This window comes from Oncorhynchus gorbuscha, linkage group LG13, assembly GCF_021184085.1.
Source record: "Oncorhynchus gorbuscha isolate QuinsamMale2020 ecotype Even-year linkage group LG13, OgorEven_v1.0, whole genome shotgun sequence".
Taxonomy (NCBI): Eukaryota; Metazoa; Chordata; class Actinopteri; order Salmoniformes; family Salmonidae; genus Oncorhynchus; species Oncorhynchus gorbuscha.
The window spans coordinates 48,194,047-48,324,517 of record NC_060185.1 but is presented as its reverse complement, the minus strand read 5'-3'; the positions used below and the strand labels follow the sequence as shown (position 1 = coordinate 48,324,517).

At 43.3% G+C, this 130,471-nt stretch overlaps 4 protein-coding genes across 10 annotated transcripts; 2 read left to right on the top strand and 2 right to left on the bottom strand.

Moving 5' to 3' along the window:
• Positions 1-20,204: 20,204 nt before the first annotated feature.
• LOC123993992 lies at positions 20,205-25,458 on the top strand. The gene is made up of 7 exons (XM_046296476.1): positions 20,205-20,460; positions 21,395-21,515; positions 21,720-21,895; positions 22,026-22,171; positions 22,298-22,466; positions 22,585-22,697; positions 23,217-25,458. The coding sequence occupies exons 1-7, from the start codon at positions 20,400-20,402 to the stop codon at positions 24,174-24,176; spliced, it is 1,746 nt and encodes a 581-aa protein (XP_046152432.1). The 5' UTR covers positions 20,205-20,399; the 3' UTR covers positions 24,177-25,458.
• A 14,240-nt stretch (positions 25,459-39,698) lies between these two features.
• On the top strand, positions 39,699-55,386 carry LOC123993044 (transmembrane protease serine 4-like). 5 transcript variants are annotated; one of them, XM_046294790.1, is made up of 13 exons: positions 39,699-39,968; positions 46,968-47,022; positions 47,172-47,315; positions 47,664-47,816; positions 48,567-48,693; positions 48,906-49,025; positions 49,979-50,022; positions 50,894-51,056; positions 51,287-51,453; positions 51,865-51,960; positions 52,103-52,245; positions 53,970-54,119; positions 54,293-55,386. In XM_046294790.1, the coding sequence occupies exons 3-13, from the start codon at positions 47,189-47,191 to the stop codon at positions 54,302-54,304; spliced, it is 1,302 nt and encodes a 433-aa protein (XP_046150746.1). In that variant the 5' UTR covers positions 39,699-39,968; positions 46,968-47,022; positions 47,172-47,188; the 3' UTR covers positions 54,305-55,386. The 5 variants fall into 5 exon arrangements, with proteins under 5 accessions (XP_046150746.1, XP_046150744.1, XP_046150748.1 ...); XM_046294788.1 differs by lacking the exon at positions 39,699-39,968 and adding an exon at positions 42,479-42,959; XM_046294792.1 differs by lacking the exon at positions 39,699-39,968 and adding an exon at positions 45,300-45,517.
• Positions 55,387-55,538: 152 nt separating this feature from the next.
• LOC123993043 (sodium channel subunit beta-4-like) lies at positions 55,539-88,898 on the bottom strand. 2 transcript variants are annotated; one of them, XM_046294787.1, is made up of 6 exons: positions 88,114-88,898; positions 62,980-63,143; positions 62,546-62,765; positions 61,769-61,898; positions 61,423-61,489; positions 55,539-61,067 (listed from the first exon to the last, which is right to left on the bottom strand). In XM_046294787.1, exons 1-5 carry the CDS (start codon positions 88,205-88,207, stop codon positions 61,441-61,443), a joined length of 657 nt encoding a protein of 218 aa, XP_046150743.1. In that variant the 5' UTR covers positions 88,208-88,898; the 3' UTR covers positions 55,539-61,067; positions 61,423-61,440. The 2 variants fall into 2 exon arrangements, with proteins under 2 accessions (XP_046150743.1, XP_046150742.1); XM_046294786.1 differs by lacking the exon at positions 61,423-61,489.
• A 6,740-nt stretch (positions 88,899-95,638) lies between these two features.
• On the bottom strand, positions 95,639-117,722 carry scn2b (sodium channel, voltage-gated, type II, beta). 2 transcript variants are annotated; one of them, XM_046294785.1, is made up of 6 exons: positions 117,490-117,722; positions 104,706-104,872; positions 102,619-102,829; positions 101,268-101,463; positions 100,329-100,399; positions 95,639-98,806 (listed from the first exon to the last, which is right to left on the bottom strand). In XM_046294785.1, the coding sequence occupies exons 1-5, from the start codon at positions 117,572-117,574 to the stop codon at positions 100,390-100,392; spliced, it is 669 nt and encodes a 222-aa protein (XP_046150741.1). In that variant the 5' UTR covers positions 117,575-117,722; the 3' UTR covers positions 95,639-98,806; positions 100,329-100,389. The 2 variants fall into 2 exon arrangements, with proteins under 2 accessions (XP_046150741.1, XP_046150740.1); XM_046294784.1 differs by lacking the exon at positions 100,329-100,399.
• Positions 117,723-130,471: the final 12,749 nt, after the last annotated feature.

Genomic DNA, 130,471 nt, shown 5'->3' with positions numbered 1-130,471 from the left:
CACGCACACATGCACGCATTTTAAAGTCAAATGATTTTAGTTTCATTATTGAAAGCCTCAATAGAATGTTTCTTATTTTCATTAGCTCAAATGCTTCTTCCTCCCAGTGGTGTAAAGTACTTAAGTAAAAAACACTTTAAAGTACGACTTAAGTTGTTTTTTTGGGATACCTGTAATTTACTTTACTATCTATATTTTTGACAACTTGTACTTTTACTTCACTACATTCCTTTAGAAAATATTGTACTTTTTACTCCATACAAAAGTACTCGTTACATTTTGAATGCTTAGCAGGACAGGAAAATGGTCCAATTCATGCACTTATCAACAGAACACCATGGTCATCCCTACTCTATCTGATTTGGTGGACTCACTAAACACACATTCTTTGTTTGTAAATGATATCTGAATGTTGGAGTGTGCCCCTGGCTGTAGATTTGTACATTTGTAAATCTGTAAATTAAAAAAAAAACTGGAAAATGGTGCACTCTGGTTTGCTTAATATAAGGAATTTGAAATTATTTTACTTTTGATACTTAAGTATATTTGAGCAATTACATTTACTTTTGATACAAGTATATTTGAAACCAAATAGACTTTTACTCAAGTGAAATTTTACTTCACAGATGCTGTCCCCAGTCCACCTGGCCATGCTCCTGCTCCAGTTTCAACTGTTCTGCCTTACTATTATTCAACCATGCTGGTCATTTATGAACATTTGAACATCTTGGCCACGTTCTGTTATAATCTCCACCCGGCACAGCCAGAAGAGGACTGGCCACCCCACATATGCTCTCTCTAATTCTCTCTTTCTTTCTCTCTCTCGGAGGACCTGAGCCCTAGGACCGTGCCCCAGGACTACCTGACATGATGGCTCCTTGCTGTCCCCAGTCCACCTGACTGTGCTGCTGCTCCAGTTTCAACTGTTCTGCCTTATTATTATTTGACCATGCTGGTCATTTATGAACATTTGAACATCTTGGTCATTTTCTGTTATAATCTCTACCCGGCACAGCCAGAAGAGGACTGGCCACCCCACATAGCCCGGTTCCTCTCTAGGTTTCTTCCTAGGTTTTGGCCTTTCTAGGGAGTTTTTCCTAGCCACCGTGCTTTTACACCTGCATTGTTTGCTGTTTGGGGTTTTAGGCTGGGTTTCTGTACAGCACTTTGAGATATCAGCTGATGTACGAAGGGCTATATAAATAAATTTGATTTGATTTGATTTGATTTTGCTCGAGTCATTTTCTATTAAGGGATCTTTACTTTTACTCAAGTATGACAATTGGGTACTTTTTCCATCATATGTTAATTTATGCTATCTGTTCACCAGACATAGACGTATCAGGATTTGTACATGTTTCCAGGAGAGTGCATCTTAAAAAGCATATCAAAAGATTGGGAAGGTGAAACCTCAGCTTGACAATTAAGTTACATTAACCACTTATCACCACCAGGGGGAGATAGCGCATGGTACATCGAATCTGGTGTCTATCTACTGCTCTCAACTAGAGGTCATCGTTATGGACCACCAAACCACGATTGTCTCAACTCAACTCAGCTGCATTTGTGTGGTGGTGTCCATTTTCAGAAGAGAAACCAACAGAGACATAGATCGAAAGAGAAATAGTACCGATGTTGAATTACTAGAAAAAGGAAGTGGACAGGAGACAAAAGCGAGAGACAGTAGCTAAAATAATCAAATGAAATGCCATTTTATTTGTCACATGCTTTGGAAACATTTGGTGAAGGCTAACAGTAAAATGCTTACTTACGCGTCCTGGGAAGACAAAAAAACAATAACACAATACACTACACTACACAGTGTAATAATGTGTTTGTGTATGTGATTGACTCTACATACATTAGTGAGAGAAAATTGATTGGGGTGCTCACAGTGCTAGGAGGGGAAACATTCAATGTGCCAGTGGATGAGCGGGCACATGAGACGTGGCTTCAGTTCATGTCAGGAGAGAGATAACAATGGTAGTGGAGTGGTCATCACCTCGCAATCAGGGAACAGGAGGGGAATTAGCTGTAAATACAAACAGCAGAGACATTCCATTAGAGCGGCACCATCGTAGGTTAGGACAACAAGTTTCTCCATGAAGTTAAACTCCGACATCTTAGAATTCACGAAGGTCAAACATAGACTGCGCATCTCTCCCACTCGACAGATCAAAGTAGACCCAAGAAAGGTTCCTGAATAAAGCCCTGATCATCCACATAGCTGACGATAAGTGACAACTGCAAGCAGGCTGGTGGCACCATAGCTCCCAGAGTGGTGGGGCAATTTAAACCTCCCAGGGTCTGGAGTTTTTCCTTATCTGTTAACCTAACCAGGAAAACTCTGGACCCTACGAGGTATGACAGTGATTAATCAGTTGTAAAAAGGTTTTATACGGGCTATGATGGGACCAGTTTTTCCTAATCAGGTCAAATGTTGTTTTTTTTAACCCTGAAAAGACTGCTGGCCTAGAGGTGTGAAAACCCTGTCAAACTGCAGCAACTTTATACTTGTTCATATGAATTATATTTAGACTAGACTAACAGGGGGGTTTTCTCTACCCAGACACAGAGACAACAACTGATAGATGATAGAACTCCCTGGGCTGAGCTTGCTTTTATGCATGGTTGCATCACACAGGCCTATGCAACTGTAGGCCTAATAACAAATGTACTGTCTTCACTATTATGTTGATTGATTCATTCCAGTTAATCATGTTGGATTTTAAACGCCTAGTCAGCCCAAGTTTTAATATACACAACATTTGATCACATTCACATATTCTCCTGACACACAAATGGACTATAAATACATAACGTTACCAATTTGTTGCACATAGGCTGTTTGCAGCTGCTATTATTAGTAGCCTACAGTTGATCAGAATGAAAAATCGTCTCGTTTTCATCCCATACAGCAAGTCAGATATCCGATGTTTAGGTGTGGCCTAGGCTGCTGCAACATTTTAGTAATGAGTTTTTGCTTGTGTCTGTCCGGTGGGATGTGTTATCGCGTTTGCTAAATAAATTCAGAAGGAAAGTGGAAAGCCTACGTGAGCGCGCGAAAAAATGCGCTCCGTCAACCTCTCTTTAATCGGACGTTTAATGGATGATGCGATGGAAGCTATCAAATCATTCTGAATTGATTTCGACATCCTATAAACCACAGTCGAAAGTTCCATATGTGCAGCAAGTAAAGCATCTTAACGTGCAAGTACCGCTGCAAGCTCCTTGTAGTTGCCCTTGTTGGCAGAACTTTCCCTCTCGTCGTGTACTTTAATAGCCAACTCCTGTATGGCCATAAGTGCACTTAGTGGTGCCGAAAAACCGCTTGATAACATACCTGTTTCGTCATACCTTCTCGTTGTGTTGCAGTTTGAATAGGCAGCACCTTCGTCCATTACATGACCGATGCGGGTTTTTCCCAGAAGCTTGAATTTGATGGAGATTTACAGTGCCTGAGGATTCAGTATTTTTCAATATTTTGTTACGTTACAGACTTATTCTAAAACGGATTAAATAAAGTGAAATTCCTCAGCAATTTACACACAATAGCCCATAATGACAAAGCAAAAACAGGTTTGTTGAAATTTTAGCAAACAGAAATACCTTATTTATGTACAGTACCAGTCGAAAGTAGGACACACCTACACATTCCAGGGTTGTTCTTTATTTTTTTATTTATTTTTTTTTACATTGGAGAATAATAGTGAATATATCAAAACTGACACACATGGAATCATGTAGCAACCAATGAGGTGTTTAACAAATCTAAATATATTTTATATTTGAGATTCTTCAAAGTAAACACCCTTTGCCTTGCTGACTGCTTTGCACACTCTTAGCATTTTCTCAACCAGCTTCACCTGGAATGCTTCTCCAACAGTCTTGAAGGAGTTCCCATATATGCTGAGCACTGTTTTTGCATTGTCACAATGCAATTTAGTCTATTTTAGAATAAGGCTGTAACCTAACAAAATGTGGAAAAAGTCGAAGGCACTGTATATACTCCCTGCTTTTGTTATGACTTTTAATTGAATGATCAATGTTCTTCAGGTCACTGTACCCGCATTTCACCCAAGACCCAGACTTTCCAAAAGCAGGCAAGGCCAGCAATACTGGTGACTTGATGGCAGGCTGGCTCCCCTCAGCTATACTTTGATACCAATTGGTGTTGAACGCTCTCACCTTTTCATCTTTTTAATGAAACTGATCTCAGGCAGAGGTCGACCTTCAGTTTTATTTTGCACCTTTTCCGTTTACCCCAGAGAATGAAAGGGGTTCTTCAACAAAAAGTAAACAACATTTTCAGTAGTGTTGGCCATTCTGGAATTCAGGCCGCAAAAACTGCACGCTCGCGCTGGTAGCTAGTTAGTTAGCTACTGAAGTTAGCAAGGCACATTGGAATAAATTGCACACAACTGGACACAAAAATAAAGTTATTAAACCAAGAAAACAATTTATAATCTACCTCCTCCATCTCCTGTAATTTGAAGAAACTCATTTGGGCGGCCGGGTAGCCTAGTGGTTAGTGTTGGACTAATAACCGAAAGGTTGCAAGTTCAAATCCCCAAGCTGACAAGGTACAAATCTGTCGTTCTGCCCCTGAACAGGCAGTTAACCCACTGTTCCTAGGCTGTCATTGAAAATAAGAATTTGTTCTTAACTGACTTGCCTAGTTAAATAAAGGTCAAATATATTTTTTTAATTGAATAATATACTAAAAATGCTCAACTATCACTTTTCACTCTCAATCTCTATCCAATAATGTCACCAATACAACATACTGGTTTCATTCCCTGATCCTAAGCCTATGATTGCAGTATAAACTGACATGTTTTCCATCCAAAAGCTTTGATTGGTTGGAGGTTGTCCTCTGGAAGTGGTCATAATTACTATGCCGGTATGGAAGGGGGTGATTCCTACGAGCCTCCTAGATTTTGTATATAAGTCAATGTAGCTGACGTCCGGCTACACGATGCTTCTACCCCAGTGTGTTGAAGGTACTGAAGACCTTCATTGCAAGAGTCCATTATGTGGTGACATATTAATATATTTAGTATAGTTTTATCTAAAAAGGTTAACTTTATCAATGTTTCAATATTTTATTACATTTCACTGGGGAGGATGGCCCTCCCCTTCCTCCTCTGAGGAGTCTCTACTCATCTACGTATAGGTAGGGTTAAAGTGCCTAAGCAAAAATGATGGACAGTAGCAGCAGAGTATGTGGTGACTGAAAGTGTTTGTGTGTGTGGCTATAAGTAGTGTAATTATGTGTGAGTGTGTCGGTAGGGTCCGGTGTGCAGCGCAAGAGAGTTAGTGAAAAAAGTGTCAGTGCAGGTTGTCTGGGTGGCCATTTGATTAGCTATTTAGTAGTCTTGTTTAGCAGTCTTATGGCTTGGGGTGGAAGCTGTTCAGGGTCCTGTTGGTTTCAGACTTTGCCGTGCAGTAGCAGAAAGAACAGTCTATGTCTTGGGTGGCTGGAGTTTGACCATTTTTGGGGCCTTCCTCTTACATCACCTGGTTTAGAGGTCCTGGATGGCAGTGAGCTCGGCCCCAATGATGTAGTGCACAGTACACACAACCAGTAGTGGAAAAAGTACCCAATTGTCATACTTAAGTAAAAATACCTTAAAAGAAAATTGCTCAAGTAAAAGTCACCGAGTAAAATACTACTTGAGTAAAATTCTAAAGGTTATTGGTTGTAAATGTACTTAAGTATCAAAAGTAAATGTATAAATAAGTAAACATTCGTTATATTAAGCAAACCAGAGGACAATATTCTTGGTTTTTGTAATGTATGGATAGCCAGGGGCACAGTTCAACACTCAGACATAATTTACAAACAAAGCATTTGTGTCCAGATCAGAGGCAGTAGAGATGACCAGGCATGTTTTCTTGACAAGTGCGTGAATTAGACATCTTTCCTGTCTTGCTAAGCATTCAAAATGTAGAGTAAAAAGCACATTATTTTCTTTAGGAATGTAGTGGAGTAAAAGTTGTCAAAAATATAAATAGTAAAGTAAAGTGCAGATACCCCCAAAAAACGTAGGTAGTACTTAAAAGTATTTTTACTTAAGTACTTTACACCACTGCACACTACCTTCTGTTGCACCTTGCAATCAGATGTCGATCAGTTGCCACACCAAGCAGTGATGCAGCCAGTCAAGCTGCTCTCAATCGTTCCGTTTTAGAATTGAGGATCCGAGGGCCCATGCCAAATCTTAGCCAGGATCTAGGTGCAGAGTGAAGTGTTCAGTTCCAGGGTCTTGAGGTTAGTGACGAGCGTGGAGGGGACTATGGTGTTGAGTGCTGGGTTGTAGCAATGAACAGCCTACTTACTTGGTTTTATTTTGTTCAGGTGGGAGAGTGCAATAGAGATGGCATCATCTGAAGATCTGTTGTGGCGTTATGCATATCGGAGTGGGTCCAGGTAGGGCTGGATACCATATTTTATGATATACTGGTATTGAAGCAGGGACCGATTTGGATTTTTACTTTACCTTCTACGCAAGTATTTGAATGTTTGGTTTGTTAAATGTGATAAGGCATGTGCAATGTCAATTTTTTATAGTTTACTTCTCTACTGGAGTCATCTCTCTCCGCTCTTTCTCTCTGTGAAACTTTCCACAGACCTAGCCACCACTCCCGTCACTCAAGGAGCGCATTTAATGTTCCTCAATCACGAGACACTTGCTTTCAGTTTGCATGGTCAATGCAGCACAAGCAACAATGTTGATGACAACAATGCTGTTTCCACTTTGCTTCTTAATATAAATCCTCTAGCGTTCTATAATTACACTATTAGTTTGTGTTTCTTACATCAGCAAATAGCTAGTTTGTCTTTTCTTATCAAGTTGCCCTACATCTTGTGAGACGCTAATTGTTAGCCACAAATGCTAATAGCTAGCTAATACATGTACTGAGTAAGAGCAATCGTTGCAAGCTAATACAGCCTGACCATAACCAGCGATGGTGTAGACCTAAATCAACATGTTGTATGTGAAACAAACAGTATCTTCTGAATCAAAGAGGAATATGCAAAGAAAGAATATTTGAGCTACATTAAGTAGCTAAGAGAAAACCTTGCAATGTAGCCAACGCTTTTATGGTCCCAAAGGAAACACTTAACACTTTAGTTCCTACCTCGTAGTGATGGGTTGTTCGCGAACGAGTCGGAGCCGGCTCGCATATCAGAAGAGCCGAATCTATTTATAAAAAATAATCAAAAGACGTAAATAAATAGAATTAACCAATTCAAATAACGAAAAAATAAATATAATAGTATAGGCCTAAACTAAAGGCTCAAGCCACATACATTCGTTCTGACTGTCTGCACAGACTAACAGCCTCAACTGTTGTTCCTGTCAATCAGACACGCAGTGTCAACCAATGAACCAAAGATGCGTGAGGGAGAGCCGAGCCAACTCACTCACAGTCACACACTTAGCAGCCGAGCAGTGATGCCAATTTAGCAATTGTGTTGCCAGATTTAGCAACTTTTCAGAGTATCCTGGCAACTTTTTTTTCAAACAGCACCTAGCAACAAATTGTTCTACTTTTAAAAATGTATTTGGAACTTTTAGCAACTTTTGAAAATTGAGTCAAACGCTAAAATGCACGCATTTTCCCTCTAGATGACACAAAAACAATTTTCTCTGTTACACACTCCGTCACAACACACGTGCCTGGCTGCAAAAGTGCATTGCGAGTGACGTCAGTAGCAGGCGCTCGGCTCGTGCACAGTCAGCAGCAATTTCTGCAAATTGAAAATCGTTGTTGGCTGACTGCGGCAGCAGTAGTATGCGTCTGATCTTGAACAGAACTTACAACATCAATCAACATGTCTCAATCAAAATTGTACAGCCAGAAGTACAGAAAAGAGTGGAAGTCTGTACCTGAATTTAAAGGGTGGCTGAAGCCAGAAATTGGGGATGATTGTCGGGCATACTGTGCGTACTGACATCAACAACAAAAAAATGGTGCTACAGCAAAGCATATAAATAAATCAAAACTGTACAAGGCAGTCTACATTACCACAGTTGGTTAAAATAGTGGATAACTGCAAAAGCACAGAAGCTACTATGGCAATGGCCACTGTAGAGCATTGTTCGTTGCTAGCATGTGACCATTTAGGTATGGCTTGCAAAGCAGCCCTTTCAGATTCTGTGGCAGCAACAAACTTCCAAATGCACAGTACCAAGTGCACAGAAATGATTAGGGGAGTACTGGCTCCTTATTTTCTCAAAAGGGTAACATCAGATGTGGGGGATGAGACGTTCAGTCTCTTTTTGGATGAGTCCACTGATGTCAGTGTCTCGAAATACCTCAGTGTGGTGATTCGGTATTTCAGTGCTAAAAAAAAGAACCGTTGCGTCCACATTTCTCGGGCTGGTTGAATTGGAGGGGGACGATGCCAGATCAATAGCAAAGGCGGTAGTTGAGTTTCTTGAGAAGTGTAAACTTAAAACAAGAGAATCTTCAGGGTATTGGCACTGATAATGCGTCCGTGATGACTGGGGTGCACAACGGGGTGCACATGATTTCAAAGGAAGAATGTGCATTGCCCAATTTGGTACTCATCCGCTGTGTGTGCCAGTCTTTACAATTGGCTTTCAGTGCAGCATCCAAAGAAACCATCCCTAGGAGTGTTGAGTACTTAATCAGGGAAACCCACAACTGGTTTTCCATTTCCCCAAAATGGCGCGAGGAGCACAAAGCAGTGTATGCCACCATTAATTGTGTCCAGAAATCCCTGCAGATCACCAAAGTGTGTGATTCAGTTGACAAGGCCAGTTACATTGTACATGGACATACATTTACATGATACCTAAGTTGGCAGATCGCATTGAGCCTGCGGAACAATCATCACCACAGAACCGTGTATATTGAGAACACGTTGGCTATCGATTGAGCCTGCGGTAACTCGTATATTGAGCCAGTGGGAAGAACTGAACTCCACTTTGAGTTGACCAAGGCCAGTGAGCATTGCTACATTGTGGATGTGCTCCACGCCATGTACATGGACATGACCAACTATGTCTACATGACATTCTTGAAATCAATCCTGTCCGACGTACAAGTTGCAGTGAAGTCATTTGAGGGAGAGCAAACAGATCCTGTCAAGCTTTTGGACAATCTGGTACACCTCTTAACATCAATTTGCAGCAGAGTAGTCAACCCTATGGCAAAAATTGATGCCCTGAAGCTTGTCCTTGATGGACATCTCAGTCCATCACCTACCAGACCATTAAAGGTAGTTCCTTTTGTAACGAGAGCACGGTGTACCAACTCAGTCTTGCGCCAGAGGACAAAAAGGTCATTCGGAGACAGTGCATCAACTACATTGTTGCTTTAAGCAAGGAGCTGCAAGCAAGGCTCCCATACAATCGAGAAGCCTTGCGAAACATGGCCTTGTTCAGTGTTAAAGAAACGCTAAAGCACAATAAAGGCTACTGGGATACCAGCCCCAAACAATTGATACAATTGTTTCCCAATAGAGAAACATCCATCTGTTTAGGTGGGACTCAACTGAAAATACAGTTGAGTTTTGGAGTGAAGTCAGTGACTACATGGAATCTTCCGGGTCAAATCCATTTGAAGAACTGTGCAAAGCTGCACTCGCTGCCCTCTCCTTGCCACACTCAAATGCGGAGGTTGAACGGCTGTTCAGCCAAATGAGTGTGGTCAAATCAAAGTTAAGAAATAGAATTTCACTGCACACTCTCCACTCCATACTCCCGGTTCGGTATGGACTGAAGTTTGCTGGTGATACCTATTACCATTATCAACTACCAAGTTAAGTTCTACAGCAGTTTGGCACCACAGCAGCATACACCTTTTTGGGATAGGGGGCAGCATTTTCACTTTTGGATGAATAGCGTGCCCAGAGTGAACTGCATCCTACTCTGTGCCAGATGCTAATATATGCATATTATTATTAGTATTGGATAGAAAACACTCTGAAGTTTCTAAAACTGTTTGAATGATGTCTGCGAGTATAACAGAACTCGCATGGCAGGCGAAAACCTGAGGAAAATCCAACCAGGAAGTGGGAAATCTGAGGTTTGTAGTTTTTCAAAGCTTGGCCTACCGAATACATAGTGTCTATGGGGTCAAGTTGCACTTCCTAAGGCTTCCACTAGTGAGTCAACTGTCTTTAGAAACCTGTTTCAGGCTTCTGCTATAAAGGAGGGAGGAATGGGAGCTGAATGAGTCATGGGTCTGGCAGAGTGTCTCAGGATCGTGACGCGCGGTCCAGACAGAGTTAGCTCTCGTTCCAGTGCTTTTCTTCAGACAATGGAATTCTCCGGTTGGAACCTTATTGATGATTTATGTTAAAAACATCCTAAAGATTGATTTCATACATCGTTTGACTTGTTTCTACGACCTGTAATGGAACCTTTTGAGTTTTTGTCTGGATGTAGTGCTCACGCCTTATGAAGATGGATTACTTGGCTGAACACACTAACAACAAGTGGCTATTTGGACATAAATTATGGACTTTATGGAACAAATCAGTCATTTATTGTCGAACTGGGATTCCTGAGAGTGCATTCTGATGAAGATCATCAAAGGTAGGTGAATATTTATAATGTTATTTCTAACTTCTGCTGACTCCAACACGGCAGATATTTCTTTGGCTGGATTGGGCTATGAGCGCCGTACTCAGATTATGCTTTTTCCATAAAGTTTTTTTTTGTTGTAAATCTGACACAGCGGTTGCATTAAGGAGAAGTCTATCTTTAATTCTGTGAATAACACTTGTATCTTTTATCGATGTTTATTATGAGTATTTCTGCAAAATCACTGGATGTTTTGGAATCAAAACATTACTGCACGTAATGCGCCAATGTAAACTGAGATTTTTGGATATAAATATGCACATTATCGAACAAAACATACATGTATTGTGTAACATGAAGTCCCATGAGTGTCATCTGATGAAGATCATCAAAGGTTAGTGATGAATTTTATATATATTTCTGCTTTTTGTGACTACTCTCTTTGTCTGGAAAAATGGCTGTGTGTTTTTTAGACTTGGCTATGACCTAACATAATCATATGTTGTGCTTTCGCTGCAAAGCCTTTTTGAAATCGGACATGATGGGTAGATTAACAAGAAGTGTATCTTTCATTTGCTGTATTGGACTTGTTAATGTGTGAAAATGACATATTTCAGAAAAATATTTTTGAACTTCGCACACTGCCTTTTCAGCGGAATGTTGTCGAGGTGTTCCGCTAGCGGAACACCTGCCCTAGAAAGGTTAAGGCCACTCAATTCTCTACTGCTGGTTCCAGCTCAGTGACATTACAGTTGTACAGTGAAGATGAAGAGGATTTCCTTACCAATCTATGATTCATCATATTTACAGTACATATGCAAGGAGTGGACTTTCTGGAACTGGAACTGGCAGAGACACACAACTGATGGTGGCAGTGTGTACTGCAGTGTGTGCGAGAACAGTGGCAAAATCTGGATGAAACCATTGAGCAGCTAGCCAGCCAAGCAGCACAACAACCTGGAGAGAGATGCCTAGTGCATACATCATTATTTGAGTTAAGTTGCTAGTTCAATAAGATAGCATATATACCTTGTTATTAGACTGTACCTATAATTGTTGATCAGTTAGGTAGCATGTTAACTAACTACCAATACATTGCTTAAAACTATAATTGTTCAGAATGTGTAGGTTTACTAGTTAAAAAGAAAAGAAAATGTAATTGTTCAATAATTCAATGTGTTGTGTTTACAAATGTGATCATATTCAATGGGTTGTGTATATATTACTTTTACAAATAAATATATTATAATAAACAAACAAATCTAAACTAACAAATGTCAAATCATATTTTTCGTCAAGATGGCCAGTCAATTTGAGTAACGTTATTGTGTATTCTACGTACTGACGTCATCACACAATGACATCACAACGTCATTTAGCAACTTTTAGCAACAAATCGACTTGCCTCTAGCAACTTCCCCTGAAAATTAGATGGCAACAGCTGCAGCCGAGGAGAGAGGAAGGACAGCTGTGAAAACAACAGCTGGAAAATTAGTCAGAAGCACAGTAGCATTTGGATGAATTTTAATAATGTAGACAAAGCACAGTGTAGAATTTGCCTAAAAAAAATCTCATATAAAGCCGGTTCTATGCACAACCTACAGGCATATGCAAACAGTGCACCCCACTGTGAAACTAACTGTAGCGGAGCTTCGAGAAACTAGCGGGCCTGCTAGTGATAGTGGTGGAGCCAGCACCTCAACACGTGGAGATGTATCGACTCAGTCAAGTAGGCCTACTCCGCGACCCACAGCAAGCAGTCTTCTATGGACCAGTTTATGCCAAATCTATGTCTGTAGCAAAACAAGGCCAAATTGATATTGGATTGGTTAAAATGATTGCCACCATTTGCAGCCATTTTTGATCTTGGAGGACAGAGGTTTATAAAATTATAGCTATAGTCTAAATCCAATGTACACAATTCCAAGCACGAAAACCCTTTAAAAATCACTTATTCCACAACTGTACGAGAGCACACAGGTACGGGAAAGAGTCCAAAAAGCTACTGCAGTTTGCCTTGCCGCTGACTGCTGGACATCAGGGGTAACCACTTCTTACATGTCAGTTACATGTCACTTCATTGAAGATTTTTCGATGTCTAGCTGTCTTCTGGACTGCTTCGAGTTCAGCGACAGACACGCCTCAGCGAACTTGGCAGAGGAACTGTTGAGTGGCCAGAGAATGGCAAGTAGATGGAAAAGTGGTCTGTTGTGTTAGCGATAATGCAGCTAACATAACCAAAGCCATGAATGGACCCAACATCCATGTCTTGCCCACACAAGCAACCTGATTGTAAGAGATGCTCTGAAGGTGATGAAGCCCGCTGTGGACAAAGTGAAAGCAGCTGTGGAATACTTTCACAGGAGCACAGTAGGTGCTGAAAAACTCAAGTCTACACAACACCAGATGGGAATGCCTGAGCTGAGGCCTAATCAAGACTGCACTACAAGGTAGAATTCAACATTTTATATGTTGAAGCGCTTTCTTGACTCAAAGGATGCCATCATCTCTACCCCGGCCATTGTCAATGCACCTGTTGATGCTCTGACCCAAGAGGAATGGGAGGTGGTGGAGGAGGTGTGCAGAGTCATGGAACCCTTTGAGCAGGTCACTGTGGAGCTCAGTGGAGAGAGGTACAGTAAGCAGTTAGTACTACATCATTATTTAATTCAGTATTATACATTGGGGCAAAAAAGTATTTAGTCAGCCACCAATTGTGCAAGTTCTCCCACTTAAAAAGATGAGAGAGGCCTGTAATTTTCATCATAGGTACACTTCAACTATGACAGACAAAATTAGAAAACAAATCCAGAAAATCACATTGTAGGATTTTTCATGAATTTATTTGCAAATTATCATGGAAAATAAGTATTTGGTCAATAACAAAAGTTTATCTCAATACTTTGTTATATACCCTTTGTTGGCAATGACAGAGGTCAAATGTTTTCTGTAAGTCTTCACAATGTTTTCACACACTGTTGCTGGTAATTTGGCCCATTCCTCCATGCAGATCTCCTCTAGAGCAGTGATGTTTTGGGGCTGTTGCTGGGCAACACGGACTTTCAACTCCCTCCAAAGATTTTCTATGGGGTTGAGATCTGGAGAGATCTGGAGACTGGCCACACCAGGACCTTGAAATGCTTCTTACGAAGCCACTCCTTCGTTGCCCGGGCGGTGTGTTTGGGATCATTGTCATGCTGAAAGACCCAGCCACGTTTCATCTTCAATGCCCTTGCTGATGGAAGGAGGTTTTCACTCAAAATCTCATGATACATGGCCCCATTCATTCTTTCCATTACACGGATCTCCTGGTCCTCCTTTGCAGAAAAACAGCCCCAAAGCATGACGTTTCCACCCCCATGCTTCACAGTAGGTATGGTGTTCTTTGGATACAACTCAGCATTCTTTGTCCTCCAAACACGACGAGTTGAGTTCTTACCAAAAAGTTATATTTCGATTTCATCTGACCATATGACATTCTCCCAATCTTCTTCTGGATCATCCAAATGCTCTCTAGCAAACTTCAGACGGGCCTGGACATGTACTGGCTTAAGCAGGGGGACACGTCTGGCACTGCATGATCTGAGTCCCTGGCGGTGTAGTGTGTTACTGATGGTAGGCTTTGTTACTTTGGTCCCAGCTCTCTGCAGGTCATTCACTAGGTCCCCCGTGTGGTTCTGGGATTTTTGCTCATCGTTCTTGTGATCATTTTGACCCCACGGGGTGAGATCTCGCGTGGAGCCCCAGATCGAGGGAGATTATCAGTGGTCTTGTATGTCTTCCATTTCCTAATAATTGCTCCCACAGTTGATTTCTTCAAACCAAGCTGCTTACCTATTGCAGATTCAGTCTTCCCAGCCTGGTGCAGGTCTACAATTTCCTTTCTGGTGTCCTTTGACAGCTCTTTGGTCTTGGCCATGGTGGATTTGGAGTGTGACTGTTTGAGGTTGTGGACAGGTGTCTTTTATACTGATAACAAGTTCAAACAGGTGCCATTAATACAGGCAACGAGTGGAGGACAGAGGAGCCTCTTAAAGAAGAAGTTACAGGTCTGTGAGAGCCAGAAATATTGCTTGTTTGTAGGTGACCAAATACTCATTTTCTACCATAATTTGCAAATAAATTCATTAAAAATCCTACAATGTGATTTTCTGGATACTGTCATAGTTGAAGTGTACCTATGATGAAAATTACAGGCCTCATCTTTTTAAGTGGGAGAACTTACACAATTAGTGGCTGACTAAATACATTTTTTGCCCCACTGTATATGTATATGAGCAGTAGATGAGAACCTGAACTAATAAGGTACTGTTCTCTCCTTTCATCTATGTGACACCTTCAAAAATTATACTTCTTTGTTAGGGTCTGCTGTGAATCACAGCCAGCCACCAGAGAGAAGCAAATGTAACCACAGGACATGTGACAGAGGTGATGGACACCCTATGTTCATCAATGGACAGAAAGTTCCACAGAATGAAATATAATCACGTGCTATCAGAAATTACTGCACTTGACACCAGGTTTAAGAAGTTAGCCTTCAGTGATGCCAGAGCGATTGATGAGGCTCTTAAAAGAATAACCTCAGCAGCAGGGAGGGACAGACCCAGCAGTCAGCTGGCTCAGGCACCAGGGCAACAGGAAGAAGAGGGATCAGATGGAGCAGAAGCACCAGTAGTGCCACAAACGTCTGCTGTTTGGATGCTGTTTGACGAGAGAGCAACTGAGGATGCAGCACGAAGGAATCCGTCAGCAGATGCCATAATGGAGGTCCGATCCTAATTGGAGGAACCCCTCCTCCTCTGAGCTGGTGGAAGAACAAGACCTCTGTCTACCCACGGCTTACTAAAGTCATGACAGGGTGACTCTGCATAGTGGCCACATCCGTTCCCTCTGAGAGGGTCTTCTCAAAAACGGGGCAAATAATTGCTGAGAGATGAAACCGCATCAGCCCCTCAAGTGAGGCAGCTTGCATTTCTGAATGCAAATCTCTCATAAAAGCAAAATGTGGTCAGCATTGCTGTGTGCTGCTGCTTATAACATGGCAATAAAGAAGAGAGAGAAAAGAGGGACCAGTTTAATGTTTTAAGTGGGATGCTGCAGTTTTGCACATTGTTATTTATTTTTCTTTGATATGGTGCAATGTTCTATTATTATGTTGTTCAGATTGTATTCCTTAATGGTTAGATTAATATGCACTTTGTTTATATACATTAAAACGTTATACTTTAAATGTAAATGTTTAATAGCATTCTTTTTCATAAACTCTCGCAAACTGTTTGACTTGAAAAAATACAAAACATATATTTTTTTAGAGAGCCGTTTGGGGGCCAAACGAGCCGGCTCACTGAAAGAGCCGGAATGCCCATCATTACTACCCTGTCACAATATCTCCCCCCTGGCATTTTAATTCATTGTCATCTCAAACAACACTGTATTCAAAGTAGCCACTCTATTCTAACTATAAAATTAGAATAGTCATTATTTTTCCATGATTCCGACAGTTTTGCTCTAATTCGCAAGTCAAATCGCAATTGCAACATTTGGTTAAAAATAAGTCCTAGATTATTTGCCAATATCGTGCAGTCCTATGTGGCAGTGTGAAAATTCTCAATTGAGCATTGGTGTAAAGTGCTTAAGTAAAAAATACTTTCAAGTACAACTTAATTAAGTAAAAATACTTTCAAGTACTACTTAAGTCATTTTTTGGTATCTGTACTTTGCAATTTTTTAAAAATATTTTTGATAACTTTTACTTCACTACATTCCTAAAGAAAATACTGTACTTTTTACGCCATATATTTTCCCTTGACACCTAAAATTACATTTGGAATGCTTAGCAGGACAGGAAAATGGTCCCATTGACGCACTTATCAAGAGATCATCCCTGGTCATCTTCTATCTCTGATCTGGAGGACTCACTAAACACAAATGCTTTGTTTGTAAATTATGTCTGAGTGTTGGAGTGTGCCCCTGGCTATCTGTAAAAAAAAATAAAATAAAGAAAATGGCGCCATCTGGTTTGCTAAGGAATTTGAAATGATTTATACTTTTACTTTTACTTTTGATGCTGAAGTACATTTTATCAATTACATTTACTTTTGGGTGACTTTAACTTTTACTTGAGTCATTTTCTATTAACGTATCTTTACTTTTACTCAAAATGACAATTGGGTACTTTTTCCACCACTGCAATTGAGTGCAGGAAATGCAGCAATTGTAAAAGTGCTGAAATTGGTTTTCGTTGAAGTTGAATTGAACAGTATAAAACAATCAGAATTGAGAAAGACTCGTTGAAATCACTTAGATTGTATGTGTTTCCACCCTAGGATCACTCACTAGTCATAAAGCAAATGTACAACATTTATTATTCAAAAACTAAAAATACCATCAAATACCGTCATACCATCAATTATTTTTTAAATACAGTGATATAATATTTTGCCCATATTGCCCTGCCCAAGGTCCAGGGTGTCTGGGATGACGGTGAGTCATGATGTGAGCCATGACCAACCTTTTTAAAGTATTTCATGGCTATAGATGTCAGTGCTACGGGGTGATAGTCATTTAGGCAGGCTACCTTGGCGTTCTTGCGAACGGGGACTATGGTGGTCTGCTTGAAACAAGTTTGCATTACAGACCGGGTCAGGGATAGGTTGAAAATGTCAGTCAAGACACCCACCAGCTGGTCAGCACTTGCTCTGAGTATGTGTACCGGTATTTCGGGCCTTGCGAATGTTAACCTGTTTAAATGTTTTACTCACATCGGCTACGGAGATCGAGATCACACAGGATATTATCAGAGAGAGGATTTGCGGTCTGTGTTTTCTCATAATGTACAGAATAGAGAAACTGTTTTCTCAGAATCAAAAGCATATGACTAGAAAACAGAAGTGATAAAGGTTAGCATGTATAAACTAAAAACCCCTGAAAGGAAGTAAAAGCACAATGGTGTGAAACTAACTCTTATAAGCATTTTGTTGTATGACTGCACGCAGCAGTGTTGTTGGGGTGCGGAGTGGATAGGTCTAAGGACAGTTTGGGCCCCTTGATGGGAGACAGCTCAAAGAGCGGTAGGTGGGTTAGATCAGGTGGGTTAGATCAAACCCAGCCTGATTTTTACTTGTTCAAATGCATGAGGTACAGTTTTAATGCATTCGGGCCCAACTATGTGGACTTAGAGAGAGCGTCATCATCCCAAGTAGCAACTCTCAAATGGCCTTGAATGGAAATGCACAGAGCTGTGGTCATGTTCTTTGTCCTGAGATTAAGGGCCAGAGAGGGCATGTCTACCCAAACGGGCTTGATGAGACCCATTTTAGGCATAATGGACACACTGCTTCCCTAATACAGGAAACATTTTATTTAATTGATTCCACAACCTCGAATTGATATTGTGTCCTGTGGATATCTATGACGAGTGCCAGTTGATGTAGACTATCCTTTTGAATCACAGCGATCCTTCTGCGTACTTCTGCAGTATTGAGATGGACAGTCATGGAACAGACCGATATATTTCAGAGCTCCTTTCTAAATGAATTATTCTAGTGATTTAGAAAGAAACTGGGTGTGCATTGTTCATGACTAACACTTGCTAAAACAATTTCACATATTTCACAGGAGTTAAACATTGAGACATACTGCAAATATTTATATTTCCATTTGAAACCCTATGTTATGTTACAGTGGTAAAGTAAGATAAGTGAAACACACGCACCTGATCAGATAAATCTGAGCAAATACATATCTCTGCAATAAGTATCTACAGTTGAATTCAGATGTTTACATACTCCTCAGCCAAATACATTTAAACTCAGTATTCCACAATTCCTGACATTTATTCCCAGTAAAAAGTATCTCTTTTAGGTCAGTTAGGGTCACCACTTTTTTTTAAGAATGTGAAATGTCAGAATAATAGTAGAGTGAATGATTTATTTCAGCTTTTATTTTTTTTCATCACATTCCCAGTGGGTCAGAAGATTACAAACTCAATTAGTATTTGGTAGCATTGCCTTTAAATAGTTTCACTTGGGTCAAAAGTTTCAGGAAGCCTTCCTCAAGCTTCTCACAATAAGTTAAGTGAATTTTGGCCCATTTCCCCCTGACAGAGCTGGTTTAACTGAGTCAGGTTTCTAAGCCTCATTGCTCGCACATGCTTTTTCAGTTCTCCCCAGAAAATGTTCTATAGGATTGAGGTCAGGGTGATGGCCACTCCAATACCTTGACTTTGTTGTCCTTAAGCCATTTTGCCACAACTTTGGAAGTACACTTGGGGTCACTGTCCATTTGGAAGACCCATTTGCGACCAAGCTTTAACTTCCTGACTGATGTCTTGAGATGTTGCTTCAATATATCCACATAATTTCTCTTCCTCGTGATGCCATCTATTTTGTGAAGTGCACCAGTCCCTCCTGCAGCAAAGCACCCCCACAACATGATGCTGCCACCCCCGTGCTTCACGTTTGGGATGGTGTTCTTCGGCTTGCCAGCCTCCCCCTTTGTCCTTCGAACATAATGATGGTCATTATGGCCAAACAGTTCTATTTCTGTTTCATCAGACTCAAGGACATTTCTCCAAAAAGTACGATCTTTGTCTCCATGGGCATTTGCATACCGTAGTCTGGCTTTTTTATGGCGGTTTTGGAGCAGTGGCTTCTTTCTTGCTGAGCGGACCCTCAGGTTATGTCGATATAGGACTCGGTTTACTGTGGATATAGATAATTTTGTACCTGTTTCCTCCAGCATCTTCACAAGGTCCTTTGCTGTTGTTCTGGGATTGATTTGCACTTTTCGCACCAAAGTACATTCATCTCTAGGAGACAGAACACGTCTCCTTCCTGAGCTGTATGACGGCTGCGTGGTCCCATGGTGTTTATACTGTACTTGCGTACTATTCTTTGTACAGATGAACATGGTACCTTCAGGCATTTGGAAATTGCTCCCAAGGATGAACCAGGCGTGTGGAGGTCTACAATTGTTTTTCTGAGGTCTTGGCTGATTTCTTTTGACTTTCCCATGATATCAAGCAAAGAGGCACTGAGTTTGAAGGTAGGCCTTAAAATTCATCCACATGTACACCTCCAATTGACTGAAATGATGTCAATTAGCCTATCAGAAGCTTCTAAAGCCATGACATAATTTTCTGGAATTTTCCAAGCTGCTTAAAGGCACAGTCAACTTAGTGTATGTAAACTTCTGACCCACTGGAATTGTGATACATTGAATTAGAAGTGAAATACTCTGCCTGTAAACAATTGTTGGAAAAATTACTTGTGTCATGAACAAAGTAGATGTCCTAACGGACTTTGCCAAAACTATAGTTTGTTTACAAGAAATTTGTGGAGTGGTTGAAAAATGAGTTTTAATGAATCCAACCTAAGTGTATGTAAACCCCCTTGGTCTATGAGGAAAGATGGAAAGTGAAAGGAGGAGGAAGGGAGAGACACATGTGGGTGAAGTATGGGGTGAAGAGTGAGAAGAGGGAAGCGCTATGCTACAGTCAGAACAGGAAGCCCGTTGTCAGCAGAGCGAGAGAGAGAGAGAGAGAGAGAGAGAGAGAGAGAGAGAGAGAGAGAGAGAGAAAGGGGGGTGTGAGGTCATATGGGGAAATAAACACACAGCCTCCTCACACTGTCACACAGATCAAACGGAACAGTGAGAGTCATGTCAACTATTGACTGTAACTGAATAAAGTCTCTTTTATCACAACAGAGGAGTCTAGCTGAGCTATCCTGTACTATCCTGTACTATCCTGTACTATCCTGTACGCCAGAAGTGTGTGGACAATATCTACAGTATGATGCTGATTATCTAAGGATCAGAGAATATATATTGGACATGGATTGGACCTTGTGGATTTCCATTCTTGCCCTCCTGATCACCTCGGACTATGTGTCAGGTAATAAAAGCCTTAATAATTTATTCAAAATGTCTGGTTATTGCTGTTTAGTTCTCACAATAGTCTCTCTAAATGTAAGAACATTATATATACAGCATACATATATATATATATATATATGTGCTGTAAATATAATGTTCTTACATTTAGAGAGACGTGTGAGACTATTCTATATATAAAAATAATGTCTCTACTTTATTTCTTATTGTCATTGACTGTTTTTTTTATTGTTACTTAGTACAAAGAGCACTTAGAAATGTTCATAGTGGCCTAGCTTTCAAAAGTGTTTGAGGTAGCATATTGTACATTTCTCAGTGTGTATGTGCCCTTCCTATCAAAATGGAACACGTTTCAAGACCCACATCGATCTAAAAATGTAATGCCCGTATACAAAAAAGAAACTAAGTGCTGATTGTTACTGATATTTAAATTATTAGTCTATGTTACACATTGAATCTAGTTAACTTGAGTCAACAGAGAAAATATGTGGTTCAATTGACATCCTATGATATAGTTATAATTTGAGGATGTATCAATAATAACCACAGACAATTCACAGTGAATAATTGGAATTTGAGCAAATATTGTCATGAGTCAACTGTAAACATTGTGACATTTGGTAGCGAAACTGGTTTAGAAACCCCCTGATGAAACGCAGTCCCCTTTAGGAAATCCACCTTCTCCTTCAATCAATCAATCAAATGTTTTTTATAAAGCCCTTTTTACATCAGCTGATGTCACAAAGTGCTGTACAGAAACCTCGCCTAAAACCCCAGACAGCAAGCAATGCAGATGTAGAAGCACGGTGGCTAGGGAAAACTCCGTACTTATTGATTCTCTGGACTCCCAGGCTCCCTATGAATTATTTGTACTTTGAAAATCTCAGAAAAATGCAGAGAAATTCTTTAACATTGGAATGTTATAATTGTGACAGGTAAAGACCTACTGAAGCCAGTCAATCTGACGGTGGACATATGGGACGGGGAGGTGACGTTGCTCTGGGACTCCCCTGAAGGGGCCCCGCCACTGGCTCAGTACCAGGTGCAGATGGCCAGGTATACCCCACACTAATTACGTCCGCCTAATTCACTCATCCCTTCGTTCTCCGACCTGTCACTTAGCTACCGCATCCATTTCAGAGTCCTCCCTGTCCACTCTATCCCCTTTACCCTCTTCAATCATTCTTCCATACCACCCTCTCCTCATCTTTGAAGAAAGTATTCCAATTAATCTAGCTACTTTCACGTGTCTATCCTCAGGTATGTCAATAGTAATTGGACCAACGTGACCAGCTGTGACAGGACCCAGCTGACATATTGTGACCTGTCCTACCTTATCGGTGACTTTTCCATGGTCTACAAGGTCCGGGTTCGACTGGTCACTGAGAACAGCATCTCTGCATGGTCACGGGGGAAGAAGTTCAACCCCAGAGAAAGTAAGTCAAGTACAGCTAAGTTTTAGTGGCCGAGTTGAATAGGTTTTGCTCATTTCTTTGTAGTTCATAGTGACACAATGCCAAACGCTTGCCCATTGATTACCTTTCTCCACTGCCCCTGTTCTCCCAGGTAAACTGCAGCATCCCTCCAGTACACTGTTGGCCACCTCCAGTTCAGTAACAGTCCGTGTTCACAGGAAGCCATTACTAAAAAAGATCTTCCCATTTGGCCTGACTTACACTATCTACCTACAGGGAAGAGGGCAGGACAACAAGGTACTGATCAGACGTGGTTTAAAAGCAGTACTTCTAATGTAATAAAATAAATAATAACGTGTGGTTTCATCCAAGTTCATATTCGGGTTAACGTATTGACTGACATTTTCATGTATTGGCTTGCAGACCGTTGTCATTCAATTGAAGGATGAAGACGACGAGGATAAGGCGGAGGTTCGGTTTACGTCTCTTCATTGGGGACAGGAGTACTGTGTCTGCCTTAAAGTTGCAGGCAACGGAGGACAATTCACCAGTGAGGTCTCCCCTGAACAGTGCCTCCTGCTGCCAGAGCAAGGTAATACAACTCAGACTACACAGCTCTATGTGGCCATATTCCGATATGTCATATACCTGATGTCTAGAGTCTTATTAACTAAACTCATTCGGCTAAACACAAGTTCTGTTCTCACCAGAGTGGTATATCCTTGCTGTGGTGTCCTTCTCCACCCTAAGCGTGATGGGGGTCCTGGTCATGCTGGCCCTTTGCTGCTTCCTGAGGCGCCCTGAGAAAATGCCTGTTGCACTGGTATGTTTCTTTGAACAGTTTCACTAATGCAGAACTGACTATGTCAATCACGTCAGGGAAAGGACACTTCAGAGAAAGGACAAAAACGCCGTATTCTAAAAGTGCAAAACAAGAAGCAAAACAACAGGTAGAAGTTTCAGGTTTCATTAGTCCATATGTATGGGATACGCATGGTATACATCGTCCAATGAAATTCTTACTTGCAGGTTCCTTCTCGACAATGAAACAACAATAAGAAATAATACAATATAAGGAGTACGAAAATAAAGTAAATGGCTAGGTAGAGGAAACAAGTGGTGCTCTGTTCTACAACATACATATATATTCATTTCCTGCAACTTCACAGATAGGGAAGCACCGGGCTTTTAAGAAGTCTTTATATAAACTCTCTGTTTAACTCTTGATTATCTTAATCAAATCTAAAGGTCTATTCTATTTCCTGTTATTGATCACTTCCTCATTCTAGGAGTTGTTTGTTTATGGATTCGTGTTTTCTAATTTTGTCCTCTTTTACCTCAGAAATCCACAGGCAGTGGCTGGCAGCCTCTCTGTGTGGGAGATGTCCCAGTGGAGATCGTCACAGACAAAGGCTGGTTCATGAGCACCGCCATAACTGATGTCATGGTCTGGTTGGCCGACGAAAGGACTACTCTAGCAGGCAAGGGAGAGCAGGAAGAAGGAGAGGACAGAAGGACAAGTCTGGGCAGTGGGGATTGCACTAAATCACACATTTCTGGGAATGGAAACGGAAGGAGTCCGGAAAAGCAAGAAGATAGTGGCTGTGGAAGCCTGGGAGCACCAGAGAGTGCCATCAGCAGCAGGAGTGGAACTGGAGAGCCCCCCCTGCTGGATAGGAGGATTAACATAAACATCAGCCTGAAAGAGGACAGTGGGGTGGGGCTGGGCTGCCAGTTAGGGTGTGCTGGGAGTCTACAGGGGGACGACTGTGGAATCTTGCCTGGGATGGTAATAGTCACAGGGGATGGCTACCGGAGCCAGAGTCCCTCTTCAGTGGACTCTCATTTTACTGAGACGGAGCAGAGTTTTCAACAAATCTCATGCGAAACAGTTATGGCTGATCCTGTTTTGGGATACAGGTCAGGTCACATGGCATGTGTTTGTTTAGGGGCAAGCCAATGTGTTTGGTGCCAGACAAGAAGACACTGTGAGGGGAGTGTCGGTGGACAGTCTGTAGCCCTGTTTAGTTTGACAGAGGAGCAGCTAAACTGCAGCAGTCTCACAGGAGACATGTGTGAGATGGAATCTTCATGCTCCAGCTATAAAACGAACAATCTCCACATAGAAACGGTGGTGAACTTGGAGGACTCAGTAACCTTTTCCCACCTGCCTACATGCATCGGTGAATCCTTTCCACTCCTGACGGCTTTATCAGAGTTGCTCCCGGTGGAGGGAGGACTGAACTGCAGCGTGAACACTATGCTTCCTTCTCTGGGTGATTTGGAAGTGACATTTGGTTGACACGGTCCACAAACAGAGGACACTGTGTGACACACAGAAGAGTTGGTTTAGCAATGCAGATTGTGGGGAGTCATGCAATATGTCTACAAGCCCTTTGTATGCCATTTCAAGTAAACAGTCCTTTTCCTAACTGAAAAAAAGAAATCAGTAACCATAATTCTAATTGTAGCTATTTAAATATTTTTGGAGCCTTTTTTGTTACCTTTTGTGAATAAATTACCATGTTTCTTCACTTTAGTTAACTTAGAGGAGTCACTTAAAGCAGTCACTGACTTTGTCAACTGTTATTGACAAAGTTCTGTGTGGCAGAAAAAAACTTATTTTCAAAACAACACACAGCTGTTGGCTGGGCTGCCGGCTGCTGCTATTTGGTGGGTCTTTAGAGATTTGAGCAGGAGTTGGGAAACCCCCCTTCTGACACCCCTTCACCCATTTCAACTGACAAGAAGCATTTCACCAGAAGTGAAACAAGTGTGGGAGGAAAAAGGAGGGAAACGGTTTTGACTTGGTAGATGGGGCGACAGGGTGGATTATAACAGCATTGCAAAGGTCATCATCATAAAGGATTCTACAAGCTCTCTGTGAAAACAAGTTTTATAAGTTATAATGTTGAGATATTTATCAATGTTGGTCAGACTCATCTGGTGAGTTTTCCACAGAAAATGCTCACATTTGACCACATAACCCCCACTATAGGTAGCTACAGCGTAGAAAAGGGGAGCCAACACTGCGAGCACCACAACCAGAGAGATCATTTGATCAATTTACAAAGAAAACAACCATATCTCTTTCTATCGTGAGGTTTATAGGTAAATTATTACTAATAACTGCAGCTACTGAAAGTCAAACAGAATGTCATTTGGATCTAGACCGCTGACGATAGCTGTGAAAATGTTTTAACTGACTACCCCATATGTGACTGGGTTTTCCTATATTTACTGGCCTTTGGACTTCCCAATCCTGTGTTCATTACATGTTCTACATATTTACACAAATAATGTATTTATGAACTGTGTTCATCTGAAGTCACATTGTATTTTGTCTTGTGTTCTTTTTCTGAGTAAGGATCTGATAGTTTCTGTTTATTCATCTCAGTATGTAAAGAGCATGCATACAGTGGTTGAACGGGGTTAAACAGATACACAGTATGTGAACGGGGTTAAACTGACATACAGTATGTGAACGGGGTTAAACAGACATACAGTATGTGAACGGAGTTAAACAGACATACAGTGTGTGAATGGGGTTAAACAGACACACAGTGTGTGAATGGGGTTAAACAGACATACAGTGTGTGAATGGGGTTAAACAGACATACAGTGTGTGAATGGGGTTAGAACAGACATACAGTGTGTGAATGGGGACATACAGTAGAACAGACATACAGTGTGTGAAACAGACATGGGGAATGGGGTTAAACAGACATACAGTAGAATGGGGTTAAACAGACATACAGTGTGTGAATGGGGTTAAACAGTGACATACAGTGTGTGAATGGGGTAGAACAGACATACAGTGTGTGAATGGGGTAGAACAGACATACAGTGTGCGAATGGGGTTAAACAGACATACAGTGTGTGAATGGGGTAGAACAGACATACAGTGTGCGAATGGGGTTCAACAGACATACAGTGGTGAATTTAAACAGACATACAGTATGTGAATGGGGTTAAACAGACTTACAGTATGTGAATGGGGTTAAACAGACATACAGTTAAACAGACATACAGTATGTGAATGGGGTTAAACAGACATGCAGTATGTGAATGGGGTTAAACAGACATACAGGGTTAAACAGACATACAGTATGTGAATGGGGTTAAACAGCCATACAGTATGTATTCTATGTGAAGTAGCACATACAATATCTGTATAATATTAAACAGACAGAAGACATACAGATGAATGGGTTAAACAGACAAAATGATGAAAAAGGACAGAGTGGGAATGGGGATGAACAGACATCCAGCATGACATGGCATATCACAGAGATACAGGAGGAATTCCACACATGCAAAAATAATGAGTATGGGGAAATTCTGACATACAGTATGAGAATGGGGTTTTAAATTAGACTCTCAGTAGATGAATGGGGTTAACAGAATAGATAGACACTTCCTATGTGAATGGGTTAAACAGACATAAGTCTCTAACAGACATACATAATGCTTTTATCAGACATACAGTATGTGAACACCTTATCAAATGACAGTAGTGAATGAAACAGACTCCAACTAATGGGGTTAATTCAGACAACATATAACACCCTTATACAGACATTATATCAGTTTTATTGAATGGGGTTAAAGACATACAGTGTGTACAGGTGAACAGGGTTTGGAACATACATTTCAGTTGATGGACATTCAGTTGTACAACTGACTAGGTATCCCCGTTTCAGACATACAGTATGTGAACTTTCTCACTAAAATCAAGAATACAGTATGACATTACCACTGACATTAAACAGAATTAATGTAGTGTGTTATTTTTTTAAACAGATTACAGTGTGTGAACTGCATTGTCGGAACTAAACAGACAAGCATTTGTGAACTGGGGTTAACATCTGACATACAGTGTGTATGGGACAAACAGACATTTGTTTGTGAATTTAATCAGACACAGGGCAGTTTCAAGTTATGGTAAACAGACATACAGTGTGTGAACTCTACCATCACAGACATACAGTGTGTGAATGGGGTTAAACAGACATAAAGTGTTTTCTTTTAAACAGACTTATACAGTGTTCTTTGAAACAGACAACACCTCCGTGAATGGTTTAAACAGAAACAGTTGTGAATGGGTTTTAACAGAAAACACAGTGTGTGGGGAAATGGGGATAAACAGACATACAGTGTGTGAATGGGGTTAAACAGACACACAGTGTGTGAATGGGGTAGAACAGACATACAGTGTGTGAATGGGGTAGAACAGACATACAGTGTGTGAATATTTCCCAGACAACAGTGTGTGATGGGGTTAAACAGACCCTCAGTGTGTTGGGGTTAAACAGACATCTGTGTGTGAATGGGGTTAAACAGACATACAGTGATTATCAACAGAGATCCAGTGTTCTATGGGGTTCTGACATGTAAGTGTGTGAATGATCTCCGTTCTGTCACAGACACACAGTGTGTGAATGGGGTTAAACAGACATCTTGTGGAATGATAGTTAAACAGACATACAGTGTGGAAATATTTTAAACAGAAAAGTGTGTGAATGGGGTTAAACAGACATACTGTGTAATGAAACAGACTTCAATGAAATATGATCCACTTTAAACAGACATACAGTATGTGAATTTAAACAGACATTTAGTGTTACAGATGGGGTTATCTGACATTACAGTACACTGTGAATGGGGTTAAACAGACATACAGTGTGTGAAAGCATGGGGTTAAACAGACATACAGTGAATGGGGTTAAACAGACATACAGTGTGTGAACGGGGTTAAAAGACATACAGTATGTGAAACGAGTTAAACAGACATACAGTATGTAGACTTTAAAGGAATACAGTTTAATCCAGCTTATACAGAAAAATGATATGTGAGTTTCAGACATACAGTTAGCTTGTTGATACAGACATACAGTGTGCCATTCTCCTTATACAGACATACAGTATGTCTTTTATACAGACATCCAGAGTCTCAATTCTCCGGTCTTCCAGACATACAGTATGTGAATGGGGTTATACAGACATTCAGTTGCTCATCCAGGGTTAAACAGATACAGTTGAATGGTGGTTAAACATTTCTTACAGTTTAATTTCTATTAAACAGAAAACAAATGTGTGAAAAAAGTTCAAACAGACATACAGTGTGTCTGTATTACCTCATGTTTAAACGTGGGTTAAACAGACATACAGTGTGCGAATGGGGTTATACAGACATACAGTGTGTGAATGGGGTTAAACAGATACAGTGTGCGAATGGGATTAAACAGACATACAGTGTGCGAATGGGGTTAAACAGACATACAGTATGTGAATGGGGTTAAGCAGACATACAGTGTGCGAATGGGGTTATACAGACATACAGTGTGCGAATGGGGTTAAACAGATACAGTGTGCGAATGGGGTTAACAGACATACAGTATGTGAATGGGGTTAAACAGACATACAGTATGTGAATGGGGTTAAACAGACTTACAGTATGTGATGGCGTTAAACAGACATACAGTATGTGAATGGGGTTAAACAGACATACAGTATGTGAATAGGGTTAAACAGACATACAGTATGTGAATGGGGTTAAGCAGACATACAGTGTGCGAATGGGGTTATACAGACATACAGTGTGCGAATGGGGTTAAACAGATACAGTGTGTGAATGGGGTTAAACAGATACAGTGTGCGAATGGGGTTAAACAGACATACAGAGCCATGTGTGCGAATGGAAACAATATTCTAACATCGGCTGATAAATTGTCAAGTTAAACAGACATACAGTGTGATTCCCAAGATAACAGATACAGTGTGCAAGATTACATTAGCCCTCATAACTCAGACAGACAGTTCCAGACTGTTGCTCTCAGGGTTAAACAGATACAGTGTGCCGAATGGGGTTAAACTCCTACAGGAAATTCAGATGGTAACAGAGGTCTTTCTCTGAAAATCGATACAGTGTGCGAAATGGGGTTAAACAGACATACAGTGTCCTCCATGAATGATCTCCTTTTGAGACATACAGTATGTGAATGGGGTTAAACAGACATACAGTATGTGAATGGGGTTAAACAGACTTACAGTATGTGATGGCGTTAAACAGACATACAGTATGTGAATGGGGTTAAACAGACATACAGTATGTGAATAGGGTTAAACAGACATACAGTATGTGAATGGGGTTAAGCAGCCATACAGTATGTATTCTATGTGAAGTAGCACTCAATATCTGTATAATATACAGCAGAACGAAAGTATGAGTCAGTCAAAATGATGAAAAAGGACAGAGTGGGACGGAAGATGAAACCTCCTCCAGCATGACATGGCATATCACAGAGATACAGGAGGAATTCCACACATGCAAAAATAATGATACTGGGGAAATTCTGAATTCGATGAGCGGTTTTCCAAATTAGACTCTCAACTAGATCAGCGGTTGCACAGAATAGATAGACACTTCCTCTTTCGGTCTCCCCCTAAGTCTCTAACACGACACATAATGCTTTTATCAGGGGAACACCTTATCAAATGACAAGCAGACAACTCCAACTATATTAATTCACCAACATATAACACCCTTTACACATTATATCCTAGTTTTATTGAAATAGAAAAGATCAGAATTGTGTACAGGTATTTGGAACATACATTTCAGTTGATGGCATTCAGTTGTACAACTGACTAGGTATCCCCGTTTCCTATTTGCACTTTCTCACTAAAATCAAGAAGACACTTGACATTACCACTTGACATTACCAGAATTAATGTAGTGTGTTATTTTTTTATCTCCTCCTTAGATTACCTGGTATATACTGCATTGTCGGAACTAGAAGCACAAGCATTTCGCTACACTCGCATTAACATCTGCTAACCATGTGTATGTGACAAATAAAATTTGATTTTGATTTGATCACCCACAGGGCAGTTTCACCAGTTATGGTAAACACACCGCCTTAAACTCTCACCATCACAAGAATAACACCCCAACTCGCTTAACCACAGATAAAAAAGCCTAAGTTTTCTTTTCAACGTCTTGTTCTTTGAAACTACAACACCTCCGCCAGGTTTTAAAATTGCCATGGGTTTTACTAGAAAACAGCAGGGTGGAAGGGGAAAATGGGCAGATGAAAATACATCATGCTGTATGTATGGCATTGGGCATTTACATTGTATAAACATATTGTTGACACGTACAGTAGTGCAACATTTCCCAAGAAAAGCTGCTGTTTATGTCAGAGACCCTATGTTTCTCCCTCGTTGGAGCAAACTGATGATCTGCCTAACTGTGAATATATTAACCCTGATTATCAACATAGATCCAGTTTCTATTCAGTTCTGTACATGAAACCCAACCTATGCTTAATCCACTAAAATCTGTCACACACAACAGGGGAAAGGCCTTAACAAGGTCTTAAAAGATAGCCAGTCAATATCAGAAAGGGAAATATTTTCAATAAAAATGTCAACTGAACATACTGTTTTTAAAGAAAACCAATCTTCAACGAAATATGATCCACTTTAAAAAAGAGGGAATGGGTAAAATACTTTACCCCTCATTTATTTACAAAGCAAGAGGAATCTGTCATTAACAGATACACTTGATACCAGAACAGAACGGGTATGGAAACATATATGAGAGAGATTGGGACAAAGACAAAAAAATATGATGTTTAAACGATCAAACTGACCTAAAATTAGACTTTAGAGGAACTTTACCTCCAGCTTATGAGAAAAATGATATGTGAGTTTCTGTGGTTAGCTTGTTGACTAGCCGCCAAGGCGCCATTCTCCTTTTCGTCATCAGTACTCTTTCCTCCACAACCATCCTCTGAGTCTCACACTTTTGTCTTCCCGATACATTCTTGATAGAGACACCCTAACCCGCCATTCTTTCCTCATCCAGAGAGGACAAACTGACAGTTGAATAGTGGTTACATTTCTTATTTTATTTTCTATTATGAAAGAAAACAAATTGCACCCAACAAAGATCAAATCAACTCCCCTGTCTGTATTACCCCATGTTTAAACACACAAGCATAGATAAGTTGTTTGAGGTTTGTGTGGTGAGATAAGTGTTTGAGAGAGTGTTAGATGTTAGAAACTTTGAAATAACTGATATGCTTGTCTTATGTGACCGTTCTCCATACTTTAAAACAATCTCCATTACTCTCCATCATATAGATGGAGACTAAATTCTACACTTCTAAAGCAACCTGAATTTTGTGCATTCATCAAAGAGCAGATCAATATTTTTACTTTGACAAACAAACCCTCTGCTCCTGACAGCTTCATTCTTTGGGACACATTGAAGGCCTACCTGAGGGGACAGATTATTTCCTATACTAAATGGCTGAAGAAAAAACACTGAAATCTCTGAGCTAGAGAAAACCTACCAAAGAGGCCCGACTGAAGATCTATACAGGCTTTTGGTAAATAAAAAACTTAAATATAATATTCTGAACACATATCAAGCTGAGAGGGCCATCACTAAATCAAAACAGCGTTATTATGAGCTTGGCGAGAAAGCTCACAAAGTATTGGCATGGCAACTGAAAGCAGAGGAAAGTAAGAGGACAATTAATGCCATAGAAACTCTCACTAAAGAGATATCTTTCGACCCTACTGAAATTAATAATACTTTTTAGAAATACTATGAAGACCTCTACACTTCCCAATCAAGCGATGATCTATCAGAGATAGACTCCTTTCTCTCCTCTCTCAACCTCCCATGCCTGTCAGGGGAAGACAGCGAGCGCCTGAGTGAACACTTCTCAGTCCCTGAATTGTTGGAGGCCATTAAATCCTTACCTTCTAATAAATCTCCTGGGGAGGATGGCTTCCCTCCAGAGTTCTATAAAGAATTTAGGGAGCTGTTGGTCCCCTACCTTATGGAGGTACTTAAAAAAACCAGAGAAGACAACTGCTTTCCAGAGTCCTTCTCTCAAGCAGTGATTACTGTAATCCACAAGAAAGGGAAAAACCCGATAAAGTGCGCCTCCTATAGACCAATCTCTCTCCTTAACACAGATTGTAAACTGGTCACCAAGATGCTATCTAAGAGACTGGAGTAATGTCTTCCCCTGTTGGTCAACCCAGATCAGACTGGCTTCATAATTAATAGATTGTCCTCCAATAATCTCAGAAGGTTCTTTGATATAATTCACCTTGCTAACAAAAACAAAATACCTGGTGTCGCAGTCTCCCTCGACGCTGAAAAAGCCTTTGATAGGGTTGAATGGCCATACCTCTTTCGTGTCTTAGAAAAGTTCGGTTTAGGTACCGTGTTTGTAAATTTGATAAAATCACTCTACAAATCTCCTAAAGCTAGGATTGCTACCAATGGGATTACTTCCTCCTCTTTCCCTCTTTATAGGGGGAACAGACAAGGTTGCCCAATTAGCCCCCACCTCTTTGCCCTCGCAGTGGCCTCCAACATTCTTAAACGGAAGAAGTTGGTAACCACCAAGACTCTTCCAAGAGCTGGCAGCCCGACCAAACTGAGCAATCGAGGGAGAAGGGCCATGGTCAGGGAGGTGACCAAGAACCCAATGGTCACTCTGACAGAACTCTAGAGTTCCTCTGTGGAGATGAGAGAATCTTCCAGATGGACAAGCGTTCAGGCCTTTATGGTCGAGTGGCCAGACGGAAACCACATGACAGTCCGCTTAAGACTCTCAGACCATGAGAAACAAGATTATCTGGTCTGATGAGACCAGGATTGAGCTCTTTGGCCTGAATGCCAAGCACCACGTTTGAAGGAAACCTGACACCATCCCTACGGTGAAGCATGGTGATGGCAGAATCATGCTGTGGGGACTAGTCAGGATCGAGGCAAAGATTAATGGAGAAAAGTACAGCGAGATCCTTGATGAAAACCTGCTCCAGACCACTTAGGATCTCAGACTGGGGGTGAAGGTTCACCTTTCAATAGGACAACGACTGTAAGCACACAGCCAATACAATGCAGGAGTGGCTTCGGACAAGTCTCTGAATGTCCTTGAGTGGCCCTGCAAGAGCCCGGAGTTGAACCAGATCGAAACATCTCTGGAGAGACCTGAAAAAAATGCATCCACACTCCCCCATCCAACCTGACAGAGCTTGAGAGGATCTGCAAAGAAGAATGGGAGAAGCTCTCCAAATACAGGTGTCCCAAACTTGTAGCGTTATACCAAAGAAGACTCGATGCTGTAATTGCTGCCGAAGGTGCTTCAACAAAGTATTGTGTAAAGGATCTGAAATCTTATGTAAATGTGATATTTCAGTTTTTTTATTTGTAATAAAAAAAAAATATTCCCATAAAAACCTGTTTTTGCTTTGTCATTATGCGGCGTTGTGTGTAGATTGATGAGTAAACAAACTAATTAATACATTTTGGGATAAGGCTGTAATGTGTCAAAATGTGGAGAGTCAAGAGGTCTGAATACTTTAAGTCATTGTATATACACACGGTTGGAGAGGCTGGAGTAGAGGGCACCGGCAGTGCATAGCCCAAAATAACAGTTTAGGGGGTTAAGTTCCAAAGGAACATTAGCTGTACGTGGCACCCCTCCGGTTGCTGGCCCGCTTCTATAACTTCGAGGCTACTGCTGCCCTCTCTACAGAGACATACTGCGCTATATTCACAGGAGACAGAGTATTACGTTCAAATACATGACTGTTAGATCAATAGCAGAGAGCAAGAGAGGGAGAAGGAAAGAGAATGTAATCAACAGAGATGTTCTCCTGTGTGTTGCAGGTCTTCTACTTCAAACAGCCACTGATGGAGAAGGGAGGGGGAGACTTATTTTGGCCAAACTTCCTGTAGACACACACATCAGATCATTTAATAAACAACACATCTCTCACACACAGCTCACACAGAGGGAGTGCAATTCTGTAGAGGAACGATTTACCACCATTACCATCCCCATTTAGTTAACTGGTTGTCAACACACTCACGTAAGCACTTTTTCTTTCAGTGATGCCTCTGGAGAGAGAGAGAGCGAGAGAGAGAGAGGTGATTATTTTGGGCAGTCAATCATTGCAATCAGATAGGTTACAGGTGCCAGCTAGCCAGCCAAGTACTGGCCTTTGTATGTGATATTACCGGTATTAACAGGAACAATAGATTCACACTCGATTGCTACATGACAGGTGTGTGAGGTCACCAGACAATGCCCAGACAGTGTGGCAGGCAGTTGTCATAGAGGTGATCTCTTTTAAAAAGGGCAGGTGTCTTGGGTGCATGACAGAGTTCCCAGGTAAAGCTCAGGTACAGCCCGGTGAGTGACGTATAGACGTACCATTTCTCTTGCAGCGTTTCTTGCATTTCTTCCAGGATCGATTGCAGCAGAACTGCACAATGCCGATGACGATGAGGAGAGCAAGGAACGTGCATCCCACAGCCACCCCGATCGCCACAGAGCTTACTTTGGCCTCTGTAACACGGCCAGAAGAAACATTAGGGCCACAGTGAGGCAGTGAGGTTACCGCCAGTACCGCAAAGCCAAGGTCAGGAGGATGTGGTGAATCCCACATGGTTATGACATGCTTGTGGAGACGGTCAGAGCCAAAGAGTCTCATGGAGGATGTTCAAGTTACAGTCAATAATAAGTGTATTATTGACTGCTCACACAGTACTGATCGCAAGCTCAATTCAAGGTCATGGATCATTTTTTCCCCCCTGGCCATCCAAATCGTCACCTGCTGTCTTACTGATTCAGTATTAGCTGTCTGAGGAAGTTGCGTTGGAAAATCAAATCATTTGCAATGTGTTGAGCAGACACATGCGTGCACACACACACACACACACACACACACACACACACACACACACACACACACACACACACACACACACACACACACACACACACAGCAGCAGCTCAACCAATGGCTGTGTAGTCCCGGAGACCTGGCAAACACAGGTAAAGCTTCTGTGCTCCAGCGATAAAGAACAATTAGCCAACAATCTGAGTCTCTCATTAAAAGTGTAAAAACGTGTGTGCGGTGGTTCTCTCTGCCGCTCTACAGGTATTACTAAACATGTGTAGAGTTGACCATTCAAAAGCAGTAAATCACCAACAGTATCCAACAGTCTTAGAAAACAATGAGCTCAGCGTTTTAAGAGTGGCAAAGCTAATGTTAATATATATTGGGCACTTTAGGCTACATACTGCAGCAAAGGAAGTGAACACACACCACAGTCGACATTTAAACCATTACGTTCCTTTAGTCGAAGCAGCGGTTTAGTGTTTCTTACCCTCCATCGCTGAATTGCCCGGCTTTAAATCTAGATGTCCGCCTCTCTCCTCTCCGTTCCCGTGAATGTTCTGTCAGTCACTTGATTCGTGTTGGCGTGTCTGTCCTTTCTTAAAGCATTGTCTTTAGATGTTTGCCACCAGAAACGTCTCCACTCTCGCTAATGTTCTATCACGTGTCTTTCGAGTTCTTCCCAGCTCTGCGTAGCTAGGATTCCTCTGGAAACTGGTCCATCTTCATTCTTGTAGCTCTTTATTCTCTGTGAGGTTTACAGCCTACGTACCTTCCATGTCTTTCTTTAGCACCACACTCAGACGTTCTCTCTCTCTTCTCTCTTTCACTCTCATTATTTGACGTCGTCTCGCAGTGAACGGGTAAGCAATGGCTACGGCAGTCATTACCGCGCTGTAGAAGTTCAGTTCACTTTTCTCCGTCCTTTACACACGTTTCACTTTTATTTCTTCAGCACCACAAATTCACGTCACAGATCATCGCTGAAACAGAAGTATTGACACGGCAAAAGCCTTGCAGCCATCTTCGAGCCTTGAGTAGCCTTCAGACATAGGCCAGACGCACCTTACCTACTCTAATTTGAACATTACACTTGTGCCTTGAAAATTCCCTATGCATGTATTCTCTCAACATAGTGACATCCTCTTCACATATACTATTTGCCTTAAGCAGGGGCGCAACTTTGTTTTAGAAGTGGGGGGGGTAATTATATATATATTTTTTTATCCAGTCGGATAAACACTTCAAACAGCCTACCCGATCGCTCGGAGGCGTTCACATGGTCCTAAAGCACATCGTTGCCTCGTTTTGTATCACTTTCCAATGATAAAACTGGGGGGGGGGGGTGAAATTTTGCCCCCCGTCCCCAGTGAAAGTTGTGCCCCTGGTCTTAAGGGCTGAGCAGAATTATGTTTTGTTCATTGCCCACTCTGTTGCCAACAGGCTTCAATGGTCGGCCTGACACTCAGCTCTATACCTTCCACCGGTAGGTGGGGACTCCCAGTCTGCCAATAGTGAAACTGCGTGTTGTTCATCATCTGTGATTTGATGTTGGAATTTCCATGATGGCATCCCAATAATCTCTCCTTTCTCCTGAAGTGTGCAATTGTTCACTACGCCCCACAAAGTTAAAAGCATTGCATAGACGTAAGCCTGGGCTAAAGGGAGTTTCCATACACCTGTAATTTCCTGTCAAACCCACGAAGGGGAGAAAGGATAGATTATTGGAACGTATGAGGGTTTTCCCAAAGAGGAGAGGGTTTTTTTAAAGTTCAATGCTGAACAGACACACACGTTCATTTTGGGCCTCCCAAATACATTTCATACATGTGTTCATGAGCTTGGTTTTTACCTAAGATGTTGTTTTTGAACTCGGAGTTATGTCTTCACGGAAACTTTGTGTCACAAACCCCGACTCACCAAACCCATTAAGCTCTTGAGAATCAGCCTCTATGCTGTGTAATCATCACCTTTTTTCCTTCTGCATGTGAATCACTAGTCATAAACAGACACGGCCCAAATGATTGAGTAATCCTTGCACAACATCATGGGAAAGAGTTGGAAAAAAAGTAATTCATATGATTTTATGTTTATTGCCTTTGTGTATATCTTTACAATCACTGCGTGTAACAGCTGTCTCTACCAATATGAGCTGCTTAGTCGGGCACAGTAGGAGCATAGATGTAGAAAAGAGGGATGGAAGGGTGAAGAGATGAGCTTGAGAACGAGGGAAGAGTTCCCCTCAGGAAGAAGCTTAGGCTACATGTTAATCATCAGAGCATTTCCCCTCATTTCTGGGTAAGGCTGCCAGTAAGGGACAATAGTGACTTACATCACACCAGGAAGGAACATTTTTGGTAAGACGTACAATAATAATGGAGAAAGGTGGGTTGAAAGACACATGAAACCTAGGTTGTATGATGAATGATTTCTATGAACTGGTTACCGTCAACAATTAAAGAAATGTAAGTTAAGAAAAGACACACAACACACAGTATATTTGGAAAGTATTCAGATGCTTTTCCACATTTTGTTACATTACAGCCTTATTCTAAAATGGATTAAATAGTCGTCCCCCTCATCAGTCTACAAACAATACCCCATAATGAAAAATCAAAAACAGGTTTGTAGAAATTTTTGCAAATGTATATAAAAAAAAAATGAAATATGACATTTACATAAGTATTGACCCTTTACTCAGTACTTTGTTGAATAATTTTTGGCAGCGATTACATTCTCAAGTCTTCTTGGGTATGCCGCTGCAAGCTTGGCACACCTGTATTTGGTTAGTTTCTCAACACTGGGGCCCCTCAGGGGTGTGTACTTAATCCCCTCCTGTACTCCCTGTTCACCAAAGACTGCGTGGCCAAGAACAACTCCAACACCATCATTAAGTTTGCTGACAACACAACAGTGGTAGGCCTGATCACCAACAACGATGAGACAGCCTATAGGGAGGAGTTCAGAGAACTGGCAGTGTGGTGCCAGGACAACACCCTCTCCCTCAATGTGAGCAAGACAAAGGAGATGATCGTGGACTACAGGAAAAGGCGGTCCGGACAGGCCCCCATTAACATCAACAGGGCTGTAGTGGAGCGGGTTGAGAGTTTCAAGTTCCTTTGAGTCCACATTACCAACAATTTATCATGGTCCAAACACAGCAAGACAGTCGTGAAGAGGGCACGACAAAACCTTTACCCCCTCAGGAGACTAAAGATTTGGCATGGCTCCCCGGGTCCTCAAAACGTTCTACAGCTGCTCCATCGAGGGCATCCTGACCGGTTGCATCACCCTCTGGTATTTCAACAGCTCAACATCTGACCATAAGGCGCTACAGAGGGTAGTGCGTACGGCCCAGTACGTCACTGGGGCCAAGTTTCCTGCCATCCAGGACCTATATAGTAGGCGGCGTCAGAGGAAAGCCCATAAAATCGTCAGAGACTCCAGTCACCCAAGTCATAGACTGTTTTCTCTGCTATCACATGGCAAGCGGTACCAGAGTGTCTAGGACCAGAAGGCTACTTAACAGAGTCTACACCCAACCAATAAGATTGCTGAACAATTAATTAAATGGCCACTGGACTACTTACATTGACCCCCCCCCCCCCCCATTTGTTTTGCACACTGCTGCTACCCACTGTTTATTATCTATAAATAATCACTTCACCCTGACCTACAAATGATCTCAACTAACCTGTACCCCCGCACACTGACTCGGTACCGGCACCCCTTGTATATAGCCTCATTATTGTTATGTTATTGTGTTACTTTTTATTATTATTTTTTACTTTAGTCTATTTGGTAAATGTTTTCTTAACTCTTCTTGAACTCCACTGTTGGTTAAGGGCTTGTAAGAAAGCATTTCACAGTAAGGTCTACACTTGTTGTATTCGGCGCATGTGACAAAGTTTGATTTGATTTGATTTCTCCCATTCTTCTCTGCAGATCCTTTCAAGCTCAAGGTTGGATGAAAAGCGTCACTGCGCAGCTATTTTCAGGTCTCTCCAGAGATATTCGAAAGGGTTCAAGTCCGGGCTCTGGCTGGGCCATTCAAGGACATTCAGAGACTTGTCCCAAAGCCACTCCTGCATTGTCTTAGGTGTGTGCTTTGGGTCGTTGCCCTGTTGGAAGGTGAACCTTCACCCCAGTCTGAGGTCCTGAGCACTCTGGAGCAGGTTTTCATGAAGGATCTCTCTGTACATTGCTCCATTCATCTTTCCATCGATCCTGACTAGTCTCCCAGTCCCTGAAAAACATCCCCACATCATGATGCTGCCACCACCATGCTTCACCGTAGGAACGGTGCCAGGTTTCCTTCAGACGTCGCTCTTGGAATTCAGGCCAAATAGATCAATCTTGGCTTCATCAGACCAGAGAATCTTGTTTCTCATGGACTGAGAGCCCTTTAGGTGCCTTTTGGCAGACACCAGTGTGCTGTCATGTGACATAATCCTGTCTCAACCTCATGGTTTGGTTTTTGCTCTGACATGCACTGTCAACTGTGGGACCTTATATAGACAGGTGTGTTCCTTTCTAAATTATCCAATCAATTTAATTTACCACAGGTGGACTCCAATCAAGTTGTAGAAACATCTCAAGGACGATCAATGGAAACAGGATGCACCTGAGCTCAGTTTCGAGTCTCATAGCAAAGGGTCTGAATACTTATGTAAATAAGGTATTTCTGTTTTTTTTAATCTTTAATAAATGTGCAAAAAATGTCTAAAAACCTGTTTTCATTTTGTCATTATGGGAAATAGTGTGTAGATTGATGAGAAAAAAACAATGATACATTTTTAGAATAAGGCTGTAACGTAACAAAATGTGGAAAAGGGGAAGGGGTCTGAATAGTTTCCGAATGCACCGTATATAACACACAAAGTCCTATGTTATCTATTTTAGCCTTGACGTTAAATAACATGAATAACATGAACTGTTCCCTTATATTGAATACCCTTTCCATCGAATACCCCTTATATTGAATACCTCTAGCACACAGACACAGGTGGTGGGTAATGTGAGAGTGAGGCGACACAACATACTGACCAGAAACTAGTCTGAATATGTTAATCATTTCTCTGGACTGCTCCCTAGGGAGGCAGGCTTGAGCAACATTTCAAACCGAGAGAGAGAGAGGGAAGGAAGCAGGAAGAGAGGCTAGATTCTGGGATTGAAAACGTGTGTATTTAACAGTGTAGGGACAGAGGGACAGGCAACCATACTCAAAGCTCACAGCTACCTCCACAGTCTTACTATAAGCATCCAGGTTGATCGCTGAAGACCACCAGGCAAACACTGACCCCAACAACCAGAGACCACCTGATCAGGACTGAGGGTAATGGACTGACAGGCAACAGGGACTGGTTAACCTCACGTAAGTGACACATTTTGGTCATGTTAATGTTGTCACATCGTCTATTGTTGAGTATGCTAGTGTCACATAATCACGTGGGGGGGGCACCATTGCTTGTGCAGACTTGACCTTCTTTCTACATGACAGTCTTGAGATTGAACGGGCTGTTACACAGCATCCAAGGGGTTAAACGGTTGTTGAACCTCATCAAGTTTGGTGTGTCTGTTTAACAGAAGCCAGGCCAGATCGCTAATATTATCCGCAGTAATAGGTTGGTCAATGCCCCCTTTCAAAATGAACTTGCAATGAGATCCAAGATACTGTTTGTGAGATACTCAAGGTTAGGCATTGTGTTTATTGGGATACAACAATAAACAACTCCACAGATTTAACTAGAGCACCGAGGGAAACATTAGTTCAGCTGTATCAGTATGGTTAATATTTAACCCAGTCCAGTACAGACTATGCGTACAGTGTCCATGAAAAATGCACCCCAACGCCCCACGAATCGACCTCATGGAAAGTGTGTCTGTTGTGATAGAGAGGAGGGGATTTTTTGACAGTGAAAGGAGATATAGATTGACAGATTGTGTCATTGCTGTAGTTCACATCTCTATTTTCTTCCTTCACATGTTTGTTTTACGAATCCCTCACTCACTGACTATCTCGGTCTCCCTCCTTCCACACTCTCTTTTTCAGCGTCTGAACATTTTAGTCGTATTGGGTGGGTGACAATAACCTGGACAATAAACGGCGATATGTTGATCACACTGTACTGTGTATCACCCATTTGTTATCTATTGCTGACATAGGGAGGCGCACAATTTGCCCAGTGTCGTCCGGGTAAGGATTTGGCCCGGGTGAGGCTGTCATTGCGAATAAGAATTTGTTCTTCACTGACTAGTCTAGTTAAATAAAGGTTCAATAAAAATAATATTATGAATGTATTATTCAATAGATATCTTGGCAGGGAGTCAGGCTCATTAAAGGAGGCCATGCCCTAGTGGACTTTAAAAACAATAGAAATCTGGGCAACTGCATCACTTCCTCGTTCTGAAGAGGGAAGAAGTAGTGTGGTGAGAGGGTCAGGGGTCACAGCCCTTAACAATTTGGATCATCATAGATCACAATCATCATAGATGATCATCTATCATAGATCACAATCAGCTTCTGTTCTCAACAGAGGACCAATCTCTTTTATCCTGTCCCCCTTCTCTCTATATATAAACCACATAGGTTCTGCAAAGTAAACCAGGCAATTTGGACTACTTGAGTACATTGTATACCTCCGGTATAACTCCTCTATCCTTTTTTAATAGGATTTGCTACAAAGCCACAGATCTTTATTGAAGTAAGAGATCATTTGTTACTAGCTCGATAATGTCTAGCAATTCAACATGGTTCAAAACTGGCTCATAGGAAAGTAGGCTATTGAGTTATGAATCACTAACAGTATGTAATGGAGCCTTTAGTTGAAATCAAAGAGAAGTGGACCTACTGTATTGTTGACCATTGACTGGAAGGAAGGAAATGTTGAGAATCCAGTACAAGGAAACTGCCCGATCCTTTACTCCACTGGCACAATCCAAACATTTACAGGAATTTCCTCCATGTACCACATATAGCCTGAGGGGTGGGGGTTGGGGGGTATTGTAGCAAGCTTTTAGCAATATGACTGTCAAATCCCCTACTGAGGAGGGTTTAAAAAAAGAGGAGTATAAACAAGTTTCTGTCCCCAAAATATTATTGTGATCACGTATCCCATTCCTGGGTTAAGAAGGACAGCGGAGTCAATCACCACCTTCCGGAGACACCTGAACCCCCCCCCTTAAAAGATTTAGATGCACTATTGTAAAGTGGCTGTTCCACTGGATGTCATAAGGTGAATGCACCAATTTGTAAGTCGCTCTGGATAAGAGCGTCTGCTAAATGACTTAAATGTATGTAATGTAAATGTCCTCTGGCTCAGAGAACAACGCCAGACTGGAGCTCCAACTGATACCAACAAGACAGGACTGGCCCACGACCTGACCGAAATGGTGTGTGTGTGCGAGCGTGCGTGCGTGCAGGTTTGTCAGTCTGTGCTCGTGTGAGTGTGCCTGTGTGTGTTTTTGTTCTCATACATTCATGAATGAGAGGTAGAAGAATTGAAAAGGACAGCGCTAGAGCTACAAGGATCCACCGAATCAGGACAGGCTGTTTGTGGGAGGAGAGAGAGGAGAGAGAGAGAGACAGAGAGACAGAGAGAGAGAGAGACAGAGAGAGAGTGAGAGACAGAGACAGAGAGAGAGAGACACAGAGAGAGAGAGACAGAGAGAGAGTGAGAGACAGAGACAGAGAGAGAGAGACAGAGAGAGACAGAGAGAGAGAGAGACAGAGACAGAGAGAGAGAGACAGAGAGAGACAGAGAGAGACAGAGACAGAGAGAGAGACAGAGAGAGAGAGAGAGAGAGACAGAGACAGAGAGAGACAGAGAGAGAGAGAGACAGAGAGAGACAGAGACAGAGACAGAGACAGAGACAGAGAGAGAGAGAGAGAGAGAGAGAGACAGAGAGAGAGAGAGAGAGAGAGAGAGAGAGAGAGAAAGTATGCAGGTAGAGAGACCAAGGCATTAGGTGTCCTATTACAGATACTAGTTTGGTGTTGTTTTGTCAGCAGGGGCTGGGTCATCCACAACAAGTCCATGTGGATTTCAGCAGCACGGATACACACAGAAACACACCAGCAGTCATTAATACAGCAGCAGATTTTCACCGCAGCCGGACAAGTTAGGCGGCCTGCATGATAGATTAAGTTTCACTGCCTGTGAATTGAGGGACAACGAATAGGGTACGAGAAGGACGAGAGAGAGAAAAACAGGGAGAGAGAAGAACAGAGGGAGTGAAGGCACAAGGCGAAGGGGAAGGGAGAGACTGTTGAAGGGAGTTCTACTTGCTCCAGAGACCGAAGGACAGTGCATCCTCTGTACCCTGTGATCTGGGCCAGCTGAGAGGGGACTTCTGCACCATGGATGTGAGTAGAGATGGAGACTACAGTCTGGGGAAAATAGGGGATCAGGCTATTCACTTGTGGAGTAGTATCGGTCACCTGTCACTCAGCTCTTACTGTGGACTCGTACAGCAGTGGTTTACAGGATCACAGTGATGGGACTTTAGGGAAAACATATGGGATAACATGCCCATGTTTACCTGTGTAATAAATGTACGGTCTGTGTGTTTAGTGAACAATTGTTATACATGCAAATAGTCCTTTGCAAAGCAAGCAATCCTCAAGTACATTTGAAAGTGTTACCATGTTAGTATTACTGTGTCCCTGCTGACAATATCACATTTTTGTGAGTTCTACACTATTAGTCAAAGGTTTTATAACACCTTCTAATTCAATGGTTTTAAATTTTGGAATAATGGTGAAGACATCAAAACTATGAAACAACACATATGGAATCATGTAGTAACCAAAATGTTGTTAAAAGTTCATTTGTAGAATTTACTTTCCTTCTTAATGCGTTTGAGCCAATGCGTTGTGTTGTAAGGGGTGGTATACAGAAGATGGCCCTATCTGGTAAAAAGGCAAAGTCCATATTATGGCACGGACATCTCAAATAAGCAAAGAGAAACAACAGTCCATCATGACTTTAAGACATGGAGGTCAGTCAATATGGAAAATGTGATGTTTTGATGTCTTCACTATTGTTCTAAAATGTAGAAAATTGCAACAACAAAAAAAGACAAACCCTTGAATGAGGATGTGTTCTAAAGCTTTTGGCCGGTAGTGTAAAAGTGGGAAATAGACATAGATTAGGGTTCTTGTGATTGTACACATCTGTCGTGGGTGGCAGAAATGCTAAGTGACCAGTGTTCAGTTTGTGTAGGAAACTGGTGTGCGTTTGTGTGTGTATGTATGCCTGTGTGTGATCATGCAAATCTGTGTTGTTGGAGAACCCTGCCTTTGATTACAACTCATGTGTAACTTCTCTAAAGGTCTTTTTTGCTTTAAAAAAATATATATTTATTTTTGGTTGCTTTTACCAGGTAAGTTGACTGAGAACACATTGTCATTTACAGCAACAAGCTGGGGAATAGTTACTGGGGAGAGGAGTGGGATGAATGAGTCAATTGTAAACTGGGGATGATTAGGTGACCATATGAGGGCCAGATTGGGAATTTAGCCAGGATACCCGTTTCACGTCCCATCCAAAAGACAGCACCCTGCACAGGGCAATGTCCCCAATCACTGCCCTGAGGCGTTGGGATATTATTATTTTTTAGACCAGAGGAAAGGGTGCATCCTTCTGGCCCTCCAACACCACTTCCAGCAGCATCTGGTCTCCCATCCAGGGTACAACCAGGACAGACCCTGCTAAGCTTTAGAAGCAAGCCAGCAGTGGTATGTAGGGTGGTAAACTGCTGGCACTCTAAAATACAATCCACAATGAAGAGCGAGCACCTTTTTATACACTAAAGCGAAACATGCCAATTTATTTTATCGGTTATTAAACCTTCTGTGAGCCAGTTCTGCTTCCCAAGATGCTTTCTCAATGAAAACTGGGTCATTATATAATGTTGTTTTTAGATATCTTGTTGCAAAGTAGGCGATCCTCAAATAATATATTTGAGCAAATGAATGTGTGCGGCCTGCAGTTAGTGACCTATAGTTTTTATGTGGTCTACAAATCACTCGGAGTCCCTATTTTCGATAGATTGCTATGTATTGTATGCATATTGCTGGTCAACTTTGATGAAACATTGCAGGTATTTTGGGTATGTTTGGTACTGGTCAGTCAGCTGTCAGCTCCGCAATGTGTACAGTCACATTTCAAGTTGAACTGGCTGACATTCCTCTTCTCCCACCTCTGTACTCTACCATCCAGCCATTATTTCTTTCTCTCCTTCTCTCTTTGTAACCATATTTCCTTATCTCATAGCCTGCTCATATTGACCTAGATTAGTTGACCTAGATTAGTTCCTACATCTACTGGAGAGTTCCACCAACCAGCAGCATCTCCATGACTCATGCAAATCATACAGGATCTTTCTCTCTCTCTCTGTGTGTGTGTGTATGTGTGTGTGTGAGATTCAAATGAACACTTATGTACAGTGAGCACTGTTCCCTCTAAATTGCGCGCGTTCGCGATAGCGAACCTCCTGCAGGACTACCGCATGGAGGAAATGCCATGTACCGCAGAGACGGACCCAAGCGATTGAACTTCACTGAGTTCGCCCTATTAGTTTCCACTATATTACAGATGAACTCCCCCCGGTGATCGAATCAACATTATATCAGACACCCTTCAATGCACCAAACCAGAACAAGTCTAACTTTGCAAGATTGAGTCTTTGATTTTGTGTCAGGCAGAGCCAGAGCGGGAAGATTTAAATTGGTGGGTGTAGCCCGCGAGCCGTGTTTCAAACACCGGCGAGTGAACGCGTTTTTCGGATCAGACCGCCAAAGCAGCAGTTAGCGAGTTATCGACCCTTGCCTAGATTCATATAAAAGTCAGCAATGGGGAGTTACTGCTTCCTGCAAAAGGTGTAGGCTACACGTCAAGCCGTATTTGAAAAGACAGTCCGGTAAAAAGTTTACAGTAGGTCTTGTTTTTCTGTTGCTTTAGCACCATATAGCTGATTCCCCCCCAAAAATCAACGCTTGATGATGAGTTGGTTATTTGAATCAGCTGTGTAGTGTTAGGGCAAACAACAAAATGTGACCCCAGGGGAGTGTCTTTAACTGTTTCGGATTGTAGTCAGTTAAATGAACAGTATATGTATATCTCACTTCCCCTTTTCCCCGAAGTTGTGGTTGTTTGGCTATTCTTCTACTCCGTGTTGCTAGAACCCTCTGTTTTAGTTTCCAATATTAGACCAGGCTGTCTCCATGGAGAATAGACAGGAAGAATTCACGCAGATGAAGGGATTTCACTCGCAACTGAATTGTTAAAGTGAAATTACGGGACATATATATTTATTAATTCATTTTTTAAAAACCATTTGAGAATGTCTCACTACGGTATTGCTTCACATCAACACATACAGACAAGCCTTTGATTTAGGGTTATATTTAACAAACTTTAACATGTTTTTTTTTCTGTAATGGTAAATCTGTGAACAAAAGCACTGAGAGATTTAACTACAGAAGACCAACAGCAGTTTTTACCCAGCCACCTAAGAGCCCTGTCCCTCACTACAGCCACCATCTATCTTGTCCCTCCATACAGTATAACCCTCCATATCTGCGGGATAGTGTATTGTGTGGCGTTGTCCATATTAGAGCAGCCTCCGTCTCAAAAGGACATTGGTTCGCTGTTGGTGAGTGTGTCGGACAGTCCGTAGACTGTGCATGGAATGTATTAGTGTATTAGTGACAGATTTGTATAGTATTTGTGGAGCGGTTGGCGAGATCGGACAGAATAGCCGATACTGCAGATACCTAACAGACTGTTTGAGACACAAGTCACTGGTATTTTGGGATGTTGTTGTTTTTGGTCCTGATGGCTGTTTCACCAGTGAACAGGTTTCGTTCACTGAAGCTATGACTCATGACAGTTATGATGGCGGGTACTTGTGCTTGCTGTACACTTGAATGTGAAAGCTGGGGGGGGGGCAGAGCTGTCAGTGACATAACTTGAATTAAGTGGTTTATAGCGTGCATGATTAGAATGCTGTGTTTATAGCATGCGCCACCATTCAAGATCTATTGTCCTTTAATGGAGTGGAATAACACCGCATAAGGCGACTGACTACACATTGAGCAGAGTACCACACCTGAGGATGTGTCATACAACTATCTCTGTCTTTGTGTCAGACGGGCCTGGGAACTGTGCTCACAGCATTAGGCATGACAGTCACACACACAACATTGATGGGAGGCACGCTGTTCCGTGTGCGTGTGTTCTTGATCCAATCTGTCGTGCCTCCCCTCTCTAGGCCCTAGAACCTCACAAACTCTTACACAATGTCCCACATTCTGCACCGAGCACAGTATAATCCCCTTTGTCTCATTCTGTCGTCTCTCTCTCGCCAGACTGACACCAGCCTTGCTGAAGAAAGCAATATACCATTGAATCCTAAGCAACAAGGTAAGCCATTGTAGTGGAATTGATTCATTTTGCAATCGTATTGTACAAGTATTACTTAATATGCAATAATTTACTGTCCAATTATGCTTTAGTTCTATGTGTCTATGTGTTTAAATAGCTACAAAATCCCGATTGTTCTTCTCCCCCAGTTGAAGTACGGCCTGGTATGAAACGAAAGCCCATGACGGCTCTGAACTCCCAGAAAGAGAAGTCCTCGTCGAGGAATAGGGTCCTGATCACTGTGTTGATGGTACTGGTAGTGCTAGGGATCCTGGTCACGGCTGGCTACTTCAGTGAGTCCAGCTTCGAAACCCATCATCCCAGACTGCACCCTATTCCCTGCATAGTGCACTGCTTTTGAACAGGGCCCATAAGGATCAAGAGTAGTGCGGTCAAAGGTAGTGCACTATGTTGGGCATAGGTTGCTGTTTGGGATGCAAACCCACCTCTACACCCTCTCCTCCCCCTTAGTTAACACAAGACATACTAGTACTTCTCCCCTGTACAAATACTCAGTGATTCACAATGAAACCATAGCAACATTATGGAATTTGATTCCACAAACGTTTTTATTTTTATAACCTGTCTTCTGTACTCTCTCCTCCTTTCATCCCTCTTTCCCCTTTTCTTTCTGTCCTCAGTCGCGCAGCTGATCAACAGTAAGTACTTCTTCTGCTCCCGGTCGGTGAAGTTCATTCCCCTGGACAAAGCATGTGATGGGATGGTGGACTGTTCAGGAGGAGAGGACGAGCTCACCTGTGTGGCCAGCATGACGGTCAACACTACCTTCCCAGGTAAACACACACACACACACACACACACACACACACACACACACACACACACACACACACACACACACACACACACACACACACACACACACACACACACACACACACACACACACACACACACACACACACGCACACAGGTATGGACAGGTACACACACACACACAGGTATGTACAGGTACACACACACACACACACACACACACACACACACACACACACACACACACACACACACACACACACACACACACACACACACACACACACACACACACACACACACACACACACACACACACACACACACACACACACACAGGTATGGACAGGTACACACACACACACCACTCATCTATAAATCTTTATACATCTGTCTCTGTCACTTCTATATGTTTAATCTCATTCTTATTCTCTCTTTTTTTCTCTCTCGGTCTCTTACTTTCCTTTTCCTGTCTCTCTCTGTGATGCGCACCTCTGCATCCTCTCTCTCTCTCTCGCTTTCTTTCTTTCTCTCTCTCTCACTCTGTGTCGCTCTCTCTCACTCTGTGTCGCTCTCTCTAACTCTGTGTCACTCTGTGTCGCTCTCTCTCACTCTGTGTCGCTCTCTCTCACTCTGTGTCGCTCTCTCCAACTCTGTGTCGCTCTCTCTAACTCTGTGTCTCTCTCTCTCACTCTGTGTCTCTCTCTCTCACTCTGTGTGTCTCTCTCTCTCTGTGTCTCTCTGTCTCTGTCTCTCTCTCTGTGCAGTGCGTCTGGTCTCTGAGCAGAGTGTTCTCCAGATCTACAGTGCCGGGACAGGATGGAGGAGTGTGTGTAGTGAGGACTGGACCCAGCAGCACACAGAGAAAGCCTGTCAACAGCTGGGATACACCTAGTGGGTCCACTCACTCACTCACTCACTCACTCACTCACTCACTCACTCACTCACTCACTCACTCACTCACTCACTCACTCACTCACTCACTCACTCACTCACTCACTCACTCACTCACTCACCGAGCAGCTTAGCTACAGTTTCCCCTTTAACATATTGAGCTTCTCTTAAATGTATTGAAAATGTCTCTCTGTCTCCACTCGTTCCCACAGTAAACCCAACAGTAGTAGTATCTCTGTGCAGAACTTGTCCGCATCCCTGAAGACAGGACCGTTCTCAGGGGTCAGGGTCGCAGCTGACACCACCCCCTTTTACCAGACTGTCATTGACCGGTAAGTATTAGAAGATGGGTCATATTGAGCCTGTAACTGTGGTGTTACTGTCTATTGTATTTTGATATTCACTCGGACACTTTCCAGCTATGAAAAGGGGAACTGAAATGGATCAGTAAAAAATGTGTACAGTCTCTTGGTATCGATATGGTTGGATAATTATCTTGATCGGTGCAGTGAATGGAGAATTGAAACAAGTCAAAATAAATGTTACCCACTTTGGGTACTTGTGTCTGTGCTTGTTTTATCATACTCGTCTTATTTTTAATTGTAAACAATAATTTGTTCTTAATTGACCTGCCTTGGAAAATAAAGGTCAAACAAAAATAAATAAGTACATGACTATGTTGACCATGTCTGCATCACTGTCACACTGTTTACTATGCAGTGTTTGTGTTGGTTCCCTCCCATCCTACTTCCACTCTTTTGTAGTAAGATGGCAGTTTAGGCTCAGGCAGTTGTGACATGACGAATGGAATGCATGACTGCCACTGATGACAGATGGGATGGCACCGCCCTGTCTGTTTACTCTGAAACAGCACCAGGCGCTGGAAAAACAGATCAATTGTCCTCTTTTTTTCTCCATCTGTAATTATTATTTTTTTAAACTTATCTCTACTTGTGATGTGCACCTCTGCGACATCTTTCTCTCTCGATGTGTGTCTCTGACTGTGTCCTACTCTCTGTTTTTCTGACACAAACAATTTTGGAGTTTCTGTTCATCCCCCCCATCCTTGTTTCTGTAATTAGAGGAAACAAGAAGTACGAGTATTTTATGTCTGACAGAATCTGAACCAACACTGAAGATTAACTCTGGAATCAGACTCTTTTGTTTACCTATAATGTTTGGTAATTGTGTTCTGGGTGTGTTTCTTTGCATACAGCATATGCGATGTGTCTATATACCATGTGTATGTACTGTGTGTTGAATTCCCCTCTCTGTTTGATTCCAGCCAAGTGTGTAACTCAGAATCCGTGATCTCCCTGACCTGCTCCGGTAAGTTCTGCCTCTGATACCCCACCTCACACTCTGTCACCTCCCTATGCCCCACTATTAGACTCCTCCTCCTCTGACTACTTGAAAGTCATCCAAGTTCTCTAGGAGTTGAATTATACAAGGGAGAGAGACAGAAAGACTGGAGAATGCAGGCAAACTGGACAGGATCCAGGCAACAAGCCACTTTGTAATGGGTCAGTGTGTCACTTAACTGACAGGTAGCAACGCTAACTGCCAAAGGGCTACTTTGAGTTCGCTTTCAGCGCTAATTCTACATTTACTCGTCAATCTACCTTTGTGTGCCTTAGCACTTGACAAAACTCTTCAGTGGAACTAACTGTCAGTGGAACTAACAGGGAACTAAGTGGTGTTGGAGGGCCAGTAGGAGGCACTCTTTCCTCTGGTCTAAAAAAAATATCCCAATGTCCCAGGGCAGTGATTGACACTGCCCTGTGTAGGGTGCTGTCTTTCGGATAGGGACGTTAAATGGGTGTCCTGACTCTCTGAGGTCATTAAAGATCCCATGGCACTTATCGTAAGAGTAGGGGTGTTAACCCCGGTGTCCTGGCTAAATTCCCAATCTGGCCCTCAAACCATCACGATCACCTAATAATCCCCGGTTTACAATTGGCTCATTAATCCCCCTCCTCTGCCATGTAACTATTGCTGCAAACGAGAACGTGTTCTCAGTCAACTTATAACGGATAAATAAACTCTCTTTCTCCTGTGTGTGTGTGTGTGTGTGTGTGTGTGTGTGTGTGTGTGTGTGTGTGTGTGTGTGTGTGTGTGTGTGTGTGTGTGTGTGTGTGTGTGTGTGTGTGTGTGTGTGTGTGTGTGTGTGTGTGTGTGTGTGTGTGTGTGTGTGTGTCAGACTGTGGAGAGCGGGGGCGATCGGACCGTGTCGTGGGGGGTGTGGATGCGTCTATAGAAGACTGGCCGTGGCAGGTGAGCCTTCAGCAGAACGGACAACACACCTGCGGAGGGTCGCTGGTGTCGTCACGCTGGGTCGTCACGGCAGCACACTGCTTCTCTGGGTCAGTACCACTGCACATCCAATACAAACTATATACACTGTAGAATATGTGTGAATATCTACTCTGGATATCTACAACTATCTTAAACAGACATAACACATGTAACTCTGACCATCCAACGTAGAAACTCCCACAAGGTCTGCAATTGTATAAAAGGCTTAAGTATCTGGTGATAGAGACCAAGGACCGGCTGTTAACCCCTGTACCTTTTCTCTCTCCTGGTCCTACAGTAGTAAGAAGGAGCTGAGTCGCTGGCGGGTGGTGTCTGGGAGGACTTACATGGGCACACTGGGAGGCTCATATGTAGACAGGATCATACTGAACGGAGACTACAATGCAGCCAGCAACGACTACGACCTGGCCATGATGAGGCTGACCGAACCCATCACTGTCGGAAGTATGTCACTTCCCCAACGTTACATTTTAGCAGCACACAGACTGTGGCACTGAATTTGCTGGACAGTTCCTATTTTTCGCAAAGGCTCGACATAGGAGAAGCCCCATCTCCACCTATTCTGGTTTTGAATGACTTCCCGTGAGGAACATTTCTCAGCCCTCTCAAAAATGAATGCTAAGAGCACTACACAATGATATGGAAATATGTATTTGTAAGAGCAGATTCTGGGAAGAGAGAATGCATTCAGGGTAGATTCTGACCTCTAGTGGCCAATTTATCAAACTGTCTATTTCAGTGAGTTGCAACATTGGACATCCTCTAGGCTAGGGAAATACTGTATATTTAGATTGTAGTCTGTGACGTATATTTGAGGAAGTAGATGTCAATAAAGTTCTGTGTTTCCTCCACCAGACTCTCGTCGGCCTGTGTGTTTGCCCCCTAAGAACCTGGGCCTGAAGGCAGGAGACTCTATGATGGTGACGGGCTGGGGCTACCTCCATGAGAAGGGTGAACATACAACAAACAAAACTACACTTTCCTTTCTCTCACCCTCTTCATCTCTATCCAACAAGCACATGTACTGAAATGTTAATAGTCGATTTCCCCTCTTCTCCTTCTCATCGCTCTGTCACCTTTTCTCTCCCCTCAGGTAAAGTGTCTCCTGTCCTCCAGAAGGCTATCCTTCCCCTTATAGACAGTGATCAGTGCTCTAGTCCCACTGTCTACGGTGACTCAATTACTCCCAGAATGCTTTGCGCTGGTTACCTGGAGGGAAAAGTGGATGCATGTCAGGTACAGTGCCTTACAAAAGTATTCATCCCCTTGGTGTTTTCCCCATTTTGTTGCATATACAAACTGTAATTTAAATTTATTTTTATTTGGATTTCATATAATGGACATACACAAAATAGTCCAAATTGGTGAAGTGTAATGAAAAATATTACTTGTTTCAAAAAATAAAAAACAATGGAAAAGTGGTGCGTGCAAATGTCTTCACCCCTTTGCTATGAAGCCCCTAATAAGAATTATTAGGGGCTTAAGAATTAGTTAGATTGCACACAGGTGGACTTTATTTAAGTGTCACATGATCTTAGTATATATACACCTGATCTGAAAAGCCCCAGAGTCTGCAACACCACTAAGCAAGGGGCACCACCAAGCAAGGTCAGGGACAAAGTTCTGGAGAAGTACAGATCAGGGTTAGGTTATAAAAATATATCCGAAACTTTGAACATCCCACGTAGCACCATTAAATCCATTATTTAAAAAATGGAAAGAATATGGCACCACAATAAACCTGCCAAGAGAGGGCCACCCACCAAAACTAATGGACCAGGCAAGGAGGGCATTAATCAGAGAGGCAACAAAGAGACAAAAGATAACCCTGAAGGAGCTGCAAAGCTCCACAGTGGAGATTGAAGTATCTGTTCATAGGACCACTTTAAGCCATACACTCCACAGAGCTGGGCTTTATAGAAGAGTGGCCAGAAAAAAGCCATTGCTTAAAGAAAAAAAGAAACAAATGTTTGGTGTTCGTCAAATGGCATGTGAGAGACTCCTCAAATATATGGAAGAAGATACTCTGATCAGATGAGACTAAAATTGTGCTTTTTGGCCATCAAGGAAAATGCTATGTCTGCCGCAAACCCAACACCTCACTTCACCCCGAGACCAACATCCCCACAGTCAAACATGGTGGTGGCAGCATCATGCTGTGTTTTTCTTTTCATCGGCAGACACTGGAAAACTGGTCAGAATTGAAGGAATGATGGATGGCGCTAAATACAGGGATATTCCTGAGGGAAACCTGTTTCAGTCTTCCAGAGATTTGAGACTGGGACGGAGGTTCACCTTCCAGCAGGACAATGACCACAGCATACAGCTAAATCAACAGTTGAGTGGTTTAAGGGGAAACATTTAAATGTCTTGGAATGGCCTCGTCAAAGCCCAGATCTCAATCCAATTGAGAATCCGTGGTATGACTTAAAGATTACTGTACACCAGCGGAACCCATCCAACTTGAAGGAGCTGGAGCAGTTTTGCCTTGAAGAATGGGCCAAAGTCCCAGTGGCTAGATGTGCCAAGCTAATAAAGACATACCCCAAGAGACTTGCAGCTGGAATTGCTGCAAAAGGTGGCTCTACAAAGTATTGACCTTGGGGGGTGAATAGTTACGCACGTTCAAGTTTTTTTGTTTCACCAAAAATATATTTTGCATCTTCAAAGTGGTAGTCATGTTGTGTAAATCAAGTGATAAAAAAAAACAATAATCTATTTTAATTACTTTCACAAGCCACTGTAAAGTAGAATGTTTGCTTTGAGAAAAAAACAGAAGAGAAACTAAGATAGCTTTTGGCGTGTATACATTCAATGCCTTGTCCTGTAAAAAAAACAAATGGGATGACCTTAACACTTTATTGTGTATAGAATATCCAACCTCAAATGTGGCCTTTGACATACGTGTACAGTGCCTAATTCCAGTGTACTTAATGCCACTGTTGGGTCATGTGTTGTAGGGAGACAGTGGTGGTCCTCTGGTGTACCTGTCAGAACAATGGCAGCTGGTGGGGGTGGTGAGTTGGGGGTTCGGCTGTGCCAGAGAGGGTCAACCAGGGGTCTACTGCAACGTGGACGAAATGCTCAACTGGATCCACACTGTCATGGAGGTATGTACGCTCACAAAGGAGAGGCAAGGAGCTAGTGTATTTTAAGAGCGTTTCATTTGACTTTGTACTATGTAAAGTCTAGATGTTGTATGCTGCTGCCCTGAAAACCAAGACTAATAATAGTGTATCGTCCACTATGCAATGGTTTGACCATGTGTACTTTATTGTTCTAGAAAAACCCTTGAAGCCTCAAAACATGACCAAAAGCCAATGCTCTATTGGGATGGGCCACCTGAATGGATTTCAGTGGATCTACATGGAGCTCTGTAATGGGAATAGAAGAGGAATCCTCTTCGAAGTGCAATTTAAAACACCTACAAGAATACATAACACACACACACACACATACACACACACCAGCACACTCAGATAGACACAGACACGAACACACACTACTTATTTACTTATAACAGGTTGTTTACAGTGTGACATGTGCCATTTTAGGTGCCTCAGGGACCACTGACGTGGTAGTGTAACAATGTCGCTGGAGACGACAGTCGGTCTAGGGCTGCGGCCGAAATGTCACCCTATTGCCTTTATAGTGCACTACTCTTGATCAGAGAACTATGGTTCAAAGTAGTGCACAATCAAGGGAATAGGGGGCCGTTTGGGACAAAGCCTGGGTTTCCCACATGGCTGAGTACTTTGAGACAGGACTCTCACCAAGTGCCTCTGCTGTCTTTTTGTCAATGAGGTTGCGAGAAGGCCGCCATACACCAACTGTACTTGACCACTTTTTTATAAATGTAAAGTCGTCATGTGACCACATCTTCATGTGGGTATTGACATGCATTGCACAATGTTCCACATGTTCACCCAACTTTCAATGGGTGAAATGTCTTCATGAAAATATATTGGTGATGAAGTTTTGTCATGCAGTTGAAAATCGCTTTTTTACCTCATGTTAAATGATCCTCAAGTGCGGTGACGTGAAGCTTTCTTCATATTATGTGTCATTGGAGGGGCGTTAGCCGTACTGTACATCCCGTCATAGATTCACTTTTACACTTTCAGGTGGTCAGACCTATTCACTATGTGCCGACAGATTTCCATTGGGCAATCGGAACAATCCTTACTTGCACTACATGTACACGGTTCTGATTTAATAGCGTGTATTTATTTTTAGACATTGTGAACATTTGAGTGTTTTCTTTAAATATTGTTTACTACGTAGAAATGGTTGTCTGCGTAAGATAGAAATGTGTCTGTATTTGTTGGTACGTTTGATAAAGGGGATGCATGTGTTCAATAAATGATCAGATTTGGATTGGGATGACCTTTGAGTGATGGGATGTCTCGGCAGTGTCTGTTTCTACTGTGTCTTCCAGGATGCTACGTAGGGAAGTTACAAGACCGTAGTAACAATGAAGTTCATCCACAGGCTCACACAGCAACAGACGGACACATCCACAACAGTGACTCCTTTTATGCAAACCTTTATTTCCTGTATATATATACTTTTTTTTCTTCTCTACAATTCCAGAGGGAAAAAAAACAATTGGGGTGCATAGTTAATGAGAGGGGAGAACGTTAGACACTATTACAGAAACAGGAGTAGGAGGGGTGTGTTGCACATTCACTTTATAGTTCTTAAAGGAAGCATCACCTCTTGAGCCTGAGGGGGTTGTGTCAGGTCAGTCAGTGACTGCCTCACAGTAAGCGGGTGTGTGTTTTGGTGGGTGAGAGGGCGAGCTGTTTTCCTCTGCACGAGCCACATTAGCCCTCATGCTCAGCTTGGGCTTGACAGTGGTCGTTACAATTTAGCAAGACATTGTGGAAGTACAGCACTCGTTAAACCCCAATAACAAAGAGCAAATGCGCTGTACATCGACATCAGGATGATACTGCCACTTGAGTCCATTCGAGCCTGGCCGTCTAGGGACTGCTACCCACAGACAGTCACCCTGTGGGTGAGGCCAGTGAGGGAGCGAAAACAGCCCCTCCTCAGAACCCTGAACAGCTCCATGGAGTAGAGGATCATGGGTGAAAACTGTGTAAACCTGTGTGTGTGTGTGTAGTGATCCTAACAGGCAGTAACCTGGCTACCTTATGAGCTCAGAGTAAATTCCTATCTATTTGACTATAGATTAGACTGTGCTGTGGGTAGCTTCAGTTGGCTACAAATGCACACCCATTGTGACAAGGATGAAAATAGATACAACTTTATTTTGCTTATTTGTTTGCTTGACCTTGGTGGGCTAAAACTTAGAAAAGGAGTTTTAAAACGCAGTTTGGCCAGAGGACCTGTACTGTACTGTACAATATACTGCAGGTTGGAGCAGGAGGTGTTCTCTGCACTGGAATGTGGGAAGCAGAGAGCAGACTTCACAAACTCTTGGCTTGGCAGTGTGAGTAGGAGTCGCTCTGGCAGTGGGCCACAGGAAACCCATATTAGTATCAAATCAGATGATTAATACATATATTATATAAGAAGCAGACAATGTTAGGACTGGATATATTTATATTTGTGTCCCGACTTTCATTGTAGATCTTTATAGCGAACACATATACCTTGTGGCAATGTACAATGCATTATTAGCAAATTGGAGTATTCTTATTTGAGCTGCAGAGAATTCATGGCATGTATTAGCGTTGATTGGATTTCTCATGCTCGATAAGTATTTTGATAACACTGAACGTGAGATATAGCTCTATCATTTTCCGGGTTTTTGCTGTAGTCGTAAACCAGTGAATCATCATTGAAGGCTTGCTGTATTTCTGTGTACTGTCATAATGTGCACAAGGTATCAAAACCAACAGACACATGACATTTGTTTCATTTCATGGTTGTGCAAGTGTGATAAGATTGTATCAAATGGTGCCTAATAATACTGTGCTGTAAGTAATACTACCAGCCATGCTGTTAGTCTGTGTTACCTGAGACGTTGGTTCACAGGGTGAGTCGTGTGGATCTGCCGCGGCGACGCAGGCTTGAGCTGATTGCAGCTTTTAGTCCATCATAACATGTGGCCCACAATGCATCACTGCGGCTATGCGACTGCCTCTAGAGGATCACTACACTGGGCATGCTCACTGCTGCACCCCGCAGCTCAGACGTGCACAAGCAGGTTCAGAGCTTGTGGATCTCAGCTCAGACATGGCCAGTTGAGCTCAGAGCTTGTGGATCTCAGCTCAGACATGGCTAATCGAGCTCAGAGCTGGTTGATCTCAGTTCAGACATGGCTAGTCGAGCTCAGGGCTGGTTGATCTTAGTTCAGACTTGGCTAGTTGAGCTCAGAGCTTGTGGAACTGTTAATACTGAAGGGCTTGAACAGATACTGTTCTCCTAGAGATACTGAAGCAGTGAACAGTGAAGGACAACTCTGTACTTTAACACGCAATAAATACTAATGGTATTTTTGTACATTGTCAGATCTGATTAAAGTTACAGAAGGGACAATGAATCTGCAAACAACAAGATACGGATACAATAACTAGCCTTGTGAATCATTTTCTTCATCGACATGATCCTTCCGAATACCTCAACGGAGGGCTTGATTATACACTGACAGACAAGGATCAACGGAATAGTATTGCTTTTCTCCCAGAGGCAGGCTTTGTGTGCTTTTCCCCAATGTCAAAGGAGTAATGGTTCACTGACTAAATGGAACCAATAGAGAGTGTGTGTGTGTGTGTGTCACTGGTTTTCAACGGGGTAATACAATGGACAGGAGTGCCACCTTGTACCACATCAATGCAAACAGATGGGACATCAGTGCATAAAGCAGGTAGCACACCTCCGTACCCAGTATCTAGTTTCATGAGTTGGCTATTGCATCTGTTTTACCACCACAACAGCACATGAAAGTTGCCAGTCGTATTGCTTCCGTTAAACACAGGTCATGTATGAGTAGAATACAGAAACGGCAGTGACGGTAAAGGTGATTCTGCAAGAACCTGCTGGAACGATGCCGCAATATCATGTGTGTCACCTTATGCTCTCTAAAGCTAAGACATTACATGGCAAACGTAAGTCCAGTGCCACGACTACATCCACTAAATGACCCTATAGGATTCAAATCACAACCATGGGATGGATGTGGGTATGGCAGCGCTCGGTCTAAAAGCATTCCCTGGCTCTCCGTGTCACCGGGGCCCCTGGTAATAAATAAAAAAAGGTACTACAGGTCAAGTGATGAGGGAGACCTTTCCAAAGATTATCCCTAGACAGACTACTTGTCCAGATCTAACTTGTTGTCTATCTATCGCCACACACAATACGGATACAAATCTGTCGTTCTGCCCCTGAACAGGCAGTTAACCCACTGTTCCTAGGCCGTCATTGAAAATAAGAATTTGTTCTTAACTGACTTGCCTAGTTAAATAAAGGTAAAATAAAAAAACATATAATCAACCGGGGCAAACATCACCTTCCCTGCAAAGTCTACAAGCACATCGCTCTCTACTCCTTATATCAACCACAGTCTGGATGTTCATAAGGATACTCTACACGAGTAAGGCTCCTATTAACACCCTTCCTAAGTCTACAGCACCACTCTCTCCCTAAAGCCCTGTACATTTTACTGTCTCAGGACGAGGACATGGAGGGGCCTACTACATTTCCATCTCAGATGAGTAAAACCTACGAAGTGGACATTCATGTATGGGTCTTAGCTCTGCAACTACAATGATGCTTTCCACACACCTAGACGTATTAAAGGTGTGGTCGTCACTTCAAGTGGCACCTCTGAATTTGAACAAATATGAATGTACAAGTAACCCATTTGCTTTAGAAACAGGTTGAAAATGAGATAAATACATGTAAACAGATGAGTTATGGCTTGTGGCCTGGTTTGAGATGCTCGCTTTGAGAATGGCACGTTTCCCATCGAGGCAATATGACATTCAGTCTTGAGGGGCCGGAGTCATAAAGGAACGCCTTGATTACGGACAACGAACCTTTGTAGTAGCTACATTCTGCAGCTCAAACTCATGCATACCAGTAGTGGGCCATTTGGTTCATATGGCAATTGATTTGAATAGGGGACAGTGTAGGCTACACAAGGTCAAGGGGGTAGCGATGATGAGCCAGCTTGGTAGTTGGCATCCGAGTCAATGGTGCAATGTTTTGCAGTAGTGAAGATGGAGGGCATTATTCTGTTATAGGCTAGTCGCCACATGAACATGTTAGTGCTATGGGGGTTTGCATCGAATGAAGTGGTTGTAAGTCGCTCTGGATAAGAGCGTCTGCTAAATGACTTAAATGTAAATGTAAGAAACTGCAAGTAGCCTACAGATCCACTATGCATGCAGGCCAGGTGATGACAGAACACTAGAGAGCAGTCTTTCCTATGGTATGGACATGTCGCATATATATAAACAACATTCACATGCTAAGAAAAATGCATTGGTTATTTGTTAGAAGCAGCATCATAAATGTTCATTCATTTCTACAGGGAAATGGGTTACGCGGGAATTGTCTTTTACTTTAGGCCTGGATATTTTTTGATATTTTCTGTGTTTTTTCAATCTTTTTTTATGTGTGTTTTTCATGGCGGTTTTAAGGCTCCCTAAAAGCGAATGGAGCAGGAAGTGAGTACAGGCACCTGTGTTTCATCTAATGCAAAAATGAATCAAACCAGTTCCGGCCTGGATCTAATATACACTCCAATGACTCCCTTCTTCCTCTTCTCCTTTGTCGCATTCCTTTCCTCGGCAGTGACATTGTGCTCATAACCCAGCCCACTGCGTTTACCGTATTTGTACTCTGTACGCAGATCTAATGAAGAGTCTTGACCTTAGTAATAACCGTAGCAGTCGTTCATCATAGTGGTGAAGATCTTTTGGTTACTGTATATCCTATTGAATAGACACAATTGATACTGTATGGAATTAGTTCCGGATCAGCTTTCAAGGCATTGCCTTTCTGTCAAAAATGGACTGTGAAGGTTCACTATGGTTAAAGGAGGGAAGCTGTTTGCCCCCTGTACAAGGTGCACAGAGAGTACAAAGAATCTCTATCGGGCAGTAGGCTACCATAAATATGTCTCGTAATCAAAAGAGCTGCAGAGATGGTCAGAATATATTGTGCTGTCGTAGAGTATACAATATGGCAGTTCGTAGAACTTGGCAGTGTGTGAGTTACTGTGTGTGTGTTTATTGGGACGAATCTTGTCCTGGAGGCAGCTCTGCAGGGTGGTCACTAGCTGGTTTAGCCACAAAGTAAAAATCTGATTATAAACCAGAGGAGGCTGGTGGGAGGAGCTATAGGAGGACAGGCTCATTATAATGACTGGAATGGAATGATGGAAAGATGTCAAACACATTAAACATATGGAAACCACGTTTGACTCCATTGGATTCCAGGCATTACAATGAGTCCATCCTCCTCTAGCTCCACCTGGCAGCCTCCTCTGTTTTAAACCTAACCTTAACCCTAACCTTAACCACACTGTTAACCTTATGCCTAACCCTAATCTTAAATCTAGCGGAAACCGCTCAGCTCTGCCCCCAGGACAAGATTCATCCCAATAAACGTCAACCAGATGTTTTTACATAGTGTACATGAATGAGTAACTGGTGAGACATTGATGTTGATTCCAGAAATGTTCAGAAAGTAGGCTTTCACGCGATTCAGATAAATACCTCAATAAACTCTGAATCGGATACACAATCTTTAGGGTGTGTCATTGGAGTGTCTGATCCAGCCCTGATTAGCTATCATGTTCCCCAAAATCTCTAGCACAATTTAAAATATACATTTGACATACTATTTCACATAGGTTTATGTTATACTTTTGTCATTAGATAAAGATAAAACAGTTCATTGATAATAGATTTCTTTCTATGCCTATATTTTCATGTGTACATATATACATGTACAGACATATATGTACATATACATAGGTGCACATGTTTCATGCCTTTGGTGTGGCTTTGGTGTCCGCTTTGGCTGCGCTGAGTCCATTTTCTGTGTTGTCCTGTCCTGAGCTCACAAGGCACTCTTTACTGTGATAGGAGAGAAAGAGAAAGATAAAGAGAAAGAAGAAGAGAGAGAGAGAGATAGAGAGAGAGGGAGAGGGAGAAAGAGAGAGAGAGGGACAGAGAGAGAGAGACAGACAGAGACAGAGAGAGAGACAGAGAGAGAGAGAGACAAAGACAGAGAGAGAGAGACAGAGAGAGAGAGAGACACAGAGAGAGTCACAGAGAGAGAGAGAGAGACACAGAGAGAGACGCAGAAAGAGAGAGAGAGATGATGCAGAGGTGCACATCACAAATAGAGAGAGACAGGAAAAGAGAGAAGGTCAGAGTCAGTGTGAAGAACTAAAGGCAAGTAAAGAAATGTTGATAAAGGCATGCATACCAATGTTCCATGACAGTTTCAAAGGGGGGAGGCGGTAGCCGAAGAGCTGTCGGTTCGAATCCCAGCGCTGACGGGAAAAATGTGAAGGGGGTGAGCTGGCAACCAGAGGGTTGCTGGCATTAATATCTCAGATGCCCTTGAGCAAGGCACTTAACTCCCAAACAGCTCAATGGGTGCCACTCTGTGGCTGCTCCTGCGCTGCTCCCAGGCTGCAGCCGCACATACTCATATTTACATTTACATTTAAGTCATTTAGCAGACGCTCTTATCCAGAGCGACTTACATATAATACATACTAACTGCACACTCTGCCATCTCTTATACACCTGAGCTTTGAATCACTTACTTCTTCTCTGCAGACTTTTTTAGGATGAGGAGCACCACAGTCTTTGTCACCATGACAACAATGATCAACCCGATGACTCCGCCAACGACAGACACGATGATGGTGGTTACGGTATTGTCAACCACTTTCACTGGGGAGAGCAGGTGGATAACAAGAGAGAGGGTGGAAGGGAGGGAGGAATGGGATGGTGAGAGGAAGAGAGGGTTCAATAAGATGAGTATTCAGCTGTTTCCCTATAATGATAGTCAGGTGTACGTTCTATCTAGGAGAATATGAAGAGGTCATTTGATGCACATCTTTGACATCATGCATCAAAGAGCTGGTGTACCTGTAAAATATTCAAGAAAACCAAACGGGCACACGTCTTTTACCAGGCGACGATGAGAGAGAAGGGGGGAGAACAGAGGAGGTGTGGATCAGTCACACAACCACAGCGCTGGGAGATTGAGTGATCCGCTCATGAGGAGATAGGATACATTTCCATGTAGCTTTTACCTCCAAGGAATTGATTCTAGTGCATACTGGGTACACGCCACAAGCAACACATTCGGTTGGACAATAACTAGATCGTGCTGCAACGTAACACTTGACCATGGAGTATTCTTGAGCCATTACACAATGTGGAACTTGGACACATGGCCAATGAAGCCGATATGTGCCCCCTACTTCCACTAGAAGACATCAGAAAGACTGTTGACCGGGTGGCCTAAAACCTAAAGCAGGGCAAGGTCGTCAATGGGTACGTCGTATGCAGTCAGGGACTGCGCCGGATCTTACGTTCATCCACCACGAACAGGGTGAAGACGGCGCTATGGTTGCGGTTCTTCTCCTTGGGGTTCCGGGCGAAACAGGTGTACTCGCCCTCGTCCTCGAAGGTCACGTTGAACAGCAGGATGGAGATGTTGTTGTGCTTGCTGCTGCCCACAAACTCTATCCGCTCCTGGTACACCTGCACCCGTGGCTCCACACCTTCTATAGGGATCACCGCCTCACACAGCTGGAGAGGAATAGGGAGGGGGGGGAGAGGAAGGAGAAGGAGAAGAGGAGGGAGTGGAAGAGGGATAGGGAGAACAGGAGGAAGCGAGAGAGAGGAGGAATGAGGTGGAGAACAGGGGCGCGGGGGAGAGATGTTGAGACAGGAGTGGGATGTCACGTTGCTCATTGAGGGGGTGTTAAGTGAGGGGAGATGACCGTGTCAGTCGGTGTCGTGCCTTCGCCATGGTGCCGTTGTCGTTGTAGTGCCAGTTGAAGTAGAGGTTCTTGATGCCGATGCAGCTGGAGTAGATGCAGGGTAACAGCACCGTGCTGCCGTTCATCGCTTCCATGAAGGGCACCTTCCCCACTGACACCTCCAGCGCTGAAGCACACCATACCCCTGGAAGGGACGAGGAGGGAGGGAAGGAGAGAGAGAGAGAGAATATGATTAGATTTGTAAGTAAACCATTTGGGATTCAATGATTTGGCACACTGGAAGACAGCAATTGAAATGCTCGACAGAGAGAGAAAGAGAGAACGAGGAAGAGAAAGAATGAGGGCATCATTTGTTTTTCACCAACAGCAGTAGCCTACATGACCGTTCCTCTCTTATCTCCAGCTATTTTTACAGTGGCCTGGCTGTTAGATGGCTGTTAGTATTATCACTTACCCAGCTGACACTGGGGCACAATACACACAGGTGTGTACTTACATACACACGTCAACTAGCTCTCACAGTCTCATGTCAGAATTAGATGTTTCTCAAAATTCAAAGTTGTTGCAAACGTCAAATATCAAAGTATTTAAGGTTAAGTAAAGGCATGAACTCTGAAATCTTAAGGTTAGGCATTAACTCTGAATGGTTAAGGTAAGGGTTAAGGTTCGGTATGAAGCTTAAAACAAAAAAAAACACAAAAAAATAACTTTCCATTGTCGAATTTCAACTTGCAACGTGGAATCTGAGGCAGATGCTTACGCCCGCCCAACTGCTATCCCCTAGCAGCAAATCAAATCAAATCAAAACCCTCAGCGCTCCCTGTTGCCCCTAGCGGCCGGTTTCCACGTCGTCGCCCAATGTCCTCAGACATGGACGGACGTCCAATACTGATTTGTGTAACGGGTGACCTGGCTGGTCAACCTAGGCCAACCTAACCTATAGCTCTCGTGTGTTTGAGTGTGTGTCCATAACGAGTCAACATGCCTCCCTAATCACAGCATCGGCGGGATCTCCAAAATATCCGAGTCCTTTCTATTCTACTGCATCCAAATCAAGTAGCCTATTCAAGTACGTTTTCAAGGGAGAGCGAGTGAAAGAGTGGGAAAGCAAAATGAGAGAAATAATGGACGGATGGGTGTGTGGGCGGGTAGAAGGAGGAGGGACAGAGAGAGACAGTGGAGGAGGAAAAAGAGACAAGGCCGGGTTGTTTTCTGTCTGGTCCTGTGGGCCATGCAGTGCAGTACGCTGCAGCACGGCGGGCGGTGGTATTCTCACCACGCGGCTTGGCGTCAGCGCTGAGAGGACTGCACAGGGGCTATTTTTAAATCCTCTTGTCCCATCTCAATATTTCATTCTGGGAAAGAGATAGTGAGTGTGTGTGTTGAGTGTATGGGCCTGTAAACAACCCTGGTGCGCGTGAGTGTGTTGTTTGGACGGTAAATGACTGAAGACTATAGTACTGCAGTCACACCAGCCTTGCTCAACATGGCAATAGATCAGATCAGGAGAACCAAGCAATCCCATCAGCCAATTACCCCAGCTCAGTTTCTAAGCTTCTAATTGCCAATAGAAGGCTGGGTTGGTAGCCTGGGTACCAGTCTTTTTCTGCTAACATTCCACTCCACACATGGCACATGAGACGGAGTGCAAGGAGTGGAATGTTAGCAGAAACAGACTTGAGAGTCCCCACTCTAAATCATCAGCATACTTTCTTCTCATTATATTTTTTCATTAGCACACTATTCCTCTTACACCATTTAATCTAGAAATGTCATTCAAACTTCAAAACGTGCAGACTGGTCTGGACTGAGTTGCTTGTATAAAACGTTACGATATATTTGATACTTTTTAAGCTACGAAACTTTTTGTCTTTTCTTTTGTCCTCCATCCACTTTCAAAGGATTTCCTCACCATTCTAAAGGCCTCATTGTGACATCATCACTTTCAACGTTCCATTCACCGTAAATGCAACAATTACGAGGGGGTGTGGTATGGCCAATATACCACAACTAAGGGCTGTTCTTAAGCATGACGCAACACGGAGCACCTGGATATAGCCCTTAGCCGTGGTATATTGACCATATACTCACAAACCCCTTAGATGCCTTATTGCTATTATTAGAACAGTAGAAATACATGTTTTGTCATACCCGTGGTATACGGTCTGATACCATGGCTGTCAGCCAATCAATATTCAGGACTCGAATCATCCAGTTTATAGTGACATTTTTGACACAAATCAGCTACGTCGGCCACTTTGCCAAGACAACAATTGCTTTTCAAATCTATAATTGGAACATAATGATCTGTTACCAATATATCGATACAGCTGTTTTAGTAACTGCATTCATACATTTTCCCCAACTTTTTCCAAATAACTACCGTTTTGACCACTCCACCAACAAGTCAGACAAAACTTAGAGCATATTAAATCTTCCTCTACCTCTCTGATTTTGAAATCTGAAAGCAGAACAGGAATAGCTTCTACCAATCAATGGGTAGAGCTCTTTTAGTTAGTAACCCATCGACTGCTTTTATTAAAGATGCAGTGATGTCCGAAGCTAGCAGATTCATTACTTACCAACAACAGCTGTAAATATCAATACAACTACATCACATTTTGAAATTAACTTTCCTGTCTTTGACTAACAACACTATTATGAATCTAGCAACAAAGTTGTGTGGGTCAGAGTGCAGTATTCAGTTAGTTTCATAGCACAAATGTTTGCTAGCATGTTTCTCACACTGGCTTTAGCCATGGAGGGAGCAGGCCTGCTAAAGCAACTGTTGCCTAGCAACACGAGCCTCGGAGGGAGACAACATCTTCATAGCACGACAAATTCCCATGATTTGTGAATCTGTTTTGGACCGAACAGCTTGCGTTAAGATTTCTAATGCTTCCCTGGTCTGGGCGACCTGCAATGATACAGTGAAGATCTCTAATTCTCACTAGCTTCGTCCTCATTCTCAGGATCGTGCACCGTGCTATAAATACCTGGCTAGTTTGTCCCTCTGTAAAGAGAATGGTGGGCTGTACGTTGATCCTTCTGCTCTGATTGGATAGAGCGAAGCTGTTGCCGTTCACTCATATTTCACCCGGTCACTTCTCATCGCACGTTACATTTTCACACGTAACAACTGCAGTTTAGACACTGACCACAACCACACAACTATTGACCACAACTACTGACCACAACCACACAACTACTGACCATATCCACACAACTACTGACCACAACTACTGGCCACTACTGACCATAACTACTGAATACAACTAACTGACCACAACTACAGACCGTAACTACTGACCACACCTACTAACCTCAAATACTGACCATAATTCCTGACCACAACTCCTGACCACAATCACATAACTACTGCCCATAACTACTGACCACCACTGACCATAACCACTGACTAAAACTACTGACCACAACTACTGGCCACTACTGAGCACAACTACAGCTACTGAACCACACAACTACTGACTACAACTCCTGACCAAAACTACTGACCACAATCACTGACCACAACCACGCAACTAGTGACCACACAATTACTGAACCACACAACTACTGACCACAACCACACAGCTACTGACCACAACTACTGTGCACAATTACTGATAACACAACTACCGACCATAACTCCTGACCTCAACTACTGGCCACAACCACACAACAGCTGATGACAATGTATTTGAAAGACAAAGAAGTTATTTATTGGGCAAAATGAATGTATGCAGAGGGAAAAAGAGTTTATGTTGTCAATAATCATTTGATTGTAAGCCAACCATGTCTGTTTTTTTTGCAACATGTTTATTGTTATTTTTATGTTGGTGGACAACCCACCCGTATATTATAAAGGTGTCCTTTAAGGCTGCAGTTATGGTGGGGTTGGAGGTATGTCCAATGCACAGATTCCATCTGGAGCCAGCCCAGCCCAGTCCCACCTAGCCCAGCCCCACTTAGCACAGTCCCACCTAGTCCAGCCAAAACTAGCCCAGTCCCACCAAGGCTCTAGTTTTCCTTCCCTATGCAGAGATGAAGCCTCTCCTTCAGCTCCAAGGTCAATGGTGCTGTATATAGCCGAAGCTTTTGATTGGCTCATTTTCACTCTGACCGGTGGATGTGTGCCATTATGGAACAATTCATCGTTAGTGATGCCTATTACGATAAGAGTGTTCACATTTCAGCGGGTGTCACGGCTCTGTGATCCACAGAGAGGTGATGATGATGCACAAAAATAAGATGTCTTCATGATGAGAAGCTGGGAGGGGGGTTTGTGTGTCGAAGGATGGTGGCTGCAGTGGTGAATGGTTGTGCTCGTGTCAAAGGATGATGGCTGTAGTGGTGGATGGGTGTGTTTGTATTTGTAGAAAATGCATTCAACTTGTTAATGGCATTGATCTATTTCCATTTTCTATACGGAACAAAAAGATATATGCAACATGTAAAGTGTTGGATCCCATGTTTCATAAGCTAAAATGAAATATCCCAGAAATATTCCATATGCACAGAAAGCGTATTTCTCTTAAAGTTTGTGCAGAAATTTGTTTACATCCCTGTTAGTGAGCATTTCTCCTTTGCCAATATAATCTATCCACCTGACAGGTGTGGCATATCAAGAAGCTGATTAAACAGCATGATCATTACACAGGTGCACCTTGTGCTGGGGACAATAAAAGGCCACTCTAAAATGTGCAGTTTTGCAATTGGCATTCTGACTGCAGGAACGTCCACCAGAGCTGTTGTTTAGATAATTTCATGTTAATTTCTCTACCATAAGCCACCTCCAACATCATTTTAGAGAATTTGGCAGTTTGTCCAACCGGCCTCACAACCGCAGAGCACGTGAATTCGCACGAGCCCAGGACCTTTACCTCCGGCTTCTTCACCTGTGGGATCATTTGAGACCAGCCACACAGACAGCTGATGAAACCGAGGAGTATTTCTGTCTGTAATTAAGCCAACATTAAGACAACATATTGACTGAAAAAGGTTGTTTTATTAAAAGAGTTGTCCTTGGCTGTGATTGAACAGCTATTTTAAAGCAACTTGCTAAGAAAAACAATTAACAATTCAACAGATCATTAATTGCACCGATTAACTGAGGCAATTACCACATTAGATCATACTTTATGAATATCCCATCTGAAATCTACCCCTAGCTCCTAACCCCCTAGCCCCTAACACCTAGTCTCTAGACTCTATTTAAATTGCATCTGAACTCTAACCTTGTCATCCGCATTGTGTAATCAATATAGTGTGAATTCCACCTAGAGGGCTAGTTGGAGCTAATGGCAAAAAAAATTAGACCCATCCAATCCACTGTGACATCTTGGCAGATTGTTCTTTTTACTGGGCCGCTGTGGCTAAGAATGACAGAGGTTGAGAATGACAGAGGCTAGCATCAATCACACTTCAGCAGAGGGAACTGACTAATGGAAGCAGAGGGAGAATGAGCGAGGGGTACCTGAGAGGAAACCGGACGGATGTAAAACTAACTAACCTCCCTATTTTGTACTACTTCACGTTTGCCTTCCCTGGTAATCTCCCTTACCTATTTCTAGGGATGCACATGCATAGACATACGGTACACACAAACACTTGCAAGCACGCACACTTCCCTGGTCAGCATCGCAATATATCCCTCCCTCCCTCCCTTTCTCTCTCTCACTGTAATGCAGCAGAGTAATGCTGCAGCGGCTCAATATATTCTGTTTCTCTCTCTGCCTCCTTCTCTCTCGCTCTCTCTCCCTCTCTCTCTTACTGGCTCTCTATTTCCCTCCTCTTTGTCCCATACTCCCTGCTCATCTACTCCTCATCTTTACACAATTCATAGTGGTATTGTGGTGTTGTTGATGGTGGCCCTCAAGGGCTCTGAGGCAGCTATAAGCTGTGTGATGCCAGCAGTGCTGGGCTAGCTAGGTTGGGGACAGCACGGCCGGTCAGTCACGTGTGTGTGCGTGTGCTGTGGGTCCCTGGAGGGCAGGACAGGACTAATCTCTCAGTGGTTTTGATTTTAAAGAACCACTTTTCTGCTCACCAGTCTCAACTACCTGCCTGCTGCCTGGCAAATATATCACCTCCCATCACTTTGTCACACGCAGGCACGCACACAGGCACGCACGCAGGCACGCACACACGCACACACGCACGCACGCACGCACGCACACACACACACACACACACACAGAGAGAGACAGAGACAGAGAGAGACAGAGACAGAGACAGAGACAGAGAGAGAGAGTGAGAGTGAGAGAGAGAGCGAGAGCGAGAGAGAGAGAGAGCGGCTTCCCGTGGACTTCATAGAAAAGGCTTGACTCCTCGTCCATTAGCCATGACTCAGCATACTGTTTAGTCTGTTGATGCAGTCAACTTGAAATTGTGGTGACACTGCTGTTACCGTAGTCTGAGAGTTTTACATTACTGATTTACAACCCTGTGATATCCATTGAATGAAGAATATTTCTGCTCACCTGATACGTGTTTAAGAGGTGCTCATATCATGACTAAGCACATTTTTAAGCATGTGGTGTGTGTGTGTGTGTGTGTGTGTGTGTGTGTGTGTGTGTGTGTGTGTGTGTGTGTGTGTGTGTGTGTGTGTGTGTGTGTGTGTGTGTGTGTGTGTGTGTGTGTGTGTGTGTGTGTGTGTGTGTGTGTGTGTGTGTGTGTGTGTGTGTGTGTGTGTGTGTGTGTGTGTGTGTCTAAATACTTAAACTTGCTTGTCTGCGTCTCTGTGAGGTGTTTACTTGTTTGTCCTCTAAGATACATGTCTAGACTAGCAACCCCAACTCGCAGCCCCTCTGTCCTCTCCTGATTCCCTTAGAGGCCCTTGTGAATGCATCACACCTGTGATACCTCATGCTAATCTCATATTAAATCAAGAACAGATATCCTCGACTTCCCCTTCCCCACCCACACACAGACACACACACACAAATACACACATCTGATAACCAAGCGGAAATACCAGTTACTAAAGTTAGATCAATTATTCAAAAAATGAGCCACAAAGGCAGAGGTTTGTGTGGGTACAAGACCGGATTATATTCCTAATCTCATCCCTTTGGCATTTATCTCTCGTCCAGGGACTGATCACTGATATAAAGTAACTGCTGACCTGGAACTTCCTGTCAGATGCTCCATTCAAACTTCTGTTGTAATTTCTACTCCAAGGAAGTTGGGAATAGAGAAAGGACACCCTTCTCCAAAAACCTCCCCATCTGAACTGCCTGTTCACAACCCAGGAAGTGGCCATTGGACTGATGCACTCTCAAAAGAACAGGAGGAGGAGCTCACGTGTGAGATCTCACCGCCCTCCGTTGACTTCGCTATCCCCTATTCATCATTCTTAGTTGAGTAATGCACTCCACCTGTCCCTTCCCCTCTCTTCCCCATCTCAACCATTCTGCCTCTCCTGCCTCTTTGACCTTGGAGCCACCATCACTCAGAATCTCTATCTAGCCGTTCCTCCTCTCCTCACCCCTGCCCTATGCATCCCTTCACATTGCATTAAAAACTCAGTCGGTTAATAATTAATCTGTCCTTGGTTCTCCCTTTTCCTCTAGTCTCTCCTCCCCTCGTCTCCCTCTTCTTCGTGGCAGGAGTGCCCGCCACGTGTCTCTACAGGCTTGGTCAGACACTGGGGAAGACTATTTCCACTCAAACTTTTATTTATCCGTTCTTTCATGGGAGCTCCTAAAGTAACTAAGCTCTGGTACAAGGCATCTGTTTCTGTAGTCTCTCCATCCCTCTCCTACTTCCCCCTTCACGTTCCTACTTCTTCACTAAGTTAAGCCTCTCTCATTCAGTTTCTCTGACCCTCTCTTCCTCCATCTTCCTCTCCATGCGCATTTACTAGTGGCCGCCTGGCCTTAGCCTGGCGCTTGGTTATCCAGCTGGTCCCTTCAGCCCTCTGCTTAGTGACTACAGGAGTAGGCATACGGAAACGCATCCGGCGGTTTTATAACGCAGTCAGACAGAAACCTGAGTCACTCCGTAGACCTGAGAATGAGCCTCAACCTCAGAGCAGTGAAGTACAATAAGTACACTCAGCCTGTGCAGCAGGCCTCTCTCTCTCTCTCTCTCTCTCTCTCTCTCTCTCTCTCTCTCTCTCTCTCTCTCTCTCTCTCTCTCTCTCTCTCTCTCTCTCTCTCTGTCTCTCTCTCTCTCTCTCTCTCTCTCTCTCTCTCTCTCTCTCTCTCTCTCTCTCTCTCTCTCTCTGTCTCTCTCTCTCTGTCTCTCTCTCTCTCTCTCTCTCTCTCTCTCTCTCTCTCTCTCTCTCTCTCTCTCTCTCTCTCTGTCTCTGTCTCTCTCTCTCTCTCTCTCTCTCTGTCTCTGTCTCTGTCTCTCTCTCTCTCTCTCTCTCTCTCTCTCTCTGTCTCTCTCTCTCTCTCTCTCTCTCTCTCTCTCTCTCTCTCTGTCTCTCTCTCTCTCTCTCTCTCTCTCTGTCTCTGTCTCTCTCTCTCTCTCTCTCTCTCTCTCTCTCTCTCTCTCTCTCTCTCTCTCTCTCTCTCTCTCTCTCTCTCTCTCTCTCTCTCTCTCTCTCTCTCTCTCTCTCTCTCTCTCTCTCTCTCTCTGTCTCTCTCTCTCTCTCTCTCTCTCTCTGTCTCTCTCTCTCTCTCTCTCTCTCTCTCTCTCTCTCTCTCTCTCTCTCTCTCTCTCTCTCTCTCTCTCTCTCTCTCTCTCTCTCTCTGTCTCTGTCTCTCTCTCTCTCTCTCTCTCTCTCTCTCTCTCTCTCTCTCTCTGTCTCTCTCTCTCTCTCTCTCTCTCTCTCTCTGTCTCTGTCTCTCTCTCTCTCTCTCTCTCTCTCTCTCTCTCTCTCTCTCTCTCTCTCTCTCTCTCTCTCTCTCTCTCTCTCTCTGTCTCTCTCTCTCTCTCTCTCTCTCTCTCTCTCTCTCTCTCTCTCTCTCTCTCTCTCTCTCTCTCTCTCTCTCTCTCTCTCTCTCTCTCTCTCTCTCTCTCTCTCTCTCTCTGTCTCTTTGGCACTCGTACAGGCATACTGCTCCCTTCAGCTACAGCACACCAAAGCACAGTGCAGAGTGGAGGACATTATTCTTGGATCACTGTGGGTGACATTACTTCAGCTACACTGGTGAAAGACAAGGAAACAAAGGAACTAACCAAAACAGCAGCACCACATAATGACATCAGACTCCCATTAGAACAAGAACAGAATTTGGATTTCTCCAATTTCCCAATATGTGCCCTCCCTTTGGGCATTGCCACTTTGGGAAGAGTCAATTGAGGTTGCCAAGTCTACCTTTAGCTGTGATCTAACTTAATCATAGAACACTGAAGGCGGAGCATAATGGTTCTGGATGCCATTATAGAGATCATTTATCTAAGCATTTCTTGTTGAGCATCATCCTTTATCGCTATCTTTAGAAACGGTTTCCAATTCCAGTGGGACTGTGACATACTGTGTTAGCACACATGAGGCATTGTGCAACTTATTTCAAAACAGGAAGACACACGAATTCAAGTCCACAATAGACCCATACACCATAGCAAGCGCCCACCAACCCCAGGGATAGGAATTCATTCAAACATCTGCCTTCAATCAACTCCTCAGCCGTGACCCTTAGGTGTATACCTTCTATGTGCTGCATTCAGGCTCTCAATTTACAGGCGTAACTCATTTCCCTTGTAACCTACATGGGAAATCTCTTGATGATTACTAGAACGTACCCTTCATACAAAAGGAAAATTGAACTGCTATAAATGTCTTTCTGGTTAATTTGGACTGGTTTTTAGGAAATATCCAAGAAAAACATTGATGCAGTCCTAGTTCAAACAAATTACAATCTAACTTCCAAGGTACCTTAATTCATGAAGTCGTCAAACATGCCCTCACAACCTTGACATACATAATCCTCCAGTAAATCTAAATGGCCCAACCATGGCCCAACCACCTGTGATTTTAGTACAGCAATTCAAATCATCCCCTCAGCAGGTGTGCAATACAAAAACAAGTGCCACTGCAGTGTTTCGGTCTCACATTATAACAACGGACCACAGCAAGGAGTCTATTGTTACACGCTAATCCATGTACTTCAATGTCGCAAACGAGGCCCGCACATGGTGTTAGTATTACAGCACATTGCTATGTACAGGCCGTCAGCACGGTGCAGCAACACTACACAGGGGAGGAGTGCTGAGTGTCCGTGTGTGGTCTGGGGAGTATGTGGGTGAGGGTTGGTGACATTCAAAACTGTGTGTCACTCGTTCTCACTCTATCTGTGCTTGCCTGCCTGTGTGTGTGTGTGTGTGTGTGTGTGTGGGGGGGGGGGGGGGGATTCTTACGGTTTTGGCAGGGCTGTAGTAACTATTCGGCCTGTAAGGGTGGCGTGTGTCTGAAGAGGTTATGACATCAGATCGGGGTGTGGATGTAGGTATTAGCGAGGGTAGCTTAAGACGAGTACGGGTTGAACACCCCTTGACCGTGGCGCAGTCCAGACTAATCTGTGGATCAACAGGACGTCACGAGCTCATAACCAGGACACCCTTTCTATAACACCCGCCTCACACTTGTCACACACAATGATCATTAAATGCACATGCCTCAACACTTACAGGCAAACACACATTTACACACAATTGTTAACCTACACGCAAGCATTCACGCGCTCACAGACACACGGACACGAACGAACGAACGCACACACACGCGCGCACACACACACACACACAAACACATCCCTTCCCAACGCCATTTCCATTCACAATAACTTTAACAAGCCATCATCACAAGCCGTACCAAAGGACCTCTAAAAAGGCCAGACCCTTAGTTATAGTGGGGCTAAGAGGACAGGTGCAGCTAGGAAGAGAAAGGACCCCCCCTGACCCACCCCCCCCCCCTTACCCCATTGTAACCCCTAGAGTCAAATGCTACACCATAATACATGATCAAAGTCTTGACCTCCCAAGACTTGGCATGCCAGTGCATTATCTCAGGGGTCAATAAACCCCAGGTATTTCTAGGACGTCATGTGTGTGTACATGATTTGAGCGGCTTAAAATCAACCGTATTTTTAGCAACCGACAAGACTTCCAACAGATATCCACCGGGGTAGTTTACATGGCTATTTCAGAGATAAAGCATCACTAGCCCCTCCAGGAATTCAATGCCTTGGTAATGGTCAGCGTTATCTGATCGCAGACCCAACCACATATCCACCCAGTCTGATCCTGCAAACTTGACTTTCATAAAAGGGAGCTGAATGGAGCTTCAAGTTAAAAATACACGCTTAGAATTCAAAAAGAATAATAATCTAATCAAATCCAATGTTGTTGGTCACGTGCAGATATTTAGCAGATGCTATCGCAGGTGCAGCGAAATGCTTGGGATGCCAGCTCCACAGAACAAAACAGTACGCACAGTACAAAACAAAACATTGAAATGAATGAATTAGTAAATATCAATACGACCAATGTCAGAATGTAAATACATACAGAACCAGTCAAATGTTTGAACACACCTACTCATTCAAGTGTTTTTCTTTATTTGTACTATTTTCTACATTGTAGAATAATAGTGAAGACATCAAAACTATGAAATAACACATATGGAATTATGTAGTAACCAAAAAAGTGTTTAAACAAATTAAAATATAATATATATTTTAGATTCTTCAAAGTATCCATCCTTTGCCTTGATGACATTTTTGCACACTCTTGGCATTCACTCAACAAGATTCATGAGGAATGGTTTTCCATCAGTTGTGAAGAATTACCCACATATACTGAGCATTTGTTGGCTGCTTTTCCTTCACTCTGCAGTCCATTTCATCCCAAACCATCTCAATTGGGTTGAGGTCGGGTGATTGTGGAGGCCAGGTCATCTGATGCAGCACTCCATCACTCTCCATCTTGGTTAAATAGCCCTTACACAGCCTGGAGGTGTGTTTTGGGTCATTGTCTTGTTGAAAAATAAATGAAAGTCCCACGAAGTGTAAACCAGATGGGATGGCGTATAGCTGCAGAATGCTGTGGTAGTCATGCTGGTTAAGGGTGACTTGAATTCTAAATAAATCACTGACAGTGTCACTAGCAAAGCACCCCCCACACCATCACAACTCCTCCATGCTTCACGGTGGTAACCACACATGCCGAGATAATCCATTCACCTACTCTGCATCTCACAAAGTCACGGTGGTTGGAACCAAAAATCTCAAATTTGGACTCATCAGACCAAAGGACAGAGTTCCACCGGTCTAATGACTACTGCTCGTGTTTCTTGGACCAAGCAAGTCTCTTCTTCTTATTGGTGTGCTTTAGTAGTGGTTTCTTTACAGAAATTCGACCATAAAGGCTTGATTCACACGGTGTCCTCTGAACAGTTGATGTCGAGATGTGTCTGTTACTGGAAATCTGCAAAGCATTTATTTGGGCTGGTAACTCTAATGGAAGTATCCTCTGCAGCATAGGTAACTCCTGGCCTTCCTTTGTGGTGGCAGTCAGTTTCATCATAGTGCTTGATGGCTTTTGTGACTACACTTGAAGAAACTTTCAATAGTCGGATTAGTGTCTCGCTCTTTGAAAGCGGCAGCTCCAGCCTTTAGCTCAATGTGGATGTTGCCTGTAATCCATGGCTTCTGGTTGGGATATGTACGTATGGTCACTGTGGGGCCGACGTCATTGATGTACTTATTGATGAAGCCGGTGACTGAGGTGGTATACTCCTCAATGCCATTGGATGAATCCCGGAACATATTCCAGTCTGTGCTAACAAAACAGTCCTGTAGCGTAGTATCCACATTTGTATCCATCTCTGTGTGTGGAGTAAAGGTGGTGTAGAGTTGATTTCCCTCTGGTTGCACGTGACATGCTGGTAAAAATTTTATTAAACTGATTTAAGTTTGTTTGCTTTAAAGTTCCTGGTCACTAAGAGTGCCACTTCTGGATGAGCATTTTGTTGTTTGCTTATGGCCCTATAGAGTTGGTTGAGTGCGGTCTTAGTGCCAGCATCGGTCTGTGGTGGTAAATAGATGGCTACTAATAATATACATGAGAACTCGCTTGGTAGACAGTGTGGTCTACAGCTTATCATAAGATACTCTACCTCAGGCGAGCAATACCTTGAGACTTATTTAATATTAGACATTGCGCACCAGCTGTTATTGACAAGAAGACACACACACCCACACCCCTCGTCTTACGAGATGTAGCATCTCTGCTCTGCCGGTGCATGGAAAATCTCGGCAGCTTTATATTTCCCATGTCGTCGTTCAGCCACGACTCGGTAAAAAATAAGATATTGGCAGTTCTTAATGTCCCGCTGGTAGGATAATCGTAATCGTTGGTCATCATTTGTTTTTCTTCCAATGATTGAATGTTAGCAAGTACAACAGAAGGAAGTGGGAGTTTACTCGTTCGCCTACGGATTCTCAGAAGGCAGCCCGATCTGCGTCCTCTAATCCTCCATCTTTTCTTCACCCAAATGACAGGGATTTGGGCCTGTTCCCGGGAGAGCAATATATCCTTCTCGTTGGACTCGTTAAAGGAAAAAGCTTCTTCCAGTTCGTTGTGAATAATCACTGTTCTGATGTCCATAAATTATTTTTGGTCATAAGAGACGGTAGCAGCAACATAATGTACAAAATAAGGAAAAAATTAAGTTACAAACAACGCAAAAAAACTAACAAAATAGCACAATTAGTCAGGAGAAAAACGTCAGCCATCCACTTCAGCGCCATCTTTGTCGTTCAGCGCCATCACTGTTGTTTCCATGTCATTTCAATGAAATTACGTTGAACCGAAGTAGAATAGACGATGAAACTGGTCTGAAAAATTATTGATATGTTTAGCAAGCTCAGACTCCATGTCATCAGATAAGACCTTATGTGCCTCTGCTACTCTATCATAGCCTCTCTTTCGTCCAGGTATGTTTGTTAAATTATTTTGTCAATGTACCCCTTCAGTGTCATTCAGTCTATTTTTTCATAATTTGCTGCTGCTCGAATGCTCTTCTTCCCTTCTCTCCTTTCCTTAGCTGCACTCTCATGAACCTCAAGGGGGGCTAAACCGCTCCTTGTTTTACATATGCATGCACAGGGCATGTCTGTTCTGTACCAATACAAAATGCACTATCTCACATATTATGCATAAAACTGACAAAATATAATCATAATTTGTATGGGGTATGGTAGCCAATGTCTCAAATTGCCCCTTGGCATCCACCCTGTACCCTGCCCTGAACTTTAGTCACTGTTACTAGCCGGCTACCAACCGGTACTCTATCTTGCACATTAGAGACTGCTGCCCTATTTAAATTGCATATAGTTATTGAACACTGGACACTTTAATAATATTTACATACTATTTCACCCACTTCAAATGTATATACTGTATTCTGGTCAAGGCTCATACTATATAACTACTGCTGTGCACACCTTTTCCATTCCTACACTCTCCATACTGTCAATACAGTAATACAGCAGCACCCACTCCCACTCGTAGCACACGCTCCAGCAGGTATATTTCACTGGTCACCCCCGAAGCCAATTCCTCCTTTGGTCGTCTTTCCTTCCAGTTCTCTGCTGCCAATGACTGGAACAAACTGCAAAAATCTCTGGAGCTGGAAACACTTATCTTCCTCACTAGCTTTAAGCACCAGCTGTCAGAGCAGCTCACAGATTACTGCACCTGTACACATCTGTAATTTAGCCCAAACAACTACCTCTTCCCCAACTGTATGTATTTATTTATTTTGCTCCTTTGCACCCCATTATTTCTATTTCTACTTTGCACATTCTTCCACTGCAAATATACCATTCCAGTTTTTTTCTTGCTATATTGTATTTACCTCGCCACCATGGCCTTTTTTGCCTTTACCTCCCTTATCTCACCTCATCAACATGATGGTGCCACCCCCGTGAATCACGGTTGGGATGGTGTTCTTCGGTTTCCTTTTAACTCCAAACAAAATGATGGTCATTATGACCAAACAGTTCTAATTTAATTTAATCAGACTGAAGGCAATTTCTCCAAAAAGTACGATCTTTGTCCCTATGTGCAGTTGCAAACCGTAGTCTGACTTTTTTTATGGTGGTTTTTGAGGGGTGGCTTCTTCCTTGCTGAACTGCATTTCAGGTTATGTTGATAAAGAACTTATTTTACTGTGGATATAGATACTTTTGTACCTGTTTCCTCCAGAATCTGGAGGTCCTTTGCTGTTGTTCTGGGATTGATTTGCACTTTTCGCACAAAAGTACGTTCATCTCTAGGAGACAGATCACATCTCCTTCCTGAGCCGTATGACTGCTGCGTGGTCCAATGGTGTTATTCTTGAGTACTATTGTACAGATGAACGTGGTACTTTCAGGCATTTGGACATTGCTACCAAGGATGAACCAGACTTGTGGAGGTCTACAATTTTTTTTCTGAGGCCTTGGCTGATTTCCTTTGATTTTCCATGATGTCAAGCAAAGAGGCACTAGTCCAGTTGACTCAAATTATGTCACGAAGCTTCTAAAGCCATGACATAATTTTCTGGAATTTTCCAAGCTGTTTAAAAGCACAGTCAACTTAGTGTATGTAAACTTCTGACCCACTGGAATTGTGATTCAGTCAAGTATACGTGAAATAATCTGTGTGTAAACAATTGTTGAAAAATGACTTGTGTCATGCACAAAGTGGATGTCCTAACCGACTTACCAAAACTATAGTTTGTTAACAAGACATTTGTGAAGTGGTTGAAAAACGAGTTTTAATGACTCCAACCTAAGTGTATGTAAACTTCCGACTTCAACTGTATGTAATAATAACTGTTCTATTTACACAAATTCTGATTATTCCCAGGGATACACACACATCCTGAACTATATGTAGATATATTAGTTAAAAATAATACAACATTTCCCTTGACATTGTGATGCCCAATGTAAAAAAAATAGCTCAATTTACCCTACTCTACCCTACGTTAATTACCCATTGGTCTTTCTGAGGCTGAGAGTTGTTTTTCTCCATTAGACTTACAAGAAAAATAGATGAAGTTGGTAATGCCAGAAAAGATGTTGGCTATTTCACCCCTGCTCTCTCACCTCTAGTCCAAACAAACACACAGATGAGAAGGGGCTTGGTTATTCATCAGGACTGCACAGCCCTTCGTAAAGATTCACTCCAGGATCTTAAATGTGCAATATGCAGAAATTGCCCTGCCATTTCCTCGTTGCAAAGATTCAAATAGTTTGCATAATTTCAGTTTATGTGACAAAACAAGCATTCAGAATGTAGATAGTTGTTGTGACGTTGACTACCATTAAATGTGAAGACTGTACATTATCAAATCAATTGGAAAGAGGTCACTGACATCCCCGTCTTCAAAGGGGGAGACACTCTAGACTCAAACTGTTACAGACCTACAGTGCCTTGCGAAAGTATTCGGCCCCCTTGAACTTTGCGACCTTTTGCCACATTCAGGCTTCAAACATAAAGATATAAAACTGTATTTTTTTTTGTGAAGAATCAACAACAAGTGGGACACAATCATGAAGTGGGATGACATTTATTGGATATTTCAAACTTTTTTAAGTTGGTTTCTCTTGGTTTCTCTAATGACTGCCTTGCCTGGTTAACTAACTATTTCTCAGATAGAGTTCAGTGTGTAAAGTCGGAGGGCCTGTTGTCCGGCCCTCTGGCAGTCTCTATGGGGGTGCCACAGGGTTCAATTCTTGGGTCGACTCTTTTCTCTGTTTATATCAATGACGTCGCTCTTGCTGCGGGTGATTCTTTGATCCACCACTAAGCAGATGACACTATTCGGTATACATCTGGCACTTCTTTGGACACTGTGTTAACACACCTCCAAATGAGCTTTAACGCCATACAACACTCCTTCCGTGGCCTCCAACTGCTCTTAAATGTTAGTAAAACAAAATGCATGCTCTTCAACCGATCGCTGCCCACAACTGCCCAACTGACTAGCATCACTACTCTGGACGGTTCCAACTTAGAGTATGTGGACAGCTATAAATACCTAGGTGTCTGGCTAGACTGTAAACTCTCCTTCCAGACTCACATTAAGCATCTCCAATCCAAAGTTAAATCTAGAATCGGCATCCTATTTCACAACATACTACCCACTACTGCAACCTGTATGCTCTCGTTGGCTGGTCCTCGCTACATATTCATCGCCAAACCCACTGGTTCCAGGTCATCTATAAGTCTTTGCTAGGTAAAGCTCCGTCTTATATCAGCTCACTGGTCACCATAGCAACACCCACCCAGTAGCACGCATTCCAGCAGATATATTTCACTAGTCGTCCCCAAATCCAACACCTACTTTGGCTGCCTTTCCTTCTAGTTCTCTGCTGCCAATGACTGGAACGAATTGCAAACATCACTGAAGTTGGAGACTTATATCTAACTCACTAACTATAAGCGTCAGCAGTCAGAGCATCTTACCAATCGCTGGCCTACCTGGTTAAATAAAGGTGTTTTTTCCCCCTCTATGTGTAATTTAATTACATGATTAAACTAATCATGTAACTTTAATTGAATAGAGTGTCGGGGCACCACGGAATTTCTTTTGTTTGTATGTGTTCCGGAGTTCTAAATTGAGCAGCTGCTGAAAAATGAGCTCCTGTATATATTGAGATTTAAATGTTTTTTTAGAGTGAAGTACATCAAAAAAATCAAGAGAAAACTGCAAGACTCAATAGAAGACAAAACAAGGAACAAACCAAAAAAAGACAGGCTTTTGAAAAATTAACTATTTTTCATAAAATTGTACAGTTATCTTAGCTAGCTGAATTGCTAGCAGAATTGTTTACTTGTTGCTAAGCAGTTGCTAGGGATTCTCCTGGAAGAAGCTAGCTAGCTTACAAAGAATAACAACAAAAAAATATCTAGTTAACAGAAGAAAGGAAGACAAAATAAGGACAAAAGAAGGACAGAAGAAAAAGGAAAAGAAAGAGGACAACAAAGTGAAACAGTCAGCACTTCTATTGCAACTTCGTATTTCGTCGTCCTAACGTAGTCTACACTACTATCTGCCCAGCAGCTAGCCAGCTAGCATACGTCCACCGTCTACCAAATAGCAGCACTGTAGAAACTATTACACTCAACTGAACGACTTGATTAGTGTAGTGTTAGCTAGCTACATAGTTGTCTTTGCTGTCTTCGTATCCAAGATAATTGTGTAGTTTAGAGCGTGTAGTCTTAGAGTGATTATCTTAATTTACCGAGGTTAGCTAGCCAGCTATTTGTCGTCCTTAACGTAGGAGACACTGCTAGCTAGCCAACAGCTAGCCAACGTCTACTGAATAGAACTTCCGCACTCAACAACCCGGTCGCATTCCGCTTCGCTCCACAGGTAGTATGACATTTTTCATTTCATTTCATTACAGCACAACGGTTTGATTTGTTTGATCGTAGCTAGCTACATAGCTAGCTACATAGCCGTCTGTGTATCAAAGATACTTGTGTAGTCTAAAGCGATTTTCTAGGTTAGCTAGCCAGCTATTGTCGTTCTTTTAACGCAACGTAACGTAATCAACACTGCTAGCTAGCCAGCTAGCCCCCGAATAGCAGCACTGTAGAAACTATTACACTCAACGGAACGACTTGATTAGTGTAGTGTCAACAACGCAGCCACTGCCAGCTAGCCTACAAAGTCAACAACGCAGCCACTGCCAGCTAGCCTACTTCAGCAGTACTGTATCATTTTAATCATTTTAGTCAATAAGATTCTTGCTACGTAAGCTTAACTTTCTGAACATTTGAGACGTGTAGTCCACTTGTCATTCCAATCTCCTTGCATTAGCGTAGCCTCTTCTGTAGCCTGTCAACTATGTGTCTGTCTATCCCTGTTCTCTCCTCTCTGCACAGACCATACAAACGCTCCACACCGCGTGGCCGCTGCCACCCTAATCTGGTGGTCCCAGCGCGCACGACCCACGTGGAGTTCCAGGTCTCCGGTAGCCTCTGGAACTGCCGATCTGCAGCCAACAAGGCAGAGTTCATCTCAGCCTATGCCTCCCTCCAGTCCCTCGACTTCTTGGCACTGACAGAAACATGGATCACCACAGATAACACTGCTACTCCTACTGCTCTCTCTTCGTCCGCCCACGTGTTCTCGCACACCCCGAGAGCTTCTGGTCAGCGGGGTGGTGGCATCGGGATCCTTATCTCTCCCAAGTGGTCATTCTCTCTTTCTCCCCTTACCCATCTGTCTATCGCCTCCTTTGAATTTCATGCTGTCACAGTTACCAGCCCTTTCAAGCTTAACATCCTTATCATTTATCGCCCTCCAGGTCCCCTCGGAGAGTTCATCAATGAGCTTGATGCCTTGATAAGCTCCTTTCCTGAGGACGGCTCACCTCTCACAGTTCTGGGCGATTTTAACCTCCTCACGTCTACCTTTGACTCATTCCTCTCTGCCTCCTTCTTTCCACCCCTCTCCTCTTTTGACCTCACCCTCTCACCTTCCCCCCCTACTCACAAGGCAGGCAATACGCTCGACCTCATCTTTACTAGATGCTGTTTTTCCACTAATCTCATTGCAACTCCCCTCCAAGTCTCCGACCACTACCTTGTATCCTTTTCCCTCTCGCTCTCATCCAACACTTCCCACACTGCCCCTACTCGGATGGTATCGCGCCGTCCCAACCTTCGCTCTCTCTCCCCCGCTACTCTCTCCTCTTCCATCCTATCATCTCTTCCCTCTGCTCAAACCTTCTCCAACCTATCTCCTGATTCTGCCTCCTCAACCCTCCTCTCCTCCCTTTCTGCATCCTTTGACTCTCTATGTCCCCTATCTTCCAGGCCGGCTCGGTCCTCCCCTCCCGCTCCGTGGCTTGACGACTCATTGCGAGCTCACAGAACAGGGCTCCGGGCAGCCGAGCGGAAATGGAGGAAAACTCGCCTCCCTGCGGACCTGGCATCCTTTCACTCCCTCCTCTCTACATTTTCCTCCTCTGTCTCTGCTGTTAAAGCCACTTTCTACCACTCTAAATTCCAAGCATCTGCCTCTAACCCTAGTAAGCTCTTTGCCACCTTCTCCTCCCTCCTGAATCCTCCTCCCCTCCCCCTCCTCCCTCTCTGCAGATGACTTCGTCAACCATTTTGAAAAGAAGGTCGACGACATCCGATCCTCGTATGCTAAGTCAAACGACACCGCTGGTTCTGCTCACACTGCCCTACCCTGTGCTCTGACCTCTTTCTCCCTCTCTCTCCAGATGAAATCTCGCGTCTTGTGATGGCCGGCCGCCCAACAACCTGCCCGCTCGACCCTATCCCCTCCTCTCTTCTCCAGACCATTTCCGGAGACCTTCTCCCTTACCTCACCTCGCTCATCAACTTATCCCTGACCGCTGGCTACGTCCCTTCCGTCTTCAAGAGAGCGAGAGTTGCACCCCTTCTGAAAAAACCTACACTCGATCCCTCCGATGTCAACAACTACAGACCAGTATCCCTTCTTTCTTTTCTCTCCAAAACTCTTGAACGTGCCGTCCTTGGACAGCTCTCCCGCTATCTCTCTCAGAATGACCTTCTTGATCCAAATCAGTCAGGTTTCAAGACTAGTCATTCAACTGAGACTGTTCTTCTCTGTATCACGGAGGCGCTCCGCACCGCTAAAGCTAACTCTCTCTCCTCTGCTCTCATCCTTCTAGACCTATCGGCTGCCTTCGATACTGTGAACCATCAGATCCTCCTCTCCACCCTCTCCGAGTTGGGCATCTCCGGCGCGGCCCACGCTTGGATTGCGTCCTACCTGACAGGTCGCTCCTACCAGGTGGCGTGGCGAGAATCTGTCTCCTCACCACGCGCTCTCACCACTGGTGTCCCCCAGGGCTCTGTTCTAGGCCCTCTCCTATTCTCGCTATACACCAAGTCACTTGGCTCTGTCATAACCTCACATGGTCTCTCCTATCATTGCTATGCAGACGACACACAATTAATCTTCTCCTTTCCCCCTTCTGATGACCAGGTGGCGAATCGCATCTCTGCATGTCTGGCAGACATATCAGTGTGGATGACGGATCACCACCTCAAGCTGAACTTCGGCAAGACGGAGCTGCTCTTCCTCCCAGGGAAGGACTGCCCGTTCCATGATCTCGCCATCACGGTTGACAACTCCATTGTGTCCTCCTCCCAGAGCGCTAAGAACCTTGGCGTGATCCTGGACAACACCCTGTCGTTCTCAACTAACATCAAGGCGGTGGCCCGTTCCTGTAGGTTCATGCTCTACAACATCCGCAGAGTACGACCCTGCCTCACACAGGAAGCGGCGCAGGTCCTAATCCAGGCACTTGTCATCTCCCGTCTGGATTATTGCAACTCGCTGTTGGCTGGGCTCCCTGCCTGTGCCATTAAACCCCTACAACTCATCCAGAACGCTGCAGCCCGTCTAGTGTTCAACCTTCCCAAGTTCTCTCACATCACCCCGCTCCTCCGCTCTCTCCACTGGCTTCCAGTTGAAGCTCGCATCCGCTACAAGACCATGGTGCTTGCCTACGGAGCTGTGAGGGGAACGGCACCTCAGTACCTCCAGGCTCTGATCAGGCCCTACACCCAAATAAGGGCACTGCGTTCATCCACCTCTGGCCTGCTCGCCTCCCTACCACTGAGGAAGTACAGTTCCCGCTCAGCCCAGTCAAAACTGTTCGCTGCTCTGGCTCCCCAATGGTGGAACAAACTCCCTCACGACACCAGGACAGCGGAGTCAATCACCACCTTCCGGAGACACCTGAAACCCCACCTCTTTAAGGAATACCTAGGATAGGATAAAGTAATCCTTCTCACCCCCTCCCCCCTTAAAATATTTAGATGCACTATTGTAAAGTGGCTGTTCCACTGGATGTCATAAGGTGAATGCACCAATTTGTAAGTCGCTCTGGATAAGAGCGTCTGCTAAATGACTTAAATGTAAATGTAAATGTGTCATTTTCCCAAATACAACTCTTCAGATATTTTCATATATTATCAAAACAGTCGCTTATTAATGAATTGTACTTCATCAGTGTCATTACCGAATGTCGCAAACCCTTGGATATCTGAACGAACCCTAGCATAGAATCATGAATCAGCGACACACAAATTGGCTTAATTATTTATTTTCTATAACGAACTTAATCAATCACAGAAATGCATGATAAACACACCATTAGTTACGCATTGGGTACTAACCATGACCCAAGGAAAAGTCCCTAGTGGACGAAACCGATATGACGGCTTGGTAGACAAAGGACAGGGGGTGTGGAATGCTCAAGTGTTGGAGACTCATAGCTGATATCTACACCCATAGAAATGGCTAATACTTTAAATATGGACAACCGCTCATTCGAAAAGAAATTGCAATTGACATATTTAGGTGCGTATGTCTTGTTGTCTCTCTCTGTGGTCGCCGGTCCATCCGCTGGAGAGAGTCGTCAGAAAAGCCTCTGGTTGCGTTCCTAATGGACACGTCAGGCGCGGTTGTCGTATTCTTCATCCTAGGCTATGTACATTTCCAGCTACAGACTGAAAAGGCCTCGTCTAAGATTTGCTCGTGCTGTGGAAATGGTTTAGAGTTTCACAATTTCTAGCCGTGTACCAACGCTACGTGCTGTATGGTCTCCTCGGCCTGTAGAGTTGTAGTTCTTAACCATTTCACATGTAGCTACCACTCCATACTTTTCTGGTCTCATGGTCTATTTGTGTTGTAGTCATTTCAACGTGGGGACTCTGTCTTGATGTTCTCTGACTTTAGTTTGTAGATTTCTTAACCATTCCAACATGTAGCCACCGCTTCATGCTTTTCTGGTCTTGTAGGTTTAAACCGTTTGTCAGCGGTGTTTCCACCGCTGCACGCTGTCTAATGTAAATGTTGTCGGAAGTTGCTTTTTATAGAAGAAAAGGCTGTACCATGATGCCTAACGTAATGTCTGGCGTCACGGGGGCATGGCCACTGGCTAGTTAAAACTTTATACCTAAACAAGTATCTTGTTTAAAAGGTCAACATCACATTACATCTTCTCACAAATAGTTTTATATTGAATCATATATTTTACACAACATTCAGGTAGAAAACGAATAACTGAGGAATGTACACTTCCAGAGATATCGTTATCGTGTCCTACTGCCTGATGTCACAAATGTAAAACATCTTTGACATAAAATACCCAAGGACCATTCCCACATTCTCAAAAATAGAAATATTGTTTAATTCTGAAATTTTATGGATTAGGAGTTTTGGCCAGAAAAGTTCTTTAGTCTCCCAGAGGTTTCTTTCCTCTCAATATTCCATGGCAGCAAAGAGAGTTTCTACCAGGAATTTATGACCGCTGTAAAACCTGAGGTGAGAGAGAGAGTGGGAGAGGGGAGGAGCCACGATATACACCCAAAAGGGTCACGTCGTGACACAATCAAAGTACCATCTAAACTGCTGTGAAATATTTGTTCAATAATCCCCTTCAAAAATGTTTCAGCTGTTTCAAGCTGGTGTACAGAACCGAAAGTAAAAGACGCAAAAAACTAAACTTAAGAACAAGAAGCATAGGAATAGCACACATAGAACAGATCTACCACTTCTTAGACTTGCTTTCTACGAGAATGACAAATCTCACATTTCTTTGTGAATTTGGTCAGGTCGCCCAAAAAGTTAAATATTGCAGCTTTAATTAAGCACAACAAATGTGTAACATATAGTACAAATTGGATTTGTAACTTAATACAAATTGCAAAATTTAAAAACAAAAAGAAATTCAGGACGTAATGTATCATATGAAATGGATGACATAGTACACAATTGGATGACGTAGTACACACAAAACGGGGACGACAGTTGGTGGGTTGATGTCAGTGCCAATAAGGCACTCGCCTCAAAAGATGCTGAGGAGTCTTAGGGTTACCCCACTAAGGATTGTGTCCATATCACAGTTGGTGCTAACAATTAGCGTTAACAAACTGTATGATCATGTGTGGATTCTCAAATACATGGGATTTAGTTGGTCTAAAGCCTGAGTAACTATATTGTATTACTGTACATTGTACAGCACTATGTGTAGAAAGCAGTCAGGTACTCTACTACAAAGCAAACCTATAGAGCAATGTGCATCATAATATACCATATCACCCAGACATACAAATGTAGGGTACCATGTGGTTGTTGGATCATTGTTAAGTGGTCACACTAGTCTGTACATAGCTAAACGAAACACGTTAAAAGGATAATAAACAGAGGAGAATGTGAATGGATGGATATCCTATGATTTGAGTAGTTATTGATCCAGCCTGCTCATTATCTGACTTTAAAAAAATATGTATTTAAATATATTTTTCACCCCAAAAATATATTTTCCCCCAAAATAAGATATTCCTCCATATATTCCTATACACTTCCCTCACTGTAGTAAGACCTTACACTTCACCCCGTCAGCTGTATAAGTTAAATATGTCCCTGATTAAGTGATATGTGTAAATGTACCGTGACAGAATGAAGTGCGTAGTTGAATCTGCATCGCTGGTTCCTCTGATGAGAAGACAGCGTAAAGGGCTGTCTTTTGACAACTACAATGTGTTCCTCACACGACAAATTCCATCCCACTGCCTCATCTAGATGAATATTGTCCCATGCTCTCCCTGTATCTAGAGCATGAATATTTCAATCCCGTCTTGTATGCACACATGACTGTAAGTCGCTTTGGATAAAAGCGTCTGCTAAATGGCATATATTATTATATTATTATAAACATTGGACATTATGACACTCATTGACTTGGCAGGGTCCATTGGCAGTGCCCATAATTCCACTTGCGCTAAACAGGATCCATTGTTACCGGCATCCTCTTATTGACTCTGGATCTACGCCTTTCTATCTCAAATTCATCCCCTCCACTCACTCTCTTAGTGAAATAGCAAGATGCAGCACTTGCTGCCCTGACCTGGCTAAAACACATGACTCTGAGTCTCCCGATATAGAAAAGCATGAGCCGTGTAAGCACATGCAACCCTGTCCTCCGGCGTAGGACACATTTCTGCAAGCTCGGCAGAACCTGCAGTGATTTGGCTGGCACCCCAGGGGTAGATGGAGGGAGACGGGTGCAGAGAGAGAGAGAGAGAGAGAGAGAGAGAGAGAGAGAGAGAGAGAGATAAAGGGATTGAGCAAGAGAGAGTTAGAGAGAGGAGACGAAAAATGCCAGTATAAAGTCAGCTTTTGGACTCACCGAGCAGAAGTGTGACGACAACACTTGCGTGGACGGTGTCTCCTGAGCGCAAACACCTGGACATAGTGAACCTGCCGCTTCCTCTGGACCCCATATCCTACTGGGTCCGTCTGGCAATCTGTCAGTCTGTCTGGCAATCTGTATGTCTGTCAGTCCTCCCCTGGATACACACTCTGGGTGTGTGTGTGTGTGTGTGTGTGTGGCTGGAGCAAGCAGGGGTGCGGGTGGGATAGAGGGGAGGGGCAGGGTGAGGTGGGACGCAGAGCGAGCAAAGAAATAAAAACGCAAGACTTGTCAGTCTGCAAAGTCCTGCTGTGATTGTCTCCCTCCTCTTCTCCCTCCTTTGCGGTGAGTCCCAGAGAAGAAGAGTGAATTGATGGCTTATTCCTGGATTATGAGTCCTGTCTACCCTTCTGTATGTGCCAGGCTGGAGACAGACAGAAAGAGAGAGTAACAGAAAGAGACAGACGAAGGGAAGGCTCCTGCACCTGATCCAGTCTCTCTCTCTTTGCTTCAGTCGCTCACTCTCACTCGCCGACACACTGATTATCTGCTGAATCCCTCAGCCTGAGAGCTAGAGCAAGCAGAGGAGAGGGAAAAAAACTCACTCAGAGAGAGCGAGCATCTGCACCGCAGAGCAATGGAGCTGTGGAGGCAGTCGGGGGATGTCAGCGTTGCCCCTTACGGAGAGCTGCATGTGGGGGGAGGGAGCGGCGAGGACAGCAGAGCCTGGAGCTCAGGCAGAAAGGCAGCAGGCAGCAGGCGGTATGTGTCTCCCTAGCCGGCACAGGGAGGAATGAGCGGGGAGGGAGAGCCACTGCAGCAGAGGCATGGAGGACAGAGTGAGAGAGCTGGAGGGAAAGAGGGGAGGGGGAGGGATGGGAGAGGAGAGGAGTTGAATGGGGACCTTCAGCCTGATTGCATCTGGGGGCTATCTCACACTAGAGGGTCCTGCAACCCACCCTGTCTATCACTGCGCCCGTTGCCGGGTTTAGGAGGATTTCTCTGGGTACACTGCCATCTATACCCCCCTCCATCCTGGATCACCTCCCACCACTCTCCATCAACTTTCCAAATATTTTAAAATAATGACTTTTCCTTGAAAGCTATTTTTATTTCACCTAGCCACACACACTTGTGTTTTGTCTCCATGACTCATCTAATTCCCCCTACATGTACCATTCCATGACTCATCTAATTCCCCCTACATGTACCATTCCATGACTCATCTAATTCCCCCTACATGTACCATTCAATCAGTTCTTGTTCAATCCAGTTGGATTTCGAACAAAGAGAGTTCATTTTTTCTCTCTGTGAGTTTTAAAAACCGAGGGGTTCCTGCAATGCAGGCTGTGACCAGTGAAGTCACTGAGGTCAACTACCAGATTAGATGCCATGCCAGATAATTGATGTGCATGCATGCACAGTAGCATGCCATTATTGACACATGTTCAGATTGTATGGGTCTTCATAGTCCTGCTAAAACATCTCTGTCGCATCTGTTGTTTCTGCAGCAGCATTGACGATACTTTATCACAAACGCGTTTCACTCTATCAACAAGCTCTCCAAAAAATGACGAAATCAGTAAAATACCACTAAAATAACCAACGTTTAAGAAAGGCTGTCGTAATCGCAATCACGTTGACTGATTTCCGTGTGCACGCACAAAATGTCCTGTACATGTTGCTTTGAACTTGACGCTCTGCCTCTCTCCCACCCCCACCCTGTCACCCATATGATTGAGGGCCCTTAATGCGTGACCTCCACCACCTGTCACTGGTTGAGTGGGAGTAGGTGTCGGGTCACCCATTCCCATGGCAGTGGGTGCTTGATGCCTGGGGAGGGTGTGTGAGATGAGGGGTGTGGGTGTGTGAGAGGGGTGTGGAGATGAGGGGTGCGGCAAGGTGAGAGGTACAGAGACCCCTTAAAAAAAGTATCTGTAATTGACCTATGAGGGTTCACGTGAAAGAATCCAGAGGGGCAAGGGTCAAAGGTCATGTAAATGGGGATGCCAACAAAAACACTAAATATTGAGTAATATTGTAGCCGAACATCCCCACTTTGATAAAGGCACTGCAACAGTCCTTCCGACTACTAGTCTTGAGTGTGTAAAGGGCTGTGTGTGTGTGTGTGTGTGTGTGTGTGTGTGTGTGTGTGTGTGTGTGTGTGTGTGTGTGTGTGTGTGTGTGTGTGTGTGTGTGTGTGTGTGTGTGTGTGTGTGTGTGTGTGTGTGTGTGTGTGTGTGTGTGTGTGTGTGTGAGCTGCTCTATATGAGGTGATTGATGCTTGTCATTCAGCATGATGTCAACCTTGATCTGAGAACAGCTTTCACCCTGGCATGGGAAGTGTGTGTGTGTGTGTGAGTTTGTCAGTGCACATGTGTGCTTGCGTGCATGCTTCCGTGCTTGCGTGTGTGTAGCACGCAATGCAGGGGTCTCCCGGTTGAAGGTGACTCCATAATTAGTTTGTAAATAAATATTTCGATGATTAATGTATATAGAGGAAACTTTGCCAGGTGCAGTCCAATAATAGAGCGGAATTCACAGCAATAATGAATATAACTGCGTGTGTGTTAATTGAATTGATTATTATGAAAACACTCGCACATTCCTCACTTAACACATTACATTAGCACATCAGCAGTGGATCCTCTTCTTGAATAATCAATCGTTCCATATAAATAAAACCACCATGTTCACCACAATGAAATCGTTTTCACTGATGACGGACGTAAGGAGCTTCATGAGTGGTTTGATAGGGGCATCTTCACTGAGGCAGTGACAGTGCTGTAGAAGTGACACGTTCCTGGTGGGACTGACGGATTCATGAGTCTGCACCTTCCCACCACATACACATAAAACACAGGTGCACGTACACGTGTGTACAGACGCGCGCAGTCCTTCTGAATTCAGGACGATGTGACCTTGGGCTAGATGTTGCAGCATCATGTGTGTTGAGGACGAGGGGCGGGGGGGAATTGGGAAGGGAAGAAATTCCCATTATGTAGTCTGCAGTATAGCGCTGGGCAGAGGAACGGAGGGCGGGTGTGACTGCTATCAACTCAGAGAGATGTGAGATAGGGGAGAGAGGAAGGGAAGGCAGGGCGGGGAGTCGGGCGGGCGAGACGGGATAGGTGAGACCATGGCGTGTGGCGGGTTGGTTGGAATGGCGATAGGGTATAAATGAAAACAGTTTAGGGAGTATATTTTTGGGGAACGGACAGTGAAGAGAGTGGCTATAGTGGATGATACGTGCCCTAGTATCTATAGCTCTCGTGACTTGGAGCAAGGAAAACAACACAGAGTTCCCGGGATTCAGAACTCTGTCCTTGTGCGCTGTCGCTGGACTTAAACGGGACAAACGTAATATTTGGATTTCTGAAGCACACGATGGAGCCCTGTGGAGTATGAGAAAGAAACGCATAGAGGTGCTGTCACGACTTCCGCCGAAGTCGGCCCTTCTCCTTGTCCGGGTGGTGTTCGGCGGTCGACGTCCCCGGCTTTCTAGTCACCACCGATCCATCTTTCAGTTGCGTTTTGTTTTGTCTGTATTACACACACACCTGGTTTCCATTCTCATATCACGTTCCTTATTTAACACTCTGGCATACATTTCTGTTCTGTCCGCAATTGTTTATTGTCGTTAGTGGTTGTGTTTTGTGCGAGTGTATTTTGTATGTTCCTATTTGGAATTTTGCTTGATTCTTTGAGTAAACTCAGTTGTGTTACTCAATACCTGTTTCCTGCGCCTGACTCCGCTATAACTCTGCACCAAATCGCTGACAGATGCCCCTCACCTGGAGACTGAGCGAAGAGTAAAGCACTGGGTGCTGAGGAGAGGGAACCATAGTGATCCTAGGAAATGACTGTCTGTAATTCTATGGACGGAACAACATGGTGGTGGGACGGACAAGAAAGGGATTTGCTTCCCTCTACTACTGTGACTGAGGGTAGCATGATGAAGCAACACTCAGAGTGAGAGAGGAGGGGAGGGTTGGGCAGCGGACGGATGCAGAGGGGAGGGGAGGGGAAGCGAGGGAGGACATGATTGGAGGACAGCTGGAGGGGAGACAGAGGAGGGAAAGTCTTCAGAGACATTTACGCATATAGAATGCTCAGCCCTGACCTAGCATTCACGCACCTTAGTCTCTCTCGATCATTCCGTCCCTCTTTGTCTCTGCCTTCACTAAGTCCCCTCCCTTTGCAAAGGTAAAATGGTGCATCGAGCCTCGCCTACCTGAGATTTAGAACTGTGACCTTAGCCATCCCAGTAAGAACTCAGGGAGAAATAGAAAGGAAAGGAGGACAGAGCTGCCCCCCCCCCTTCCCTCACCATCCCTCTCTCCCTGCCTTCCTCCCGTCCACCCTCTGCTTCTCCCCCTCCCTCTCTCTATCACACACACACACGTTCTCTCTTCCTCGTAGCAGCCAGTGCATGTACAGAGCTCAGAGTAAGGCCTATATGCGAGGACACGGATGAAGATAGGTTGGGCCGTAGTTTCTCATTTTTGCTCCTTCGTTTACTCTTTGTTTTGCACGTGTGGTGTCCGTGAGGTTGTTTTATTTCTTTGTTTTCCGCCACGGGGACCTTGACAAGGTGAGTGACCGTCTTGTCTGAAGTTCTGAACCACTATGTTGTGGCAAAGGTGAAAGGTGTTGTAGCCACACATTCCTAATTGTAGTTCTACTGCTGTACGTTCAGTGTTTTGCATCGTGTGATGGTGATCAAATGTGTGTGTGTGTGTGTGTGTGTGTTTGTCTGTGTATGGGCGATTGCTATTTGTGTGGAGTAAAATAAAATGATGACCGGCTCTGGAGATAGTTTATCCAAATGATATGTTCTTGTGTACCGGCTGGCAGTGGCATCATTGGGAAAGGAGCAATACTGTGTGTCCCTATAAGTTCTGATAGAGGTATTACTTGCTTTATTGCAGTTAGCTGTTGAAGGGGCCGTATTGCAGTATGTCGTGAATTAGGCCCCTAAAAAAACATACACTTTGTATTCTTACGGTAAGCAAGTGTAAACTGAGTCTTCTCAGGTGACCTCTCAAGATGACGTCAGCATCTTCATTTTCAGCACCACGTGGTGCGCTCTTACGCGGGATAGTACGATTTTGCATGGAATGTTTACCACAGTGCAATGTATGTCAACCGCATTCAGCCGATAACCTCCGTTTGTGGCGTGCATCATTGAAAAGACCTGTCTCAAGTGAGAGTGACAGGTGTGGCTACTAAGGGCCCGAGAAACTGGACTGCGGCGTTCACGTTGGTGTGTTTCGCCGTTGGAGTCAGTATGACTGTAGTAGAGCAAATGGAGCACAGCATGTCAGAGATTCACTAACTCCATGACGGGCTACTGTGAGACATCAGCGTGACCCGAACATCTGACGATTTGACTGACGTGGAAATCTGACCGCTGATTTAATGCCAGGATCAACATGTTTGATCCATCTTGGCACGGCACTCAAATGAAAACATCTGGGCTGTAAGAGTCGCAGCTTTTTTTCCTGATGGACACGATCCGCCACAATTTGGACGCAATCGTCGCATGGGCACAATGCATTTTGGGGAGTAGACAATCTTTTTTTTTGCAAGACAGGATGTACCACTAGGTGTCCTGTCAGGTCATCATGGTGGATTCGAGCTTTTATGCTTGTGATGGGTAAGTTGTTATGTGCGTTGATGGCTAACCCCACTAACAATTTGACAACACCGTAATCATCAAGATTAGACAAGTAAAGATACACTGCCATGGTTGTTTTTAAAAGCAGTTTAACAGTATCATTCAGGAGGTGTTCGGAAGTCCAGGTTGCTGGCTTTGCTTAAACACTGCAGTCAGATATCTGTTTTGAAATGGCTGGTGTCCAGGTGGTTATGTGTCCTCTGTCGACAGTTCCACCACCATGTTCTCTAGGGAGGCTTCTTCAGACCTGCCCAGGGCCTTGGTACTCTGCGGAAGAGAAGGCTAGGACTCATGTGGGGTTGACTATTTTCATGATCAATTGCGACTGGGCTATTTCTTCACGAACCAGCCAGAGTAATCCACAACGGAGCTGAACCTCCTCAATAGGCCACAACATGGAGTTCTCTCAAGTGGGTATGACTAATCTGGTCTAGCACTGAGAAGCAACAGTCATGTATCTGGCGCTGCGTGTCTGGGTTTGAAAGTTTGTAACTATTAAATGTTTTGACGCTCATTGTTAATATTTCTCAAGAGCGGTTTGGAACTATTCCATCTAACTTTAAAAGGAAATGGTACTTTCCTCTGAGACTGAAAAGTCCATATATTTTTTCAGTTTGTGAAAATAATAACTTGAATTCATCATTGGGCTTAGTATTCAGTACGTGGCTCTCATCAGACCCAGTTCTGTTGAGGTATGTCTTTTATAATCAGCATGACTAACAGGAACTAAATACAGGCTTCAGAGAGGGAGACCGATTTTCAGATGAGCTCGATTTCTCTTGATCAGGATTTCACAGAATTGAGAGGAGGTGTTTTAAAGGGGAGCGGAGGAAAGAGAGAGAGCGAATAACTCCAATGGGATGATGACTTAAGAGCTGAAGACTGGAGAGCTGGAGGAATTAGAAATATTGTGTGTTATGTAATGCAGTTAAGATCAATAGAGAAACCAACAAATAGCTTGGCTATGGTCTTCCGAGTTGTATATTCTGAGACCAGATTTACTGACGGCTATTTAGGAGTTTTAACTGTTTCAGTAATACACTCCTGGCAAAATACTCCAGCTTTTAGTGTTGGCAGCTCCCTCTCCTTCCACAAAAACACACCTCCAACACACACACACACACACCTATACCTAACTGACTCTAGGGCAGACGGCTGAGGTGATATAATTGCTGGCACTGGATAGCAGCTGCGGCATTTTTGACCTAGTATGTCTGAGTAGGATTTGACCTGTGCAACAGAGTACTTGTGTGTGTCTATAACTGAGTTTGTGAGCATTAATTTGTCCCCTTCAAACCTGTCTGTGCCGGAGACCCCTCAGTTGGTTTATCAAGCCACAATCTGCAGTGACCTTTTGACCTTGCTGTGATCTAAACCCCCACCAGGCCTATTTATTAAGAACCCTCCCACTGAGACCCAGATACCTGCACCACGAGTATTACACATTCATCCTCTGTCCCTCTCCTCCTCTTTCCCTCCGCCTTCCCCCCCTCCCTTCTTCTCCAGGCTCCAGCGGACAAGCTGACCTTCCTCCCTCTATTTGTCTCACTTTAAGAGAGCCAGAGGGAGAGAAAATGGAAGTGTAGAGCGAGAGAGAGAATATCTATCTGCAGTTTGAGTCACAGTCCCCCCCCCCTCGGCCCAGCAAGATTAAGTCTTTGGATGTTTCTACAGTGCTGCCTGGTAGTAGCTACACGCGGCACGCTGGTGCATTGGCCATAACCCCCAGCCTTACAGCCTCCACACTTCACCTGCTATCATTAATCACCCCTTCTCACCAGTAGTAATTCCACACCACAGTTTTAAAGCTAATTTGCTGACAATAAAATGCACACTGTAATATTTATGTACTCGTTTTTATTTCAAAATACAATATTGATTACAGCTCATTCTTGGAGACACAGTGCAGTGCAAGCATTTCGGGTGTCCGGTGCGAGAGGGCCTGGTTAGAGACATGCGTCACAGAGGAGCACTGCAGTAAAAACATGCATGATCACACAGAGACAGACAGGGGAAACTCCGGGATCTCCACTACTATCCCAGCTAGCTACCCAGCATTCAGGACTCCAGCGGAGATGTCAGAGTGAGTGACAGGAGAAATGGAGGTCATGTTGATTTCATTAGGCGACACCTTTTTTTTCTCGGATCATGTGCTTTGTCCCCTAGCCATCGGTAGCACTGTGTGTGTATAAAATACAGTACAATCTAAATTATCATTTTTGGGGGGCTAATTCTTGAGGTACCATCATTACTTTGGAAATGAAGTCTGATTGTGACCTAGAGATATATTCTCTGGTTAGGACAACACGCTTCCCAGATTTCTAACCATGCATCTAGCTCATGTCTCAGACTCCATACAAACTGATTAACACCACAGTCACAATTGCACAGAAGTTGAAATTCATTAATATAGTAATTAGTAATGAAGTCATTCTAGATCTCCACTTGTAAACCCTACAAGTGGAGATCAGCATTGACCTTCCACTGTTAAATGAATGACCTTTCAGACGTGAGCTCCCCAAACTTAGGCCAACTTACCAAAGACCAAAGTAATGATGGCTACCACAACGTCAACAGCTAGGACAACCACAAAGTCACACCATAAAGTACAAATTACATAACTGCGTGGTACAAAATTCAACAATGTCAAAATACAATACTCAATCAAATGAAATCTAAACTAGGACGGATCTGAGGATACAAATAATAAGAAACAAAGTGTGCAAGAAAGAAGCTTTAGCAGTGAATAACGTAAAGGCCGACTATGAATGCAGTGCCCATTGCAGAGACAGGGCGAGACTGTCTCCAGATGAGGTAGGGCACTCCTGGGCACAGAATCAGCGTGGCCCCCGGCTTTAGGCCTTAAAACCACACCAGACAACACCAGAGGCACCCAGTCATATTCTGCCAACCTAAAGTCACACTCCCATAGGCTATCTGCTCCCCCAACACTGTCTGTTGGAAAATACAAAGCCAAGACGTTTAAACACAAGGAGCAAATGAAGGTAACATTTGACAAAATTTCACTAAAATAAATAAATGTTACTATTTTAAGGTTGTGATATTGTTTAGCAAATCCACAGTTTATACTTTGTGTGATTCTTCAGACTTACATACATTACAATACTTGTGTGATAATGTAACATAAGCCCTACATCTGTGAAGGTAGTTTGAAATTCAATGGGAGCGAAGTGGAATGATTGATTGTATAGTCATTTCATTAAGTAGTTGCTACGTCAACTTGGACATCTCACGTTGTCTCCCAAATACATTCACAGCCAGTGCAATACTATTATAGCTAAATATGTAACATCCAAAGAACATCCAAGATCAATTACCTCAGAGGAGAGAGGCCTCATACATTCCAACATTGATAGTTTAAGACAGTGAGGACCACACGTAAATAGAGACAAAAGCACACCTCTAGAGTACAGCTTGGTATTTGCTCAAAACGTATAAATATATGTATCCGATATAAATTTCTCTCTATTGTACTTTTTTTTCTGTTTTCCCTGAAAGTGCTCAGCTTTTATGTATGTGTAGGCCTCGGCGTGTGGACTTCTGGTGCGCAAAACTTGAGTGTCAACGACCAACTAGGGCCGGACATTCAGGTGTTGTGTAAGGGTTACTGCACGTGGACAAAAGGGGGACATCATTTGGGGATTGGGTTTTTTGTACAATGTCAGTTAGTATATAATGTCAGACCTTTAATGATCCATCCACTGTAGACAGAATTGTGCCAGTCTTAATGTGTGCAAAAAAATGTCATGCTTATGTATGATATTGTACTAGCTTCATTCATAGCAATACACATGTGTGTTGTTTCGACGTATGAGCAAGCAACACAGGCTAAAATATCATATTGAAGCAAGGGTACAGAAGAGTTGACTACTGATAAAATCATGCCTGGCTTCTCCATTAAGGGAGACTGAGTTTGAAGGAAAGACACTCGGACACTAAGGACACTAAAACACATTCTCAAACACACACACACACACACACACACAAACACATGTGTATACACCCACACTGCTCGTAGTTACGTCTGAAGGTCATTCAGCTTATACCCTGTACATAAAAACTAACACACACACAGCCAAAGATCCACCCACACCATTCTCACACAGAAAGGTAGAATTTGGACACACACACACACGAGCTGTCAGAAAAAAAGGGAACTTTTTTCCCCAGCCATTATGCATCGCTAAGTAATGTGATAGAGCAAGAAAATTAGAGCGAGAGAGAGTGAGCGAGCGAGAGCAAGCGAGAGCGAGAGAGAATTATATGATTTGGAAGTAAATCATTTGTTATCCAGTGGTGTGGCAAGTTAGAAGACAACAATTTAAGAGAGCGATACAGAGAAAGCGAGAGAGAGAGAGAGAGAGAGAGAGAGAGAGAGAGAGAGAGAAAGAGAGCAGAATCTTTCCCAGTAATCACGGATGTCAAACCATCCATTTACTCTACAGATGTAGGATCTTAATTTGAGCCAGTTTTCTACAGCAGGAAAATTGTCCTGCATCAACAGGAAATGTGAATGATTATGTGGTTTAGAATGAATTGATCTTTTTCTAAGAGTTGATGCATTTTCCATTAGGGAAAACTTCAGAAGCCTTTTAAAACCTCCAATACGATACACATTTTAAACATACTGCATTGTGGGAAAGTTATGCTGCTACAGGGGGATCAAATTAAGGTCTTACATCTCTATCTTAAGCTAAACCACAAGCAAGAAAAAGGGGAAAGAGGAATGTCGTTTGGAGACTGCCGTCTACTAGTCTCCTACACCTTTTGTGGCCCCCCGTCGAAGAAGAGAGGAGATAAGACTGACTGAAGATAGGGGCAGGGGTGGCGTGGGTGGCGTGGGTGGCGTGGCTGGTGGCTGGGGCTTCCCATAACTGCAATCTTGTTTGGATGGACAAGAGGAAGGAAGGGAGGAGGCGTGGGCTGAGGCAGATGCTGGACGAGGATTCAAGCAAGGGTCACTATACATCTTCAGGCAGGAATGCTTTCCTGAAGGTTATGGTTCATCCGAAACAGAGAGGCAGGGAAAGAAGAGAGCAGAGATATATATATATATATGAGCTCAGCGATACAGTACATACAGTACATTAAATCTACCTAGCAAGGAAACAACACCCCTAATACCAACACACTAAAGAGATGTCTCACAGAATTAAAGTCACATAAGAGTAGAAGACAAGATAGTTGAAACATCTAGGTCAGTGCTTCCTAAAGTAGGCACTGGTTGTCTTGCCAACCAGTGACTTGTTTTTAAGCGGATTTCCATGCTACTGTTGTTGTACAGTATTTACATCCCACTGTCGGACCAGGGGGAAATGTTGGGACATATACTAACTTGTACAATCCCATACATCAAAACACAGACTGCAACACACACACACACACACATCACCGTATCACATTGGCTAGGACCACAATGTAAGCACATCAATAGCTACTGTGCAGAAACAGGAAGGGGTTGATATCTCATAGAGTTAGTGTGGAAAATGTGCTAGCTACTAGTAACTCAAAACCTAGTTAAAACGCACAAACACATTGACCCGAGACATGGCTGCAGATTGCTATAGCTTAAAAAAGAAGAAGCTATGACACACACATTTGGATAGTCTCTTTGTAGACGCTCTACATACTATCTACAGACATTTCAACTAACGCTAACCCTAACCGTAGCTCTTATCGTAACCCTAAACTTAACTGCTTACCCCAATCGTAGATCTAACCATAACCCTCACCCGTATTCTAAACCTAAACCTAACCCTAAACGTAACCTTAGCAAGAGGTTTCTTATCAACAGACAGTTTGTCGATAGAATGACCATGAAAATCCGGACTATCCAAATCAAGCGGGACCCAAATTCATCTTGGAACCTAGCCATGTGTCAGGTCAAACAAACACGAGTGCAAACTAATGGACAAACTCTAACTTGAGATGCAGTGAGCTCGTGTAACCTTTCCTTCTCCGCGAATCATGTTAGACGACAGATTTGTGCAGACAAGTTCTGTGTTTGTGTCTGAAGTCAGGCTTGAGCCCTACAGGCTTTCAGAATCAGAACGGATCAGATCTAAGGCCCGGAAGAGAGATAATCAGGTAGAAAAGAGGTAGAAGGGAGAGCAGACCAGAGTGGGAAAGGCAGGATAAGATTGACCATTGTACTGGATGAGATCAGGACTGAGGTTGAGAGTGAGAATGTGTCTCAACAGTCCTTTCCATGTCTCCTGTCCTTCATGACCACTGACACATGAGATCACGTTGATTTAATCTATCGTCCTTTCACATCAGTGGTCATACAGGAAATGAGCCAAGGATAGGCTATTATTTTGAGATTGTCAGGACAGAGCCTCATATTTAAATATCAAACAGAATTTGAAGTTCCCATTACATGGTAATGAGAGAGAGGGATGAACAGCAAGGTTTGGGACAAAGGAAAAAGGATGAAGGCCATAAGTGGCCACTTCTTCTTGGCTAACTGGGGTCACATGACCAGCACAAAACACCAATCACAGATTGTTACCAGCGTGAGGGAGGAGGTTGGGCTCCAGCGAACCTTGGGCCTCCAGGACCATGCAGGCCGGTTATAGCTGCCTGGCTCATGGCAATATAAACACAAACATACACGCACATGCACACACATACCACACACAGGAACACACATTCAACATACACACACACACACAAAAAAAAAGAAGAATAAAAGAAGGGGAAGAGGGGATATTTGTCAGCTTTGTTCAACCACAGCCAGGGTGGTTTCAAAAGAAATGTATGAATCCACTTATACATTACACCGGACATATTTCTGGAATGTGTTTCCATAACATCTATATTTTGTGAGGTTTCTGGGGTTATTCCAGAATGTTGTGTCCTGTTAGGTGTAAAGTATGGACCACCCTGTCAGTGCACATATTATGGACAGCTGAAAGAGACAGGGAATTAGAGTGGATTTCAAGACTCTCCGGGTTTTGCCTCAAGAGCATTGCCTCGAGTAGATGACAGACAATGAGAGAGAGAGAAAAGGACAAGCAGCAAAGATAAAACAAAGAGAAGGAGAATAGCCTAAATCAGGGGACACATTATAATTGCGCAACCTTGAGAAAGAGTTAGAGAGTAAAACAATATACAGATGTAGGATCTTAACATGATCACCCTGTTGCAGGATAACTTTCCTGCAATGCAGGACACGTTACACTTATTTGAGGTTTAAAAACTGTTTCTGAAGTGTGCAATTTCTACTTAGAAATGTCAGAATTGATTTTTCCTTACAAATGTGTAAAACCCAAGAAAAATGTCCATTAATTATAACACACAAAATAATTCACATTTCAAGTTGCTGCAGGATTACTTTCCAGCTGTAGCAAACTGGCTGAAATTAAGATCCGACATCTGTAGAGGTGTCGAGGAAGAGATAAACATTCTAGAGGAGGATGGGTAAGTTAAAACAAAGAGGGGATCTCACTTGGTTCCCTCCTCGGGGCCCCCCTCTGCATCCAGCTTGCCCTCTTCCTCCATCTTCTGCTCGTCAGAGATGAGCTCCTGTTTCTTGTGACGCCGTATGCACTTCACCACCACCATGGACAGGATGAGCAGAGCCAGCGCACCGCCGACTGATGCCCCGATCGCAACCGCTATGGTCGAGTCCCGCGGGGGAGGCACTGTGGAGGGGGAGAGGAGGAGGGAAGAGGAGGTGAGACAGTTCTGTAGATGGAGTGTGTCGTTGGCAAAGGGCTGATTAAACCACAGTGTGAGGAAACAAAAAAAAAAGACAGCAATGCCCTTTTATGGGTTTGTGAGTGTGTCATCATGCATACATGTGTGTGAGAGGCAATGATTCTGAGGTGAGCTGGGTTGGCACGCCCATCAATATTTGTATTACATTTTGTTAGTTAACTAGGCAAGTCAGTTCTTATTTACAACGATGGCCTAACCCCCCCAGCCAATCCCTTCCCTAACGATGCCGGGCCAACTGTGCGCCACCCTATGGGACTCCAGATCACAGCCGGTTGTGATAAAGCCTGGGAATGAACCAGGTTCTGCAATGACGCCTCTAGCACTGCAATGCAGTAACTTAGACCACAACGCCACTCGGGAAGTAAATAAGTAAAAAGCTGTATAGTGTTGAGTCATCACGTCCTGGGCTGAAGGAAGGTTGAGACCAAGGGAGAACAGAAACACAAGCAGATGAGGAACTGAAGGATGGAGGGATGGATTGGTGAGTGAATGGATTGATGTGTGGATGAATGAATGTCAAGACCAGGGTACATTTATTAATGACCATGCTAGCACACAAGGCCAGAAATGAGCTGGAAAGGGTGGATGGATGGACCAGTTGACCACAGATTAGTGCTGAGCAATCAGTGCTTTTTGAGGTCGGTTCGGATTAGGTTTTATTATAAAAATAATTATCCCGGTTTTCGGTTTCAACTTTCTTTTTTTTAAAACAATTACACAATGCTTTATGTGGGTTGAATGCTCTAACAACACAGAATAAAACGGCCAATAAAAATCCTATGATATTAGTGACCGCCCATTACTGCTTTTCACTTATTAATCATAATTTACTCACATTACTTTACTTTATTATTATACTCCAAGTTACCACCTCATCTCTATAGAGCTGCTGCCTATGCGGTCTGATGAAATCACAATGTTCGTAGATCTTCAAAGCATACAAGGCTTACTTTTATGACCGCTGAATGCCAACGAACAATCACTGAGATCAACTATTTTCAGGCTCGCGAAGAGACTGCTCAGTAACTTGCCCCCTGTCGCTGCAATTGCTTGCTCCCTGCCTTTACCCCTGCCCTTACATTCTGTGACGACAAACATGTTGATGATTCCGTGGCCCTGGATGCGGTCGGGGGGGTTACGGACGTAGCAGTTATAGACGCCCTCGTCCGACAGCTGGACATCAGAGAGGGTGATGGACAAGTCGTTCTTTTCCAGGTTACCCACAAACTGCACTCGGTCACTGAACCGGTCTGTCCTCAGGGGCATCATCCCCTTCTTATAGGTCATGAACTGGAAGAGAGAGGAGGAAGAGGGGGATTAGTAGAAAGATAGACAGAAAACATGTTGTTTTTATTTAACCCAGGACCCCCTGGAAAACAGTGGCAATTGTATAGTCAAAAACATGGACACATTCCAGGGTTTTGCTTTATTGTGACTATTGTCTACAGCGTTGCACACGCTTGGCATTCTCTCAACCAGCTTCATGAGGTAGTAATCAGGAATGCATTTCAATTAACAGGTATGCCTTGTTAAATGTACATTTTTTTGAATTTCTTTCCTTCTTAATGCGTTTGAGCCTATCAACTTTAAAACATGAAGGTGAGTCAATCCGGAAACTTTGAAAGTTTCTTCAAGTGCAGTCGCAAAAACCATCATGCACTATGATGAAACTGGCTCTCATGTTGACCGCCACAGGAAAGGAAGACCTCTGCTCCAGAGGATACGTTCATTAGAGTTAACTGCACCTCAGATTGCAGCCCAAATAAATGCTTCACAGAGTAACAGACACATCTCAACATCAACTGTTCAGAGGAGACTGTGTGAATCAGGCCTTCATGGTCAAATTGCTGCAAAGAAACCACTAATAAAGGACACAAATGTGAAGTAGAGACTTGCTTGGGCCAAGAAACATGAGCAATGAACATTAGACCAGTGGAAATCTGTCCTTTGGACTGATGAGACAAATTTGAGATTTTTGGTTGATGTCTTTGTGAGACGCAGAGTAGGTGAACAGATGACCTCCGCATGTGTGATTCCCACTGTGAAGCATGGAGGAGGAGGTGTGATGGTGTGGGGGTGCTTAGCTGGTGATTTATTTAGAATTCAAGGCACACTTAGGCACCACAGCATTCTGCATTCCATACCATCTGGTTTGCGCTTAGTGGGACTATCCTTAGTTTTTCAACAGGACAATTACCCGACATACCTCCAGGCTGTGTAAGGGCTATATCACTAAGAAGGAGAGTGATGGAGGGCTGCATGAGATGACCTGGCCCCCACAATCACCCGACCTCAACCCAATTGAGATGGTTTGGGATGAGTTGGACCACAGAGTGAAGGAAAAGCAGCCAACAAGTGCTCAACATATGTGGGAACTCCTTCAAGACTGTTGGAAAAGCATTCCAGTTGAAGCTGGTTGAGAGAATGCCAAGAGTCTGTAAAACTGTTATCAAGGTAAAGGGTGGCTACTTTGAAGAATCTCAAATATAAAATATATTTTCATTTGTTTAACACTTTTTTGGTTACTACATGATGTGTTATTTCTTAGTTTTGATGTATTCACTACTATTCTACAACGTAGAAAATAGTAAAAATAAAGAAAAACCCTTGAATGAGTAGGTGTGTTCAAACTTTTGACTGGTACTGTGACCGAAACCCGCACCAACACACAGTAAGTTATATTAACAGTATTGCACTTTTCATGTAAACTATTTTTGTCCGGCTCATAGTCTAACCACTGATCAAGCAACATTATAGACTAAACGTTCAAATCCTGTTGCGGCAGGATTATTTTGCTATGACAATACTGGTCAAATTAAGATCCTACATCTGTACACTTTCCTGGCTAAATAAATAAAATGAAACGAAACACGTCAAAATAGATGGAGAAAGCATGGCATTAAAAAAGCAGAAAGAGAGAGGAGAGAGAGTTGACAGGAAAGCTGAGGATGGAGTATGCAACATAAGAAACAAGATTAATCTTACTGTATATCATGGCAAAGTCAGGAATATGGTTTCCATTTTAGCCTAGCCTACCTTACCCTTCCTTGAGTCAGTCCTCACCTTACTTGAGTCATTCTGAGGCTGAGGGTGTCCTAAAATGGACACTGTGCATCGGCCTGACATTGACACAAGACAAGGGCAGACACATGGTCTGGTCTCTCACCATCTCCTCAGTCTCGTTGGTGTTCTCCTGGTAGGTCCAGTTCATGGCAAACTTGTTGACGTCCATCTTGTAGCAGGAAGTGAAGATGCACTGGATCCTCACCATGGTGCCGTTCAGGACGTTGATCTGATTATGGACCAGGACATCCATACTGGACACAGGGCAGGCTAGGAGAGGGAGGGAGGGATGGATGGAGGGGATTGGTCAAGAAACATAGATGTGCTAAACATAGATTTTATTTTTTTATTTATTTTTTATTTTACCAGGCAAGTCAGTTAAGAACACATTCTTATTTTCAATGACGGCCTAGGAACAGTGGGTTAACTGCCTGTTCATGGGCAGAATGACAGATTTGTACCTTGTCAGCTCGGGGATTTGAACTTGCAACCTTTGCAACGCTCTAACCACTAGGCTACCCGGACCGGGGGGCAGCTACTCACCCAAGCCTCCCCAGCTTCTCCTTTACCCAAATCCAGATAGCAGATGTTCTGAAAGAGCTGCAAAACCTGGACCCGTACAAATCAGCTGGGCTTGACAATCTGGACCCTCTATTTCTGAAACTATCCGCCGCCATTGTCGCAACCCCTATTACCAGCCTGTTCAACCTCTCTTTCACATCGTCTGAGATCCCCAAGGATTGGAAAGCTGCCGCAGTCATCCCCCTCTTCAAAAGGGGGAGACACCCTGGACCCTAACTGTTACAGACCTATATCCATCCTGCCCTGCCTATCTAAGGTTTTCGAAAGCCAAGTCAACAAACAGATCACTGACCATCTCAAATCCCACCGTACCTTCTTCGCTGTGCAATCTGGTTTCCGAGCCGGTCACGGGTGCACCTCAGCCACGCTCAAGTTACTAAACGATATCATAACCGCCATCGATAAAAGACATTACTGTGCAGCCGTCTTCATCGACCTGGCCAAGGCTTTCAACTCTGTCAATCACCATATTCTTATCGGCAGACTCAGTAGCCTCAGTTGTTTTAATGACTGCCTTGCCTGGTTCACCTACTACTTTGCAGACAGAGTTCAGTTTGTCAAATCGGAGGGCATGTTGTTCGTTCCTCTGGCAGTCTCTATGGGGGTGCCACAGTGTTCAATTCTCGGGCCGACTCTTTTCTCTGTATATATCAATGATTTTGCTCTTTTTGTGCAAAGCAATGATCAGGGCACGTGTTTCCTTGCAGGTAACCATGGTAGACAGAGGAAGAACAATTCCAAGCACCACCCTCCTTTTGAAGCTTCCAGTCTGTTATTCAAACTCAATCAGCATGACAGAGTGATCTCCAGCCGTGTCCTCATCAACACTCACTCCTGTGTTAACGAGAGAATCACTGACATGATGTCAGCTGGTCCTTTTCTGGCAGGGCTGAAATGCAGTGGACATGTGTTTTGGGGGATTCAGTTCATTTGTATGGCAAAGAGGAACTTTACAAATTAATTGCAATTCCTCTGATCACTCTTCATAACATTCTGGAGTATATGCAAATTGCCATCATACAAACTGAGGCAGCAGACTTTGTGAAAATTATATTTGTGTCATTCTTAAAACTTTTGGCCACAACTGTACAGTATGTCATGGGAAATTGATAGAAAAGAAACAATCAAAGGGCAAACAATTCACACAATGTATCAATGAATGCGCAAGAATAGGCAGGAGACAACTGAGCGCATTCTGGAGAGTTGAGTGCATGCATTCTGGAGAGAGACGAGCCATATATTTCCTGCACACCCCTCCCCTTCTTCTGGTTGCAACATTTAAAATTATTCTCAAGACACATTATCTTCACACGTTTTAGGTGCTTTTCACTGACTGCCGCAACTCAATCAGCTAGACCTATTGACACGCCCACTACCCAAATTGCGGGCTTCCCAAATAGTCAACAATTATTTTTTTATCAAAGAAGCTAATGATTTTCTGTGGCTAAGTCTGGTGAAGTACTTTGAATGCTTTTATTTAGGCAGGAGTAAATATGTAATTTTGCAAAACATACATTTTATTTTAAGGGAAGCCATTATCCTGACAGTGCACTGTGCACCCGCCAAACATTCCTTTCCAATTCTCAAGAGGCTGAAACCAGAGATTAGTATATAATGACAAGATGCTCATGTCTCCCCCCTAACCATGGGAGTCGTTGTCCCAAAGGCGGTAAGGCAGGCGACAAGCTTAGGTCTGCATATTATGCACATAGAAATGCATTGGGCTTACTCTGGACAGCTTTTGGTGAGAGTGAACCCTCTCGCTTCACCTCTTCCTCTCTGCTGAATCTCCACCGGATAAAGAATCGGAATGAGCGAAGCAGCGCCCCTCTGTCTCACTGTATGTAGCCCATGTATCTGATGCTGTCTGGACCAAAACAGTATGGCAGGTCATACAATTTCTTTCCAGACAGCATCAGATACATGGTCTACACATACTGAGACAGAGTGTCAGTGTTTTGCTCGCTCGGATGCTGAAATTGATGCATTTTACTCTCAGCGCACGTCTCGGTCAAATAAATGATCGATATTTCAATGTTTTATTTGGATGGGCAAGGAGGATGGGACACGCCCCCTAAGACCCACCCTTAAACGACGGCAATGTGTGTGACTGCCTCAGTGGGATGTGTGTGTATTGGTCTGAGTGTGGCAGTTAGTGAGTACAAGCACGTGCGTGATGGCCGGGGTGGGACGGGTGCGTTTGCTCGGCTCTGCACCAGTCTGCCGAGTTTTGTGTTACTGGACAAGCTCCTCCTGCTGCTGCAATCACTCTTCATCGTACCGGGTCTCTGCAGCAGCTAGACCCTCTAATCATACCCTCATATCTCCCTCTCTCGTTCTCTCTCTCTCTGTTTGTGTGCTGTAGTGGTGCAGTTAGAGTCCTTCAGATCACTCACGTCCTCCCTCTCCTCTTCTCCTCCCTCCCTCCCCTCCCTTCCTCTCTCTGAATCAGGTGTCATCTGGAAGTACCGCATTACAGCACCTGCTTAGAGAGGAGGGAGGGAGGTAGGGAAAAATAGGCTGACATCCCACAATATACATACAAGTATGACGCACCCCCCCTCCCCCACACACATATGTGTGCTCACATATAGACCTATAGCTACACATTGGCAAACATATGCACACCCTGTATGTCACACACACACACACACGCACGCACTCAGCCATGTGCACTATTCTTTACTGATGCTATGTCAATGTCTTCACAGCCCATGCCTATTCCTATTTATCTATATACAGATGTAGTATCTTAATTTGAACTACTTTGCTACAGCAGAAAGGTTATCCTGCAGCAAGAATCAAGGCCAACATTTTAAAGAGGAAATTACAAACTTTAGAAGCCTTTTTAAACCTTGAACACATTACAAGTTTGTATTTCCTGACGTGCAGGAAATTCTCAGCAACAAAAGAGTGATCAAATTAAGACCAAACATCTGTACTGTATCTAGTGCATCTGTAGGGTGAGTACATTCCTACACTGAGGAGGGGGTTACTTGACAGTATGTCTATCACATCCTTTAATAAACATACACAATCAGATAATCCCATTCACACTTAATCAGCTGAAATGTCTTAATGACAATCAAAGTCTACATCTCCAATGTAATGGGAAGCAATTGGTAGCTACTGTGGCTCCCTGCCAATACTAAGAGACTAACTAACCTAACCTGAGTAGCATCTGGTTCTGCAGGGAGAGTCCAATGAAAGTCCCCTCTATCTTTTGTGCAAGAGGCTTTGGTTGGGAATGTTACATCACGTCAGTAGCGACCACGCATGATGAGTCGACGTTTATCACACATGAACATGGCCTTGAGCTACTTTTTACCCGCTTCGACAATGCTGAAGCTACTGTAATCTCTGGTAATATGCGAAAAATAGTCCAACTCTATCTTGAGCAAGTGTACATGTATGCTATCTGTACATGTTACTGGGAATATGTCTGATGCTAAGATCATTGTCTCGAACTATAGGCCTATAAACACATGTACTGAACTATACTAGTACAATATGTGTAGCATTCAGAATCTCTCTCATCCTATAAGGCAAGTCTGAAAATGGTTTTAAACACAAACATATGAGCCAAAGCTTTTTCTGCACCACTCGATCCGCTATTTCAAGGCAGGAAATACTGCAGTGTACCGCCCTCTCCCTCCCTCCCTCCCTCCCTTTACCCTCCCTCCCTCCCTCCCTCCTTCCCTCCCTCCCTCCCTCCCTCCCTCCCTCCCTCCCTCCCTCCCTCAGCACACCCGATATCTCCCTCCTCTCTCTGTCTTTCAGTTTTTTTTCTGAGGCTCAAGGTCATTGTAAAAGAGAAGGTAAAGACTAGGGTTGTGGGGGTCATAACATTTTGTCAGCTGGTGATTGTCAAGTAAATAACTGTTGGTCTCAATGTAATTTATAGTCAATTAACATAAACATATTGAGCATTTTTTAAAACATTTATTTAACCTTTATTTAACTAGGCAAGTCAGTTAATAACAAATTCTTATTTACAATGACGGACTACCCCGGCCAAACCTGGACAACGCTGGGCCAATTGTGCGCCGCCCTATGGGACTCCCAATCACGGCCGGATGTAACACAGCCTGGATCTCCTGGCTTCCACACATAGCCTGCAAGTCAATGATGCAGACCTTTGGAACATCTACATGTGACAAATTCTAAAGAATCCATGTAATACAGCTTACACCTTCACAGTAAATCCATTATTTATTTTAGACAGGTCGAAATAAGCATGATACGAAGAAAATGTCATCTATTTCAGAAAAACAGAATAGCATACTCTGCGTTGTCCTTATGTTAGATCCTGATCTGGCTATGCCAAGTGGCTGTGGAGTACACCAGTTAATTTAGCAGACAAGATTTGCATAGAATTCTGTGCCATTATTTTATAGTATGAAGAATACTGTGTTGAGCAGTTCTGTGTTGAGCAGCTAACAAAGAAATTGGTACACCTATATGCTTAATTTAGAGTTATTAATGTAACTTTAGTTGTTCTACAAACGCTGGGCTATATGTTCTGATTTTGAATACATTGTAAGGCTGCATAATGCGAATCTAATGATGATTTGAAAAAGTAGCTTGAAAGGCATGTACACACTTCAGGCTGTACACACTTCATCAGTCTCTCATTCACAATTTTTGACAAGCACTTGACAATGCCTTGAATTTCATGGTGGCATCCTCTTTGTGTGTCTTTAATGCACACTAAAACAATCCATGCCTTTTGCGGCCAGTGGCCGTGGGGCCCTTGGCCCGGAGTGCTGCGTTGTGCTGTATGGTTCGAAGCACCCCTCATTCACATGGCTCTCCATCACGTGATTGGTTCTCGACACATCAGGGACGCAACTGCGTGTGTCCTTATCCAATTCCTAGGTGCATATTGAAGATATTGGAAGCACTGTCCACATGTACTTTTTGTCAGCCAACAAGATGAGTAGGCCTAATGAACAGCAAAAGTACTAGCCTATGTCAATCTACTCTCCCCCGTTGTAAAAAAAGTTGACCTATGCTATTATGTGCTAGAAATAAATAAACATACTCTGGGACAGTAGTAGAATGCGATAGATCCCAAAATAATACATCCACTAGCATCAAAACAACGTTTTAAGGCAATGTTGTAAAGGTTGTCTTCGTCGTCTGACGATGAGTATGAAATATCGGACCAATGCGCAGCGTGGTAAGTGTCCATGTTCATATTTATTTAAACTCAGAACACTAAACAAAATAACAAAGAGAATGAAACGAAACGAAACAGTTCTGTAAGGTGACATACACTAAACAGAAAATAATCACCCACAAAACACAGGTGGGAAAAGCCTACCTAAGTATGATTCTCAATCAGAGACAACGATCGGCAGCTGCCTCTGATTGAGAACCATACCAGGCAGAACACAGAAATACAACAAAGAAAAAAGAACATAGACTACCCACCCCAACTCACGCACTGACCAAACTAACACAAAGACAAAATAAAGAAACTACAGTCAGAACGTGACAAATGTGGCTGACGCAACAGATCAGAACGTTTAGCTTAAAATGTTGATTAACTATAAGGCAATTATTTTCACATTATAAGCGCACAATGCGCACACGGCAGTAGACTATAAGTGCAAAAGTTCCATTGGTGGGAAAACACCATTATCAAAAGTGACTGCAAATTAGGCATTTAATGCTTTTATTATAAAGGTGCATTTTTATGGTGAAAATGATCCCCAAACTCACGCCCTGTTTATGTATGCCAGTTAGGCTCTACACCCCTTGTAAAGTGGATTAACGTGCTTCATTTTAATAAGTTATTTGGCCACTTTACTTGTGATACAAACCTTATCAAAGCATACAGGCCTATGGGCTAGGCTAGATGAGGTGTGCGACTATGATTCAAAAAAATAACACAAAACAGACTTTTTTCTTGCGATACACTGGGCATCATTCACAAGTGATAGGCTAATATTGTCACCCATGAGATTATTCTTAAAAAAATATATATATGTTTATTATTTTCCAATAAAAAAATCAAATAAAAAAGACAGCAATACAAACAATGACATTCATTGTACTGTTGAATGGGATGGCCAATTTAGAGGACAAAACAAAACTTAACTCACACAAACACAAAATAAAACAAAATCCTATTAGGTGGTACTTGTATAAGAAGACAGCATATAGTCATTACAAGCAGTGTAGTTAAGCCAAAAATAAATATTGAGTGGAGTACAGCACAGAGTAGCAGCAGATCGTCAACCGAGTTATGAAGCGGGACTAGACCATTTATCCAGTATCGGCTGCCATATTTTGTAAAACATTGGACTTCTATTAGAGGTATTGTATCGAATCTTTTCCATATGTATTACATTCCCTAAATTCCGCAACCACATTTCAAAGGTAGGTACCGTCTCCAATTTCCACAATTGCAATATGAGCCTTTTGGCTAACAGAGTTCAAAAAGAGACAGCTTTCCCTTCCTGGTTATTCCCATAAACTATATCAGAGTGATCAATGGGTCTGGGGCTAGAACTCTATCAAAGGCTCTAGAAGTAATCAAACATGAGTAATCAAACATGAGAGCCCAGTAAGCATGTAACTTAGGACATGTCCAGAATAAGTGGGTCAACGTACCCTCATCCTGCTTGCACCTCTCACACAGTGGTGAGGTGTCCGGGAATATTTTATGCAGTTTTACTTTTGAGTAATGTAACCTGTGTATCACCTTAAACTGTACAAGGTCGTGTCTGGCATTCAGGCAAATTGGGCTGTCTATGTAAACAGTGGGTATGTTAAGAAAATACCTCATCTGTTTCCAGATCCTAAGCGTATGACAAATAACTGGGTGAGAGTCATAAGTGGATTTTTTCACATATGATGGGCTATTAAGAAGTGCAAGGAGTGAGGAACCTTGACAGGAGGCCTGCTCAATCAAAAGCCATGAAGGCATATCCTTCTGTCTCGTCGCAGGTAAACTTTTCCTCCAGAAGGACACAATGTTCAGATTAGCAGCCCAATAATACAGTTTAAAGTGAGGAAGGCCAAAGCCCCCCTCTATCTTGCACTTGCATAAATGCTTCTTTGAAATTCTGGCTGCCTTGTTATCCCATAAAAATGGAGTTACTATTGAATCCAGTTTCTTAAAATAGCTTTGTGGTATGAAATTGGGTAGACATTGGAAGAGGTAAAGAAACCTAGGTAGGACAACCATTTTAATAGCGTTTATACGACCAACCAAGGAGATAGGCAGAGTGCTCCAAAAATCTATTTTTTTGTTTAAACTGATATATTTTCATGTCCCAATTCGCTTTCAATAGCTGATCAAGGTCTCTTGTCACTACAATGCCAAGACTTGTGAACTTGTCCATCACTGTTCTAAACGGGGTAGATTGCAGAAATTGCATATCCACATATTGGCATCAACCCACTTGGGGGTTGACAAAAAGACACACACCCCCACCCCTCATCTTACCAGACGTAGCATCTCTGTTCTGCCAGTGCATGGTCAATCCCGCCAGCTTTGTATTATCTGTGTCGTCGTTCAGCCACGACTCGGTGATACATAAGATATTACAGTTCTTAATGTCCAGTTGCTATGGAATAGAATGTAAAAAAGGGTTCTACCTGGAACCAAAAGGGTTCTACCTAGAACCAAAAAGGGTTATTAAAAGGGTTCTCCTATGTGGACAGCCGAATAACTCTTTTAGGTTCTAGATAGCACATTTTTTTTCTAAGAGTGTAGATACAATACTGTACTACAGTACTACACATATCATTTCAGACTCAGCCAAAACACTAATAGCATGGAAGAGACTGGAGGCTTTTATTGAGTTTCAACCATAACTCCTTTACTAATCTCGGAGTGTTTTGTGGGGAGAGTGGGGTTGTAGTTTCCTGTGGTTTCTTAGCCAACAGGACATTGTCAGCAGAATGTTTGTGCAGTGTGTATACAAAGACCAGACTTAATGGTTCAATGAGTCTGTGTGCGTTTGTGCGTGCGTGCGTGTGTGTGTGTGTGTGTGTGTGTGCGTGTGCGTGTGCGTGTGCGTGTGCGTGTGCGTGTGTGTGTGCGTGTGCGTGTGCATGTGCGTGTGCGTGTGTGTGTGTGTGTGTGTGTGTGTGTGCGTGTGCGTGCGTGTGCTTGTACGAGTATAATTGTGTGCAAAGGACTTTAAGGTGGTAGATCAGTATTGGGAAAGCTCACTAACTAACAAACAACAGCAATCCACTGAGACTGTGTTTGTGGCTTGGTACCCTTTCATCTGGTTCAAGACTAGTTTGGACCAGAGACATGTATTTTGAGAGTTGGGCCAACTTTTAGAATTTGGAATAATTGTTCTAATTCTACACATTCAGTTACATACAGTTGGAAGTTTACATACACTTGGGATGGAGTTATTAAAACACATTTTTCAACCACTTCTTGTTAACAAGTCGGTTAGGACATCTACTTTGTGCGTGACACAAGTCATTTTTCCAACAATTGTTTACAGACAGATTATTTCACTTATAATTCACTGTATCACAATTCCAGTGGGTCAGAAGTTTACATACAGTAAGTTGACTGTGCCTTTAAACAGCTTGGAAAAATCCAGAAAATGATGTCATGGCTTTAGAAGCTTCTGATAGGCTAATTTACATAATTTGAGTCAATTGGAGGTATACATGTGGATGTATTTCAAGGCCTACCTTCAAACTCAGTGCCTCTTTGCATGACATCGTGGGAAAATCAAAATAAATCAGTCAAGACCTCAGAAAAAAATTGTAGACCTCCACAAGTCTGGATCATCCTTGGGAGCAATTTCCAAACGCCTGAAGGTACCATGTTCATCTGTACAAACAATAGTACACAAGTATAAACACCATGGGACAACGCAGCCGTCAAACCACCCAGGAAGGAGATGCATTCTGTCTCCTAGAGATGAACGTACTTTGATGCAAAAAGTGCAAATCAATCCCAGAACAGCAAAGGACCATGTGAAAATGCTGGAGGAAACAGGTACAAAAGTATCTATATCCACAGTAAAATGAGTCCTATATCAACATAACCTGAAATGCTCCACTGCTCCAAAACCTCCATAAAAAAGCAAGACTACGGTTTGCAACTGCACATGGGGACAAATATCATACCTTTTTGAGAAATGTTCTCTGGTCTGATGAAACAAAAATATAACTGTTTGGCCATAATGACCATCGTTATGTTTGGAGGAAAAAGGGGGAGGCTTGCAAGCAGAAGAACACCATCCCAACCGTGAAGTACGGGGGTGGCAGCATCATGTTGTAAGAGTGCTTTTCTGCAGGAGGGTCTTGATAAAGGAAAATGTTGTAGATATATTGAAGCAACACCTCAAGACATCAGTCAGGAATTTAAAGCTTGGTCGCAAATGGGTCTTCAAATGGACAACAACCCCAAGTATACTTCCAAAGTTGTGGCAAAATGGCTTAAGGACAAGAAAGTCAAGGTATTGGAGTGTCCATCACAAAGCCCTGACTTCAATCCTATAGAACATTTGTGGGCAGAACTGAAAAAGCGTGTGCGTGCAAGGAGGCCTACAAACCTGACTCAGTTATACCAGCTCTGTCAGGAGGAAGGGGTCAAAATCCATCCAACTTATTGTGGAAGCTTGTGGAAGGCTACCCGAAACGTTTGACCCAAGTTAAACAATTTAAAGGCAATGCTACCAAATACTAATTGAGTGTATGTGAACTTCTGACCCATTGGGAATGTGATGAAAGAAATAAAAGCTGAAATAAATAATTATCTCAACTATTATTCTGACATTTCACATTCTTAAAATAAAGTGGTGATCCTACCTAACCTAAGACAGGGAAATTTTACTAGCATTAAATTTCAGGATTTGTGAAAAACTGAGTTTAAATGTATTTGGCTAAGGTGTCTGTAAAATTCTGACTTCAACTGTAGTCTTATTTCAATATTTGACCATGTAAAGTAATGGGGCGATAGGTCTAACATGGCTGACGTACCATTTTTAAGTGTCATGTGAATGAATCATGGTCCATGGTCCTGTGTGTGTTCAGTGTGAGTGTGTGTGTGTGTGTTTGTTTTGCTGTGGACAGTGGCTCAGCATACTTACTGACTAGTGGGTTCAATAGGGGAAGGATAATGTAGTATAATACCTTACTGAGGGACCTTAATATGGGTGGTCATAATGTTATTACGTTTGGCTATATGGAGGTAACAGTGTTCAAGACTGGTCAAATATACTGGATCTCTGTCTGATGACTGAGATATGTGCCTTTGATATGACACAGGGTACATGATTCGGTAGGCAAGGTCATTATGCAGGCTATGGGACTACAGACTACACACAGTAGCCTCTACCTCACATCTCAATCTAAACATGTACCCTACAGTGTCCCTTCCACGAGGAAGCAGCTACTCCTCCTCTCTACTTCCTCACATTCAAAAGGAGCAGCCTGGTTACACCATCCGGAGAATGGGAATTGATGACCTATTCCATGAAATTAATGCTGCCAGCTCTGAGCTTAACTGCTGCATAGCCAAAGTAGTCTACAGACTGCAGTGTGGGCTATACAGTGGCAGTGGATGTGGATTGGCCTGCCCCCTTGTGGATAAAAAAAGTAGACTCAAAGGTCCAGATACCAAATCACAAATACTGTTGGTTGTTCCTCAGCACCCGGTGGTCATCGAGTGTAGCCGAGCTCCTAAACGTCTACTATTACCAACTGCTCCTTGAAATAGTATGAGAGGATGTATGTGAGCTTGTCAGCATTGCCCATTAGACATCATCGCTGCTGGTCTAAAAAGTAGACCGTCTGCGTGGCACTGTCTCCCCCTAGTGTCAACGTCTAGGAGGTGCAGCATCATGACAATACATGATTGTTCTAAAATGGTGAAGGTTTCAGAGGCTGGTGTGGTATTAGTCATCTCTTCTGCTGCAGACTGCACGGTGACCAGACAGTGTGAACTAGGCGTCAACACAACAGTTTGAACGTGATAGACTATAGACACTGCATGGCAATTATATTTTTTCCAATATATATTTTCTACATTTTTAACCTACCTTTTATTGTAATATCCTACGACATTACGATAACACAGATATGAACAGACATATGTGGAAAATACAGGTTTAAGCTACTGTATAGGCTTAATGGTGTCATGGCATCAAAATCACAGATCGGGAAATTCATCTCATGAGCTGTCATTACGCACCAGTAGCCTGTTGCCAGGCAGGCCTTTGCTTAGCACAAAACAGCGCTCTCACTATCCATCTTTATCTGACTGTTCTTTGGGATACGAAAAATAAAGTGTTGGCTATGTGAATAAACGGGAAATATAACCTACACTAGTGAGGAAATGTGAATTGATAATTATATCCATCCAGATGCGCTAAACTCAGTATAGTTTGGCTTCGTCATAGCCAGCCGACCGAGGCAAAGCAAGCTGCCAGTCACGCTTCGACCCGCTATTGTGAGAAAGCAAACACTATGACGATTTCTTTATTTGTAATTGAGGAGAAACTAGGATTTATTTCAGATTCAAGGCCTGTTTACAAATAGCCTGTACGCAAGGCGATGTTGCTAGCGATGCGTCTCTAGTGCAGAGATGATGGAGATACGCGGTGTCCGTGCGTCAGCGTCCATCCACTCCACTCCGCACCTGCATCAGTAGAGAGAGCATCACTGGACCTGCCTGAGCCCTGATACTTAAACGACTGTTCCACATTCTATAGGTAGAGAGCGGGCCAATAATAAAACCCCACGTTGTTTCAGTTTAGATCAGGCGTTGGGACGCTGGAATTATGCTTTTTGTGATTCACTGCACTTTATCTCTCTGGATTTAAAACAACCGCACATCGTTTAGCCAACTGTTTTGGATCCTTGACTGAGTCTGTTGACATAGCCTAAAGTGTTAGGCTTAGAGGTGATGAAGTTGGCAATTTACAGTGATGGCAAGCGGCGATTTTCGTGGGCCACCAGTCTGTCTATTAACTAGGTAGCCTACAATAATCATACAGCGTTTCAGGAATATCTTCATTTTGCTCATTTACAAACACGCACGCACGCACGCACGCACGCACACACACACACACACACACACACACACACACACACACACACACACACACACACACACACACACACACACACACACACACACACACACACACACACACACACACACACACACACACACACACACACAACGCGCGAGGAAACGGTGCACATTTGATCCAAGATAGTAAAATCTCTGTCGTCTCGCGTCTCTGTCACTCATCTTTCAAAATTACGATCCGCTGTTACATGAGACGTTTCCGTTATAGCCTACTTACCCATAATATAAACCACCAATCCCACGATGCTCAAGTTGATAGCTGGCATCCACGTCTTATTTCGCTTTTGTAATGTAAAATGCATTGTATCCCCTTGTAGTAAAACGTCACGCTATATGACTAAAATACAAATATCGTCAAATCTTCTGTTGTACTTAAAAAAAAAGCTTAAAATATGTGTTATTTTGTCAGTGCTATGATATGGCTGGCAGTGACTGTAGCTGTAGAAATAGTTGATTATATGGTTGTGGGTGTCTCTCCAAAGAAGGCGGGGAGGTTGGAAATGGAATAAAAGCCTCCACTCTTAGCTCCCTCCCTCTCTATCCCTCCATGTACCCTTTTCATATCTTATATTTTAATGTACAATTATTAAATTACATTCACTCACAATCATGGAAAAGCACTTGAATTTCATAATTCACGGATGCCCTTAGATAAACTAATGAGATTTAATCATATAATAGTGTCTTTTGTTGTTTGTTTGATCAGACTCAAAATAGAATCACATCACACGTGTTGACTATCATTTTCCCATGCTGTAGACTATGTGCGTGTATTGTGCTGTCAGTATAGGTGATAAATATAAATGTGGAATATAAATAGGCTATAGGCTAGCTAACGGAATCAATTATATTGATCTCTAATTATCTCTGTGTGTCCTAGACCAGGGATTTTCCAACCTTTCCTTGGGGGACATAAAACCGTTCCATGTATTTGACCTATTCCACAGTTATTAACACACCTGATTCAACTTGTCAACTAATCATCAAGCACTTAAATAGGTCAACCAGGTCAGCATAACTGTGAAATGTCTGGGGGCCCAGAGGTTTGAAAAACGCTGTTTGTCAGACAGACAGACAGACAGACAGACAGACAGACAGACAGACAGACAGACAGACAGACAGACAGACAGACAGACAGACAGACAGACAGACAGACAGACAGACAGACAGACAGACAGACAGACAGACAGACAGACAGACAGACAGACAGACAGACAGACAGACAGACAGACAGACAGACAGACTGTACAAGAAATCAAAGTCTATATACAGTGAGTGCAAATAAGGTCAAATAAGGGAGTTAAGGCAATAAATAGGCCATGGTGGCGAAGTAATTACAATATGGCAATTAAACACTGGAATGGTAGATGTTCAAAAGATGGATGTGCAAGTAGAGATACTGTGGTGCAAAAGGAGCAAAATAAATAAATACAGTATGGGGATGAGGTAGATAGATGGGCTGTATACAGATGGACTATGAACAGGTACAGTGATCTGTGAGCTAGTGAGGGAGATGGGAATCTCCCATTGAGTAAAGGACAGGGATATTTTCATGACATCTTTCCTGAGACGAATGAATAAAAAACATTGTTTGATTGCGGTCATGGAAATAGAATTCTGAATTGTATATTTGCACCGTTTTTGACAAGTGTGTCTCAAATGAGGGTGCAGGGCAGTCGGGCACAAATTGAGCTTTGAATGGCAAGTCGAATGTTGTCCCCCCCCCCTTATTTTAAATCAAAGTTACAGCCCTGCTTTGTGTGTGTTTGTGTGTGTATTTGTTTATAGAGTTTCCCCTTAACGAAATACCCTGGGCATTTTCATGAGTAAAGGATGTTAGTTGTCAATAATTGATGTCCTGATTAATTACTGAGCAGTTGGACTGCCGTACACATAAACAATAACCTATAACACCGACAGAATCGTTCTGGGATTGAATCTGTAGCGCATCGACCGACAAATCCATCGCTCATGTTTAGGTGAGGTCAGAGGTGCCTTTTCATCGCTGAAAGTCAAAGCCCTTTGGCGTTTACGACTATGGCCCATAGAAACGCATTGAATGACACATTTATAAAAAGACAGTAAACATTTGTATCATAAGGTATCAGGTTTTGAGGTGTTTGTTCTATATCTAGGAGATATAAAGCTCAGGAAATATTTTTGGACACACACTCTTCTTTTTTTTTTTTTTGGCACAGAACTACCTCCGTACTTCCACAGAGGTATGGGTGACTTTCAGACAAGTCCCGTGACACTTGTGGGGGTCATGGAGCAAAATAGAGAACACCACCGTGTTCATGAATGACAGTCCCGTCTTTCCATAGAGTGGTATTAGTTAGTAGGCCAAACCGTTCGGGCTCTACAGACATTTTCATGAGAAGAGCGATTCTTTTACGTCTATCTTCAATGGACACATTTTATGGATATTTGTCTGTTTGTTGTTGTTTTAATTAGATTGATGGACATGAATTAATTGACACTTGAGCTGACATTCACAGCGTTTACCATCTCCACGAACGTTGGGGCGAAATTCCCTCTTAAAAGGCATTGTTGGAAGTTCAGTGTCCATGCGGTAGAATGCACGTTCGCAGTGGTAGAACACGATTTGAATGGATATTGGCCATCTTCTAACATAGCCTGTGGACAACAGGCCTCCTGGCTTTTTAGACTGAACCGAGTGGGATTATAAAAGGTATCAGAAAAGCGGATGCGACCGATGATCGACGATAAATGATAAATGACAGATGATCTGGAAGGTAAAATGTAATTCTGAACATTGTAAAAGTGATATCTCGGCAAAGGGTCATAGACTTAACAGAGAAATCCAAAAGACAAAAAGGATGAAGATGTTTAATGAGCACCGTCTCTCAGTGTCCGGGGAGGAGGGGTTTGGGAAGTCTGTGGAAAGAGAATACGAAGAACGAAGCAGCCGTGGTAGCCAAACAAACAAAGAATTCAACCTGCTCGCAGCAAGACCCAACCCCTCCCTTTCTGTTCATCAATAGCAAGTGCAGGAATAAAGAGGTACCTAGGAAGAAAACAAGGGAGGAAGGGGGCTCCAATATGGATGTTAAGGGGTGGGGTGATGGGGGGGGGAAGAGATAGATAACAGGGAAAGAGTGGGATGTACTGTGAGCTCCAGATGAACGGATGGGGATGAAAAGATCAATACCGACAAAAGAGAGATGTCGGTATCAAAGCCCTCGCTGGTCAGTCAAGCACAATGGAGCTACACACGAATAGCTAATGCAGAGGAACATAGTGGGAAATGCTAAAGGTAAGAGGATGAAATAAATAAAGTGTGACATATATAAAAAAGGGATGAGCAATTCCTCATGGAAATATTGTGAGACTGGATATAATCTTTCCAAGTACAACCATAGCCTTCTTTGTGGAACAGCAGCAGAACCCACAGGGTACTCGGGTATGCAACTCCAGTGGAGATCATGAGTGTAAAGGACTCCACGGCTCTAGTTTGGCCTTTCCAACAGATTGCTGTGTGTGTGTGTGTGTGTGTGTGTGTGTGTGTGTGTGTGTGTGTGTGTGTGTGTGTGTGTGTGTGTGTGTGTGTGTGTGTGTGTGTGTGTGTGTGTGTGTGTGTGTGTGTGTGTGTGTGTGTGTGTGTGTGTGTGTGTGTGTGTGGTGTTTGTGTGTGCCCCCTGGGAGAAGGCATCATTTGACAGCAGGCAGTGCCATTTGGCATAAACCTTCGCGTAGATGAGAACGCAATCATTCTGGGGGATTCAGGGGATGAGTCGAGAGGCTTTAGAGCAGAAACAAATAAATAGACAAGGATGTTCACACATCACACTGGAAAAGGGCAGAGAGATAGAGAGACAAAACAAGAGAGGGAACGGTGAGCATTAGATAAACAGTGGAGGAGATTGATGGGAAGATGAAGCACTATAATACATTTTTTTGTATAAGTTATAAGTTAAGTTGTCTTTTTAAAGTCTGCTGTCGATGGTCATCGATGACATTGATCTGTATTGAAACTGAGCTGCCCAATAATGTTGAGCAACAAGCATTCAGCCACACCTCTGAGAGAGGAGCACTCTGGGATTAAGGGATAAGGACACATTGTGTAACGGTCAAGTCATTCCAGATGGGACATGACCTATTTCTAAGGGCTACATCAAATGCTGCTCTCCGATCAGATAAAAAAGCAAATCAGCTTACCAATAACAGAGCTAGTATGCTTGTTGAATAATCAAACAAAAACAATCTAGCATCTCAACAGAAGTGTCTACCTATTTCCAAACAAATCACATCCTTGCCAAAGTACCTAAAGGCCACATGTAATGGATTGTCCTGTGCATGGTCTGTGAATGTTCTGTACATATCCTGTGGAATGTCCCCAGGATAATTGCTGCAGAGAGAGCCAGCTGGTGGATGAAACCATGTGCAAGATAATCCCTCTACCCACTTCCTGTTTTTTAAAAACCCTACCTATCAAACAGAATAACTGTCCATCTCTGTTAGGGTTACACTTAAGAGCTGAGAGGACTCCTCGGCACCCAGGGGACCATTAGCAAGAGGGATGGATCTTCTAAGTAATACTAATACATTATATTTATATAGCTAAATTATAGGAATCTTAATCAATTACCACTCTGATTATAGTGTCAGAGATGAATGTGGATATAAGTGGTTCTGGATTCTCTTCCAAAATAACAGACTTTCACCCCTTCTGAAATGACTCAAACACAGTGGTTCTTCGGGCAATGTCACAAAGGAACAAAGGGAGATTTGGTCATTCTCTCCATTTGAAAAAGCCAAGCTATTAGCCTCAACACAGCAGTTCCCTGTGTCTGAGTCTTTCGGGAGGGTTGGGTAGGTTCTTGACTCTATCCCAGTGGGAATACTTGCATTGTTTAAAGGACAAAAAACACCACTGTTATCATCTCATCTGGGAGAGTCTTTCTTGCTGGGGTAAGTCTTGGGCAGGGAAGGAACACCTGGAGGCCCAGCGGGAGTGCCGTGCTAGATGCAGGGAGGAGAGAGATACGCATAGGAGATTACTCTGATACATCACAAACACGCATATATGCACATGCACATACAGGCACACACACACACACACACACACACACACACACACACACACACACACACACACACACACACACACACACACACACACACACACACACACACACACACACACACACACACACACACACACACACACACACACACACACACACACACACACACACACACACACACACACGCACACGCACACGCACACACACACATTCATTCAGTCAAGTGGCCAAACAAAACACCTGTGTATTATCAAGGACTGTATTGAGTGTAAGAAATGGCTGTATGATCATCTCCAAATAGAGGAATTAAAGCCTCGGTTCTGTACACAGTGTGCTCACCATGGTAACGTGGATGCCCTCTCCTCTAGATGGTGTGGGAGGGGGCGGGGCCCTGAGCCTCTGGAGTGTGACATAGCAGTTTGTGTCCTGTGTTGTGTTAGAGCGAGCAGGTACAGTCTGTCTCCGGATGGGTTACATCAGGTTCATGGGAATCTCCTGGGAAACTCCTGTGCCGCCCTGGGATATCAAGGTGTAAAGGCCAAAGATAATCTGTCAATCTGACTTGAATAGCACAACTCCTTTACCCGCGTAATGCTTAGTCAAACTGTTATCTTTATAAAATAAAATATATACCTGATCTCTTCACCACTCTGAGCTGTGTGTGACTCTCATGGATGTCTGGATTGCCAGGTGGAGGACATAGGAGACACAGGTAGGTGCCACTACGTTGGACTGTCACCGACAGCAGCAGGAGCGAGAAGTCACCTTCAGAGATGTTTCCGAACCAGAAACACTCTTGGTTCAACGGTGACAATTCGGTCTTGGTAGTGGTATATGATATGGTGACGGTTTTATCCATTAAGCCCTTTTCTTGTGCATTTTGTCATTATCTAATCATGGCATGTGGTTGTTCAATGACAGACATGTATTTGTTTCAAGTCTGTCACTGGTTTCATTTCAGAGAGACAAATAATCATGGTTTTATTAGCAAAATGCTATATACCCGCCTCACTCTCAGAGACCAGTCCGAATATAACAAACAACTACATATTTAATAAAGAATAGTACAAATGATACATTTGAGACATCAATATTTAAAAAGTGTTATTAAAGATAATCAATGCAGATGCGATCTGTATGTAAACCATTTAGATTTGACAATTTAGCAGACAATCTTATTCAGAGCAACTTACAGTTAGTGCATTCATCTTAATAAGATAGCTAGGTGAGACAACCACATATCACAGTAAAATATATAGGAATTGAACCTTGCATTCCAGCAAAACAATGGACATATGGAATTTTACACACACACACACACACACACACACACACACACACACACACACACACACACACACACACACACACACACACACACACACACACACACACACACACACACACACACACACACACACACACACACACACAAAAAAATGTATTAAAAAAAGTGAGAACAGTATTAGAACATGTAAACATAGGCAATCATTTCTGATGAAAAAACACAAATGTGAAAAGGTTGTGGGTATAGTGTTTTAATAATGCACTCTTCATTTAGACTTGTACCGCAGTAGAATGCAACTAGCATATAATTGCAAACATACAGTGCCTTCGGGAAGTATTCAGACCCCTTGACTTTTTCCACATTTTGTTACGTTACAGCCTTATTCTAAAATTGATTAAATAAATAACAAATCCTCAGCAATCTACACACAATACCCCACAATGACAAAGCAAAAACAGGTTTTTAGAAACGTTTGCACATTTAGAAAAATAGAAAATAAAAATACCTTAATTACATAAGTATAGTATTCAGCCCCTTTGCTACCTGACTCGAAATAAGGCTCAGGTGCATCCTGTTTCCATTCGTTATCCTTGAGATGTTTCTACAACTGGATTGGAGTCCACCTGTGGTAAATTCAATTGATTGGACATAATTTGAAAAGGCACATACTGGTCTATACAAGGTCCCACAGTTGACAGAGCATGTCAGAGCAAAAATCAAGCCATTTCTGCAGCACCAATCAGGCCATTATGGTAGAGTGGCCAGACGGAAGCCACTCTTCAGTAAAAGGCACATGACAGCTAGCTTGGAGTTTAACAAAAGGCACCTAAAGACTCTCAGAACATTCTCTGGTCTGATGAAACCAAGATTGAACTCTTTGGCCTGAATGCCAAGCGTCACTTCTGGAGGAAACCTGGCACCATCCCTACGGTGAAGAATGGTGGTGGAACCATCATGCTGTAGGGATATTTTTCAGCGGCAGGGACTGGGAGACTAGTCAGGATCGAGGCCAAGATGAACAGAGCAAAGTACAGAGATCCTTGATGAAAACCTTCTCCAGAGTGCTCAGGACCTCAGACTGGGGTGAAGGTTTTACCTTCCAGCAGGACATCGACCGTAACTAAACAGTCAAGACAACTCAGGAGTGGTTCGGGACAAGTCTCTGTATGTCCTTGAGTGGCCCAGCCAGAGCCCGGACTTGAACCAGATCGAACATCTCTGGAGAGACCTGAATATATAGCTGAGCAGCAACACTCCCCATCCAACCTGGCAGATTTTGAGAGGATCTGCAGAGAAGAATACAGGTGCGCCAAACATGGAGCGTCATACCCAAGAGGACTGGAGGCTGTTATCACTGCCAAAGGTGCTAAAACAAAGTACCGTTTAAAGGGTCTAAATACTTAGGTAATTGTGATATTTCCATTTTTGTATGTTTTATCAATTAGTGAAAAAATATTTACAAACCTGTGTTTTTCTTTGTCATTATGGGGTATTGTGTGTGATTCAACATGTCAATTGCACCAGTCTGCCAGTCATTTAAGTATGTCTCCTTCACAGATAGAACAGCCATGTTGCCAATGTGCAAACCATTATATTTCCATGTTCTTGGGTGACCAACAGTTTCAACAATGTTCCTTACTTACATTTGAACATGACCATTATCTTACCTATTCTTGACTCTGCGATGCATTACATATTGATTTATCTGGTTTGGCTCATGACGATGAAAGGCCTGGTCTCTATGGTCAATGTGCCTCTTCACTTTGTCACTGTGGAAATGCTTACAGCTACAAGTTACAGCAACATACTGGTGGTTCCCCTTCACTAAACAGTGCGTATGTGTGTGTGGATTGGAAGGGGGTGGGGAGGTTTGGCACATCTGTCCGTGGTCAACAGAGCTCTTTCATTTTGGAGAAAAGGAAAAACACACCCCTCAATAAAGTGATGAGATGTGTCATTGTCATTCCTCTGGTACACCCACGCGTGCTGTTACGAAAGACGCTGTCATCAAGGCACAGGGAATCTCCAAATCTAAAATATATTTGGATGTGTTTAACACTTTTCTGGTTACTACATGATTCCATATGTGCCATGTCATAGTTTTGATGTCTTCACTATTATTCTACAATGTAGAAAATAGTACAAATAAAGAAAAACCCTTGAATGAGTAGGTGTGTCCAAACTTTTGACCGGTAGGTACTGTGTATGTATTAAATCACATGTGTACTGTGTTGGAAACTCAAAGAGCAAACATATTACTTGTCAGAATTCTCTCTATTGTGGTGGGTATATAACATAAGGATCTGCTGGACTCCAAGTCAAATCAACATACACAGCGCAGTGGAGACAGTCTGAATTCTGAAGCATTGGGTGATAAGCACATCTCTTTATAGTTTCCTGTTCTTTGGCAGGACTTTATCTATACTAGAAAGCGTGTGCCCTCAGGCCTGCAGGGAAGCTAAAGTCATTGGGTTACCCAAGAACAGTAAAGCCCCCTTTAATGGCTCAAATAGCCAAACAATTAGCCTTTTACCAAGCCTTTACGTGCAGACCAGACCAGACACGCCGCGTGTGCGAGCGTCGCAAAATAAATGTAGAAATCCATGTTATTCAATTATTGCACCCACGCTGCTCGCTTTGAGTAAAGCCAGTATGTCTATGTATGTGGGTGACTCAACACTGTACACGTCAGCTACTACAGTGACTGAAATAACTGCAAGACTTAACAAAGAGCGGAATGGGTAGCAAGGAATAAGTAAGTCTGAAATATTTCCAAAACTTAAAGCATTGTATTTGGGACAAATAATTCACTAAATACTAAACCTCAACTACGTCTCGTAATGAATAATGTGTAAATTGAGCAAGTTGAGGTGGCTAAACTGCTTGGAGTAACCCTGGATGGTAAACTGTTATAGTCAAAACATGTTGATACAACAGTAGTTAAGAAGGGGAGAAGTCTGTCCATAATAAGGTGTTGCTCTGCCTTCTTAACAACACTCTCAACAAGGCAGGTCCTACAGGCCCTGGTTTTGACACACCTGGACTACTGTTCAGTCGTGTGGTCAGGTGCCACAAAGATGGACTTGGGAAAATTGCAGTTGGCTCAGAACAGGGCAGAACGGCTGGCCCTTAAAAGTACACGGAGAGCTAACATTAAATGACATGCATGTCAATTTCTCATGGCTCGAAGTGGAAGAGAGATTGACTTCCTCATTACTTGTTTTTTTTAAGCAGTGTTGACAAGCTGAATGTACAGAGCTGTCTGTTTAAAATACTAGCACACAGCTCGGACACCCATGCATACCCCACAAGACATGCCACCAGAGGTCTCTTCACAGTCCCAAAGTCCAGAACAAACTATGGGAGGCGTACAGTACTACATAGAGCCATGACTACATGGAACTCTATTCCACATCAGCTAACTGATGCAAGCGGTGGAATCCGATTTACAAAGAAGGTACACCTTATAAAACAGCAGGAACTGTGAAGTAATACAAATATAGGCACAGACACATGCATACACACACACGATAACATACGTACTATATACACACGTACACATTGAGGGCACACACTTAGTGTGTTGAGAATTATGTAATGAATGTATTGTAATGTTTTTAAAATTGTATAACTGACATCATTTTGCTGGAATCCTGAAAGAGTAGGGGATCCATAACAAATACAAATACACGATGACACAGGTGCAAGCTGGTTTGCAACACGGGATGATACTCCCAAGAAGAGGAGATTTGAACAGGACAGTTTCACAAGGTTAGTCACACACTCAGTTATGTGGACACATTACATTTAAATGTCCATTTACTCTCTCTCCCTCTCCCTCTCCCTCTCCCTCCCTCTCTCTCTCTCTCTCTCTCTCTCTCTCTCTCTCTCTCTCTCTCTCTCTCTCTCTCTCTCTCTCTCTCTCTCTCTCTCCCCTCTCTCTCTCTCCCTCTCCCTCTCCCTCTCCCTCTCTCCCCCTCTCTCTCTCTCTCTCCCTCCCTCTCTCTCTCTCTCTGTCTCTCTCTCTCTCTCTCTCTCTCTCTCTCTCTCTCTCTCTCTCTCTCTCTCTCTCTCTCTCTCTCTCTCTCTCTCTCTCTCTCTGTCCCTCTCTCTCTCTGTCCTTCTCTCTCTCTCTCTCTCTCTCTCTCTCTCTCTCTCCTCTCTCTCTCTCTCTCTCTCTCTCTCTCTCTCTCTCTCTCTCTCTCTCTCTCTCTCTCTCTCTCGCTCTGTCCCTCTCTCTCTCTCTGTTCCTCTGTCCCTCACAGTTTCCCCTTCCCCAGAAGACCCACTGACGAAACCACATTGTGTGTTCTCAGTCTTCTGATTCAATTCATGGGCATTTTAAAGGCTGTTTTAAACACATCTTTTTTTTTGTTCCAGTTATAAAAGTAGTAATATCTTCTCACCATGTGTAGTTCCTTTGATAATACTCTCAAATCATTCAAACTCTTCCTCCAGTGGTGCTCCTGCAGACTGTAGAGTAGCCTTTAGCGCCCTCTGTCTATGCTGCTGTTTCCATGGAGATGAAGCATCCCCTTTGACTTTCTGTTCCACAGATCTGGGGTGTATTCTCTAGGATCCAAACGGAAGCAAATAGAGTCAAACATAATGAAATGGGGAGTGACCTACTTGAATTTGTCCAATAGAAACCCTTGTTGCGGAACATTTTGCTATGGTGTTCACTAATGACTACAATCTGCCTCAGGTGAGAGGAGGTCTGTCCTCTTCTCTGACTGTGATGAATGAGGCTCATGATGCACACCTCACAGGAGTAAATCAAATCTCTCTCCTTCACAGACTCTCTGAATGATCTAACTTAAGCTACTCCGAGCAGATAGATATGGGATAGAGCAGCTGCAAAACCCATGGCCCTCAGAGTAGGCCTATGGCCCTCAGAGTAGGCCCATGGCCCTCAGAGTAGGCCTATGCTGGTTACACTGTAGTATTTGAATCAAACAGAGACGGAGTCTGTCATTTGCACACCAAACACACTAACTGTTCGATTCATTACCTTGCAGACACAGGAAAAACAACAGGATCAAACAGCCATAATAAAAAGATACAGCTGAATCATGAGCCCTCAAAAAAAGCATAATCAGGAAGTGAACTGATATGGTCTTCAGAGGGACTATATTTGCCGATCACAGTAAATCCCTCCCCGCGCTGGCAGCGTGGTGCTGATTTGAATTCCACTAGATATCAGAATGGCATCATATCACACTCCTCTGGGAGGCCAAAAACAGACGAGCACCTCAATGTGTCGTAAATGTGTTAATAATTCATCAAGAATTCATGCGCTTTCCTCTAATCATCTCATGAATATTCATTGAGACCACACACACTCATGAAATCTGAGATGCACCACAGTCAGGAGCCGCACACCGGGCCATCCCACTTCATCACGTGTCTAATGTCTCTATAGCCTCAGGGTACGAGAACCCACTGGATTCTCCAATTACATTGGATGAGTACAGGACCAAATACAAACCCTCCAACCCAAAAGGCCTGTGGTGTTGATGGTATACTAAACAAAATGATCAAATACACAGAGCACAAATTAAAATGGGCTGTTCTTAAGAGTCTTCAAACACTATCCTCAGCTCTAATATCATCCCCAATATTTGGAACCGAGGTCTGATCACACCAATCCACAGAATTGGAGACAAGTTTGATCCCAATAATTACAGTGGAATCTGCGTGAACGGCAGACTCAGAAAGAGCCCCTGCACAACGGCAGTCTCAGAAAGAGCCCCTGCACAACGGCAGTCTCAGAAAGAGCCCCTGCACAACGGCAGTCTCAGAAAGAGCCCCTGCACAACGGCAGACTCAGAAAGAGCCCCTGCACAACGGCAGTCTCAGAAAGAGCCCCTGCACAACGGCAGTCTCAGAAAGAGTTTGTAAGTCGCTCTGGATAAGAGCGTCTGCTAAATGACTTAAATGTAATGTAAATGTAAGAGCCCCTGCACAACGGCAGTCTCAGAAAGAGCCCCTGCACAACGGCAGACTCAGAAAGAGCCCCTGCACAACGGCAGACTCAGAAAGAGCCCCTGCACAACGGCAGTCTCAGAAAGAGCCCCTGCACAACGGCAGACTCAGAAAGAGCCCCTGCATAACGGCAGACTCAGAAAGAGCCCCTGCACAACGGCAGTCTCAGAAAGAGCCCCTGCACAACGGCAGACTCAGAAAGAGCCCCTGCACAACGGCAGACTCAGAAAGAGCCCCTGCACAACGGCAGTCTCAGAAAGAGCCCCTGCACAACGGCAGACTCAGAAAGAGCCCCTGCACAACGGCAGACTCAGAAAGAGCCCCTGCACAACGGCAGTCTCAGAAAGAGCCCCTGCACAACGGCAGTCTCAGAAAGAGCCCCTGCACAACGGCAGTCTCAGAAAGAGCCCCTGCACAACGGCAGACTCAGAAAGAGCCCCTGCACAACGGCAGTCTCAGAAAGAGCCCCTGCACAACGGCAGTCTCAGAAAGAGCCCCTGCACAACGGCAGTCTCAGAAAGAGCCCCTGCACAACGGCAGACTCAGAAAGAGCCCCTGCACAACGGCAGACTCAGAAAGAGCCCCTGCACAACGGCAGACTCAGAAAGAGCCCCTGCACAACGGCAGTCTCAGAAAGAGCCCCTGCACAACGGCAGACTCAGAAAGAGCCCCTGCACAACGGCAGTCTCAGAAAGAGCCCCTGCACAACGGCAGACTCAGAAAGAGCCCCTGCACAACGGCAGACTCAGAAAGAGCCCCTGCACAACGGCAGTCTCAGAAAGAGCCCCTGCACAACGGCAGACTCAGAAAGAGCCCCTGCACAACGGCAGTCTCAGAAAGAGCCCCTGCACAACGGCAGACTCAGAAAGAGCCCCTGC

Excerpts from the sequence above, each read along its gene's own strand:
- LOC123993992 (XM_046296476.1), top strand. The coding sequence starts at position 20,400 with ATGGATTGGACCTTGTGGATTTCCATTCTTGCCCTCCTGATCACCTCG. Across the intron at positions 20,461-21,394 it reads CACCTCGGACTATGTGTCAG|GTAAAGACCTACTGAAGCCA; the intron begins GTAATAAAAGCC and ends TAATTGTGACAG. Across the intron at positions 22,172-22,297 it reads GAAGAGGGCAGGACAACAAG|ACCGTTGTCATTCAATTGAA; the intron begins GTACTGATCAGA and ends ATTGGCTTGCAG.
- LOC123993044 (XM_046294788.1), top strand. Across the intron at positions 50,023-50,893 it reads GATCTCCCTGACCTGCTCCG|ACTGTGGAGAGCGGGGGCGA; the intron begins GTAAGTTCTGCC and ends TGTGTGTGTCAG. Across the intron at positions 51,057-51,286 it reads GCAGCACACTGCTTCTCTGG|TAGTAAGAAGGAGCTGAGTC; the intron begins GTCAGTACCACT and ends CTGGTCCTACAG.
- LOC123993043 (XM_046294786.1), bottom strand. The coding sequence starts at position 88,207 with ATGGGGTCCAGAGGAAGCGGCAGGTTCACTATGTCCAGGTGTTTGCGC. Across the intron at positions 61,899-62,545 it reads CCTGTTCGTGGTGGATGAAC|TGAAAGTGGTTGACAATACC; the intron begins GTAAGATCCGGC and ends TGCTCTCCCCAG. Across the intron at positions 61,068-61,768 it reads AAAAAGTCTGCAGAGAAGAA|TAAAGAGTGCCTTGTGAGCT; the intron begins GTAAGTGATTCA and ends CTCCTATCACAG.
- scn2b (XM_046294784.1), bottom strand. The coding sequence starts at position 117,574 with ATGCATTTTACATTACAAAAGCGAAATAAGACGTGGATGCCAGCTATC. Across the intron at positions 104,873-117,489 it reads ATTGGTGGTTTATATTATGG|CCTGCCCTGTGTCCAGTATG; the intron begins GTAAGTAGGCTA and ends TCCCTCTCCTAG. Across the intron at positions 102,830-104,705 it reads CCAACGAGACTGAGGAGATG|TTCATGACCTATAAGAAGGG; the intron begins GTGAGAGACCAG and ends TCTCTCTTCCAG.